The sequence below is a fragment of the Chenopodium album genome, chromosome 24 (genome assembly GCF_948465745.1).
Source record: "Chenopodium album chromosome 24, dcCheAlbu1.1, whole genome shotgun sequence".
Classification (NCBI taxonomy): domain Eukaryota; kingdom Viridiplantae; phylum Streptophyta; class Magnoliopsida; order Caryophyllales; family Amaranthaceae; genus Chenopodium; species Chenopodium album.
Genome location: NC_137857.1, coordinates 36857862 through 36979887, shown reverse-complemented (window position 1 = coordinate 36979887; position 122026 = coordinate 36857862). Strand labels below are relative to the sequence as shown.

Sequence of the window (122026 nt, the reverse complement as noted above, 5' to 3'; positions counted from 1 at the left end):
CCCTGTATGGGTGTATGAGAAGAGTATAGAAAATTGTACTCTCACATAGTGGTGTGCCAAAATCATTTTCCTTGATTAGTTCATCTGATTTTCACTGGTCTGAACTCATTTTCGTTTTGAACTGTTTTTTCATTTTGGAAAAAAAAATTTTAATTAAAAAGAATTGAATTGAAGTTACTAAAATAAATTCAAATGAATAAGCTTGACCTAAAATTACAAGTTGATTTGGTATTGAAGAAATTATTAATTATATGTGGGTGACCATACGGTGTGGCTAGCCATTATAAAAGTTAATTTGTTAGTAATCAAGGGTTCCTTAGTTAGTGACCTTAGTGTAGAAGGGATTTCTTCTCTACTTTTATAGGGTTACTTAGTCAATATCAAAGGGTTATCCGATCTGTCATATTCCATATAGACCATATGTCTTAACCCTTTATAGTTTGTTTCACTTTTACCCCAATGCAAAACCTAAAAAATTTCAAAATATAATTGAATTTACATTGTACTACCAACTAAGCTTGCAACCATATGTGACTATGTGAGCCATAAATTGTTTGAATTTGCATTGGCAGATTGTTTCTTCAACAATGGTTAAGCAAAATTTGATATTTTGTAACAGTTGATCAAATTATTTAATAGCTTAGTGAGTTTAACACAGTTCAGGGTCACAGGTGGTGGATCGATCAAGGATCAAAAAAAAAAAAAAAAAACAAAAAAACAAAAACAAAAAAACAAAAACAAAAACAAAACATAGGTGGATTAGTGGTCTCCACTTTGTACAAAAAGAAGCTAAGTATGGTTGTGGATTTGAGGATACCCACTCCATATTTCATTTTTGTGGGATAAAGTTTGTGGATTATTTGCTGTCAAATTTACAGAAAAACCCTATTAAAAAAAAAAAAATAAGAGTAAATATGGAAAGGGGTGATACGTAAAGGGATTTTTTTTTTAAAATCATTAATTTAATTTAATTTATTATGGAAAGATTCACATTATATTGGTTGTTGTAAATAATGATCTTATTTTTAAAGGCTATTTATATGATTTGAGGGTTTATCAATTTTATTGTTCTCTAATTTGGCTGATAAATTACATTATTGGAGGGTTACTATTCTTATCAATTAGAAATTTTCTATATTAATTTAGAGTATGTATGATGTATCCTAATAACATTTAGGGTACCGGCTTACCGCATAATCATACATTTTTATCTCTATGCAAGAATTGCTTTAGCGAGGTAAAAAACTTAATTAAAGAATTGCTCATTAACAAGTAATTTAAAGATCAATTCGTATGTACAGTTATTGATTAGAAGGCTGAACAAATATTAATATTTAGATATCAAGATTGCAAAATTGTATGAAGAATCATGCAATAAAACTTTCATTAATGCAATCAAATAAGTCATATTAAAAAACCACGTACTTCATATAATCATCAAAGATCAGATATTACTACTTTGAACTACATAGTACATAACATATACCAAGAATATTTAACATAACAGTTTAAAACCAAAGAAACAAATTAATAATCATATAAAACCAACTGCTACATTTTAATTCTTCTTAGGGATGTCTTCTTCAACAGCAGCCTCTTTAGCCTTCTCTTCATCATCAATGTCTTCCTTTCGACTCGACTCGATTCTTTTCACTTCCAGCGTACCAAGATTGTCAAAGTCAGAGTCATAACCCTCTTCTTCTTCGGTGCAATTGTTCCATTCATCATCTAAGCTGAAAGTGACCGTAACGAAATTCGTATTCACACGCATTCTAGGTGTTTCTGTCTGATCTCAACCCCTCCAAGAACTCGGACTTGAGATTCTGATACTCTTATCGGCAAGCTGAGAACCTACACAATGAGAAGAAGTTAGCTAACCCCGGGGTGGTCCGGGGACAACCACTCCGATGATAAAGTCAGAAAGTGTTTGAGAAAAGAAGATAAGTAAGAGAGAGAAAGTAGAGAGAGAGAGAAGAGAGAGTAATTAATTTTTTCATTAATGAGGTCTTACCTACTTATTTATAGTAATCTACCTTGACAGGTGGCTTTCACCCATGCACAAGCTTTCGTGCCAAGTGTCGAGCTTCTGTTGCCACGTGTTAAATTGCGGCAGGCCGACATGTCCTCTTTCTGCGGCAGGCCGACATGTCCTCTTTCTGCAACATATCAGCATCTTCTTGTGATCTGGTCATGTGCTTTCGCAAGATATCGGTCATGCCCGGATATCATCTCATACACTAGGCTTCCTAGAACGTCTTACTACTCTCGGTTTATTCAACTCCTTGTTCACTCCCAAGAGCGCCAACGTAACAGACTTCTTTACCCTCGCAATGTCACGATCACGATCACCATTGCCGTGGCGGTGTTGGTAATCAGAGGATTTGGGACTCATGGTTGAAGGTTACGAATGAATTAAACTTAAGACTTGGAAGTCAAGAATATCTGTAATAATTTGAAGTAATTTTGGAATGATACAAGTCATGAGCTAAGGAGTATTTATAAGGGGTTGCAAAAGCGGTGTATGTACTACGTGATCAACAAGATATCCTAAATAAATCTGATAAAAATTTTTTTTTTAAGAAAAGATAAATCTGATAAAATTTAACCAACATTATGGAAAGATTTATCATTTTTTAAAAAAATATTTTCTTGTACTCGTAAAAAATATTAACCCAAACTGACTATCAAAACCCTAGTATTGTAGTACATCACAAATTCACTACATACTTCGGAGTAGTATCTACTGCATATATGATATATACTTTATCAAAAAGGTAATAAGGTATTAGAACAACTAATACGGAGTACTAAGTTTTCTATATGGCTTTAATAATTTGAAGTCTAATCGAATACTTATTCCATTGCAAATTACTATTTGTAGAATCAATAAAAAGTAAATAGTTCTTCACCAAAAAAAAAAAAAAAAAAAAAAAAAAAAAAAAAAAAAAAAAAAACTTAATTTGTGTAATTTGTTTGGTTTTTATATAGTCAGGGATATATCGAGGAATAGTAATGTCAGACTTTTATAGATTTTTGGAAATCTAATTCAATTTAGCTTTAGACAAGAAATATAATTGCAAAAAAGAAATATATATATTGCAAGTAGTAATTGTCAAGATTTAATAACATACTGAATGTATGCATAACACACAAAACACAATGTCATATGATTCAACATTACAACCAGTAGATCAAATTAATAACAAACGTCAAAATGGTTCAAAACTACAAAAGTAAAAAGAAAAGAAAATTGCAGTCACATATTCTGCTTGATCAAACACACACTTGGTTGTCGAGGTCAAAAGATAGATAGCAGGTCCAGCATTTCACATCTAACATATCTCAACAGTCAATTGCACACCTATAAGATAAGAACATGAGTTATCGAGTAAATATATACTTCGTATATGCTAAGCATGAAATCGTATACTAGTAGAAAGTTAGTTGTAAAAAAGATAAGATGCAGTTCAAACCTCAAGATTTCCAAGTTTAATTTCACAAGTGTATGCGCGCTCACAGTTTAAGTTTGAATCCTTTGGCTAAGAAACCATCCAAATCATGCCTACAAAGATCAAGAGTATCAAAAACAGAAAATCCAGTATTTCCAACACCATAGAGCAAAATTAGTCCCAAATCACAGTGGAACCTATGAAAAACAGTACCTTTCATTCTTGTTCTTACTTTTCTGAAATCCTTTGGGTGGTTGCTCATGAATAACCGGGAAATTTCTTGCAGTGTTGCCAATCGGAACAAAACTACTTGAACACAACACAGTATCAAATGCTTTAGGCAGGCCGGAGATTTTGACATAATCAATTGTCTTCTTTGTCAAGTTATACCAAAGAAACTTTTCGTTATCTTGCTCAAAAAGGATTTGAGAGCCATCCTCTGAATATGTTAATGGCTTCAGATAATCGAAGCATCTGATTACATTAGGCTGCGAGATGGAAACCAATTTTGTCCAAGACTCAGCGTAATAATCATCCATCACCCACAAATCAAAGCTTTCTTTAGGGTAATGGCAGAGAAAACAAAGACTACCCCCTAAAAGACCAAGACTCATGCAGAAATCTGTGTCAACATAATTTGGCTGTGTAACCACCCTGCATTTCTCTACTCCAAGATCAAAAGCTATGAGCAGATTCGAGCAACTGTACAAGTCGGAACTTTGACGTGCCACCCAATGCAAAGCTCCACTTGAATAAACTCCATAGCATGGATAGCAAACAAAGTAAGGAAAATGATGTATCTGTTTCCAACTTTTGGCTTTCAAACTATATACTTGAACTTCAGTATGAACTGCACCACCTTTGTGCCGGTTGTGCTGTTGTAGCATAACAACTATCTTGTAGTCATCAGCAGTGGGATCATAGCCAAATCCATGGATAAAGTAACGGAACACATTGAAAGCATGCTCGAAATGAAAATCAGGACAATGAATTTTTTCATGTTTGCCAGTATAAAGGTTCCAAAGGGCGAAATTCTGGTCCTTGCACAAGCAGATCAAGCCATTACAAGAGCCCACGATATCAGTATATCCATCATCACATAAAAGTGGGTGACTGATCTCAGTGGCCTTATTAAGCAGCAGAGCATTCACTGACAGCAACCTATCCCCCTTAAGAATCAGTGACAAACCACTGTTGCACTTCCTCAGAACATCAAGATGCATCTTAATAAACTCTGGCCCATGACTGAGATTGTGCCAGGTCTTGCAAACACGTTGAATCTGCATAAGGGTCTTAACAGGAAGCTGAGAAAAAATTTGACAAAGCACTTTCTCTGGAAGGGTTGCTAAGGGAAAGCTGAACTCCACAGGTTGTTCCTTTTGCCTTGTCACAGCACAATTTCTGCAATGAAAAAAAGAAAGAAAACAATGTGTGGTCAATGAAATAGGGCTTTCCAAAAAAAAATTTCAAAGTGCTACTATGTCGGTATATCCTCATAAGTAATCTTTATAAAATAAAAAGCAACTACAAGCATAAGAAAATCATAAGTAGGATTCTTATCTTACAAAGGTAAATGATATATGTATCCTAATATATGTGTAAAAGAAACCATAAGTAGACAACTAAAAGCATTTGATAACCGGATGCCGCATTCATCATACATTCTGAATATTATAGCATTTCAGAAGATTGAGTTAAATTTTTAAGCATAAGAACATAACCCTTAGGGATACATAGAGCAAAACCCTTTTCAATGAGAACCTTATTTGTTGAATCTTTACTGCCAAAAAAATTATATAGCACCAAATAAAGTATAGGTAGCAGTGTAGCACAACAGGAAAAAAAATAAAATATTGAACAACTATGACCCAAAGAAATCTATGCAAAAGATGCTGAGATAGAAGTAGAGAAAAGGTACACACCAAAATGAACAAAAACTGTAAACAACAATACCCTGGTGAAATTAACAAAGCAGGCTTGAAGGTGAGTAAAGAACAAGATATAAATCTGCTACCTTGTCTGGTTCTTATGGCTGAAATTCTCAGGATCAAGTAGACTTCCAGTAAAGACCTTTGCTCCGAATAAATCTGGCAGCTGACGTATGTTAACATGCCTAATTGTCTTCTTTTGCAAGTGATACCAGACATACTTTTTAAAGTCTAATTCCAACAGAACTTCACTTCCATTCTTAGAGTACATCAATGGTGTGATATACTCAAAATATTTAATTGGCCTTGGGTGAGTAATTGAAATTAGTTTGCACCATTGATTAGAATCCTTCATCACCCACGTATCAGCGCCGTGTTTTGGGTATGTGCAAATTATACAAAGAGATTCTCCTAAGAGCCCCAAGCTCATATGAAAATGTATGTCATCATATTCTGGTTGTTGCACTACTCTGCACCTTTCGAGACCAAGATCAAACGCCATAATTAAAAAGGAGGTACTATCCATTTCATGCCTTCGGCGTGCAACCCAGTGCAATGCTCCATTTGCAAAGACACCAGGGTATGCATCACAGATAATGTAGGGAAAATCAGCAATCCTTCTCCAATTGTTGGCTTTTAAACTGTAAATCTGGACCTCAGAACCAGCAAAGGTGTCACTATCAGGGTCCACGAAGCCATATTCATCATAAACACGAAAATGGTAACGCTGCAAACACTGGACAACCTTGTAGTCATCAAAAATAGGATCATATCCAAATCCATAGATAAACAAGTGGGAGTCATACAAAGCCTTTTTAGACAGGGATTCAGAAATAGGCAACCTATGACATCTTCCAGCCAGAGGATTACATAAAGCGATATCTCTACTTTGGTTGGTTATACACAACAAACCATTGCTTGAACCCTCTATATCAGTCCAACCCTCAAGGCACGTCAGAACTGCTCTATTCAGATTAAGATCAACCATATGCAGCTTCTCCTCTCTAACAATGATGTAAAAAATTTCATTGCTTTTTCCAGCCACCTCAAGATGCATTTTAGCAAAGTCAGGTTCATGGATAAGATTATTCCATTCTTTGCAAACACATTTTAAAGGCAAAAGGGACATAGCAGGAAGACGAGACCAAATGTTGTAAAGTAGAATAGTTGGGAGTGTTGCCAACTGACTGCTGAGCTGCTCTAACTGCGCATACCTGCAATATGTCAAAAAAGAAAATACAATAGCCAACAAATTAATAACTGGAAACAAAATTAGTAACTTCATGGTTTCAGCACTTTATTAATATTATGAAAAGATGAAAAAATGATGCATTCTTAATTAGTTTTCATAAGGTACCTGACACCAAGAAAAAGAAAATTATAAAAGAACGGGCATTGCAACCTGAATACCTAATACAAGGTATTAACTAGAATCACATCTTAATAAGTGCTTACCAAAATCAATGATTGTGCATAAATAAACCAACAGGATGCATAATATATGTCTATATGAGCTAGTTCTCTAAAGGTATCAAAATATCTCCATCCACAATAATTAATAGCCATCATACTCTAAGACAAGTAAACAACAACTAAATTCATTCAACAAAATACCTTTCATCTCTAAAGAAAAATCAAACAGCTATTTTATTTTAACTCGCAAAAAAAAAAAAAAAAAAAAAAAAAAAAAAAAAAAAAAAAAAAAATTACATTCCAGTTGGACATTCAACCACAATCTAAATTCCAAAAGTTTTAAGATAGATTCAATGCTTCAACTCTTATATTTCTGTAAGAAATCTTCTCCTCAATTTTCAATGTTACCACCAAAAAAAATAGTGAATGCAAATTCAAAGAATAATTCTGAACAGTCATTAGGTTCATATCTTAAAACCTCACATTTGCTAAATTTAGTCCACCAAATTTTATATAATCACTTCAAACATTAACAAGCACATATATCTCACACAAATAATCCCTCATTGAAGTGACGACAGAAATAAATGAGCTTGCACTCTCCAGTTGTCGGCAATTTAACACAGAATCTTGCTATACATGAGGACTGACCAACAGTAAATAATTGTCATTCTCTAAAAAATAATTGTTAATTTTTTAAAAAATAATAGTCGATTAAATAAATATTTTAACATGATTTTGCAAGCATATACAACTCCCATGTACTACCTACGTTCTTATCCACCTTTTCTTACATCCACTCAGATTTTCCAACCTTTCCAAGAGTCTGCCTAATGTAAGTGTTCCATCATAAAAGGGGAGAAAGTATAAATCAAGTATGAACTTTTAAAAACGGAGTATGTACAATAAATTTGAAGAAAGATGGATACCTATACATAAATTAGATTCCTATGCATCCAAGGATAAGGCTTAAAGCATTGACTTCCCTTTTATTTTTAGATTTTCCCTTCTCATACTATTTCCATGAAACAGCAAAAAATCTAGCAAGTAAATTCAAGTAATCTACTGAATAGTGCACACTTAAGGCCCTGTTCTCTTCGCCATATTTTTGTTAAACTCAAATTATTTTTACTATACTGAAATAATTTCTGCTGAACTTATATTTTTTACAGAACTGAAATTATTTTCACTAATTTTCAATTACATTTGTTCTTTAGACTAATTTTAAAGAGCTAGTACTATTTTTACTAAATATTATTTTTTAATGGTAAAGAAAACAAGGCCCAAGTTCAAATCATTAAATACACATTTGCCAAATTCTTAGTCCACTGCACTTTGTGTAACTGCCTAAGACATTAGGAAACAGAGGCCTCTCCCATTCATTTTCCCAATTCTTACACATTAGACAGAAAAAAGAAATAGCACTCTCCTCCAGACAAAAGCTAACACAAAATTGCACTAAGGCGAACATTTAACCAGCAACTATAAATAGGCGAAAAGAGCAATATAACCTGCCTCCTTCCTCTGCATTTATCTATATGATAATCTCTCTGTAATTTAATGTTGTCATTTACTATAAGGTATTCGTCAGCCATAACAATCTTTTACTAAGATATACAGAGTACTTCATATGAGAATGATTCTTACTACCAACCTATATCCTTATAATGTCCTTAACCTGCCTTATACTTCTTTTCCAAAACTAAGCCACCCCTAGGAAAGGCTAAAGAAAGACAGCATATGCCAAGCCAATCATACAAATCGATTGTGAGTTAGCATGGTAATCATGTGACATTTTAAAAGAGAAGTATCAGTAGACTTCATAGATCAGATATTATTTTGCCCAACTTAACATACCAACAGCCCTGCGAAAATGCCTAGTATTAAAAAAAGAATCTTGAGAAACACAACTAACACCACCACTGGTTCATGGTTATAATATGACTTGAGGCATTGAGGTGCAGAAGGCAATCAACTCAAGATGTTTCAAAAAAGAGGCACACCTTTAGCATACTTGTTCAAATTACAAGAGGTAACCCACTAACGTGATTGTTCAAATTACCGTCTTCAAACTCTAGTGTTTTTCTTATATAATGGCATAATGCTACTAATGATATTATGTTAAATTCGAAAAGTATGTTCTGCTACTTTGCAAAGCTGGTAAACTTTCTACTCTACTGTTCCTTTAAACAGCACTCTTAAGATGAAAATGACAGTGGCCTAACACATACATTCCTTCAAATTTGCAAGACTAAAACTCCAAACAGGATATAACTTCCCTTTTCAGCCCAAAAAAATCCAAATGAATATAACAGCTTAAGGAAGGAACTCCATATCCACCAAGGCAGTCACAAACTCACTCACAAATAGATAAATAGCAAATTTAACAAGAGAACTACAATAACTTAACTTATCTATCACATTTCACACAGATAGAGTAAAGAAGGCTCATCCAACATACCATAGCTACTTAAACTATCTAAAGCCACATAAGGAGAGAAGAGGATTCTTTCAACATACCACGATAGTGCAATAAAGGTACAAACAGATAATGTGACAGCACCACAACAATGTTATCATGCAAAAACCACGCATCAAATGACAATAGAATCATACGAAAAGTTCATTATTAAGCTACAAATATATGAACGCAGAGAAGTACAGCATAAAATGATACCTCTTCTTTTTCTTCTTCTTCTTCTTGGGACAATCAAGTGGAACAAGGCTTTCCACCATCAATACCGTGTCAATTGTATCAGGAAGACCACGGGTGTTCACAGTCTTAGATCTTTGCCGCTTAAGATCAAGCCACACAAGTTTCTCAAAGTTTTTCTCAAAGAGCACCTCCTCAGAACCATTCTTATTCAAGTAAACAATTGGCTTCAAAGAGTGAAAGACACCAAGACACTCCCTCTGAGGAACCGTAAACAGCTTAGTCCATGATTCCTTCACCCCATACTCCTTCATGATCCACACATCAGTCCGAGCTCTACGGTAAGCTACCCGAACCATAAGGCACCCATCAAGGACCCCTAAATTAACAGTATAATTCAGGCACCCATCAATGACAAAATCAGTAGAACAATTCAAAGTCACTTGATCATAATTAGGTTGTGGCACAACCTTGTATTTTTCCGTCCCAATGTCGAATGCAATAAGCACAATCACCCCATCTGACACTGGTTTTCGAACATACAACCAATGCAAACACCCATTCAAATAAACTCCCCCATAAATATTACTATTACCAATGTAATATTTATTAGAATATTCCCTAACTTTTTTCCAAGAATTAGACTTCAAACTATATAATTTCACTTCACTAACATGATCATCACTATTATCAGCAAACATTTGAATAATACGCACCAATTTATAATCATCATTCAATTGATCATATCCAAAACCATAAATTGCCCTATTAAGTTCTTTAAACCCAGGAATTTCAACAGGAGAAACAGGTAATACCCGATATTTTTTCGTTGCTGGGTTGCAAATAAACGCAGCAATTCCATCTGCCAAACACAGCAATCCATTGCAAGAACCCGCAATCTCTGTTTCAAAAGAATTACAATCAAAGGGGCAATTGATTGCTGTGGCACGATTCAAAGTAGGGTAATCGATGGAGTAAAGAAAAGGGTCTTTGTCGGTGGAATTGGAACTACCACCATACAAGTAAATATCGTTGATAATGAGGGTTTGATGAGTAGGGTTTAGCAAAGAGTTTTTGAGATGAAGATTGATGAAATATTGTTCGTCGATCAAAGAGCGCCATGATTTTGCGACACAACGGAAGCGAAGAAGGGATTTGACGGGAAGTTTTGAGAGAATTATGGTGATTAATGGCGTCGGAAGATCTGCCATTGTTGTGCCTTGCATGCAACTATGGAACACTCCAGGGTTTGAATTCCAAGAAATATGATACGACGAGTTTGTATGTAACCCCACGATTCACTTGTGTTAAATTAAAGGTGATCATTCGGGTTAGGCCGTGTCTTAACATCAAATGTCATTCCTAGATTCGTAAAAAAGTAGTGGGTTGTCGGGCTGGCTTTGGGTTGTTAACTAAAAAAATAATTTTGTTTAGCTTGTCCAAACTTACCCTATTTTCGAGTCGGGCTAACAGGGTGGGTCATAGTTGATCACCGCTAACTTCTTAAGTTGTGTATGCTCTCTTCACGTTATTTTTGATGAAAATTAATTTTTTTTGCTAAATAACATCTTGTTCACTTCACCTTAAAATAAAGGAGGTTAATCTATTGACTTATTTGGTAAATAACTTTTTCTATGGCATTTGGCTTTTGTATGTGATCAAATAATCAAAGTATGTTTTGTTATTTGCATTGACTTTATGTTGAGTAAAAAGCCAATTTTTCCGTCAAAAGCCAAAAGCTAGTAAGACTTTATGGATGAGGTATTTTCTTTCCTTTTCTAAATGCATTTTTGCAAGACAAAATAAAAGATCAATTATCACTAAAAAAAATAGATAGCATATATAATTCAGAAAATCGAAGTTGCGGTTCTTGCGAAATTTGTATGAAGAATAATGATATAAAACTAAACTTTCATTAATGCAATCATATAATCAAATTAAACAACCACGTACTTCGTATGATTCCACAGGGCACAGATATTACTATTTCGAACTAGTACATAAGAACATAACATATACCAAAAATATTTAACAGTTTAATTAAAACCAAAGAAACTAAACATATAAAAGCAGGCCGAACTGCTGGATTTTACTTCTTCTTAGGGATGTCTTCTTCGACAGCAACCTCTTTAGTCATCTCTTGATCTTCATCAATGTCTTCCTTTCGACTCGACTCGACTTTTTTCACTTCCAGTGTGCCAAGATTGTCAAAGTCAGAGTCATAACCCTCGTCTTCTTCATCGGTGCGATTGTTCCATTCATCTAAGCTGAAAGTGACCGTAACGAAATTCGTTTTCACACGCATTCTAGGCTTCCTAGAACGTCTTACTACTCTTGGTTTATTCGACTCCTTGTTTACTCCCAAGAGTGCCAGCGTAACAGACTTCTTTACCTTCGCAATGTCACGATCACGATCACCGTTGTCGTGGCGGTGTTGGTAATCAGAGGATTTGAGACTCATGGTTGAAGGTTACAAATGAATTAAAACTTGGTACCAACAAATTAAAGTAGAGATTTTTTTAAATTTTATTTTTTTATGGAAAAAAACAAATAAAGACTTGGAGCTCAAGAATGTCTCTGATAATTTGAAGTATTTTTGGAATAATAAAATTTGGAGTATTTATAAAGGGTTGCAAAGGCACTAAGCGGTGTAATCACCAAGAAATCCTAAATAAATTTGATAAATTTTAACCTACATTATGGAAAGTTTTTTTATTTTGTTTTTTCTTTTTTTTTATGGAAAGTTTTTTTTTTTTTTTTTTTGAGAAAATATAAAATGCAAAATTAAAACTCTTGTACATCACTGATTCAAATACAATCAATTATCTTTTATTTTTTCTCTTCTTCATATATATATATATATTGATAGTTTTAATGGTCTAAAAATAATACCGGAGAGTATAATTTTTGAACAACAATATATACCAACAAGAATTTGAACAATGGTATGGCTTTAATAACTTTTAAGTTTAAAATTAATTTAAGGATATATATGCTTAATTACTCCATTGCACATTACTATTCGAAGAATCAATATTAAGTTTATTAATTTGGTTTTGATGTAATAAAGGGAATTTGAGAAATATTGTTGTCAGATTTCTATAAGTTATTAAGTTTTGGAAATCTGATTAAGTTTAGACAAGAAAAAATATACATTGTAACTTTGTAAGTACTCCAAGATTTAATAACCATACTGAGTGTATGCATAACACACAAAACACAATAATACAATATCATAAGATTCAACATTACAACCAGTTGATCAAATCAATTAAAAAATAAAAAAAATAAAAAATAAAAAAACGTCAAAATGATACGAAACTGCAAAAGCAAAAAAAAATTTTAAAAAAAATTGCAGTCACATAATCTGCTTTATTAAACACACACTTGGTTGTCGAAAATAAAAGATAGAGAGCAGGACCAGCATTTTCATATCTAACATATCTCAACAGTCAACAGCATTACAGCACACCTATGAGATAAGAACATGAAACAAGTTAACAATATGGCAGCAAGTGAATCAAAACACAGTCTAAGCAGAAGAAATCAGACATGCAAATGAACCCATTTTCACAGAGCTATTCTTTAAGTAAACTTGGACTATAAAGTATAAACACATAAGAATATAAGATGCTATAGTGTTTACCATCCCTTTTTGAGATGTAATGAACAAAAGTGTAGTGCTAAGCACGAAATCATATACTAGTAGAAAGCTAGCCATAAATAGCAGCTAAAAAAGATATGGAGTAGGATGCAGTTCAAACCTCAAGATTTCCAAGTTTAATTTCATCAGTGTATGCGAGAACTCAAAGTTTAAGTTTAAATCCTTTGGATAAGAAACCATCCAAGTCATGCCTGCAAAAATCAAGAGCATCAAAAGGAGAAAATCGAAAATTCCAACACTGCATTGTATAAGAAACTAACATAAATAGAGCAAAATTAGTCACAAATCACAGTGGAACATATGAAAAAACAGTGTGATCTTTGAACTAGTGCTTTCCGATAATCCAAAAAAATAAATTTAAAAAAAAAAAAAACAAATTGCTACAATTACCCTATACAACCTTGAATAAAAAAAAATCCAAAACAAACAATGATTTTCAAGAAGAATGTAAAATTCATATCTTATACTCGTATGGCCTAAGAAATCAAAAGTAGACAACTAAAGCATTTAATAGCACAGGATGAATGGATGATCCGATGATGCGTTTGTAATTTGTTCCTCTAAATATCACAAAGTATAATATTCTTGAAAGATCATATTTGATTTTTTATTTTTTTTACTCATAACCCATTGAGAGATAGAGATACACGTAGCAAAACCATTTTCAAAAACCCATACGCAAAAAAATTGATAACCTTCCTTTGCATCTTTACTGCCAAAAACAATATAGACCAGATTGAGTAAAGGTAGCACAACAAAGAAAATTAACTCTATCATAGAAATTGACCTATAAGAAACGATACGCACAAAATCAATGAACAACAATATCCTGGTGTAATCAACAAAACCGGCTTGAAATAGAAAACATCAATACATAAATCTGCTACCAAATCTAGTTCTTATGGCTGAAATTCTCACTCCAAACAATACTATGCATCTCTCAAAATTGAAACATACACTTTCAGGATCAAGTAGACATCCAAAAGACCTCTGTTGCAAATGAATTTGGTAGGTGACGTATGTTAAAATGTCTAATTGTCTTCTTTTGCAAGTTATACTAGATAAACTTTTTTACAATCTAATTCCAATCTTAGAGTAAACCAAATCACTAACGGTTTTATAAATTCAAAAAATTTAATTGGCCTCGGGTGATAAACTGATAACTTCCCTTTTCAGCCCAAGACTCCAAAAGGAGCATAATAGCTTAAGGATGGAATTCCATATCAACTAAAGCAATCACAAATAGATATACTACGTATAACAAATTTAGCAAATGAACTATAATATTTTCGAAGGCCATAACCTAACTACTTAACCAATCTATCGCCTCATATAGAGAGAAGAAGACTCATCCAACATACCATAACTATTTAATCTATCTAAAGCCACATAAGGAGAAAAGAGGTTTCATCAAACATACCATGATAATGCAATAAAGGTACAAGCAGATAATGTAACAAGACCAGCAATAATAATGGCCACAAGACTCACAACAATGTTATAATGCAAAACAATCGCGCATCAAATGACAATAGATAGAATCATAGGAAAAATTCATTAATCTACAAATATAAAAAGGCAGAGAAGTGCAACATATTATGATACCTCTTCTTGTTAATAGGCATCTTTTTCTTAGGACTATCAAGCGGAACAAGGCTTTCCACCAGCAGTGCTGAGGCAAGCGAACAAGGAAGACCACGGGTGTTCACATTCTTAAATGTTTGCCGCTTCACATCAAACCACACAAATTCCTTAGTCTTTCTCAAAGAGCAACTCCTCAGAACCATTCTTGTTCAAGTAAACAATTGGCTTCAAACATGAAAAGAAACCGATACTCTCCCGCTGTGGAATCGAAAACCACTTAGTCCATGACTCTTTCACCCCATACTCCTTCATGATCCACACATCAAGCCGATTGTTAGGATAGAATACCCGAATCGAAATACACCCATCAATAACCCCCACATTAGAAATATAATCCATTTTCAACTCATTATATTCAGGTATTGGCAAAACCCTGTGTTCTTCAGTCCCAATATCGAGTGCAACAAGCACATCCACTAGTTTTGATATTGGTTTTTTAATTACCAACCAATGCAAACACCCATTCAGAAAAACCCCTTCACTAAACAAACCAACACCAATGTAATAATTATATGGAAATTCCCTATTTACTGGGCTAACAGTTCTCCAAGTATTAGTCTTCAAACTATATACCTTCATTTCACTAATATGATCATCACTATTATCAGAAAATATTTCAATAATTCGCACCAATTTATAATCATCATTCTTATAATCATACCCAAAACCATAAATTACTCTATTACGTCCTCTAGGAACATACCCAGGAATTTCGACAGGCGTAACGGGCAAAACCCGGTGTTTCCTCGTCGCCGGATTGAAAATAAACGCCGCAATTCCATCTGCCAAACACAGCAATCCGTTGAAAGAACCCACAATTTGTGTTTCAGCAGAATCGCAATCAAAGGGGTAATTGATCAATTTAGCGCGCTTTAAAGTGGGGTAATCGATGGAGTAGAGAAAAGGGTCTTTACTTGTGAAATTGGTATCTTTTTGTAAGAAAGAATCTTTAATAAAGAGGGTATGATGGTTTGTGTTTTGCAAAGAGTGATTGAGATGAAGATTGATGAAATATTTATCGTCAATTAAAGAACGCCATGATTTTGAGACGCAACGGAAGCGTAGAACAGATTTAGCAGGAAGCTTTGAGAGGATTATGGCGATTAATGGCGTCGGAATATCCGCCATTTTTGTGCACTGGCAAGAGTATAGAAGATTCCAGGGTTTTGAAAAAGAAAGGAGGGTTTTTGAGGATGAGAATGTGAGAACCCCCACGTTTCACTAGTTCGGAAATAAAAACGGTTGATCTTGTTCTAATCCGATTCGATTCGATACGATCCGATCCGATCCGATCAGATCCGATCCGATTTAATTTGATGGTTTGTCGACATAATATATACAGTATTTCCTCTGTTTTCTTTTAAATGTAAGGTCCCGTTCTATTCACCTTAATTTTGCTGAACTAAAATTATTTTTACTGAACTGAAATATTTTTTGCTAAACTTAAATTATTTAACTGAAATTAAATTAATTAATTATACTAGATTGAAATTATTTTTGCTGAACTGAAATTATTTATACTGATTTTCTATTACTACGTATAATTCTTCTTTACAAAAAATTGAATTTTACTGAACTGAACTTATTTTTACTGAACTGAAATTAATTTTACTAAACCTAACTTATTTTTACTGAACTGAAATTAATTTTAATTAAAATTATTTTTTTAAGGTGAAGAGAACAGGGCCTAACACACTATTTTGACATGCTTTTTTTAAGAGATGATTAGACTAAGGGCATGTTCACATTTACTGAATTGAGCTGAGCTGAATTGAACTGAACTGAACTGAACTAAGCTGAAATGAATATTTTATGAGAGAGAGAAATTAAGAGCTGAACTGAACTGAACTGAACTGATTGGAGCTGAACTGAACTAAACTGAACTGATTGGAACTGAACTGAACTGAAATTAAGTAAATGTGAACAGGCCCTAAGTAAACAAGCTATTTTATCAAAATAATTTTAACACTTATAGAAGGGTTAGGTACTACATGTATAATTTTTTATGATTAATTTATCTGTTTACAACTTTACATTAATAATTCTCTTCCTCAAAGTGCATGCCGAGAAGGTGTGTTGCATTTAAAAGTAAACAGAGGAAGTATATGTTTGCACGTCAAAAAAAAAAAGATTATGTATGTGATTTTATCTGATCTGATTCGATTAGTTTCGATCTGATTTGATTGTAGAATCGTAAGATCTATGAAATTGATAAAAAAAAAATAGTACTAAAAAAAAGTTACATTACTAAATACACATTTTTTAAATTTATAAAAATGCTAAATTTTATAATTTAAATTATTGGATGGTAATCTTCTAGGCTTTAGAGAAAAGTTTGATTGGTTTAGGCTAATTGTAATAAGTATAAAGTAGGATTGGACGATCTTGACCGTCTTACCCGATTAGGCGATTATGTCTAATCCTACACAATTATGTCCGAGCGTAACTGATCATGTACTATCCAATAATAATCCAAGTGAAAAATAGGATCATGTGATTGGTGATCCTACCAGACCAAGTAAAATCCTGCATAATCCTATCCGATCCTGACCGATCCTACAACAATATTGCATGCACTATATTATGGTTCTGCATCTGATCCGAATCGTTGTGCGATCCTAGTCATCCTACAATCCAGATTGCGAATAATTAGATCACGGTTCTAACAAAAATAAATGATCCATATATTATACTCCATAATACATTATTGAATTATTCATAGTAAATACTCCCTCCATCCCAAAATAATTAATACGTTTGAATTTTTTCACTATGTATATATTACCATTCCTTTGATTATATTTTTAAGTAACATAATAAAAACATTTTTAAAAATACAACCTTTTTTTTTATACGAGTAACTTTCATCGACACATGTGTAAAATTTAATTGTGTCAATTACAAGTATATATTTTGGGACAGGAGAGTAGTTAGAGAACAGCCCAAGAAAAGAAAAAAAGCATTCACGAGGTATGAAGTATATTATTAAGACTTTTACTTCGTATAATGGAAGATAATCTTATAAAATATTTAAGAATGAAAAGTATTTCATCGATGCTGTACGTAGTGAGATGAGATGACATGCAAATTTCATCTGCTTCATAACTTAAATTCTTAGCGACTAAGGATTGTCAAAGTCGAAATCAGTTATTTCTTAACTAATTGTTGCATCTAAAGACTAAAGTAGCACACATAATCACATATACCTTAGCTTGTCTTTAATCACCTGATGAAGTGATCAACTAACATCATCATACTAATCAACAACTAACTTAGTAAATAAATAAAACATATAATTAATAAATTATATATCCTCTCCTTTATTTTAGTTGACATATTGCTTTAGGCACGCAACATTTGTTAATGCGTGACTATTTATTTTTTCGATTTTCTTTATTAATAATTTTTTTATTTATATTTTTGAATACTTTGTATTAAGAATAAAATAGGGCCTGTTCATATTTACTTAATTTCAGTTCAGTTCAGTTCAGTTCAGCTCCAATCAGTTCAGTTCAGTTCAGTTCAGTTCCAATCAGTTCAGTTCAGTTCCAATCAGTTCAGTTCAGTTCAGTTCAGTTCAGCTCTTAATTTCCCTCTCACATAAAATATTCATTTCAGCTTAATTCAGTTCAGTTCAGTTCAGTTCACTTCCAATCAGTTCAGTTCAGTTCAGTTCAGTTCCAATCAGTTCAGTTCAGTTCAGTTCAGCTCCAATCAGTTCAGTTCAGTTCAGTTCAGCTCAGTTCAGTAAATATGAACAGCCCCTAAATTATAAATAATATTCATTTATAAATTCATTGAGACCAACGAATTTAATAAGAGCAGATACTACTTTCTTAAAGGTCTGTTCTCTTTAGCTTATTTTCAGTTTAGTTCAGTTCAGTTCTTAATTTCCCTTTCTTATAAAATATTCAGTTCAATTCAGCTCAATTCAGTCAATCAAAACAGACCCTAAATACTTTGTATAAATTACAAAAGAAAGTTAGATTATACTTCGCGATATAAACAACGATTAAAGTCAAAAAGTAACAATCTATATATAAAGTTGAATAAATTATACAAGTCCGTGTAATGATATACCTCGTATTGTATATTATTAGTTGTATGTAAATAACTTAATCAACAGTGACGAATATCAAGCACCAGATACACCTTTTCCCCTATACTTTTCTCACTTTTTTGTGGGCGATTTTCCTTACTCCTTGTATAAGTGATAAACTGGATTATTATTGGATTATGAATATTATATGAAGTGATAAGGGAATAAGGAAAAAAAAAATACGTAGTATATACAATGTATATCTTTTTTGACACATTTGAACATACTCCGCATTTAACTTTTGCAAAAGAGCAATGTAATTGGGGGATCACATCAAACTTATAAGGGTCTGTTTACTTCATCAGTTTAATTTCAGTTCAGTTCAGTTAGTTTAATTAGTTCAGTTCAGGTCCAGTCAGTTCAGTTTAATTCATTTCAGTTCATCTCAGTCAATTCTTCACAAGTTGTGACAAACACAATTAGGTAATTTATTTAGAAAAGAGAGAGAAGTTGAATTAGATTCTTGTATGTAATTTATTAGCAACATCAATCATAATGTATGTTTTTCTACAATCCACAATTACATGAAGAAACAATTATTCTTAGGTTTAATAGGTTTTGGTTGGATATGAAGTTACATGTTGGGATTTAATAATCTAGTTGTCGCAGTGAGTATCCTAAGTTGATAAAAGAAAAGTGATTTAATATAAATGTATTAGGCTAAAGAGCTAATTCTTCCCTTCTATCCATATTATGAGATTCAATGTTAATCCAACAATGCATTTCAGTTAGTTTAATGAACCAAACAACCCTAATTAGTAGTGGTAAGAGTAACTCCTCAAGAGTTGAGCTTATACAATGGTAACTCTCCCTTCTCATGTGCTCAAATGTAAAAAAAAAATAATAATAATAATAAATAAATAAATTAGTAGGTTTCAGCAAATTAAATAAAATTGTACTTCGTACAATCGTACCTTGTTAACATACACATTAATTTGTCAATAAAATGACCACTACTCCTATAAGTTAACTAATGTGAGAACAAATTCTAAGAGCATCTCCAATGGCAAGCTACAATGCTTTGTAGCTTGCTTTTCCACATAAATTTCTAAGCTACGACACTTTTTAAGCAACAACTTGTTTCAATGGTAAGCCACACCATATTGTAGTTTGCAAAAAAATAAAGTTTTAAAAAAAAATAGATAATTATACACATGTTCCAATATGAATGGAGATTATTTGTCTCTTTTTCAATCAATCATGTAGCTTGGTTGGGCTACAATTGCTAGCATGTTGCTTAATTTTTTATTCTCCAATGGTAAGCATGTAGCTAGGAACTTTATTTAAATTGCAAGCAAGTCCTTATAATTGAACCATTGGAAACTGATAACAAGAACACAAGAGCCGTTTATCTTGAGAATCAGTTTAATTCCCTTCACTTGTCAAATTTCTCAGACATTAACTCCTATTGTCAGCAATTAAAGATGCTTAAAGATCAACTTGCTGCCGTAGACCAACCTGTGACAGAGCAGAAACTCGTCATTCGGCTTGTGTCGGGTCTTGTGAACACGGATTACGACACCGTAGCCACGATCATCCAACAGACAGACCCTCTTCCTTCTTTTGAGTCTGCTCGGTCTCGTCTCCTTCTTGAGGAAACAAGACGATCAAATGATCAAGGCTCTTCCGCAACCTCGTTTGTAGCGCAGCAAAATTCAAATGCCACCAATTCCGGTGCCCAACCACCGTCGCCACAACCACAGCAGCAGCAGCAGCAGCAACGACCTGGTGGTGGCGGTGCTGGCAGGGGCGGTCGTGGTGGCTCGGGTAAAGGAGGAAAAGGCAAGGGACGTGGACAATCGAACTCCCAACAGCCCGCTCAGCAACAGCAGGCTCCTCAATGGGGTTATAACCCAAATTGGGCCCAACAGTCCAACCAATTTCAACATTGGGCTCCTTCCGCCCCGTTCCCATATCCTCAGCAGGCCAACTCCCAAGTTCGGCCCAGTGGGACAACCTCGTGTCTTGGTCATCTAAGCGTCAACATACTTTGTCTAAGTCGAGTGCCGAAGCAGAATATCGAGGCGTCGCGAATGTTGTCTCTGAGGCGTGCTGGCTTCGTAATATATTACTTGAGTTACATTGTCCTCTACGGCAGGCTACTATAGTTTATTGTGATAATGTCAGTGCTATCTATCTTTCTGGCAACCCGGTACAACACCAACGCACCAAACATGTGGAGATGGATATTCATTTTGTTCGAGAAAAGGTTGCTTTGGGGGAAGTACGGGTTTTGCATGTTCCTACTAGATATCAGTTTGCGGACATTTTCACTAAAGGCCTACCACGAGATTTATTTCTGGAATTTAGGTCCAGTCTTAGCGTACGACCTCCTCCCGCTACGACTGCGGGGGTGTGATAGATATTATATTTAGGATAATATTTGTCGCAGATTAGGATATATTAAATGTATATTTTGTATGTTTATCGTAACTAGAATTCCTAACGTAATTAGGCCTAGCGTTGTAAACTCTATATATTTGATCAATGGTACACACTCCAATTTGAGGAGTTTTCCCGAAATCTAACAGAAACTAATTGCGCATAAAAGTGGTTGGCAAATTGTGCCACACTATAATGTACTCCACTCCTAAAAGATACGGTAGTGTACTAAAATTTTGGGTTTCCCTGCATTATTATTGCAAATTATGCCTTGTAAGACACCAAAAAAATTAGGTCATACCAAACGATGATCTTTTAATCCTAGATAGAGACTGAATGTTTAACTTGATGAACAAAAAAAGATGCCTCAAAGATTAGAACATCACTTTATTAATGATTATCGTGTTTTGCCTTATTCCACCAAATTAATAATATATCATACTATGCCTTTCTTTTCTAATTAAAAGGAGAAAGTATTGCTTATATTGATTTTCTTGGTGATATAGTGGAGTACAAAATAAATTTGACTAGAAAGATGCATGATAGGATTGATATAGCATTCATTACATATAAATGTTAATTTTAAAAATTGATACTATAAAGTATAAATCGATCAAATATAGTTAAATTATAGATAACTAAATTATACCTTGTATGTAAATCTCACATAATGATTAAAATAGATCTAGTTTATAAATTTACCGTACTCAAGCTGTCATTTGTTAAGATTGTTATTTTAGGTCTTTAGGATACTTATTAAGGATAATTAGTGAAAATAAAGAACATATTTTATCTTAACTACTTGTACTTCTATCTTTTAAACGTGACATGTTACCTTAAACGAATAAAACTAATCATAATAATTTAGATCTATAATTTAGAATTAGTAGTACGCCGTAGTAATCTATCAATCTCCAACTGTTTTGCTATATATACTTGTATGTTGTACAAGATAATTTATGGTAATCTTGTTCTTTGTATTTGTAGGAAAGGAAGGGTTAAATGTTAGCATGTTGCATGTGGACAAATAGAGGGAGTTACCAACTTACTAGGCATACTTATCGGATTACTTCAATCAGGACGTAAATTGTGCAAATAGGCCAACACTTAAACTATTGAGTTAATCTACAATGTACGTGGTCCAACTTGTAGGGCTATTGTCTATTAATCGATCATGGAAGCTGACAAAAACTTTGGAGACTAAAGTAAGCCATGCAATAAAGTAATTATTTGAGGACCCTTTGTTATCAACAAGCACTGAAAATACCATGTTACCCACTTACCCTCGAATACCATTTGACTAGAGTGTGTATGATGTTTCATTTTGATCTCTCTAAGCAATTAATTTGGTATAGTGTAACATAATTGGGTTCCAATAAAATGAATACAAGTTGTTAGAACTTGATTGAGAGATAGAGGTGTATAAAGGTGATTATATAAGTTTATTTTTTATTTTGCGATAAGGAACTAGTCTTAACTTTTATGTTTTTTAAATATAGTACTAGTCTACTATAAAGGTCAGTACACAATTCAATCCGACCTAAGCATCGAAACGTAAGTGGTGATTGAGAACCTTACCTGGTAAAGCTATATGCATTTAACATGAATGTAGTCTCTTAAAATAACAGCGACGAAAAAGTATCTTTATTTGATATGAGGTTCATTAAACATGTATACTACGTATTACTCCGTATATGTTTGTGTTATTATAGTTACTAAAATAGAAACTTTGTTTAAATCTAAGACTCATGAAGTATGGCATTTAGTGATAATATAAGATATTGTAGGATAAATGGACCAAAAAAGGAAAAAAACTTTGCACAAATGAATTCATTGTGTTTCAGTTTGTTTTTCCTATTAAAGTGTCTCTTACTATACTTAATTTAGAAGAGTTCACAAAATTCACCACTCTTAGATACCCAGTGAAAATTGGCTCTACTAACTTTGAGATCCCAAAGCCAATAACCAAATACTTCCATATAATATTTGAATGTTTGCATGTGATGAGACTGATGACTCTGATCTCCTTAAAATACGAAGTAACGATTTATGTTTCAGCAAATGTATTTGCTAAACCAGTATATTTAAGCTTGAACTTGTGAACTTAGAGTAGCAAGGTGAGCTCCACAATCTCTAGAAAGCAAGATTGATACGAGTAACTAAAATGTCTTGTTAAAATAAATACATCCTACTTTGACCCTTAAAAGAGTTAGGATAGTTTGTACTTTTAAATTGCCATAAAATAACTAAGCTACAACGGCAATATGCATTTATTGTTACATAAACCTTCCCAATTTACAAATCATATGCGATACAAGCACCATCTTTCATGAAAACCTAATTTTTTAAGTCAAATAATACGATTGATACATATCCTACACGATACATTCTTTCGTCTCCCAACAAATATCAAACAATTAGGTACTTTCAACCATTTTAATAACAATAATTAATCTTCCTAGCCGTTTGTAGTCTCAACTAGCTTACAAAGACAAGCAGAGGTGGGAAGTGTGGGAGAATCAGAAAAAGAGGGAGCGTGTTTAAACTACAACTTTTTTCTCACTCTCTTCAGATTTTCTGCCTTTTTCTTTCACCTTTTTGTCATTGATTTTATTTTATGAATTCCATAATTTGTGTTCTTAACTCCAAGAACTCTGTTTTTGCTAATTTGGTGTTGAAATTCCAGAGAGTTTGTTCTTGTAAGTTGCTCAAAGCTTCTATCTATGCTACAATTTTCCGTTTTCCCTTCAATTTTGGTAAATTTAGCAGGAATTTGATAATGGGTGTTCATCAATTCTCTCAAAGATTCAATCTTTTTGCTACAAATCTCTGTTTTTACCTTCAATCTTTGTTATATTAGCAGAAATTTGATAATGGGTGTTCATCAATGCTCTCAAAGATTCAAACTTTGCCGCAAAATCTCCCCTCTTTTTTTTTTTTTTTTTAGTTAATTTAATAGGCTTTTTTTTTTTTTTTTTTAATGCTTGGTGTTCATCATAGATTCATAGTTTACAAAGATTCAATATTTTCTGCAAATTTATCTTTTTTTCTTTACTTTTTAGTTACTTTAACAAGATTTTGATATTGGGTATTCAAGTAAGCTCACAAATATTCAATCTTTGCTACAAAATCTCTATTTTTCTTCACTTTTACTTAAGTTTATAGAATTTTGATACTGGGTATTCATTTGAGCTCACAAAGATTCAATCTTTCAAGTTTCTCATATTTTACTTCAATTTTAGTAAATTAACAGGATTTTGATTCTGGGTACTCACTGATTAAGTTCTCAAAAGATTCAATCTTCTCGTTTTTCCTTCACCCTTTTTAATAATCTAATAAAAATTTGAAACTGGGTATTTGCTAACTTTATCTTTTTTCTTTGCTTTAAGATACTTGCTTTTTTGAATGTTCAAAGATGCAATCTTTATTTACTGTTGATTCTTTGAATTTGATGTGAGATTTTTTCTTAATTGTTCCTTCTTTGATTCTCCATTGCAGAAATTGCTAAAGAAATTTGGAAAGAGAAAGAAAATAAGAGAGAGAAAAATGGGGTGCATGAATTTGAATTTGGCCCATCAGCAGTGGACAGTAGTAGTCTGGTTGATGATGACCTTAACGGTGTCGTTTTGTGATGGGTATACTGATCCCCGTGATGGTAAAATTATTAATTTTATTTTTTTGTGATTTTGAATTATTGTTGATTGGCACCTGAAATTTTTCAATGCAATTGGTAATACAAGTGTTATTTTATTTGTTTATTTATTTTATTTGGATTTTTGCTGTTTTATCAGTTTTTGCAATAAATAGTTTGTATGCTGCATTGGGAAGTCCTTCATTACCTGGATGGATTCCACTTGGTGGAGACCCTTGTGAGGAAGCTTGGCAAGGTGTACTTTGTGTCAATTCAACCATTACTGGAATGTGAGTCTTATTATTTGATCATATATAATTTGGTTGAAATTATAATATAAAATATTCTCTAAGATTTTAGTCAATATTGCTTTTGTGGGCAGATCACTAAATAATGCTGGTCTTGGAGGAGAATTGGGTACTAGTTTGGACTCATTTTCTGCAATTATATCTATGTGAGTTTCTTAGGTGACATGTTTGATTTATGTATTGAATTATCGTTCATGAAGAACGATTGAATACTTCGAAGTATGGTTTACTAATCCTAATACTTATGTTTATATCATCAGAAACCTCAGTGGCAATCACATTGGAGGTACCATTCCTGCCAATTTGCCTCCCACAATGAAGACCTTGTATGTTTTATATCCTTTTGTGGCTGTTTTTTCTATTATGAGCATTGTATTGTTACATGCTATTTGCTAAAATTATTGAAATGTTTATGAATTTATCTACTGTGTCAGGTTCCTTTCTGATAACCAGCTTACTGGAGGCATTCCTGACTTGTCTATATTAAGTCAGTTGACAGACCTGTAAGCTTCACTTGATTTTTTTTGTTTCCAATTCATCATACTTCAGAAGTCTGTAGGGCAACTTTTTTGTCTGATGTTTCTTCTAAAGGGTTTATTACCGTCTTCAGGTCGCTAAACAAGAATAATTTGACTGGGGGACTACCTGATAGCTTTCAGCAACTTTCGGGTTTAATAAACTTGTAATAAATTGCTTTGTATCTGCAAGTTAACCTTTTACATTTATGTTACTTTGCTTCAGCGTATTTATGTGTATGTTATTTCATTTGGTGTAGGGATCTCTCTGAAAACAACATTAGTGGTACTTTGCCACCATCAATGGGGAATTTGTCTTCCCTTACAACACTGTGAGTGGTTATTTCATCAAAATCTTTCTTAATTGCTTTCTTATCCTGACTCAAGCACTCACCTAGCCGCCACCTTCCATCAATTGCAGCCATTTGCAGAATAATGAGCTCACAGGACTCCTCGATGTTATACAAAACCTTCCCTTAACTGACTTGTAAGACATAAAAGTTTTTTCATTGTATAAATATCTAGTGATTTTCTCTAATTTCTGCTTATCATACAGAGATGTAGAGAACAACCAATTCTCCGGCCCTATACCTCCCAGATTGTTAACTATTCCAAATTTCAGGTGAGGTCTCTGAAGATTAGATAATTTGTTGAATTGATTCCAAATACTATACCAACTTTTTTCTGCTATGAAGTTTATAATGTAGGGATACATTAAGCACCTTTCTTTGTGATGAGCTGAATTCACTTTCCTCATAGGCTAGAGAGCCTAACACTTTGTTTGGATAGGAAGAAATGGAAGGAAAAGAAGAGAAGAGAAATGAAGGGGGACAAAATCTCTTGTTTGGATAAAAGATTGGGGGAAGGAAGGGGAAGGAGAGGGAGGGATCCATTTTCCCTTTCTCTATAATAACCATAATCTCTCCAAAATTGGAGAGATTTGGAGGGAAAATGGAGCTCACCTCCCCCTCCCTTTCTTTTCCCTTCCCTTCCTCCATTTTCCCTCCCCTTCTTTTCCTTCCTTCTTTGCTATCCAAACAAAGCGTAAGTATGAGTTGCATGATAATGTAGCAAAAGAGATATACAGTAGGCCGTTAGGTTTGTTCAATCAAACAGCTGGTGCCTGGTGGTGGTCAACTAATTTTTTATGCTCTTTTACGTGATATCATTTCGGTGATGTTTTAGATTAATATGTTTTTTCACTTTTTTTGGTTTCTTACCCCCTTGCATGAATACATAATACCGGGAAAAAGAAAGTTATACTCCGTACTACAGAAAGATTTTAAAGGAACTCCTCTGTAACACTGATGTAGGGCTGAGCAAAAATGCAGTACTTGAAAATCCAAAAGAGCCGAATCCAATTCAATTTCATGATTTCTGATATGAAAGATCTGAAATCAGATTTTAGATTTGATATCCGATCGAAATTTTGGAGATTGGACATTCCAATTCAGATATCCGGCATCTGAAATATATCCAAAATGTTTCGGGACATAGGATTACCTATTCATTGTCCGGTTGTCCCTATTTTTTACTTGATTGTGTTGATATCCAAATTATGGGGTTGATTTGCCATATGTTTCATGTTTTATTCACTATTTAATGATGTACTGATGTACATGTCATAATGGTGGATCATGAAAGATAGGATTTGATTATGAATATACTAGTTAAAAATTAGAACAAAAGATTTGGTGCTCATAATTTATTCGACCATACTGATGGTCAGATGACATGCATAATTGTAAAGGGGAACAACAACATTACTTTATTTTTTTTTTCATTTACATGATTTAGTTGCTCAAAGAACACATTGTAGTTTTGTATTAATCACTCTGCAGTGAATTTCTGAATTCACTGCTCAAAAGTTTACAAGCAGCTGCTTAGCATATGCGTGTCTGACTGTTTGAAGTCATTCCTGGCACAAAGCTAAGCTTCTTTTTGGTTTTGCAGAAGCACTGGAAACCCTTTCAATACCAGTGCTCTTCCACCACCTCCAGCAGGATCCCCAACTTTAGCGCCAGCAACAAATGCATCTTTACCTGGACAGCCTTCTTCTCAACAAACACGCAAGCAGCCAGTAGATAGCCCATCAGCTCCCGGAACATCAAGTTCCTCAAATTCAACAAAGTACATAAAGCCAATAGTTAGTGCTGCTATAGCTGTGTTGATTCTTTTAGCTATTGTGCTTGGAGTTTGGTTCGGTGTTGCAAAATGGTGCAAGCGAAGACAAGCAGGTGATGAATTTACCAAGGGAAACGTAAACCCTGTATATGAAGGGAAAGGAGAAAAACCTAAATATAATGATTCTTTACCTCAAAAACATAATCAAGCTGCTAAAGGTGAGCCATGCTTGGATTTTTGTTTTGTTTTGAGAGGCAACTTTTGAATCGTTCTAACATTTTCTCTTGCTTGTCCAGCCTTCCAGGAGATACCTTTTAAGACCCCAAATGTGAGGGATGTAGACCAAAATCAAGTGAAAAATGTAAAAGAAGTTGCCATGAGTAAAGATGCTCATTCCATAGACATGACGGGGACTACTGTTACTTCTTTTTCAGCACAACCAGTGCCACCTCCTCGACACTATTCTAACGAGAACATCATTTTGAAACCAATAATGCCTACATTTGTGACTAAACCACAGAAGTCCACGTTTCCAAGCTCTGTGAAGTCTTTCACTATTGCTTCACTTCAACAATACACCAATAGCTTTTCTGAAGATAATCTTATTGGTGAAGGCATGATAGGCAGTGTTTATAGAGCTGAATTTCCTGATGGAAAGGTAAGATGTGGGACACTGAATTGTCTTTTTGTCTTGAGTTTGTACATTCTGGAATGTCATTTCATTTAGTCCTGGTGTGCATGTTTCTTTGTTGCATTGCGATACTAGTCCTGGTGTGCATGTTCCTTTGTTGCATTCATATTAGTCTTTTTCTGGTAACTTCTTTACTGATTTGGCAGTAGACAACCTTAATCATTTTGAGCTACTCGTATAGATTGTGAAGAGTAGCATTTATTGTGATCAAACACAGATTCGAGAGTCATGGCCCATGAACTCCCTTATTGTGTTCACATCTCAGACTTTAGAGTGAAATATTAGTAAGTGTGTCATATAATATGGTTTCTTTGTTATAGAGTTTATGTTGGGTCTCCCCACTCCACATCCCCTGACACATCCATCATATTTACCCTGAAACCTTTCTCTCAGCCGGATTAGCATTACTTAACTTACAGCTATTTTCTTTGAAGCACTCTCCCTAATTTTTGTGTGTCTATACACATTAGTGTGTCTTAGTAATTGTATTATGCCAGATTAAAAAATTTCAGGATTACCTTCTCTTTTCTTGTTGCATCTATATCTGCATAGAGCTATGGTTTGCTATGCTTATCTCAAAGATCCATCCACTTTCCTGGTAGAGTTGAGCCTAACTTTCTTTGCCTGTACATGTGTAGATCTTTGCAGTGAAGAAACTCAACAATGACACTTCCAGCCAGCAGACTGAAGACGAATTTGCTCAGCTAATTTCTATTATCTCTAATATTCATCATGAAAGAATTGTCAAACTTGTTGGATACTGTGCTGAGCATGGGCAAAGACTGATCATCAATGAATACTGCAACAATGCTACATTGTATGAGGCACTGCATCTTGATGATGAGATCAACAATAAACTTTCGTGGAATGCACGCATCAGAATTGCACTTGGAGCTGCAAAAGCCCTCGAGTAAGCTTGACATGTTATTTTTGATGTCATTTCAAATGTTTCTGTCAACGCTTTGTTTACCTACATCAGAAAATCAATTTTGCTCTTTTGTTTGTGGTGAAGGTATATACATGAGGATTGTCAACCCCCTGTTGTACATATGAACTTCAAATCCGCCAATATTCTTCTTGATGATAACTTTGAGCCTCTGATCTCAGACTGTGGCCTAGGGTCTTTGCTATCAGATACTTATACAGCTCAGGTAATTCCTATTCCAGTGTCCCTTTGGTTATGGTGTAAGAATGGCTTTTGCATCATGATAAATAATCCGGCCAAATATTAGGATGTCACTATGTCCTTTTTCTGTATGGTTGTTTGCAGTGTGTACCACTTGTGTGTCGGTATGAAAATAGAATATGACTATAATAGGTGATCATTTACTTGCATACTTGCTTGGGCATACTATATGTACTATTTCTTTCACTACTGCTCTCTCTCAATTGTTGTAAAGAATAGCAACATACATTGTTTACAGGTGTGTAAGAAAGAGTTTTTTATGTTAAAAAATTATGATCTGTTTCTTAGCTATATTCCAATAATATTTGGTTGGTTTCATGTGTTCTATATGGGTCAGACACCAGTGTATCGGCTACTTACTATGATGTCATTTCCTGCAGGTTTCTGGTGGATATGGTGCTCCAGAACTGGAGCTAGGAACATACACTCTACAAAGTGATGTTTTCAGCTTCGGGGTAGTCATGCTAGAGCTTCTTACTGGCAGAAAATCCTACGACAGGTTAGATATAGTTAACACAAGATTTCCATGTTTCAAATTTCTTATTGCATTACCCCTGGGAAATAAGTACTTTATAATTTTCATGCCATACATGAGCTCATTGATGTATTCCTTTGTAATACTGTAGTGCACGACCTCGAGGAGAGCAATTTCTTGTTAGGTGGGCAATTCCTCAGTTGCATGACATAGATGCGTTATCAAAGATGGTAGATCCTTCACTGAATGGATCGTATCCCTCTAAATCATTATCCCGTTTTGCAGATATTATTTCCCTTTGTGTTCAGGTAAGTCTTCACTCGTGAATTCATAATCTCCGGCATCCCCCTTTATTTCTTTTTGTTTGACAGTCTTTAAAGTGATCTGATTATCCAAATGGGTCCCTGACGTCAAGTTACTGTGAATAATCCATACACTCAATAGGCCTACACAAAACCCAATCAACTAGTATTTGTCCCGATTTGCTCCTTAAATCGTAATTTCATAAAACATAATTATAGCATGTTTTGAACACATTTATACGTAGTATTTGTTTTTAGCATAAACCAAAACTGAACCAATACCAAACCCGAACCCAACCAATTTACTCAAATTGGCCTGTCTGAAGTCATGAGCAGGAACATGATTCTTTACCCACTTCACCAAGAACATGAAAAACTTAGCTTAAGACAATCCAATGCATAATTTACGGTCTAGAAATATTAAAGCTTCTATATGTTTACAAACTGCAAGCATCACACCTCATAACTCGTTAATTTTGTTTCAGGCCGAACCAGAATTCAGGCCTCCTATGTCAGAAATAGTGCAGGACCTCTTAAACATGATTCAAAGAGAGTCTTGACCTTAAGATATTAGATTTCAAATTATCTGATGATGCTTTACCAATCAATGCAATGTTGGTAAATCAAGTCCGTTCAAGGGAAGAAAATTTCTTAGCTTGCAAAGTGAGCTAGCAGCCTAGCAATGTAACATAAGCTAACATGCGATCATTATTAGTTGTAATGACCAGGGCTTACTACATAGGGTGATCTAGAAGCTAGGGATTTTTCCGGTAGTTCAGCTAGTTTTGCTGGCGGTTGCTCATTACACTGATGGGCATTCTAGGAGTGTATGTTGTATTTTTAAGGTCTCTCTGCCTGTTCTATCGGTGTGGTGTAATATTATTGTCATTTTTATGCTGATTAAATTCAATTATTGGACGAAAGTTCGATTCTTTATCAAGGATTGCCAATCCTACTTGTTCAACTGGTTGCTGTTGGATACATAAAGTTACAAGGTTTTATTAATGCTTGCAATTGTATGGAACTTCTTTAATTTCATGTTCAATTCTCAAGTGCCCTTCCAAATTTCTCAACAAAGTACCCTTTCCTTTTCAAGTTAAACGTAATAATTTGACTCTTACATATAGCCAAAAGTTTGGTCTATCATGAGCACAAAATGTGTGCGGAGTGAGAAATACGAAGTATGAGAAAGATACATTGTGTTATTGCTTTGAGCTTGAAATCTCTTTAACAATTAAAAAATTAATTTGATGAATTCTAAAGATTTGATTTTGGACATTAACATAAACAAAACTTGAAATGAATTCGAATTTATATGTTTAGGCATGTACCTTGTCATTTGAAAATTTTATTAAGATAATCAAGTACTAGTGTTTGGTTCTATGTATTGTAGTTTAGTTTACGCTCATTTCAGCTTATTTATAAAAAAATATAAAGTTTATTTCACAACTTATCAATATATATGAAAATTTTATTAAGATAATCAAAGGGGAGTTTTTTCCCGAGGTTTTAGAGAGCCACGTAGGATTTAATTTTCTTAGCGCGCCATGTAAAATTATAAATTTTAGTTGTAGCCAATTAAATAAGAGATTATTAAAATCTTTTAAAATTAATTAATTCAAATGCCACACAAGCAAAATCGGCAAATGATATTTAAAAGTTAATATTATTAAATATAAAATATTATTTTTTGATATTGGAAATTTTATCTTAATATGTAACAAATTTTAGCACATAAATAAAATAAAATACTTCCTCCGTTACGAATTATTCGCAACAAAGGGGTATTATTTGTGAGATATAAAATATTCCTTTGTTGCGAGTAATATGTAACGGAGGAAGTAAAAATTTAAAAAAATCAAACAAACCGTGCATTGCACGGGCTTCATCTAGTATTCATATATGAAAGTACAAATTAATACTACGAAATTTATTGACATCTCATTATCTTAAGAATTGTTGTATAAAGAAAATCAAATTTTAATCAAATCTAAAAATCAGACTAGAAGATTAAATGAGAAATTGTCAAATAAGATCTGATCATGTGATCTAATCATATTTGAACTTTATTACTTGTATAAGATTATGCTTTTTGTATGAAGATGTTGATATTGCATGACTGAACTTTTTCATGTCAAAAAAGAAAAACTTTTTTCATGTCAAAAGGTATCAATCAAACACAATATACAACTCAAACACAAAAACAAAATGGATAAAACTCCCCTAGTCGGGAACTAATAATAATAATTGGAAAAGATAATGAATAGTCAAGTCTAACTAAATGACAAACTAAAAAGGCCCACAATTGAAATACACGCGCTTCACTCTCTTCCACTTTACGTGTGAGCTTTTCTTTTCTCTTTCCTTAGACTTAATTTTTTTTTAGAACGGCTTTCTTAGACTTAACTTAAACTCACCTTCTTTTTTTTTTTTTTTAATCAACTCCTCATTTATTGCTACCGCCACATCACATTTGCTTCATTTACTTATCCACCGCCGTATTGGTAATTTGGTATAGCCGTTTAAGGTTGCCGACTTGCTGGTTGAGGTCAAGTTCATAAAAATAAAATACAAAATATTTAGACAAATATTTTTAATTACGGAGTATTAATCATTTTAATATAAAGTGGACAAGAGAACAAACTTGAACAGACCTTAATTTTCGCAGCTACTTTTAACACACTTAAAAGTGAAAGGGAAAGGGTAGGGTAAAGACCTCACTTCTAAATACTTACGAGAGGTTTTATATATACACATAGATGTAAAGTGCATCAAAGGTTATCTTAATTGAGCAATAATCATCATTTACAAAAATAAAAATAAAAAAACTGAACAATAATCATCAAATACCCTTTGATTTAATATATATATGTATTAATATATATGACATTCTTTGCACAACACGGGCCTAATAATATACATAATAGTTATGAACTTAATTATGATAGTAAAGAAAAAACAATTATATATATTATATATTACAAGCCTAGTTTTACATGTACTCAGTCTTTTTTTCTCTTCTTTCTCATTTTGACTCGATTCGTCTTAATTTGATCTGTTTTAATCATTTACAAGGTGACCATTGTACTTGACTCATCCAAAATGACTTATGAGTATCACCAATGCCACATGCATCATTGTCATATTATCTATATACCTAAAGTTTAGCAGGAGTGCTGGGTGGTCATTTTAAGACACCATATAATGATGATGAATAATCCAAGGTAATATAATAAATAATAAGGGCATGTTTTGATTTTACTGAAAACAACTAGATTTAACTGATTGAGGCTAAACTGAAGTGAATAGAGCTGAAATGAATTGTTTATGAGAAAAAGAAATTAGGAATTGAACTGAACTGAATTTAAGCTGAATAAAACATACATGCCGTAATACAAGTCATACTCTGTTTTATTAGCTATATAAGTGAACATATAGTATTACACATTTTTAAACAAATGGTTCATCCTATAAATCTCATGGAATAAACTATTTTCTTTCTTTTTACACATAATGATTCTTTATTCTTTACTATCAAACCATGATTAAAAAGAAGTACTTAGGGCCTGTTATGATTTATTGAACTGAACTGAACTAAATTGTTTATGAGAGAAGGAAATTGGAAACCGAACTGAACTAAATTGAAATTAAACTGAAAAGAACATGTCCTTACTCAAAAGTACTCAGTGAAATACAAATGAATTTCGTTTCGAAAATGTTGATAACAATTTTATTCCTAATCGTTACAACTTACAAATAATTTGAAACGAAGCGAGGAAATAAATATGATTTTTTTCAACAATATTATCTCGTCTTGTGTTGTTTAAATAATGCAACGTTAATTAAATTTTACGAAGTGATTAAGACTAGATGCTTAATTATTCCTTGATCAACGCGCCATGTAATGCACTTGCTAAACACTCCACATTGACTCGTCAAACAGTCTCACTACTCTCTCTCTCTCTCTCTCTCTCCTCCAACACTTCTTCTTTCTTCCCTTCCTTGAATGCCCTTTCATTTTCCTACTCATTCTCTCTCTCACTCTCTTTCTCTCTCCTCTCAATCACCCTCCATTCATTCATTCCTTCATTAATATTCATTCATTATCTCATCCCAAAATGGCGGTCGACGACGACATGTGCAGCGACGGAATGCAATGCACAGACCACCCATACCGCACAACCTCCCCTACCGGAGGGATCTGCGCCTTCTGCCTTCAAGACAAACTCGGTAAACTCGTCTCCACCTCATCCTCCTCCTTCCTCATCAACTCCTCCTCCTCTTCCTCCCCTTCTTTCAGATCTGACCTCCCTTCCTCCGCCGCAACCGCAACCGCAACCACAACCACCTCTCTCTCCATCTCCATCCCCACCGCCTCAAACACTAGTACTAGTCGCAATCACACCCATCACAATCATTATAATCAACGTCGTCATAATAATTATAATAATAATCTTCAAAAAGATCATACTTCTACTACTACAACTACTAGTAGGCCCCGCATATCTTTTCTACTCACTCAAAAGAAAAACAACAAAGATGATGTCCACTCTTCTTCTTACTCCACTACTAATTCTGTGCTCAAGAGAAGTAAATCCACTGCTACCCCTCGATCCTCGAGGTTTCTAGAAGATTTCAGCCCTAGACGAAGGGGTTTTTGGTCTTTTCTTCACATCTCAAACACCCACCATAAAAAACCCACTACCATTGTCGCTCCTACGAATACAACCGCCGCACCGCCGGAAAATACGACACCGGAGGTGACGTCATCGGCGGGGATGACGGAGGGTATGACGTCATCGGCGGTGGTGGTGGATGAGACGGATGATAGTCCGAATAGTAGCGGAGGAGCGAGTAATACGGCGTCGTTTGGGAGGAAGGTGTCTAGATCTAGATCTGTAGGATGTGGTAGTAGGAGTTTTTCAGGGGATTTTTTCGAGAGGATTTCGACTGGGTTTGGTGACTGCACGCTCCGGCGCGTGGAGTCGCATCGAGAAGGGAGTAAACACCGACACTCAACCTCACGCGCCGCCGGGGATACCGTCAGGGAGAAAGTACGGTGCGGTGGTTTATTCGGCGGACTTATTATTACTTCATCTTCTTCGTCTACAACGTCGTCGTCTTCATCATATTGGGGGGCGGGAGATGGACGGCCCAATGGGCCGCTTGTTCATGGGCGGAGTCGGAGTTGGGGGTGGGCGTTTGCTAGCCCAATGAGGGCCTTTGCGAAACCGACTACGACACGGTATGATCAAAGAGGGGAAGGTGGTGGTGGTACTGGTGGTGATGGGAGTGTTAAGAATAGTAATGGAACACCTAATTTGGCTGCCATTCCATCTTTATTATCAATAAGAGGTTAACATTTATTTAACAAATTTTATTTGGTAGTTTTATTTATTTTGTATTGTTTCATTTATAATGTGTATTATTATGTCTATTATGGTAATTTTTGATGATATTTTGTTAGGAAAATGTTACACTCTTGAATTTTGGGTATAATTGTATGTTATGGGAAAATTTTTAGATTCATTTTTTGCTATTGGGTAGATTTCTTACAATTGTGCAAATGTTATTTAGATCTTGACTTGTGACATTGGATTGAAATTACTAGTATGTTTGTACTTTGGTAGATATAAAATTTATGATTACATTGAATAGTTGTAAACTTTTTTTTTTTTTTTTTTTTTTTTGGTGTTTTTGCATTAATTTTGTTACGTAGTGTGTACTTTGTGTTTTATTAGGCGTTGAGTTTTCCATGAAGAACCCATACTTGTCTAAAGAGAGAAAATGTTAGTCAAAGATGCAGTTTTCGAACCACATGGTCATCCGATTATTTTATCATTCCTTTTCGATCTTCCACTTTGCTATCGAATCTTCTTGATTCCTCCTTGTTTGGAGAAAACTCTAAACAACTAGTCCACCGGCTCGTTCTCCTGCAATATTGAATGTCTGATTGTTTGATTTGACCAAATTTAACACGATGTATATATAGCTCGCACAACAGAGAAATCAGCTTTGGAGCGATGGCAACACAGGTTCAGTACTCTATCCTTTCTCGTAATTCTGCTCAAGAAACTTGGATTGTAATTGGGATGTTAGTACATGGAATTGGAATTGCTAAGTACTCCGTACTATAGATAGATTGATTGTGATTTTCTTGATTGAACGTTTTGTTTTGGTTTTGTATGTCTCTTACAATCTGTTCTATATGCTTACAGTTTACAGGGATTTATATTTATGTAGTCCTTTCTGTAATAACACAATGTATATTTTATGGCATTATGGTGCTACTCCGTATGTTTTAATGAACGGGACAATGGGTACCATTGTTTCTGCTGCTGCTTGTATAACTTGTACACAAGGTTCCTTTATTAGGCCTCTGCTTTACTTTTTTGTTTCGGCGTCTAGCATGGCTGTTAGTGCCCATCCTGTTGCTCCCAGCTCCCAAAACTCCCAACTTATATCGCATACTGGATTCTCTCTTGATCAATCTTTATCGTCGATCAATCTTTATATGTAATCAGCTGAGGCTGACTAATGTTGAATTCTTCTTGCCTACACTGTTATAATCATTCAATACATGTTCAATAGTACCATCAAAATCACTACGATACTAAGTGAAAATTTCTAGACAATAACTAGAGAAAAGGGCGAATTTCCTAGGTACATTTCTTTGCCACAACATCGACAAGCTTGACAACGATCAGGCCTCTGAAACATGAACCACACCTCCGGGAACTTCTGCTTCCGGTGTTTTTAACCTATAAAGGATTGGCCTTTGGCCTCGCCTGCATTCGGCTTATGCATGACTGACCCTAACAAAGTAACCAGTCCTGGTTTGTCCATGAATTTGCCCTGGTGAGCATGCATTCGTCTTGCCAATGCTATGGCCTATGCATTTAATCAAAATGCTCAGAAACTGTGTAACAGACAGCTACAACATTTTTGATAGATCAACTACTACAGTACATTTTTGTATGGTGAGTTTATCTTTCTTTATTTTTTTAGCATCAGAAAGTATTATTGACTTATTGTAGATTTGGATGGATATGTTTAATATGCCCAAGCAAATGAAGATGATTAGATGATAGAGTCTAGGAAACTGACAAAAGTTTGCAGACTACTCCGTAAAAGCAAGCAATAAAGAAATTATTTGGGGACCCTTTATTAACAACAATTACTGAAGTTTTCCATGTGAGTTACAGAGTATGTGACCCTCAAATACAGTTTCATTATACTCACTGTATTTTTAACGGTTGTGTAATTTGACATATAAATGCAAGTGCATGAGATACTAATCTTTTAGTATAGAAATTTAGAAATATACTTCACTCATTCATCCTTTTTATATTTTTATTCTACTGCCCTATAGAGAAAAGTCAATCTATTAAGGGTTAGGAAAAAGAAATCATACATAGGTTGATTTGCTAGTGAAAAAATATCTCAAATGGTCCAAAAAGGAATATTGGTTAAAAAAAAGACACAAGGAGTAGACATGTAAACAAAAAGTTGCATTTTTGAAGAGAAGTACATGCAAATATGCAGGTATTAGTTAAGTTAGTTTATTGTCAAGTGCTACTCTTAGGGCATGCTTGGATCGGGGGTAATGCATTAAGGGAGTAATAAAAGTCAAACTAAGCAAATAAATGTGAAAATAGAGAAGAAGGAGATAGTGATGGTGTGATTATAAGAAGATTATAAGTAGTGATGGTATGGTGTGAGGTGATAAAGAGGAATCAATACCCTCATTATGAGAGTAATAATTCCTCATCTCTCTCTCTTTCTCATGGTACAACTACCTTATTTCATTTGTAAACACCATGTCTTTTACAACAACACCTCAAATTACTTTTGTTTTTTCAAGTTTGACTTTTATTTCCCCTTTAATGTATTACTCCCAAATTCCCAATCCAAGCATGGTGTTAGAGTGAACACCCAAAAAAAAAAAAAAAAAAAAAAAAAAAATGCTACTCTTAGGGTTACATGTAAACATTTAATTTTGTCAAATCATATCGTACAAAGTTGGGCTTTTAGCCAAATCACGAGATAACGATACCATGTATTGTAGATTTCCGCCAATTGAAACGCCAAATGTAGCGCTTCATACAGCACCTATGTATTATTATGAGTTTTTTTTTTTTTTTTTTTTTTTTTTTTTTTTTTTTTTTTCTTTGGTCTCGCAAAAGGATTAATGTAAATTGTATGATCCCTCAATCAGATCCATTCCGATTCAGACAGTGGCCTAGTACCAATTCTCCAATCCCTTAAAGCCAATACCAAATAGAAGTTTGATTCAAATTATGAGTCTGGACTTCAGGAGATTCCGACCAATCTTAGGTAAGTCATAGCTCGTTGGGCCTGGACATTTACTAGTAACCAACTATCCATTTAAGGCATTAACTTATAGTCTTACACACTCATATTAGCTGAGAGGTTGTTTACTTGTTTATAAATTGATTTTAAGAAGATCAAGATACCATTAAATGGCTTCAAAAAAATGTTTGCTACTGTACAAATCAATAATGTCCCAAGTCCCAACAGCATCTATATAGACAATTTTTGTTTTCACAATGACAATACAAATTACTGAATTACAAATGGAGCTGGGGAGACTTAAGCTTATGACGTATCGTACACAAATCCTTAATTTTACGATTTTTCCTAATAAGTCAAGGCCTCATCAATAGGACGATTTTTATTGTTACTGAATATAAATCACAATTCACAAATCATACATGATTCTATATACTATCGTTTATGGGAAACTTTAAGCAAAAGCACAACAATATCTTTGATCAGATAGACTATCAAGTTAGCAACATATATATCCCTCCACCTCCTCCATCCTCAAGGAGGGCATGATTTTCACTTACTCATATATAAGTAATCAAGCATGCACTTTTGGTCTTGGATTTCTTACTCTTATGATATACTAGAATTGCAACTTAGATGGCATATAGGAAACATATTGATATCTAGATTCTAATTAACAAGCTGTTACTTGTTAGTACTAACAGGAACCGATTGCTAGGGAATCAAGTGAGAGTTAGCTAGTTTAACCTAGTGATTTTTCCTTGCATGACATCCACCGGCAACTCAACATAGCTAAAATCCTCGGAATCAAAATCAAAGGAGACGAGATGAGTCTTGGTAATCCAGTACCAAGCCCCTTGATAGAATACACGATCAGTTATAGATGGTGGGAAGAGGACATCATTCCTCTCTATTGCACAACTCCAACTATGACCTCGAGATGAATAAATTGCAATTGAAACATTAGTTCACCAAGAAGATCAGAAGGTTCAGAACTCTGCAGATGACATTTAAAGGCAGCCACCTTAAAATTATTGTCTCCATCGTCAGAAGAAGGATATCCCAGCATATATGTAAATTGATGACATGGGTTGTCAAATCTCAAAGGACAAGAGGGAATTTCCATGGCCTTTCAAATAGAAGGGGTTTATATTCTCAATAAACTTTTGTCCTGAAACAACTTCTGAGACATCAACGTTAACCCATTACAAGTTTCATGAAATTCATATGTCCCATACGTTTTACAAAGATGACTGATTATCTCAAATGTATCGATGCTTCGAAGAGTAACTATTGTTTGACCACTCCAACCGTGGCCTTTCGATTCAATGTAGAGTAGATGAGGGCTTTTACGAATTTTCGGATTTAGCCTAAAATCTTTGGAATCGATTATAGAGCACCACAGCTTAGATAAAGACACCTAAATTTTAGTAAGGATTTCACCGGTAGCATTGGCAATATTTCGTACCTTAGTATATCTTTAGGTATGTAAATTTCTATAGATATTTCATACTTGAATTTTTGCCTGTTCTTAACGCGCTCTCTAAGAGTATCTTTCATAATTTCACACAACTTGTTCACTTTCGCTTCAATAAGCACAATTTTTGTACAACAATCAAGTTGATCATCGCCTTTTTCCTTGTTTAAGTGCTTTCGATCCATCCTTTCATCGAGCCACTCTTTCACATCATCGGTACTCGTTGTCCTAGGCCGTTTTTTCCCTCTATCAGCCGTCGAACTCTCCTAAAATTCCAAGAACGAAATCAAGTACTTGAGAACACTTTCGATGTACTCCTTGCAGTGTCGAGTAGCCTTGTATTTTGCAGGAATCAAATCAATAGCAGGAAACTTATCAATATAATCAGCATAGCTAATAAAATACAACCCGAGCGATTTAGAATTTATAAATTTGTTATAATGTTCAAATAAGTCAACATACGTACCAAATCCTTCTTCAGGCAACATCTTCTCGTAATGCTCTTCATCACGGACAGCCAGCTCGGGTTTCATCGTATTGTGTTAAGCATCTCATTCGACACCTCAAACACCATCTTTTTGCTCTCCATGTAAAAAGTATTCTCTACAAATTAGACAAGGAATAAATGATTAGTGTTTGTTAATAGCAATTAAATTATTGTATTTAGGCCCTGTTTGATTCACCTTAATTTTGCTGAACTGAAATTATTTTTACTGAACTGAACTTATTTTTACTGAACTGAACTTAATTTTGAACTGAAATTATTTTTACTGATTTTATATTATGATTCTTCTTTAAGAAAACTGAATTTTACTAAACTGAACTTATTTTTAATGAACTGAAATTATTTTTACTGAACTACTGAAATTAATTTTACTGAACTGAACTTTTTTTTTACTGAACTGAAATTATTTTTACTTAATATTATTTTTTTAAGGTGAAAATAATAGGGCCTTATAATACACAGAATACACATTACTAACATAACTAGGAAAACTCCTAAACCTACCACAATAAATCAAGCGTGTATAACCACCATAAAAATGGATACTTTACATAATACTCTATTTTTTTTTTTTTTTTTTTTTTAACGATCAGTTTATCTTAATACTATTTTAATTCATATTTTATTTTATTTTCATAGTAATATGCTATAAGCTAGGAGTAATATGCATCAATATGGAGTACTGTTTTTTTTTTATGATATGATACTCAATTACTCATTGCATATACCAGATTACTAGATCTAATATCTTTTTCAAGATTTATAGACTTGGAAAAGGATGTCAAAGTGACAAATATCTTCAATAAGAAGCTAATTTTAAATGATTATATACATAGTAATTTGATAGTTGTAACGGACCAATCTACTCTAACAGCTATATTATTGGACAGTACAACAGTGCCTAACTGCCTAATGATCCTCCTTTGTCCTTCGCTTAATAAAAGGTTATGTTGTGTTTTTCACTCGCAAATCATGTTTTAAATTAAATTACGAGTACTAACTCTTTATCTTGAAAAGTGATCCCTTAATTAATTAAAGAGATCTAAATTTGAGTATAAATAAAGAAAATGATTCCTTCTAAAAACCACTGGATTCATGAATTTGAAGTGTAACTTTCAATTTTTCAAATAAAAAGTACTGTTATAAAACTTCACTACTCCTTAATATAACACTTTAATTTGATGGTTCATGTTTGAATTTGATTCATTTGACAACCTATTTTCGGAAGGATTTCTCAATCACTAAAAACTTGAGTCATTAACTACTCTTATAACGCTTAGCTTGTATAAAGAAGTACAATATTAAGTTATGTGTGCATAATTGGTTCCCCTATTAGTACCATCAAATTTGTTCATTGGTAGTTCGGTAAAACTACCAAACGTAGAAATTAGATTTTTAATTTTGTTGGTGTTAATTAAACACAGTCTAGTACCAATGGATGTTCCCTCAAAAAAAAAAAAAATAGTACCAATGGATGTTATTAGAATTCTTGACGGCTCAAGCTAATGTAATAAAGAAATTCAACATCAATATTTTTATCAACATTATGAAAATAGTGTGGAGTATAAAAGTTTTTACTTCGTACTTGAATACATTTACATTAAAACAAATCTAATATGACTCTAAAATTAAAACTTGCCAGCTAAGGTAATGTGACAATTCATTTCAAGAGATTTTACATACGTTATAATGAATGGTGATTATGTGAGGGAGAAACCAGATATGATATGATATTTTACATAAAATTTTGATGTCTCGTCATTATAATGTTGGATCCTAGGCTACAACTATAATGTGAAGATTTGGCACAAATGGTAGAACTTTCGGCGGAACACATGGATCACATATTCACATGTGTTGTACTTAGTTTAAAATTGTTGCTAAGAAATGAATAAACCGTGCTAGAAATTGAGAGTGCAGTCTTATACCCAAAGTTGCTTTTGGCACGTAAATTTAATTAGGATCTTGCTAACGAGCGTCCCCGGACGTTAGATAAACATTTAAAATATTACCTAAAGTAGTATTCATTAGGAAAAACATGACAAAATCACGCGTCAATCGGTGTAATTAATGTTCATTTTAATTTAATCTTTCTAATTTTAGTTAGCTTATCCAATACCGCAGGGCGTTTGTTTGATTATATAGGTTTAAATAATCAAACAAAACAAGTTTCAATAATTATTTTAAGATGAAAGGACTATTAGAGCCATAATCTCTATAATCCATAGCAACTAATTTATAATTTTAATAATCGAAAAGTAATACTACGATGATTAGAAGAGGCAAAAGAGTAAGAATTAGATATAAATCCGTTGAAGAAAGCGATGTTTCTACTCTAATGACAAATTAGGCCATTTTGATGCACATAAAAGAAAATTAAGTGATGAATCAATTAAAACTTAACCAATAAAGCAAGAACAAAATCGGGTATGAGAGCTATCAAAACGTATTATTAAAGATTGAATCACCTTACCATAAATGACAGTGACTTGTTTTATTTTAATTTGATCAACAAGCCTTTTTTTATTTGAGGTTGTATGCCAACTGTTTCAACTCATGTTGGTTTATTGTTGAGTAGATTATGACTCATAAGATTACTCATATTTTTAAGACCTGTTCACATTTACTTAATTTCAGTTCAGTTCAGTTCAGTTCAGCTCTAATCAGTTCAGTTCAGTTCAGTTCCAATCAGTTCAGTTCAGTGCAGCTCTTAATTTCCCTCTCACATAAAATATTCATTTCAGCTCAATTCAATTCAGTTCAGTTGAGTTCAGTTCCAATCAGTTCAGTTCAGTTCAGTTCAGCTCCAATCAGTTCAGTTCAGCTCAGTTCAGTAAATATGAACAGGCCTTTACTTGTAACTTTGTAAGAGGTCCGGTTTCATAAACGTATACTACTAGTATTTTATTTTTCTCGTTTTTCATTCCCCTAAAAATAATATTTCTTTAACTAGTGTCAAAATGTCCAAAAAAAAAAAAATCTTACTCGACCTATGTAAAGTGAACCCCCTAATAAGTAATAACTCTAAAAAAGGGTTAGAGAAACCTTGGAGTTTATATATAGTACTCCCAAATTCTAAAATGAAATAAGCTGAATATAGACCCAAAAACAGAAACTCGTATGTAACTTGCATAACATATAACATTATATTGATCGGACACAAGATCTCCATTATATATAGACATATAGTTGTACGAAGGGAACTAGTCGATTCAAGACAAATTTTAACGTACCTTAATTTTAAGGTTATGCATATAGTGTAAATGTAATAACTTAAAGAACAAGTAAGATGGGTCATATACTCATATATAAGAGATCCAGAGTCACTAATAAAACAATTCATATGATTTAAATTAATACAAACAAGTATTTACATGTCAATTATGATTAATATTAATTTAAGAACCCTTCCTATTGCAAGTCCTAGTCAACAATAAGTATATATTGAATGGTCTACAGAATTGTAGCTAGGAACATTGAAGATATGACCTGTTCACATTTTTTGAATTGAGCTGAACTGAACTTATTGGAGCTAAATTGAACTGAATAGAGCTGAAATAAATATTTTAAAAGAGAAGGAAATTAGGAGCTAAACTGAACTGAACTAATTGGAGCTGAACTGAACTGAAAAGCTGAAGTGAACAGGCTAATTGTATTAGTGCATGCATGTCACCTTGTTCTAGTGCGACATGTCGTTAGAGACTTAGGGCCTGTTCTATTCATCAGCTTAATATCAGTTCAGTTCAATTAAGCTCCAATCAGTTCACTTCTTAATTTTATTTTCTCATAAACTATTCATTTCAGCTTTATTCAGTTCATTTCAATTTAGTTTAACCAATCAATTCAGTTGAGTTGTTTTCAATAAATCAGAACAGACTTTTAGAGGATCTTCAAAAAAATAAAACTGACCATAGAAGACAAACACAAACCCCTACCGTGCACAAAAGCCTGGGTTATTACGGTAACATGCGAATTGAACGAGTGGTGTATTTTTTTCGTCTCTTAAATATTTAATACTCGTATAATTTTGTTTTGATTTATAAGTTTCTCCATTGAAAAAGAGTTACATAATCTGTTGTTACTCTGTATTATTTCTTATAGATTATGAGTGCGTAGTCTAGACGACTATCTCGATCAAATATAATTGTATTTAATTACTCCATATAGTAGATTTTATGTATGAAAAATAATACAAAGTAAAGAGGGAACTATATTTTATCCCATTTGCATCTTGGGATTGGTAAAATCTACTAGCTAGTGACGGTAAAATATAATAATTTAATATTGTCATGAAATAATCTTGGTGGTATTTCACATGCCGACATGCGCTTATTGAAATAGCATAGATGACATATTGGACCGGTCCCCCTTTATCCTCAATCGCGCTTATTAGATCGTCCCCCTCCTCAGCCAAGCCTGACTTCACTCCTGTTTACAACCTCACACATCCAAAACAAGTAATGCACTACCAGTCTACCATTAATCAATTAAGTAATAATATATGCTTGGTATGCCTCTTTGGCTCTAGCTTGGTTTATACACTAGCTAATGTTCAAGAGTTTAATACCCAACTCACCTAAAATGACTATACCAGCAATATCTGTCTAGCTTATGTTTGGCATTTTCATCTAATGATGAAGGTTAAGAGAAAGGAGATAAAAGTAACGCAATTCCACAAAACAAGATTATCTTCATTAAACTAAAAAACAATTATGTACTTTTCATGTTTCAAATATGGGGAGGCAAATAATTAAAAGATGCAAACCACTATTATTATTATTATTATTATTATTATTATTATTATTATATATTTGTATGGAAAATATTATTAAGTTTAATTACTTGGTATGTCGTATATACATATATATTTAAATGTAAGATTTTAAAGGACCTACTACTAAGGCCTACGACCACCAATTAGAGTATTGGGTTGAATGGTTACGTTTGAGCCGTTTGGCCTAACCAAATTACGAGTACATGTTTAAAGTTGAGCTTCGCTTTCTAGCCCTCTTGTCCACACTTTTTGGTTTGTACCTTCGACAATTAACAATGACAATTTAACTAACTTACATTATTTTTCTCAATGGTTTTAAAATGAAGCAATTTTAAGTGATCCAAGAATTTATCAAGTTTTGGTTATGAATTATTAAATATTTGTTGAGACATCAATATATCTATAGTGTTTATTTTTTCTTAAAAATTTTCGACTTATATTCTCCATGTCTACGAAAATTACCTCATTCAGCATTTGTACAGCTTTTACTGCGCATATATAAGTATTATTATATTTAACTGCTTATAAGTGAAAATATTATAGTTAGATTATTTTGATCATGTAAATTATACAGAGTAACTGAGTTGAATTTTCGAAAAAGATACATTGTGTTGTTTGCATGTTATCTAGTTTAGCTATTCTCTTCTTGCATAGTTTCGTTGAAACTTTATTTGATGTATTTTTTTTTGTTGATACCTTCATACATAAAAGTTATATTATTAAAAAAATTAAAGCAGCCTTTACTAATGATTATAAATACACGATGACTTATTAGTAAGAAATAATGATTTAAAACAATGTATTTGTAATTTTTAAATTTTCGTCAACTTAAAGTCAATAAATTTTTATTTATATCAAATAATTCTTGACATAGTATGATAAGTAAGCATAAATTTGTTGCCAATTCCTAAGGGCCTGTTCTCATTGACTAAAATGAATTGAATTGAACTGAAATGAATATTGTATGAGAGAAGAAAATTAGGAACTGAATTGAATTAAACTGAACTGAACTTATTATGGTTGAACTAAATTGAACATAACTGGATTGAAAATAATCGTATGAGAACATGCCCTTAATCCTAAGGAAAATCGTAAAACTATTGTAGCTCTATCTTTCTCTTACTTTTTGGAGAAATGTCAACTAGTAAAGCATCATATCCAAACAACAACTTATCCTTTATTTGCACGGTGAGATCAATCTATCTAATGACAAAAAAATAACTAATTAGTTCATCTATAAGATAATTTATTAATAACCTACTAGCACATGTAGTTATAAGACAATAAGCAAATAAACCACCTTAAATTACCATGTGCGCCATTAAACAACACGTGTGTACATACATAACTTTTTAAAAGGTTTTTCTCCATAAGGCAGAAATATACACTATATGAAAATTAGCATTTGATCCCATCATTTTCAAGAGCACATAATTCATATGCTCTATGGTCTCACACTCTCACCTGCAATGCCATTCTTAAGAATTGAAGTAGATTTTCAAATAGCTCTTTAAATAATGTTAGATCGTTAGTGTCTTTAAATTTTACCCTTTTGCCATCATCCATTTTGTAAGTTTCGTGTAAAATCATTTAAAGGACTACAAAAATGATATAAGGATAGATATAAGAATTAAATTCTAGTATGATCTCCAACCATGTACCTCATCACTTCTTTTAAAGAAACTTCACTTCTTATCTTATTAAAGTTTAGAATATTACATTATTCTTATTTGAAATAGACCAATATCCAATATTAAAAGATGTAATTGAATAAGTATAATACTAAATGATGTGCGAATTTTAAATCAATAATTTCAACTTTTCTTTCCTCGACTTTAAACCTTTTTTTGTTTATTTGAGGAACAATATACCACTTATTTTGGTAAAAAAATTACATGACTTACCTTACACATGCCAAATTTGTATGTTATGACCCTTATATCTTTTTCGATCTTTCGTAAATATTCAAGTAGATTTAAGATAAATAAAACATTAAACATAAACCTATATGGAAAAACATAATTTACCCAAGAAAAAAAATCTTTGTGATATATACCAAAAATGGTAAGAAATAGACAAAATATTTGTAAGAAATCCAAAAAAAAAAAAAAAAAAAAAAAAACTTGTTCACACTAATATTAAAATACTCCCAATTTCCACCAACTTACCGTATTACCGCTTCTTATATCAGTCCTTCCAAAATCCAAGTAATCCCTTCTTTCTCTCTCCTCCACTTTCTCTCTCCTCTATTTCTCTCTGAAACTTTCTTCTTCACTGCTGTTCATTCTTCGAATCCTTCAAATTATTCACTAAATTCTCAATTTCCCAAAAAACCCAGAATTTTTCTGCTGTCTTATCTTGCACACAAAGTACCCTTTTCTTCTCTAACCAAAAATCTAACTTCCTAAATTCTCATTTTGGCTTTTAATGGCGAAACGTGCTTACAAGCTCCGTATCCTTAAATTCCCCTTTTTATTTCTTTGTTTTTTCACTTTATTTGGTTTAAATTGCTGCTTTATAGTTCTTATTGTTTCAAAAATTTATGATTTTTTTCATCTTTTTATCAAAATTAAATGTGCTTCAGTTTTTTATTTTGTTATTCATCTGATCTAAGCTGGAAATTGCTTGGAATGTTAGTTTGATTATGCTATTTATTTGTTTGGTTCATGATTAATTGATTAAATTATTCATCTGTTTTTGTGTTCTTTGAATTTTAAATAATAAGTGAGTAGTAAATTTTTATATTTTTGGCGTTTTATGCTCTTTCCACCGACTCCCCATGTTCTGTATTTTTTTTGGGTTAATTTTTTAGTTGAATTGGGATAATGGGTTGGCCTTTGATTTTAATTTTTTTTAATTTAATTTTTTTGGGTGGAAATTTGATATTATTTGTAATTTTTTGATTAATTATTTGGAAAATTTCTTGACCAAAAATAAAATGTAAAGAGGAATTTGCGGCACACTCAGCAAATGTGAATTGTCTTAGGATTGGGAAGAAAGCATGTCGCCTTCTTCTGACGGGTGGAGATGATCACAAAGTTAACTTGTGGTCAATTGGCAAACCAACTTCTTTGATGGTACATTTCTTTTAAACCAACTACTTCGTATATTTTTTGGAAAATTAATGTATTTGGATTTTAAATTTGTTAATTAAGTGCATTTTAGTGGTTAGACAATGGAGATTAATGTGAATGATGAAGTTATAGATGTGTCGTTTTGCCGGGTTTTGATTGATTGTGTGTTAGGTTCAGTTCCATGGAAGCTTTCTGTATATAGTAAATGCAGTTAGGGATTAGTTGGTAGCAAGGTTTATAGAAAGAATTCCAATTAAGTTGATCTATATCGAATACTTTGGACACGAGTTGGGGGTTGATCACTTATTTGATTGGACCGTTCTGTTTTGCTGCTTTTGGGGCTCTTGATTTAGGGATGTTAATTTTGTAGATAGTAGTAATGTGCTATGATGCCTTTATTTAGATGCAAGTTAGAAGGAAGATTCATAGCTAATTGCAAGTTTTGGGTTTTCCTTCTTTCTTTTGTATAATGGGAAAATGAAAACTTTTAAAAGAATTAGTAGGTAAATCTAGGTAAATCTAAGCTCTTGATATTTAATAATACGGCTTACCCTGTAGGAAGCTCCGGTACTCATATACGTAGGTAAATATAATGCAAAGTATTTACAATAATACCCTTGGCATCCTCCATTAAATGCACTTGTAGATTGAGATTTTGTTGCTTGATTAAAGTAAGAATTGATGGATTTTATAATGATAGATATATTCTAATCACCATTGAACTCACTGTAGTGATAGCAAGTAATGCTTGTATTTCATATCAGCAACAATTTTATTGAGATATGTTATATTGAGGGACGAGGAGTGTACAATTGCTTCTTCTGTTATGATGGGTGATGTATATATTCATGATGTTGAAGGGTGATGATGTTCATCTCATGCTGATTGCAACACTGCTTTATGACGTTTGAGATGTTGTGTTACAATTTATTCTTAGCTATTGGTCTTGGGTTTTGCAGAGCCTATGTGGTCATACCACTCCAGTAGAAAGTCTGTCCTTCGATTCAACAGAAGTGTTGGTGCTTGGTGGAGCTTCTTCTGGTACAGTGAAGTTGTGGGATCTAGAAGAGGCAAAGAGTGAGTTTGTCAATGTCTCACCTGCTGTCTTAATTTTTTTGGACTATGTTGCACTTTGTAGTGTAAAAATAACGCATTGGTGATCTATCAAATGTAGAATGATTATTACTTTACTGATACGAAGTATAGTTATTTACACCTTTTCTGGTCATTTGTGTATTGATTGCATTATATAGCTCTACATTATAAAATGTACTTCCTTATTTTAACACTGTTTTTTTGAAGTGTAGTGGTTCGAACTCTTACTGGTCATAGATCCAATTGCACTTCTGTTGAATTCCACCCATTTGGAGAATTTTTTGCATCTGGTTCAGCAGACACTGACCTAAAGATCTGGGATATTAGAAAGAAAGGATGTATTCACACATATAAGGGCCACAATCTTGGGATCAATGCTATAAAGTTCACACCTGACGGCCGATGGGTTGTTTCTGGTGGATCCGATAATGTTGTAAAGGTAAGATGAGAACATGATATAAGCACTTGTCATATTGATAGATTTGGTGGTTGCAGAATCTTGATCGCTTTTCTTAAGTAGAACATATCTTTTCTACACAGGTCTGGGATTTGACTGCTGGAAAGTTGCTGCATGATTTTAAGTTTCATGATGGTTCCATCACATCCTTAGACTTCCACCCACTTGAGTTTCTTCTTGCCACAGGTACTTGTCCATTTGGTTAGAACTGATCACTTATAAAGGTGCATGTCACATTCCCCTTTACATTTATTACTCTATTTTGCTTAGTGTCCATTTCCCAAGGTGGCAATTAATTGTTAGATTGATACTTACCTTTGTCATAGTGTAGATAGAATATGCCATAACTATCGAACAACTTAATCTTTTTGAAGTTTCATTATAGCTCCTGTTCAAAAAGCTTATGTCAGTTGAGCACAAGTCGAAAGGATAGCCCATGCATTTTTCCTTTTTCAGATTTCAGAGTCAAGTGCATTTTCATTTGGGAGGCTTGCTGGAGGATATCTTTCCGCCACAGGATCCTTGCATCTCGGTTAAGTGTTTCAATAAATGTGTATATACATATTTGTGATAAGCTTGAACTCGACTGAGATTTTCAATTGATTTTGAGGACTCCAATTAGTCCATTTTTGAAGTCTTTAGTTATATGCTATTGAGTTAGTTACACTTCTACCTATATTAAAGTCTATCTTGAACAATTGCTTCCCATTTACCAGAGCAGTCACCACTCATATATATGCTGGTGCTGCCCTTACTTATCAGCAATATGACATGTCGGGTTCATAAAAAGTGCTGCCTTTGTTTCTTTCCTTGGTTTGAGTTCCCATTTCTTTCTCATTAATCTAGCATTATCAGTCTAAATCATGAAGTGCCTTTCTGTTACATCATCATATATAACAAATGTCCATTACTTCTTCAAGCTCTATATCTCCTTTTGTTTTTGCTCTTCTTTGCCTGAACCTATACTTGAGCACCTTTCAGACCTTATGCCCTTAGAGTTAGTGCTAATGTTATGGTGCTAAGCTGTTCCCTATCAGTGTATGATGTTATTTTCTGTACTCTAATTATGTATAGCATTTTTCAGGTTCAGCGGATAGAACTGTCAAATTCTGGGATTTGGAAACTTTTGAAATGATTGGATCTGCCAGGGCTGAGGTAATAATTTTTGTTATTGACTTGAAATATTGTTGTAGCACCACTGTTGAATTCTAGGCTATGTTTGGTGGTAAGTGCAAGTGCTAACAGGTTCTGGTGGAGGCATACGTAGCTATTAAGGAATTTCTTCCTCTTGGTTGAGCCACAAGTTTTTGTTGAAGGCATTATTCTAGTCACCCTTTACCAATTTTTATTACTTGTAGTACTTTGGGTTGTTATGAGAAGTTGAAATAAGATTAAGGGTGGTTAATTATAATTTCTTCACTTTGGATGGCTAGCGTCATGATCATAATATTTGTGAAAAGTTAGGTGTCATCATACCCCATTATATGCTGCCTGAGGACCTTATGTCTTATACATCTTATGATACACAATTCAAAATTTTGCCTCAAAGCTGCAATTAAAATTTTTGTATCATCCAGGCTGCAGGAGTGCGTGCTTTAACCTTTCATCCTGATGGGAGGACTCTCTTTTCTGGATATGACAATAACCTGAAGGTCAGATACTGACAAAATTCTTTTGTTTGTGTGTGTGGTTTTTTTCTTCTTATTTTTATTTATTTATTTGAGTATATCACAATTATATGCTATCATGCTCATGTATACTTCAATAGGTTTATTCATGGGAACCTGTAATTTGTCATGATTCTGTTGATATGGGATGGTCGACACTTGGTGATCTCTGTATTCATGAAGGAAAGGTCATAGGTTGCTCTTACTATCAGAACTCCGTTGGTGTTTGGGTGGCTGATCTCTCAGTACGTGATTTACTATTATCTTTGTTTTAGCTACTTAACACTAGTGCATGCATGTATCAACAGTGTCACACACTCACACCTTATAAGTTTCTAAGAACAACTTTAACTTTCTTTTATTTTGATGCTTGAAGCGTGTTCAGCCATATGGGATTGCTGATTCTGGTGCACCTCATGAGAGAAACCCTGTTGAGTTTAAGGTTGATATGCGAGAAAGTCAATCTCCTGAAGTAATGTCAGCTGTTGGGTCCGCTTTCAGCTCTCGTTCCACGTCCCCAGACATTGATGCTAAAGAAATTAAGAATATATATGTGGATTGTAAGTCATATTGTCTTTAAAGATTATTGATGCTGGAAATATTTTGTGGTTCATCTAGTTACCATTTTCTGGCCAGTATATGAGTGCAATTTTTTGCATTTACAACGCCTCGTCACTTGGAAGCTCTAGCTTAAAGCTGATGATTTTGTTTTTCAAATGATAATGATGTTGAAGTCCTTTCTGAAATTGACAACAGTACTTGAGTATCATTGTTATGTTTTGGATTTTTGACTTTTCTTTGTATGCCCTTTTTTTCTTTGAATTAGGACAACTAAATTGGAAAAGTATAGATGTTCATTACATACAAGTGATGAATGGGAGTTGCTATTAGAATTAATGGGATTTGCTTGTGGGTATGTTCAGACTTCAGCACTAGATTATGTATAGATTTCGGAGTATCATATGTTCCATATTTTCTCAGATCTTAGCCTCATATCATTACTTTGAGACTTACTTCATCACGTGATGGTCTCACGAGGATTTTTCTTATTCAGTTGGTTGGAATTAGCAACATTTCAATCCTCTATCGAGTATTATTCCACTGTTTTATTAGCAAGATGTGAGATGGGGTGGGTGCTAATTAGAGAAGTCTAACCTGAGGATTGGAGTGTTATTCAATCCACCCTAAACAATAGTAGATTGATACCATTGACCATTCTGATCTTGGTTCACATGACAATATGTGGATTTCCTTACAACTAGAATTGCCTGGAATAGAAGGTGATCAAATTCATTTTATTGGTATCACTTGTATGTGAGTCTATGGTTTATACTGTGTTATGGCCAAATGGCATGGTGCTGATGTCTTTATTATGCACCTTTTGCTGTTTGGGGATACTAGGATTATAGCAATACTTATCGACCCATATTACATGCCTGCTGTTCATTTTTTCTGTATGCCTAATCTTCCAACAATTAATAAACAATTTGTAATGCAAGTTTCTTATGTAAGTGACTGTCTTATGTATCCTTGGAACTGCAGATGAGAAGCCAATCAGTTCTCGCAAAACACGCTTACGTAATACATCAAAAGCCATGTCGTCTGACGTGAAGGAAACCACCAAGTTATCATCTAAAAAACAAAGTACACCTAGTCCTACATCGGGAAAATTTAATGTTCAAGCTGGTGGTAGATCTTTTGTTGCCCCAACCTTTGTTCCTAGAGATAGTTCAGGTGGAAAAAGTTTTTCCAATTCTAGAAGAGAGTCAATTACACCTGCAAAGCCTGTAAGTGGGGGGTCAATTAAGGCTCTGCACATAAGAAGGTCATCCAGGAGCAAATTTGATGTTGATGCTGCAGATCCAAATTGTTTAGATAGGCATGTTCTGGAGATGGGAGCTAGAGACAACTCTGGTGTAAAAAGTTTTGCCAATTCTAGAAGAGAGTCAATGACACCTGCGAAGCCTGGACAGGCTACGCACATAAAGAAGTCATCCAGTAGCAAATATGATATTAATAATGCAGATCCAACTTCCTTTGATAGGCCTGAACTGGGCGTGGGATCTAGGGATTTACATGAAGACAGAAATCCCACTCCTGAAAATTTTGAAGAGCAGTTTGAAGAAAATCCATCTACTCCAATAGATACTAACCTGCAGAGTGGTACGATCTCACATTCTCACCTCTTTCCATAAAGATGGATGCTTTTTTTATTAATTTAATTTTTATGTTTTGTGTATGTGTAGAAATTAGCTTTGCTTACAATTTGCACCGTTTGTAAAGCTGACATCCAGCAGATCCATCTTGTTTTGGCCATTGGCAGTTGTCTTTGTAAAAATACTTTAGATGCCACCTGGTTCACTTCTTTTGCTTATTCTAAGTAATGTTATCTTGTTTTGTTCACAGTATCTGGCGACTCAATTGACCGTAAAGAGATGCAAAATATAAAAGTTGCAGATGGAGGTGGGAAATCTTATCCTGGCAGTTGCGACTTGCAAGTGACTTATTATTATGGGAAACCTAACTATAGTTTTTGCTCTCATTTAGCAGTGGCAGTTTCTTTTGGAAGGACACGTTCTCTTGTTGAGAAATTTGAAAAAAGGGGAAAATATTGCGGCAGTGAAGATCAAACGATTAGTGTATCCCCTGAGGTCCTTTCTGATAGGATTAACAGCTCTGCCATGCTAGTATGTTTATACTCTCCATGTGATGACATTCTTAGAAGTTACTTTTCACATTTCTTTTAAGTAAACCTCTCCCAAATAATGGAAACAGCTTATAATATTTATATGCACAGAAACAAAAGACTGTCCTCAAGCAGAAAACAGTTTTTCTTAATGGTCTTTGAACTAAGATAATTTTGATAATTGCTGTTTAGTGCTTCCCGATTTACTTACAAATAGAATAATAAGCCTGTTATATGTGTATCGTGCGCGCTTGTTTAAATGGAACCGGTCAGGTTTCTTAGACTGGTTATTGCTTGTGCTGAGTTGTATATAGTACTTGTAATTTTTTTTATTTTTTTTTTTAAAAAACCTCTTGTTCATCATATTTGATCCGTACTCTATTTGAGTCTAGAAAGTTCAGTAGAAGTAATACTCCCTCGTTTCAATTGATTTTTTGTAAGTTAAATATGATTCAGAATGTTTAATTGACAATTCCTTTAATCACTCTATGCGATATACACTACTGCACTAAAATGTGCTGCAAATGGTCAAACTTTGGCACTCCTTTGACTTTATTTGGTTCATCTGATTTTGTCTGAATTTGTTTTATCTGAATTTATTTTATTTTTATATGAACATACTTTATTTTGTCTTCACTTATGCACATATATAATTATTATATATATATATATATATATATATATATATATATATATATATCTGAACTTAGTATATTTCCTCTAATCTTATTTTGAACTTGTTTTCAATAATCTTCTGAATTTATTTTGTCTGAATCTAAATGACATTATTGTTCCTGAACCTATTTAATCAGAAATTATCTGAACTTATATATTTTGAAATAAGATAAAATAAGATTTTTTTTTTGGGTGTCAACTAAGACAACTTTGTGACATGGTATATAATTTAGGCTTGTATTTGGCTTATTGCTGGAAGGATTTTGAGGTTATCAATGCATAACTGTGATCTGTGAGAACTAGAATTTCCCTAACTGCGACCTTGTATTGGAATATGATTAGCAAATTTTGGGTATAATTGAAACTTCGTCTATTTATAGTATATCTGGATCTTATATTTATTACTTTGCTTGGTTATCAGAAAGAAGAGCCTCAAGTTTCTGGTAGAGAATCGGCCTCAGCAAGTGATGCATATTTTATTGAAGATCTTATGCAGAATCATGATGCTCTTCTGAATGGTCTTCGTTCTCGCCTCAAAAAGTTACAGGTAATTTTCAGGCTGTGTTATATTATCTCAATAGGGAGTTTGTCATAAAGAAACGATTCTCCAATTGATATGATAACGACTTGGTCTTAGTTACATAATTTTCATAAACTTTGGATTTGATTTTTTCAAAATAAAATATTTTTTGATTGAATGGAAATTCAGATGGTGCGGCATTTGTGGGAACGAAATGACATAAAAGGTGCCATTTCATCACTGAAGAAATTACCTGATCATTCCGTGAGTATTTTTATCTTTTATTCTTTGTTTGAGCTTGAAATTTGAACTTGTTTATCTCCTATGGTGAAATCATCACAAAAATTGCATATCTTAGAAAAGTTCCTCCTTGTGGCTCAGGTCCAGGCTGATGTGATTAGTGTTTTCATGGAGAAGATGGAAATCGTTACCATGGACTTGTTCTCCTGTATGCTACCTATATTGGTGGGTCTCCTGGACAGCAAGCTGGAAAGGTAATTTAAACATTCTGTCTGGCTTGTGCATGTCAAAGTTCTTTGGTAAAATTTTAAGTGTATGGAGGGTCAGTAAGAGAAATCAAGTTTGAAGTTCTTTGGGAGGCTTAAGAGTGATCTTGGACTCCTACATCAATAGCTGGCAGTGAATGAGAGCATAGTTCATTTACTTAGCTAGTTGCTTAAGTAAGTGGCATTTGGTTGATCTTTCAAATCATGATTTCACTTCCATATTTTACAGGCATGCAAAAATGTCTTTGGAATTGTTGGTCAAACTTGTTGCCTTTTTGGGACCTACAATTCGCTCAACCATCTCAGCACCTCCTTCTGTGGGTGTTGATCTTCATCAAGAAGAAAGGTATACTCCCCAATCTCCTAATTTGCTTTCCCTTTCTTTTTTAAAAGGGAGGCTGGCTAGGAATAAGAGGGAATAAATACGCAAGGAACTTGCTTTGTTAGAAAGCAACTAGTTTACTATTACCAACGCCCCATTTACAGCCTTCAAGCTGAATCGAATAATAGAAATCTCGTAAGAGAAGAAAGAAGAGTCTCTTTCGTTGTAGCCATAGAAGACTCGACCCAAGCAATTCTTATGCCCAAAGACTCCCATGCCTTTCTTGGTTGGAAAAAAACCAACCGGTGATTTCGGACACCATCACTCTTATCAGTATAGCTATTTCATGCATATTGAATATCGCTTGTTCTTCAAAATCTACAGGATTGCGTGCTGCAAACAGTGTTTTGTCCAGCTGCAGCAGATACAGGGACTTCTTCCTGCACTGTCCAGGTAACTTGCATTTTAGGTTTATGCTGTGAAAAGGATCAGTGATGCCTAAATACTTAGCTTTCTTTGCTGTCTCGTCAGTTAATGCTATTATTGCTTGTGCTAATTAAATTGGAAGATTTTTTGTTGCATTTATACTTCTATATTTCCCATAACCTTAAACGGATATTTGATAGCCCGATTTATTTAATCCTTTTTTGTGGCTACTTGACCAGCTAAGGTAGCCGCAAAAAAGATTATTATGATTCTTGAGACAACTATAGTTGTGTGCCCATTTAAAGGATGGATCTCAAGCCAACTGTTTCTGTATGCAGGAAGAGTGAATCGCTTTCCAGATCAGCTTTGGAATTGAATCTAGTTCTTCAAGATCACAGCATATAATTATTGCGATATCATTTTTGGGACGGTGTGGAAATTTGTTTCCTTGTCGCGATGAGCCAGAGATTTTGACGATTCTAAACTCTGAAGTGCTGATTTTCGCTTTTCTTCCATCGCCTGTGAATATCTCCGGGTGGCCAAACATCAAGAATCAGTGCCATAAATAATCAATTAGTTGTACCCTTGTATCATTCTCAGTCCATCAAAAGGATGCGCAAGCTTTTCATTCAATGCCATTCTTTTCTAGATGGGCGCTGCCCCTGTAGTTTTAGCTGTTAATCATTGTTATGTAACTATCTGTGCATCTGATGTATGTCTTACACCTTCAAATTCAATGAAAAAATACGCCCAAATTCTTCGTGCTGGGCCATTCTTAAGATTTTTGAGGTTCCTAGATTCAAATTCCAAGAACACCGGGGATCTTTAATCATAGGCGTCTTCCTGCGCGTACATTCATTCATCGATACAGGATACTGGTCTGATGGACTTGTCAGCTTTATCTGTTCTCCTCAAGAAATTTCACAGTGTTTCGGAGGAAAGCATATACAATATATGTTGCACATAGAGATATAGTGATTTGTGGACATACTTTTAGTTCCCTTAATTACTTTATACACTAGTTAAGGGCCATTAATAGCCACAAATAAGTGGTATGGTTCAGTGGGACAATGTCATATGCTTATGCATCCTTGGTATTTTATGTTGGTCCAAAATTATTAAGATTAAAGTGGGTAGAGTAGTTTTCAAATGTGACCCACTTAGCTTTTTAGTTTTAGAGGTAAGCATTTTGCACAAGTGCAATAGTAGTCACTAGTCGGTAGGTCCATGTTTTTGGGTGATGGAATGTTTTTCTTGTTGAGACAAAGAGAGTTGAGATGTTTACCTCTATAATTTGCAAGGAGTAAGGACTTCCAAGGTTTTGTAACATCAACTAAACATTATGGAGTATTTGTTGCAGGGTTAATCTTTCGTACCTATGGTTAAGGTGTGTAACAGGAGCGGGTTGGCTTCTCATGACTCGTGGAAGGCGGAGGGAGGGAGGGATTGTTACGCGGGTATATCTAGAAAACAAACACGAAGTAGAAAACACTAATGGCTGCCTTTGGATTGAATTTGGTCTAATTGCCTTTCTTGAATATTGCTTACACTTCACTATGATAAAGATCAAACCTTATCAACCTCACTTGAGAAGTTTCCTTCTTATTCCTTTTATCCCTTTAAGAATTTGGATGGGGTCCATCAATTTGTAAATACGAAGTAATTTTTTTTCCCTTAAATACAACATTGTCTCCCTCTTAATGGGACAATATTTACATGTTTGAGTAATTATTTATATGTTGATATTACCCTAAAATCTGACCGATCAGACTATATATTTTTACCATTATTCTAAATTAATATCGAATTCTCGTATCTAGTCTTATCTATACAATTGTACATGATCATATGTGCTCTTATTGCTCAATAGAAATGCCTAATTTCAAAAGCCATTTTTTTTTTTTTTTTTTTTTTGAGAACCTGCTTTCAAAAAGCCAAATAAAGAACAGAAACAACTCAATAATAATAACTAAAAAGTAAAAACCTTAACAAGGGTACCAAGACCATGACCATCTAGAAAAGGTGGTTTCTTTAGTATCAGGAAATGAATGTAGGCAATTTGCCAACTTTATAGTGGAGCTAATTACGTGAAAGACCAATACCAGAATAACTAGCAACAAAACTTTTTGGCGATCAACTTGTCTGGTTATTAGAAATGGCAACTATTTTCTTGTTATAAAACAAAAATAAACAATTTAAACACACATTAGTTTGCCCAATAATATGTTTTGTACTCTATCAAATTATTTATTCAAATCAAAATTAAGTCTTAAATGAGAATGTAGTTTACATTGCAATAATAATTTGGTGCTAGAATTGTGAATGAAATCCCAAAAAACAAAATCATCATGTCTAGATACTATTGGATAAGTACGGGAACTCTTATGCAAAACCTATTTACAATCTAGGATCGATTTTGGCTAATCAAGTTTTTGAGTTTGTATATCTTATTTTTCGGATTTCAAATCAATTCAGATTTAGACATTAAAAACCATTGATTTCTTTCCTTCATTGTTTTATCCACTTTAAATTTACGAAGTATGTTTTACTATGAATCTACGTCTTAATATCGCTCAGTTATCTTGTGCTAAGAAAAAAAAAAAGGCAACTTATTGTTGCTAAATTGGTCCAAATCAATCTTGTCTAGTTTTAAGCAGGACCAAGTTTAATCTAGGATTGATTTTAGACAATCAGCTCTTTGTCTCTTTGAGTCCATGGATGTTAATTTTGGATTTCAAGTGTATTCGATTTTAGACTAGTTTGCAATCCTAATACAAGTAGTTGTGAATACAAAACAAACTTAGGGTATGTTCAGTTCACATGATCCGATCTGATTTTTTAATTTATATTAAACATGTACCTTATTTGTATATTAATCTGTAAAATAAAAACATATCAAATGAGTCGTCATTAGATTCAATTAGTTACTTTTTAAATATGAAATTTTCATAATTTTTAAAATTAAAGATATATAATGAAAATTAAACGCAAATTAAATATAAAGACGATATTTAAGTAACCTATTTGGATTATTTCATATTTAGTTACAGATTAACCTCCACAATGACACACTGATTTCCTTTTGATTTTTTATGCTTATTAATGGTTCATTGCCTCATTGGTAAAGTCAAAAATTAAGTACGAGTATCATGATTTAATTATTTAATTGACTCTAAAATTGGTCAACATAATAGAATAATAGATCAATTTCTAATTAACACATATTTGTCATATTATACGTAGTCGTATTGAACAACTTCTTTTATAAAATGAATGCTTGTTTAATCTTTATCGTATATTAAGGGATTGTCAAAAAAACCGTGTATTAAGGGTACTATATTTTTTTTCATGAATTTTAAAAATGAAAAATTAATACTTTGCGTATTATGCTAAAATAATACGGAGTAAGACAAAATAGTGACAAGAACTTAATTTTACAGTCATTAAAAAAATAATAAATTCCACTCTTTCTCTCTCCATTTATGTCTCTCCATCATCCATATTCTCCTGACAATCTCTCTCTATTTTCTCTCTCTACATTTTTCGCTCTTTCATTCAATTTTCAAAGTTTCTCATTAAAAAAAATCAAAAAGTAAAATTTATTCATTTTCTCAAATAGAATCTGTCAACCCCATTTCTTACGCTCACTTATCCTTCCTAAAAAAATTACTGTATTAAAAACATCAAATTTCATATACCCAATAATAGGAAATTTAGAAAAAAAAAAAAAAAAACCATTACTTTTTATTTTATTTTTTTTAAAAAAAAAGCAAAACCGGGAATTCTACCGGAAAACCGCTGTTATTCAACCTGAAAACCGGTTTTCTACCCAGAAAACGAAATCCCTTTACAATTTAAACCATTTTTCTGGGTTATTGCATAATCTGTTTGACAATTTGGAGTTTTTTTGATCTGGGGTTTCTAGAAAATTCTAGAAGGTGGTGGTGGTGGTGGTTAAATGGTGGAGGAAATAGGGGATGATAAGGTGAGATGGGGTACATGGGAAGAATTGATCTTAGGTGGGGCTGTTCTTAGACATGGTTCTCACAATTGGGATGCTGTTGCTTCGGAGCTCCAAACCCGTTCTCTTTACCCTTACTTTTTTACTCCTAAGGTATATCCATTTTCTCTCTCCTCTTTATTTTTATATATTTTTATATAATATGCTTTTTTTTTTTTTGTCATAATGTCATAATGTATGAGGTTGATTATTTCATGAATATCTTGGTTTATTGTTACTTCTATTATTTTATGATTGGTGTAACGTATTTGGATTATTTTATCATTTGTGGAATTCTCTAATTATTGGATTTGGTTTTTGCCTATTGTCATTATTTTATGGTGTGGTTGTGGTTTTGCTTTTGCGTCCGCGGGATATTGTTACCTTTACTCAATGGATAATCTACCCATGTATTCGGGTTGAATTTTGTATCCTAATATTCGCCGTAGATGAATGATCTATCTAGGTTAAATAAATTTATTGTCGAGTTAAAACTTAATTTAGATGGAACTTATTGAAGCCTATCATGTAGATTGAGGAAAATGTGGCAAATTTGAATGTTTTTAGGTTCTTACTAAATATAGCTTGTTGCTTAATCCGTTATTTCCAATTTAATAAGCCACATTTCTATCTCATAAAGTTTTGAAGTCTTAAGCTATTCCATCTAGTAAACACCATGGTGCACTTAGAGGTAGGTGCACCAAAGAGTAATTTTTGACTTCTTAGGGTCTGTACTCTTACGTAGAAATTCAATTCAGTTCAGTTCAGCTCTTAATCTCTTCTCTTATAAAATATTCATTTCAGTTTAGCTTAGCTGAGTTCAGTCAATGAGAGCAAACCCTTATTTGATATCATGTATTTTTTTTTTTATTTTTTTTTTTTTTGTGTGGTCACTTTAAGATTTTAAAATAAGCAAAATAAAATTATTAAATGAGCAGAAAAAAAACCCTTAGCTTCGCGTTCAGCCATTCACCTTTCACTCGGTGTATATAATTTTTTTAAAGCCTTACGGGGCTTCATTGCCTGCATTAAGGAGATAAAAGTGAAAATAATTAATGATATCATTTTAATATACGCTAGGAATTTTTTTTTCTCTATAAAAAACTACTTAATAAGACCTAGATTTTGTGAGAATTTACCTAATAAAAAAATATTGTAAAAACCTTCTATAAAAGGTAAAATGTTATAAGAAACTACTTAGTAAAAGGTTGTAAAATATTACCTCTGCCGAATTTCCACCATAGACCCACCTTAAAACACCTCCGAAACTACTGCTTGCTTTCATCCTCACAACCTGCTTGAAATTGCCGCCTCTACCACATTGAAACCACCCTCTAACTCCAAAACCAATACCTTTAACCCCAAAAATCATCATCCTGAAGCACGAAACTACCCTCACCAACTCAAAACTTCCTCCTACCACCTCAAATATAACCTTACCACCTTGAAAACCAACCCCCGCGTGGTTTTGCTAGTGTTTTGAGGTGAGTCAACGTCGTAAAATTAGGTCAACAGTAAAGATTCGGCCAAAGGTAGTATTTACAACATTTTATCTTTTATTAGGTAATTGCTTATAACAATTTATTAGGTAATTTCTCACAAAATTTAGGTTTAATTGGGTACTTTCTTACAAAAAATCCTATATGATATCAATATTTCAATATATAATATCAACACTTTAATGTATGATATCAACATTTTAATACAGAGTATATGATATCGACTTTAAATGTCTAACAACATTTCCATATTTGAAACATTATAATATATGGTATCAACCCTTCCAACACTTCAATATCTAGTATCAACAGGGCGTTTGGTTCACGAAATATAGGTATGAGGTATGGGTTTAGAATGACTAAAACCCATACCATATGTTTGGTTGACAAAAATATGAATTTCAAACCCATACCTCAAACCCATGAGGTATGGGGTTTAGAAACCTTGGGGGGGAGGTGGGTTTGGCTCATTCCATTCCCTTAGGTATCAAATAAAAGGAGAGAATAGTGAGATATTCCATTCCAGAATTACACCAAACACATGGTATTAAGTATCAAGTTCCAACCCGATACCACCTTAACCCCATTCCTGATTCCAACCCCATTCCACTTTGTGAACCAAACGCCCCCTTAATATATGATATCTACATTGATATGAACACTTTAATACCTGATATCAACTTGTTCATTCATAATATCAATATCTCAATGGACAATAGTTGATATCAAATATTAAATTAAGGACTTTCCATTCTTAAATCTATCCAAAATAGTAAAGAAATTGGGTTAATGATATGAAATTGAATCAATATCATACATATATGTATCGATATAGATTTGATCTCATATCTCTAATAAATTGCCTTTCATCAAGAATACAAAGATAAAAATTGACTTTTCAGCAAGTCTTTTTTCATATGTCACCGACGTTAGTTTAGATACACCACTTCTCCTCATTGCCATTTTTTGTTGCCCTTGTTGCTAGTTGTTTGTCCACAGGCCAAGACTCTTTGTCATTGGCAGCTTCTTCATTCTTGGTGTTGTGCCAAAGTTGTAGCGGTGGCGCATCTATAGGTTGTAAAGTCTGCGTGGACAGAGGAGAGAGAGAAGGAACAAGGGATTTGATTTGATTAAATATTAGCTTCCTACCATCAATAAGCAATTTTTCGCTTGTGTCAAAAAATTTCAAGTATTGTGTTGGTTGGACTCAACTTGAATTTGACTTCCACAATACTTTGTGTATATACAAATATCATTATTTTATTTGAAATTACGGTTTGTCCCATATAATTTACTATTTTTAAGTATTTTTTTTTTCAAACGTAGACTATAAAATAAATTTAAATTATAATGAGCTTCATGGTTGGATTTTACAATTGTATGAATCATTAAAGGTGATTATGAATTATGATATCTAATATTCTAAGGTCAATTAATTGATAATTGAGTAACCAAATGTGACCTATTAAAGTGGATGGAGGGAGTACAAAATATGATGTGTACCCATTGCTACTCAAATGCAAGTCCAGTAATGTACCATATTGTTTCGGATTATTCGGAACCCATCACCATTACCATGTCGGGTTTGTTTCCTAGCAATCATCCCCTTAACTCTACTTGGTCTCGATCATTGAAAGTTTGAAACACCGATGATCATCTTAGAACAATTGTCTCCTCTAAAGCCAACTTCGTTTTCCTTACCATTAAAGAAGAAATAACTCTATTGTATTATTTGGCAAGGACACTAGTAGAAGGATATAAGCTATTGAAGTGATTTACAAGATTTGACTCTCTATTTTCTTCCAGCTCGAGTCCAAACATACCTATCTTGTGAAAGAACTTGTTAGCCAAAGATTTTGCTCTCTATTTTCTTCCATCTCGAGTCCAAACATACCTATCTTGTGAATGAACTTGTTAGCCAAAGATTTTGCCTATTTTATAAGGTTCCTTTCCTTTGAACATCATACTTTATTTTTGTTGCACGGTCCAACCACATAGTCGATATCCGCATGTAACCTCATATCACCTACTTTGTCTTTTGCATGTCAACAAATTTCCTAAAAATTATCATTTAATCTTGAACTTTCATCCACCTTTTTTTTTATGCATCTCAACCCTTGGTTTTTGATACAACCGGTAACTTGGTTAGAAATAGTGAGAAAATAATCATATTGGCAAGGCACACCCACCGTAATTTAACACGGTAAAACCATGTCCCAACTTGGCAATGTGTATAATTAATCAAAATTTTTATGAGCAATACAATTTTATACCTTAAAGTTGTATCTCTTACACATATCAAATGCAATCAGAGACGGGTTTAGAGTGCACCAAGAGTATGCAGTTGCACACCCCTGCCACTTGTTTATAAAATTCTGCACAGCATGTAATTACATAGAAGAATTTGTTTCTGATTGATTAAAGATCCCATGTTCAAGCCACGGCACACTCATTTTACTACTACATATTACAGTGTTTGCCCAATTAATTTCACACCTTTTTTTCTTTTCTCCTCTCATTTTTTTGAGTAAAATAAAATCTATATTTATATTTTGGAGTTATGTTACTTTCGTTGTTTCCAGCGGTTAACATTATACAATTCATCAATAAATTTATACGGAAAATTTAATAAATTGAACGATAGAATCCTTCTCCTTTAAAGACAAACGGGGTAAATGATATTGTGCTTGCCGTACATTAAAATCCTAGATATGCCACTGAATGCAATGGCATATGAATCCTTAGTTTGGCTATTAAGAAGAAACCAACTTAACCAAGAAATATACTTTTCTAGTTTCAAACAGTTTATGTTTATCTCTGACTTTAACTCTAGAAAATGGAATAGATATAGCACAATATAATATCATTAAATAAAGGAGTTTTTGTCAGAAACTACCTAATAAAACTTAAATTTGTGAGAAACTACCTTATAAAAGGTAAAATGTTGTAAGACACTACCTTTGACAGAATTTCCACCGTTGACCTAATTTTACGGTGTTTTCCTACCTCAAAACACCCCCGAAACCACCGCAAGGGTTGTTTCTCATGGTGGTAAGGTTATATTTGGGGTGATTGGGGGATATTCCGAGTTGGTGGTTTTGGGGGTTTGATGTGGTATTTTTGGGGTTGGCATGTGGTTTCAGCGTGGTGGAGGCAATTTCAAGCTAGTTGTTTTGGTTTTGGGGATGAAAATAGTGGTATTGGGGGTGTTTTGAGGTGTGTTAATAGTGGAAATCCGGTAGAGGAAGTATTTTACAACATTTTACCTTTTATTAGGTAGCTTTTTATAACAATTACCTTTTATTGGATAGTTGCTTACAACATTTTTTTATTAGGTAGTTTTTCACAAAATCTGGGTTTTGTTAGATAGTTTCTCAGAAAAAAAAATCCTTCAATAAATTATCCAAACATATACCATAAGCTAAGCTGTTGAATTCTTTTAACACTTGTGAACACCAACGCATGCCCACTGCTCTTCAACTGCAGGTTTAAAATATCATGAATTCATCACCATGCAGTGTTTATTTCCTAACAGTTATTAGGAATTTTATTTCATTTATCCGTTAATATGTGTTATAACTGTTGTTGCTACTTTGAGTAAGAATTGGTTTTTGAAGATGTCTTATATCTTTACCATCTCGATGAATTGGTTAGCAGGAACATGGAATTTTGGAACCTAAAATTTCTAGGTTATTAGAGTTCATAAGAGATCCTTAATTCTATTTCATATCTTGTCCTTTCCCTAGGGTAACTATTATAGTATGGTTGTGCTGGATAGCTCACTGGAGCTCTTATCTTTTTGAGGGCAAGCAATCTATGCACCCAGTGCTTTTTAGTGAATCAAATCTTGGTTGTTGTTAGCTTTTCTTGACTCTTAAGTGTCTTAACAACCTTAAGGTGAAAATGGTAGAAATGTAGTGCAAGCGTGACAGGTAACTTTCGATTTATATAGGATCGACAGCAAGATGCTGTCTATTGTGTGTTTTGGACATCCCTTATTTTCCTTCTTGTTGTGCACTTATAGACTTCGATTGCACTCTTCTCGGCTTTCGCTGTGATTTTCAATTTATAAAGTAACCCTCATATAGGATACAGCTGACTGCACTATGATATTGAGCAGAATATCCTTTCCCCAATTTGCTTGCTATCAAGAGGACTTACCTATTGTCTGTTACTATTTTAGTTTCTTAAATAGGAAACTGAAATTCTGAAGTCTGCAATTTGTGCAGCATTAGTTAGTGTCTTGTATTCTTGTGTACTCTGGAGTTTTGCCTCTATTTTCAAGGTTATGAATTATGACTGATTATGGGCAGTAATTGGTCATCAATTATTGATTGTTGCATGGAGCTGGGTGTTAATCATTTGCTGTGTTAGTACTTTGACATTGGCGCTGGGAGGACTGGGGCTATGGGTTTATAGTAGTCTGCCGATGTTACTGTTTCATGGGGCTGTTATGCCTGGTAAGAAAAGGGCTCTGTTATCCACCTCTTGAATTCACATTTTGGACTGTAGTTAGGTGCTTGAAGCTTTAATAGTTTATGTACTACTTTTAACTTTTATGTTAAGCAATACCCATATGATGTGAATTACCACTATATATAGTATATACTAAGTGGTGCATATTTTGCAGTCAATCTTTGCTCAAAACTTTATATATCAGTTAGAAATCAGATTTGGGTAGATAAGAAGGCAAGTTTGTTTTAGTATGAAGTATATAATTACAGATTCTGAGATATGATCTGGTTGTAACATTGGAACCTTAGAACACTAATTTGGGAGATTTTCTTTGTACGTTATTGGAAAGTTTGTCCTTGTGAACTATCTGCATCTGGGCCATACATTTTGGTATGGATATGCATCATGGTAATTCGTGTATCTGTATTTCATTGTTTGCTCTAACTTGATGGTCCCTGGTTTAGATTGTTAAATGTTTTATATAGTTACTAGGATAATTTGTCACATATGATCTTTCATGATTGGTTTGGACCAAGGGATTTGACATCATCCCTTCATCCATTGATGCCTCCTGTATTAGTTATTGCTTTCCTTTTATGTACTATGAAAAGTTAACTAATAGTCTAATACTCCGTATCTAATTCGATGAATAAATAACTGCAGGTGTGCAAAGCCAAATATAAGGTGCTGCAAGAGTGTTATTCTGACTGTTCGTAAGTATAATGCTTTGCTGTATTGCTGCCACGTTTCAATTTGGTTCAGTTCAGACTATTTGACTTAGTTCTAAATGTTCAACAAACTATACGATCATCATCATCATCTGTTTGCACTATAGCACTTAATAAAATGATCCAAAACTTGTTTTTGTTGATTTCTGTGCCCTGTCAAACTCATGTCATTGGCACTTACATCTACTGTCGTCTGGCTGAAGAGTTGACCCAAAACGAGATTACATTTACGAATTACTATTAATGGTTAAAAGTTAGGAGTAAGCTTGAAATACGAAGTATGAATTATGATAATCATGTCTGTTACAGAGGACTAATGGATTTTAGCAGAAACATTAGGTTCCCAGGTATACTGAGTTACTGTCTCCAGCAGTAATGTAGTATAATAGTTTTAATCTTTGTCTACCCCTTTTTCCACCTAAAATGAAAATAAATAAATAATAAATTCCTTACTACTGAAGTGTCGCATAAATGGGAGAGAAAGTCCAATTTTATATGCTGAGCATAGATGATAGATCTTTGCAAGTCATAAGATGGGATTGCAAATAATTGTAGTTTTTATATATGCTTCGTTGGGTTGTAAATTTGTAATAACGAGTAAGGTGTTTTTTCTTGTGTTTTATAACCCATTTTACTCTGAAATAATATCTGTCTCAACCTCTAAAATTGACTTGCTGTTTTTATTTTGGTTTACCCTAGTGCTTGGTTTGAAGAGTTGCGGAAAAAGCGTGTAAATGAATTACGTAGAGAGTTGGAGAAGTCAGAGGAATCAATTGGGTAAGTAATAGTAATTGGCATGTGAAAGTCATGGTGTTTGTGGTGCTGCTGACTTTTTCATGCATTCATGCCACCTTATCAAATTCTTGTCCTTGACCCTTTGTTTGGACTTGGCCTCTAACCTGGCTAAAGTTTCTTCCTATTTGTCTGAGTATTTGACTGTTGTTGCTGAAATTGTGGGAGGTGGAGTGGTCGTTAAACAGATTTTACAACAGTCACGAGAATGTGCTTTTAAGATTTTAACATTATGTTTGCAGATTATTATCTTGACCAACACAAGTGCTAAACTGCTAATTCCTCTGTTTTTTCTTTTAAATAAATAAAAAAAAATAAAAAAAATAAAAACCTCTGTATTTTTCCTTCCTTTATTCTTTAGTTTGATTTTTATATATTACTGTCAAGAATTACCAATTAGCACTTAGGCTTTGCTTGTTTTAACGGAAAAATTGTTTTTGAAAAATGATTCTCAATGGAATATAATTTCAAGGGAAAGCACAATTGTTAAAATAATTTTCTTTTGTTTGTTTCCTGACAAGAAAAATTATAGAGTAAGGAAAAAATAAGAGTGGAAGGGAAGAGATGGATGAGAGGAGAAGTTAAGGAATGTAAGGGGTAGAGAAGAAAATGTGGCCTATCTTCTTTTCAAAAGGAAAACATTTTCCACTTTTGGGAGAACTATTTTCCCATCTCTGGGAAAATTGTTTTCCATCCTTGCTAACCAAACAATGGAAATGGGAAAATCATTTTCTCGGATAATGTTTTCCATCAAAATAAACGGAGCCTTGGTGGCGGATTCAGTTTTGTTTTGGTTCTCTTTATCTCTACTTAATTCAGAGGTGCTTCCGTTTTAGTTTTCAAAAATAGAAATATCTTGCTTTCTCAATTTTTCTCTTTAGCTGAGGGTTAATTTTTCTTTCCATTACATAAAAACCTTATTTCTTCTATCAATCCTTATACTTAAGTTTTCTTACAATCTATTTGGAACCTCTTCATACTTCGATCTGGAAAGTTAAATATGGGATGCAAGGAGTTGTATAGAAGCACTGTAAACATAGAAAAACATGACATTCTAGAAAAATTAATGAACCTGTAAAGCTCAATTGTTGATAGACCTCGCCACCTCGGTTAAGTCATAAGACACACTATGACCACCTTTTTTTTTTTTTTTTTTTTTTGAAAAAAGATTTATTATTAGATTAGTTCAATGGTACTACTTAGTTCCCTTCTTTTATTCTTAATTAGTCCTTGACCAGCCTATAATTCTATACTGCTGTCACAAGTCTATAACACTAATTTATGTCAAATAAATTTTCTTGCAGCTCTTTGGAAACAAAACTTGAAACATTGAAATCTGAGAAAGCAGTGTGTAGTTATGCTGATCATGGCTGTAGTGCAGCTGAATCTTCGGAACCTTTGGTCAAATCAGGAGAAAATGAATCTTCCGGTAAAGAGGTATCCCGGGATGGGTCATCTGCTGGTAGTTTCACTCAGGAAACCCGGGAAATTTCGTTACCACAGTGCCAAGCTGCTGCTACTGAAGCATCAGTAGAAAAGATAAAGAGAAAACCTGTGGTTTTGGAGGCTTCTATAAGGTTAGAGAAGTTTCCTGGTCTAGACAAATTAGCGGAAACCATGCTCTTGGAGCATGGAGTGAAGATCAAGAAGAAAAGAGGGAAGAGGAGAAGAAAGGAGATGAACAAGGACGAAAAGGTCGGAAGTGTTGGAGAAAATAACTTGAGGTGTTCACTTGATATAATGAAACCTGTAGCTAATGAAAAAGTGACAAAAGGCAATGTCCAGCCCATATCTCCCGATGCAAATGTTCAGAATCCATGTACGAGTGAGCAGGGAATGGATGAATTTGTAAAAATCTTAGATTCTATTATGGAGAATGAACATGCCTCTGTGTTCAGGCGTCGACTAGATAGCCAGGTATGAAGAGTTAGATTCTTTTATATTGCCCCCTCCCCCCTCCTTCCACCCTTTGTCCCAGATGTATGGTAATCAGAGGGAGCAACTACTGAGCAGTGAGCATTAGAGACTTGGCTTATTGGGGAAGGGGTTAAACTTGGACATTTCTGATCATCATTTTAGGGTATATTACTATGGGAAATGAAGTGAATTAGTTCAACTCTACCAAATACTGATGTTTATAAACTTCTTCACTGTCATTTCAAATGTTGACCATGAATATCAATTATGCCATAGCTGTTAACTGAAATCCATGTTGCTTTTTTACACCATGCTGCTTTATGTTTGTTATTCACCTCACACTTGGCTCATTTGATAAGAAAGAGTAAAAGATGATAAAGGTAATGTATTTGTGTGTAATTTTGCAAGTTCCATAACAATTTCCATGGTAATGTATCCCAACTCCCAAGATATACTTTACAATTTTTCATTACTACGCGTATCTTACAGCTGATTATTCAAGTTTACTAAATTCTAACAGGTAATTACGGATGGAGTCGCATCACAATTGCATGATTTGCATCTGCTTGAACTTTTTTGTTTTTTTGTTTTTTTTTTTTTGTTTTTTTGTTTTTGTTTTTGTTTTTGTTTTTGTTTTTTTTTTTTCCCTTTAAATAGCTACTTTTGAAGTTTTGAGCCATGCTGCTGATTAGTGTAATTGTTAATCTGATTTATCGTTGCAGAAGAGAGCTAGATATAAGAGGATCATACGACGGCACATGGATCTTGACACAATTAGATCAAGAATCGCCAACAAAAGTATCACATCAATAATTGAACTTCTGCGGGACTTGTTGCTTCTTGCCAACAACGCTCTAGTTTTCTACTCCAAGTGTACAAGAGAATACAAATGTGCATTAGTATTTAGAGACCTAGTTACTAAGACTTTACATCAACATTATAAGGTGACCGGCAACAAGTTTGGTGCTGCAGAAACTCCAAAAACACCAGTGCACAAACCACCAGCAAAACCAAGAAGTGCTCGGCCCTTCAACTGCAAGATTATGAACCAGCCAGCAATGGCAGTAGATAATGCTCAGGGTACGTCTATTGTTGTTGCTCGCAAAGTGTGTGGTCAACCTCCTGGCATTGTGGGTTCACCATCCTCTGCGGAATCAGCTGCTTTAACAAAGAAAATTCAGGGAAAACGAGGGAAAGTTGGGCGTGTTAGACGGGGTAATGCTGGTATACAAGCTGAAACTCCCATGAAGGTAAGAAAGAGAGCTAGAGTCAAGTAGACGGGCTAGAAAGTATGTAGGAACATAGCTTTTTTTTCTTCTTCTCGCCCTCCTAACTTCCCCTATCCTCTAAGCTCTGTTTCAGTTCTCAACTTAACTCAACTTTTGTTGCAAAAGATCTCTCCTTTTGTAGTTGTAACAACTAACAAATCAAAAGATGTACAGCCTTATGATGAGAGCAATAGTTATTATGGCAGATTCATTGTGTTTCTCCATTTATCGGTACAGGGATTGTGATACATCGTCCGTCATAGAGTACATCCACATCCTTAACAACTTAACTTATAGCGAATGAATTTAGTGCTAGGAAAAACAGTTCGGGTTACATCTCCTTACAATGGAGAAAACTAAGGAAATTGGCGAATTATAATTTAAAATTTTCACCTATTCATGATGTGTAGAAAGAATTATCTAAACTCAGAGATTATTTTTTGCCATGCCATTTTGCCTTCCAAGACATTAAAATGGTGTTCCATACATATAAGCTTCCTAATCTCTTGGTCTACCAAATTTGACAAAAGTATAATGAAATCTTGTAAATATGACTTTGAATACTTATCTTACAATCAACTCTAGTTTGGAAATCTCCTCGGTTTTCTTCACAACCATATATAATTATTCAAACAATATAACACGATATATTTGAAAATGCGATAAGAAATAAAATGTCACAAAACATCATTGACAAGACATTTAGACATGTCGTTGATCATTGTTTGTTACACTCGTTGAAATTACTAAACACGAAAAATTCTTTAACATACGTACCATGGACTACGTAGTCCAAAGCCCAATGCACAACATCAGTCAGCAGCATGAGAAGTGCGTAGAAGCAATGTTCTACTAATATCAAAGCATAGCTTCATTTTAACTAACGGTTCTTGAACATTGGAAGTTCCAATAGTTCTACCACAATCTAAACTTGAAGTTAAATACTGTATATAATTATGTGTCCTGAATTTCTGATTTATCAATTTAATGAAATTCAATGTTCTGCTTTGTTAGAGTACGACTTAAATTGCTTATGGGGAATGTATGTATTGCTTATTGGGTATTGCAAAATTTGATGTGTTTTTATTGGGATTGAGTGAATTAAAATGATGTACCATCATTTTAATGCCTTAGGGTCTGTTCTCATACGTTGAAGTTCAGTTCAGTTCACTTCAGTTCAGCTCCTAATTTCCTTCTCTTATAAAATATTCATTTTAGTTAAGTTCAGTTCAGCTCAGCTCAGTTTAGTCCAGTCCAGTTCAACTGAGTTCAGTCAATGAGAACATGCCCTTAGATTGCTATACTAATACTCCGTAGTACATTAACACAGTCACACGGAGCTATAATGCCTTATAAATGATACATTAATATGGTCTCCGGAATTGTTAATGCGATACTCAAATAGGAGTATGTCTAACTTGAATTGGGGGTGCGTATATTTTGCATGTCCATAACATAAGTGTATGGTTTTTTTTTTCTAATTAGTTGTTCTAATATTTGTTATTTCCATTACGTAGTATATATTTTGAAACCAAACTAATACATTATGGAATTTGATGTAACAATATAAAGCATTGAATTATTCATGCCACACACTAGTTTTAAAACTTCTAACTAATAATTCAAGATTGTAAGTTGAAAATTACTTGATATATCATTGTTTTCCACTATCTTATTTTCCTTATTCGCGGTGTAAAATCACTAAATATGACCTTCTTTCGGAAATGGAGGGAGTATTTCTCCCTGAATGACGTGTCAACTTTATAATTGAAGAGCGGGGTGACACATGACGTGTATACTTAAATAAGAACGCATCATTGTACGTGAATTTGGAAGTGAATGCTCTGATTATTTTTAAGTGTGTAAAGGATAGATGGTTGTTACGTTCATTGGAATAATGCAGTAGTGGTGTATATATAGTCTGTCTAATGGCTTATTGGCTGGTGGTTAATTGGAAGGTGGGGAGTAGGAGTAGGATTCGGAGTGAAGGACAATAATTTTATTAATTGGTGGCGGTATTAATTAACACCCTTTGTTGTAATGATAATTAAACGACGTAATTCTAAACACTTTCTCTATCTATGTTAGGTTCCTCTTGGCCATTCTGTTGATTGATGGATCGATCCGTAAGACCATAACCACCATTCTTTCTACTTGTCTCCGATCCCACTCCCCCCTCTCTAACTTTATCGTGCAATAATTGAGCGGATTTTATTATACTTTGTATATTAAGCGTATTCAATAAATACATACTTCTTCTGTTCTTTTTACTTGATTTATTTCATTTATCACGCATTTACGTTTGTCAATACAAAACTTTAACCATCAATAATTCATATTCTCAATAAGTAATAAAGTATATAAGTTATATATTATGATAATGCTTAATGAGATGATTATAAAAAGATCTCACATGAATATGTTTTTCCTTAAACATAATTCACAAAAGATGGTCAAAAGAAGATTGGTGAATGATGTAAAAGTCAAAGCAGATCGAGTAAAAAAGAACAGAGGAAATAATTGTTTAGAACTTTTTTTATCTTAATAGTGAGAGGGAAAAAAGTATTTAGAAGTCATTTTCACTAGAGGATTTCTTAATGCTATTATTGGTTTATGTTGATTTATTAAGGGTCTGTTCATATTTACTTAATTTCAGTTCAGTTCAATTAAGCTCTAATCAGTTTAGTTCAGTTCAGTTCAATTCAGCTCTTAATTTCCCTCTCACATAAAATATTCATTTCAGTTCAGTTCAGTTCATTTCAGTTCAGTTCAGCTCCAATCAGTTCAGTTCAGTTCAGTTCAGCTCGGTTCAGTAAATGTGAATTGGCCCTAAATACCGAAATTTTAGGCACATTCTGAAGCCATTAAGCCAACATTCAACCTAAAATTTCCTAATGATTTGAAATTTTACACAACTTTAAATTACATTACAAGGACAATTACACAACTACACTCCATCTTTATGACCATTAATAACGTCATAATGGACAATTACTCTTACTTTTTATTAAGTGCTCAACTAAGTCACGAAATAAAATCTTACGGAGTAGTTTTACTTTAACAACAAAACGAACAACGAAGGATTATACAACTAACATACACCACTTGTAGAAACAACTATTACAACCAAGCAATCCAAGCATAACATATTTTATTAAGGTGGATATTAAGCAAAATGTTAATATATAGGTCAAGCAAAACTTCTAACATAAAAACTAGTCAGTATGTTTCATAGATTAAAAGTTAAATCTAAAAAAATGTTGAATTTAATCTGCATGGACATAATAATCTAATATGACTCGAATCTGAAATGATCCGGCTGATTAATTAGATACAATCAACACAAACCCTATAGAATATAAGACATAATATATGATATACTTGCTCTGTGACACGGTAAATCAAGTTCATTTCTGAGTAAAAAATTGCAAAATCCTGTTGACCAAAATTTCAAGTCTAAGAGACTAGATTATTGAGATTACAAATTTCCTCTAGATGTGTATGTTTCTACAAGTTTTGGACAAAAAAAAGGAAGTTTAATTTGTATTTTAGCTTACTTTTGCAATGAAATGTGCTGGTTTTTTACTATCCAAATGGACACCTGTTATCTTTGTGTACAAACAACAATGATCTTAGTTATATCAATCAGTATACAAATATTTTAATATCAATTAATTTATATTAAGATCAGTTATATTATAGTATTATATTATCGTCCACAAATTAGGGGGGATATAGAATGTAGAATGTATAAAAAGCATATTATATAATGTCATTAGACCATGTAACCGAGATTCGACACATGCGGTGCTTGGAAAGATTTCAAGGGGGACATCATATGGCAGTTTCTTATTTGCTGATTTTCCCATCATTTATTTAATTATATTATCACCAACCTTGATTAATTAATGTAATCTTACTTTCACAAGTATTAAACTACAAAAGTATGTTCTGATCCTATTAATAAAATATTGCAAACGTACTAGGTTCTAAAGTAGTCATTGTTAATTTATAATTAAGTATATCATCAATTATAATAATAATGTTTAGAGCCACATATATACTGCTACAGACCGTTACTTATATACTCTTGTATGAAGTATATTCAGGGCCTGTTCTCTTGTCTGAACTCAGCTGAACTGAACTGAACTAAAATGAATATTTTATATGAGAAGGAAATTAGGAGTTGAGCTGAACTAAGCTGAACTGAGCTGAACTAAATTGAACTGAACTGAACTGAACTTTAACGTAAGAGAACAGGGTCTGATATTATGAATTTAAAAAAAAAATTCTTAGTTGTCTCGACAATAAGTCACAACTCACATTAGTCATATTGAAATATTTCTCTAACTCAATCTATCCCTCTCCATAACCGATAGATATTAGGCAAATGATAAATTCATATTGCATACTCCTTCATATCATTTTAGATAAGTTCTTATAATATTAATCGTATTATTACCTAAACTCAGCTTAGGAAGAAGCTTCCGAGAACTTAACAGCTGTGGTCTGTGGATGTGAGATTTCAATCCCAACATAACCCATGCTATTACCTCAAAATTTTCAACTAATATTAGTCCATTTTGTTCGATTAAAATTAGTACTAATATTGAAAGCATTCGCTAACCTCCAGACAACAACATCAATATATGATATCACTTTGCATTTTTGCAATATGGGTATTGCCACCTTTTCAAATCTGGACAATTCAGATTTTTTTAAACTCAATCAATCCAAAAAACATTTGGATTTCTCAAAGAAATGGAGTCAAACAAGATTTTTAGAACTTTTACAATACAAACAAACCCTTCAATTATATGGACTAATCTTTTTGGATTCTACATGGTTTTCTTTTATTGACTTTAACATCATTATTTGGTTGAATTCAAAAATAATTAAGTGACTAAGGGCCTGTTCTCTTACGTTGAAATTCAGTTCAATTCAGTTCAATTCAGCTCAGTTCAGCTCCTAATTTCCTTCTCTTGTAAAATATTCATATCAGTTCAGTTCAGTTCAGCTGAGTTCAGTCAATGAGAACAGACCCTAAGAACCTATTCACTTCAGCTTAATTTCAGTTCAGTTCAGTTCACTTTAGTTCAGCTCCAACTAGTTTAGTTCAATTCAGTTCCAATCAGTTAAGTTCAATTTAGTTTAGTTTAGCTCCTAATTTACTTCTCTCATAAAATATTCATTTCAGCTCTATTCAGTTCAGTTAAGTTATTATATTCAGCTCCAATCAGTTTAGTTCAATTCAGTTTAGTTCAGTTCAGTAAATGTGAATAGGCCCTAAATTTGTTATAGTAGAGGCCTAATTTGGTAATTGATTGTTGGTTATTGACTGATCTGATTGGTTGCATGTATTGACTTTTACACTGATCATTTTGAATTTTAAGTTTTTTAAAAACAGGTCTGGTGTAAAAGGTTTGTTGGATGTTATTAACTACCATGTATATCAAAAGGCTAAAATGGTTCCAAATAGTTTTTTTCATTTTGGTGTAAAAGCTAGCTTTTCTACCCGTCAGAAAAGCCATAAAAGAATTTTTTGAATGTTTGACCAATTGAAAAAAAAAAAAATCAAAAGTTATGCAATTAAAAAGTTATTTACCAAATAAAACCAAAGTTATATGTAAACCCTTTGAGTATATATACATTGTTCATATATTTCCATAAATAATATGACCCCTTTAGAGGAATTAAAAAAGAAATATTAATCATATTCCAGCCAAAATTACACAATTCAAAAACCTGTACACAACAAACTCACAATAAACTCCGACTTAATCTAAACAACCCAAAACAAGTAAATCAACGAGAGTACAAAAAAAAAAAACGGACCAAAATAACATAATTTAAAATTGACCCAAAAAAACTCGATTTAAATTTCAACTTGTATAAACAAATAATTTAACATTGTTTTAAGCTTAAAACATATCCGACCTTTGAACCATACTTATTAACATGTGTAATTTTGCGCACCGTACACCCAACTAACTCAAAGTTAGTTTTTGCTCTTCATTTGATGTTTAAATGCAAAATAATCATCAAAATGAGTTAAAAATACAGATAGGTATATAGTGCACCCGGGTGTATATAACAATCTTGCTTAACCTGAATGGACACCTCTTAAACATGCCCAACAACAACATCATTCTATTTTACTCAAGTAAAAAAATAAAAAAAATCACCAAGTCCAATATTTAAAAAATCCCTATAAAGTTCACTTAAACAAATCCAAAAATAGCAAATTAACAAAGCTTAACAACCTAGAAGAGAGAGAAAACCACAACATAAACAGCTTATTCCATGGTAATTAGAGTGACAAATCAAAATTATTCACTCATTTAAAAAAAAAGGCAACCTCTTCAATATTTTCTCTTCTTCTTCTTCTTGTTCTTCTTCCTGTTCTTCTTCCCTCCTCAAAACCAGCCTTCTCTTCTTCCGACATTTTCTCTCTCCTCTTTTCCAACTCACTGAGTCGACTCGTTACCTTCACTCACTCGATTGCCGCACTTCAATCCAATTTCCAAATCTAACCAATTATTTTCATTGTTATCGTCATCATTGTTATTCTAGAACAATCTTCAGGTATTTCAATTTTTATTGTTATTTGATTTTTCGTATGATTTCTTTCTTAATTTTGAATTTTTGATCTCGATTTTTTTTTTTTGAATTTTTTAAGCTTGATTTTATTGCATGCATTAAATCTTAAAGATCCATGTTTCCGAGTTTTGTTGATTTAATGTGATTAATTGTATTTCGCATTAACTTTTGAATTTTTGTGTGATTAATTATAATTCTTATTCATAATTTGAAATTATAATTAATTTTTCGAATGAAATAAAATTAGTTTACCTAACTTTAAGTGGGATTTTATTATTCAAAAAAGTGGACAAGTTATGGTTCGTAATTTTAGCAATTAAGATTTATTTCGTGTTAGTGGGCAACTAATTTGATTAATACAGTAAGTAGGTGGTGAGTTGTATAGAAATAGAACTATTTTTATTAATTTAATTGTGTTGGTTATAATTTGGTGAAAGTTGAATTAAATTGGATTTGTAGGTTAACGTATTTGGTGGGTTTTGAATATTATTTTGCATTTTTTTGGGGTTTTTGGTAGGATTGTCACTCTTTTAAGTTTTCACCGAATTAAGAAACATATCGTATTTTAGTTTCCGGGGTATTGGAGTTTTGGCGAAGGGAGTGATGTAGACGGGATTTGATCTGAGATACAAAAGACGCTAACCAATTAATTTAGGTGGCGTCTGCAGTTTTGAGCTGTAGATGTAACTGCTACTACTAACTAAAGCGTAATGTTATGCATGTGTTTATCCTATGATTCGTGTAGTAGGTGTTTGCTGTTTTTAGATTGGTGGTTTCTTGAGGGTTTAAGATATTTGCCAATTCAGTAGAAATCTATGTTGCTTTCTCATTAGATTTACCCTTCAAATTTATTGTCTTTTCCATCACTAGAGTTGGTCACAAGTGTAGCGTGATTTTTGCAAACATAAATGTGAATTCTGTTTACTTTGCTCTTTCTGCTGATATATATTTTCGGTCTTAGTCGTTTCGCCTTCAAATTAGCTGTTTACCTTCTGTAAACTTGTGATTTTGAGGCATGACAAATTGACTGTAACAGTTATGATCTTCATCGTCGTCTCCTTGAGGTTAAGAAGTCACATCCTTCTCATTAATCAGTCAAGAATATTAAAAATGATTGTATTCTGTTTAAATTTATTTAGTTTTGGTATATTCATGAAGTTTTCCCTGATTAGTAATCTTTTATATGAAGTTAACAAATGGAATTAGATATTACAAGTTTGTTGCAACCTCTTTTTCCTCACTCTTAATTAGAAAAATAAGGGATGGAAGAAGTGGTAGTTTCAGCCATTCAGGTGCATGCTGTGAATATTTTATGACAATAACTTCTTTTTTCATTCTTCACTGCAGTTTGTTATGAGAAGAAGCTAGGGTAAACTTGAATGTCTATGAAGACATTTAAATCATGGAGATGGTTACCTAGAAAGAAGTCTGCCCTGTCTGATGGGGTAAAGTTTGCACCAATATTTTTTTTAATTTTTTGCCGAGTGGCTGTGTATCAAAAAACTTTGAAATTCAAATTTTAGAATTTTAATCCAAAATTTTCTCTTGTAGGGACCACATGGAGCACATGGATTCAGGATGAGACAACTAGTTTTCATGGCATTTGTATGTATAGCGATGATGTTCATTGTGTACAGAACTACAAGCTACCAGTATCACCAGACAGAGGTTCAGTGTTACAAATTTCCTTGTTTTACTTTACATATGTTCTCACCTCTTGTAGAATTTGTTCGGTGTTAGATTATTTTGAAGCATTTGGCTATCATCATTTAGTGCCTACTGGGTTTTCTACAAGTTCTCTGAATAATGGAAGGGAGTTGAAACTATGCCCGCTGGATGCTAAATTTGATCTCTTTCTTTGTTTTTGTCTTTTCAGATTGATGCTGAAAGGCACCCATTTGGTAACTCAGAGGTAATTTGATGGGTTTTTGCATTTCTAGAATGATTTTGAGCAGTTGTTTTTCCTTTTCTATTGTTAAAATGTATAATATTTTGGTTACATGTAGAATTCAAGGACATTAGAATTGGATAATTTGCCTAAAGGCATTGTTCAAGCAAGATCAGATCTGGAGTTGAAGCCTTTGTGGTCTCATTCAAGGGAAAAGGTCAGAATTAGTTTCTTATGCACCTCTCAATAAGACAGCTACTTTGTGTATATTACCAAAAAAAAAAAAAAACTACATAATCATTGTGCTACTATTAAGTTTTTACCAGCCTGTGTTTTATTCATGTTTCATATGCTCTTTGTTCTTTGTTCTCTTCCTCCTCCCCCCCTGTTTTTCCAGGAAGCTAAGTTGCTAGCTAGCAAAGTTTGATCTCTTTTTAAAAAACTGGAACTGCAGTTCCTTCCTTTGAATGGGGCATCAATAAAGAGCAGAAGTATTATACCAACATATATTTATGCTTATCTGATTAATGTTTGTTTTTCTAGGTTGATGATTCCAGCTCTCATAACTTGCTAGCAATTGCTGCTGGTATTAAACAAAAGCATAATGTTGACTCTATAGTTCAGAAGGTAAATAGTCATCTACCATTGATTAATATCGATAAACATATTATATTTCTTTTACTTTTGTCCAGGCTTACATTTTTTACTTCAGTTTCTTGCAGAAAATTTTACAATTATGCTATTTCATTACGATGGCAACATGAACAGCTGGTGGGATTTAGATTGGAGTAACAAGGCTATTCATGTGGCTGCACAGAATCAAACAAAGTGGTAAGGGCTCCAATTTCTGTGTTCCACAAATTCCATGTCTTGCTTTCAGATGATCATTAATGTGTATTCGTTACATTTTGCCAGATATAGCATGATTTTGATTAGGAATCCTGTCATTTTATATGCTATGATTATCTTTGTATTGCGATTTTGAATTGAGTTCTGCTTCCTTATTTTGTGATTGGACTGGAAGAGGGGTGGATTGATAATCTTGCTTATTACATGATCTTAGGAGGGGTCAGTGATGGTCTTAAAGATAAAAAAACTGCATATGAGATTATGTTGAATGTTATTGTATTTTGTGTGCCAAGATGGTTGAAGGAAGAAAGTCAGTTACAGTTGTGGTGATGAATAGTAGCGTTCAATTTCTGTAAAATGGTATTCAGGTGTGGGCTTCATGTTACAGATTAGCTTTAATCTTCTGACACCGTGACACGTTTTCTACCAATATTGTCATCTTTTTTTTTTTTTTTTTTAATTTTTTTTAATTTTTTTTATTTTGTGTTGGAGTAATGGTCCTTACATTGTCTGTTCAATGGTTGTATGTAGGTGGTTCGCCAAACGGTTTCTACATCCAGACATTGTTTCTATCTATGACTACATATTTCTCTGGGATGAAGACCTAGGCGTGCGACACTTTCATCCTGGAAGGTATGCCATTTCACTTATGAAACCAGTCTTACTCAGGACTTCTTTATGCAGCTGTTTTGTAGATTGTTTAAATTTCTCCAAGACAAACTATTTCTTATTGTAATCCAAAAGGCAGTAGAACTTGTGACATTTTTGCATTATATGTATAAGAAATCCTAGCTATAATGCATTGGTTTTCTTTCAATATGGTCTTTGCACCATATTTTTGGAGGCTTGACCTAGGGAGAAGGGGATGTATTTGCTTGTTATTGAAAGGTATTCTATTCCTTTGCCCCTCTGTGTAGAAGCTGTATAACATTTTCCTATTTTGCTAAAGGTACTTGAATATTGTGAAAGCTGAGAGATTCGAGATTTCTCAGCCAGCTTTGGACCCCAACTCGACTGAAATACATCATCGTATTACAATTCGTAAAAAAACAAAGAGGTTCCATAGGTACTGGGCTAAACTATGTTTCCATTTCTATGATCTAACAGAGTAGGTCAGCTTGTTGTTGAATTTCTTTACCTCTTGATGCAGGAGAATTTATGACTATAGGGGTTTTACAAAATGTACAAGTTCTAGCATGGGGCCACCTTGCACTGGGTAAGTATATGCAAATTTCAAGAATATTATACACACCTAATCCAATCTTTGGGTTTGCTATGTTTTTAAGCTATAGTTTTTGCTTGTTTACTTGCCACCTTGTAAAATTTGGAATAGCTTGTTTACCTTTTATTCTGAACAGGAAAATGAATGAAAGAATTTTAACATGGTGCGTAAAATTTTTTTTTGGGAAAAATTGAATGTTGAAGTTTTCATGAACTGTTCTAAAGCCATGAAGGAGGCATTGTTATATTTTTGCTGGGCTAGCAATCCTAGCATCATAGTATTAGCCAAGCTTTAATGATATTTAGATGAATACTTATTGGTTGGAAGAAAAATGATGTATGAATCGTTGCTGTAGGGATTTTAGAATCGTATGCTAGTGAAATAGTGATCAACTGTATTAGAAGATACAGAGTAGATTACAATGACATGAGTAGTGTGGGGGTAGGGGCCTTGGGGCTAGAGAAAATACAGATTTGCTTGTGTAATGCCAGGGTTTTGTAAAGAGAAGTTTTTGGATGTACTGAGGCAGTTGATGAAATGTTGAAGGTTTTGGGTGGATCATATCTAAGACTGAAATGTTGCTGTTCATTGTATATAATTGTATATAATGACTAATGTGATTACCATTTTTCATTCATGGGTTCAAATAAAAATGCTGCTGACAGTAATTGTGGTTTCTTACTGTTGACTGTCCTTTTCTTTGATAACTCTGGTCTCTGAGGATGAAGGTTGAGAAGTAGTAGTCTGTTGCTTATAGTTCATTGTTAATATTCTTCTATTAAAATCTGTTCTGTAGGTGGGTGGAAGGCATGGCCCCTGTATTTTCGAGGTCAGCTTGGCGTTGTACTTGGCATCTTATACAGGTATACATATAATTCAACTTGAAGGATATAAGAATTGTCTACTTGTACTGCATGCTATCTTGAATTAGTGCTGTGGTGAAATTGGAACTCCAATGTATATCTAATCTATGATTTTGAGTAGATAATGCTACTTCCGTTTCATATTAGAGTAATTTTTTATATACCTCCGATGTACATTGAAGGGTCACTTTTATCAAATTTAGGGTCACTTTTACAATTATTTGGGCAACTTTTATCAATAAAGCATTAATATTTTGTATTTTTATTTATGTTAGGGTAACTTTTATTCATATTAGGGTAACTTTTGCTCATTTTAGGTTAACTTTATAACGGATGTACAATATTTATTGTACATCTGATTTATTTAAAAGTTTGTCTTCATATTATATGGAACATTTACTAAAAACAGCTGCAATACATTATGTGCAACATTTTTAATAATTTATTTTTTATTTTTTTTATTTTATTAAGTTGTCATTTCTCTCTATCCTTCTTCTCATCAGTCATCAACTCATCACATGCATTACTATCTTTATCTCTCAATTTAACACTCACAAACAAATTTGCATTGGAGTTAATAATATGAAACAGAGGTAATAATTGTTTAGCACATTGGCTTCCACCAATCTACCATAACTTGCAGAAGGTACCTTTAGAGGCGAATCACAAATCTAATGTTGACTCTTGTTTTATTGCACTCGATAAAGGTTGACCCGTGTTACAGTGTTATGACCTCTTTATAAGTTCAAACTGATGCCATATCATGACGACTGCTAATCTGCCTTGTTTCAGAATGATCTTGTTCATGGCTGGGGATTGGATATGAAGCTTGGTTATTGTGCACAGGTGAGGATACTATTATACCAAGGTTTTGTTACCTTAGGGTTTTACTTATTTATATGTATTTTTGGCTGATACCACTCCAAATTTAGTTTCTTATGTCTTTCTTTGGTTAAGCTCTTCCTGGTTTAATCTAATCATCTTCGGTGGGGCCTGGTAGAAATCTTTGAAACCATTCATAGGAAACTAATTCATGGGTATTACATAAGTTAAGTTAGTTAACCAAACAAAACATTGGAAACTAATTCATGGGAATACGATTTCCTATATGTCAACCAAACACAATCTTAGTATTTCCCAGGCAATAAAATTTCACATGTATTATAACTTCCTATAGGCAATTAATTCCCATATCAACCAAACGAGGCCTTAGTGCGTTGTGTGATTGACAAAAATTTGGTGAAATGGGGGAAGTGGAACTTTCTAGGAATTTTGAGTTCCCACGAAATATAGGAACTTACTTAACCAAACACCCCCCCCCCCAGGTAAGTAGAAATTCCCATCGGAAGTTACTTTCCTCATTATTAACCAAACAGTTTTATGAAATTCCCATGAATTTGATTGTAGGAATTTATTTCCCATATATTTCACCTTATTTTGTTGACATTGTTTTTAAAAGAATAAACATATGAAGTTGGATATCAGTTATCCAAAGTTTTTCTGATCGGATATAGATATCAGATTTTGGATGTCTGATATCCAATCAGAGCTTGACCCCCCCGCAATACCATTTATTTTGTATGTGTATATTGTGTTTGATGGATCAGAATGTAAACCTTATTAACGATTGTAGCTGAATTCAATTAATAGGAATTAGGACAGTCCTTTTGGATTGCAGCTTGTAGAGCTAGAATCTTAACTAGCTCCATAGAGTGTTATAATTAAGATGTCGAAGGATGTTGCCTCCAACTCATTGCAACATGCCAAAATCATTTTCAGGATGTCAAATAGTAGATTAAGCGTAAAATCAAAGTCTTAAGGACAAGTGGTGAATGAGAGAGCTTGGTAGAGTGGGATTGTGTCTGATTTGTACTCTGGGTTTATTTTATTTTTCTTTATTTTTTTTTTATTTTTTTTTTATTTTTTATTTTTAGCTAATCAAGAATATGGTCCCTGTTAAGAAAGATTGAAGCTCATCTTAGTGATCCTGCTTATGGACCTCTACATTTTTGCCTAAACATTTAGTCCTGTATGCTTTCCACCTGCCCCTGTTATCTGAATGACTTGACCACTTGACAGTGTTTAATGAGCAAATGAGTTGACAGTGCTAATCTCAATAACTGTTACACCCCTCTCTCCAATTTACTGTTACTGCAAATGAGGCTTTTTATGCTTAATCCCTTTTCTGGAAAATAATGATGTTGTCTTCTTTTAGAAACAGCCTATCGGCGAGTCTTATTTAAAAGGCTTGCATACTTAATACATTTGCTTCGGCAGAATCCATGTTACAGTATTGTTGATGTCATTGAAGTTATATAGATTTGAGTCTGAAGCCCTGCTTTGATCTAATCCCTCTTACTGTTCATGTCGGTGATTTTTTTTTTTTAAAATATGAACTTGATATTATTATATCCTCATACCTCTAGTTCTAATTCTCTGCTCATCATCTTTTCTACTTTTCTATTGACAGGGTGATAGGACAAAGAGGGTAGGCATTATTGATAGTGAATATGTTGTTCATCAAGGCATACAAACTCTCGGTGGTTCGTCGGCTAAAAAGGTTAGCTCAATTTTATTTAGTGCTCTTTGAATGACCTGTATGTGCTATGAATAATATATGGCTAGCTCCACATGTATTGCCATTATGCTTTGGCCAACAAGTAAGACCAACTCCTCAAATTTTCTCATGCTTTTTGTGAGAACTCATATTTGAGATTGGCTGGTTTTTTCTTTAATACATGGTCCATATTTTTCTTGGTTGTATTAACATTTGAAAATCTTCATGCAGGTATCAAAGTCAGTAGACGCCACAAAGGTAAATCACTTTCTGGCTGTCCAACTCACTGCTTGTCATTTATGCTGTAATAGCTAATAATCTTTCTTTTGTTCCTTATGAAGCAGAAACATTCAGGCATTGATAGTCATGCGGAGGTAATGAAGCAGAAACATTCAAACGTTGATACTCGTGTCGAGGTAATTGTTGTTACCTTTATGGGAACAAATTATTCATTTTGTTTTTGAGTTCTTAGAGTGAATTGGAGCGAGGCTCAACCTCTCTCTACTATTTATAATTTAAGAAACATTGTTACTGGGATGTGCTGAATAACATTCTCATATATTGTGTATGGAGCAGATTCGCAGGCAATCAACTTCTGAGCTCAAAGTTTTCAAAGAACGATGGGAGAGAGCTGTCAAGAAGGATAGTAGTTGGGTGGATCCATATTCAACAAATAGCTGGTTTAGTTTGTTCTCTAGAACTAGAAAAACACGAGGGAAAAGAAGTTGGTAACGAGATGTTTATATCGAATGTGAATAACAATTTTCATCATAGTGCTATAGATGTTTCCGGGGATTCACCTAGAAACTTAGAAGTTCATGTGCTCTTAGAATCGCTTATTTTGTTATAGCTTACATATTTCTTGCTTGTAATGCTGGTGCTGTCTATTTACAGGACCACATCAATTAATTCATTATTTGACTTGCCTTTTTGTATATGATAGGCTGAACATTCATTTTACCCTTTACCTTTCTTGGCTCTTTCGATTTATGGAATTGGTTGCTATTTTTTAACGTATGCGAGTAACAGGAAGATCGGTATCTAAGTTATCTGATTCTGACTTCTTTGCTGATCTTTTGTCAGCTCAAGGAATGTTATCGATTACAGAGATGAATTTACAACAAGCTGAATTATAAACAAAGTTATTGTACTAAGACTGATTCTAACTATTATTTGTACATAAGTTTTATAGCTAATTGCCGACATGCTAAAGCTGTTGCTGACACTAATAATACCTTGCTATTGTTGAATTTGTTACACCTGCTGCTACCTATAAGTTGTAACAAACTAACAAACCATCACTTACCCTTGGCGAGCTCCTTGCCAGAGTAATCGAAGTTACTGATATGTGCCTATAGTTTGTATCCGTATACCGGTTAGCACGGTTTAAATTAGCATCAAACGTTGCTTCTATTAGTGCTCACTGGTCAGAATTTAGGTGTAATTTGTTTATCATGGTGGTAAATCTTGTCATCCTGTGAATCTGTGATTATTATTTCATCATAACAAGATACTTAGATACGTGTTAATGTGTTGTATTAATTAATAAAAGTTGAGAATGAAAATAGTTTCTTAACAGAAATAAATTTCTTTTTGAATGCGGTTTCTAGTTCTAGAATAGAATTCTAGAAGCGCATCAAACTATTAAAGGCCAAAGAAAATCTTCGTACGCCTCCTATTTTTACTTTTTGGCTTGCACCGCTTTAAAATCAAAATTGTTCACAAGTACAAGTACCGTTTTCTTTTCTATTTGAGAGTGAGGGATAACTCTGATTAGAGTTTTCCTTCCGTTTTAGGAGATCCTGAGATCAATTTTAATCTCTACCTTTGTGACTCTACAAATATGGGGAAAAAAAAAATCTAATGCAATTCTCTTTTATTAAATATGAAGTTTATGAGAAGATACAAAGAATTTTATAAACTATGATTTACATGCACAAAATACGTATGACAATTATAGTACTTAAACATTTATATGCATACTTTAACATGAAATAATGTTTTGTACTCTGTATTTCAAGCTTATACATGAGCTATTTGTTACGCTTAATGGCTTAAGTGAGGATCACGGAGTGGAGGGACAATTGGCTCATTAACATCCCTAGAAAATTTTGTATACATTTATTTTGTCGTCTCTCCAACACGCGCTAATTACAATTAAAAAATAACTGTACGGAATATATGCAGCTGGTTATCACATGAATTAGCAATGTTAAGATAAACACTCGTATTATGTCGTATGAGAAAAGTCCCAAATTTGTAAAATATTAACGCTGACCAAATATACCCTTCTCGTCAAAATTTGGTTAAAATTCCTTGTTCAACACCCTTTATTTTTTCCTTTGCTTTCTCTTCAATTCATTCTCTCTCTACAATTCTGTTGATTATTTGAGATTGGGGTTTTTGTTCCTCAGATTTTGCTTTCATTTTGAAGATCTAAAAAATGGCTGGTCGTTACGATCCAAACCCTTTTGAAGAAGAAGAAGTCAATCCCTTCTCTGTAAGTTTCATCACTCACAAACCCTTATCTTCGTTTTTTTTTCTTCTTAATTTTCGCAATTATTTGATTTTTAATTTGGGTTAAGTTTGATTGTTCCTAAAAGGGTAGTTTCTCGTTTGATTGATTGAAAATTTTGGTAATATTTGATTTTGGGGGTTTTTGGTTCTTGGGTATTGAGATTTATTAGATCTAGGTTCAGTTGTTTGTTGTTCTTACTTCAGTTGAAATTGATGAAGTGTGTAATCCGCGTTGAGATTCCCTTAAAAATGTGAACTTTATGCTCACATTTAGTTAATGTGTGTGAATTTTTTTTATTGGGTATCGTTATTGTTTGTAATTTGTTGATTAGGTGATCGATCTTAAAGCATTGTATCGGATCATTGAACATTTTGATGCAATTTTGCACCGCACTGTAGGAGTGTAGGTTGGACCATGGATTGATGGTAGTTCATGGTAATTTAGCCGGCCTATCTTTGGATCCATGTCTGCATTCTACACGGATCACTGATTCTCGTGCCTTGTGTTCGGATGACTTTGGTGGTCGTTTAGGCTTATGGAACTGTTTATGGTGATGAGGATTGTTTTTCTTGGAATTCCATATGGTATAGTGATTTGGGGAAATGTGGCTACTTTGAAATGGTGTGATTATTATCGTGTGGTTGTAGTTTCTCATGCATTTTAAATAAAGCGTAGGTGTACCTTATGATTTGTTTTGAACATTAGGATGCCTGGTTAAAATTTTTATGATTATAGAGAATTAATGATATGACTAAAAATGTTGGTATAGGAAGGTAAAGTTTAACTTGACTTAGATGCATCCTATAAAGAAATTATCTTCCATGTGCGCTGATGTTGGGAACAAACTTTGGTGCTACACTTTGTGTGATAAGAGGAAATTATTGAAATGAGAGAGAAGTGAAAAGGAGGGGAACAAGCTCCATTGTTTATGACAAGAGATTGGGACAACGAGAAGAGGGAGGGACACTGAGAGGGAGGGATTCAGCTTCCCTCCTTAATAAACGTTATTGGGGAGATTTGGATGGAAATTACAGTTCCACTTTCCACCCTCTCTGTCTTTCCCCGTTGTTTGTGCCAGTCGCCACCAATAAAGTGTTAATCTTTGTGCTTCGTGATTCAGGAAGCTAACAAATATGTTGATAAATTAGATTTGTACATACAATGTAGCTTTATTCTTCTTAATTGGTTGGAGGGGGCTTATTTAGTGTTTTTTAAAATGCTTTGTTTATTTCATTGGTATAATAGATCAAGTAAATCTTGTAACATTTAGTTAATGTGTTCGCTAGTATTTTAAGTGGTTGCTGCTCGTCTGTTCCTGGTGGCATTATTTGGCATGCTTGTAATTAAATAACGCAGTGAACATGGTGGTGGCAGTAGAGCAATAGCTGGTTGAATCTTATGAAAGTAGTATGAAGGCATTTTATTAAGCCATAAAAATGGCTCTTTGCCTCATTTTTTTGGCTTTTATAAAGCTTTGGCAGATAGCATTGTATCTTTTATATGGGGTTTTTTTTTTCCTCTTTCTTTTGTCATCGTGTAAACGTGACATGGTGTTATTAAATAAAGGGTATTAGTGTTTATTTCATAACTAGGCTTCATTGCCTTCATAACTCCACCCATAAGTTTTGGTTGAACGAACGTAGTTGTTGGGGGGGGGGGGGGGGGGAGGGTGTTACCAAGGTAATCTGTACTGGCTCATGATAGCTATAGCTATTCCTTTGTCAATCAATGATATTCTTTTTTCTTTTTCCTTTCGAAGACAATGCTTCCTCCTTATTCATTTTAGTGGCTGCCATGCATATGGAAAGAGTTAGAGAAGCCACCTGCCCAAAAGGGTATTTAAACAGACAAAAAAAAAGTGTGTTAAATGTTACTTTTTTAAAAATGGAGTAAAATTTATTTTATTTTCTTAAACTGTATATCTGTGTTCCTATATAAGAAATGATTGACAGACTAATGTTTTAATCATCTTTAGGAACAAGAAAGGAAGGCCAAAGCTTCAGGCCAATCAAACTTTTCCGGAGGAGCCTTTTATATGCCTGTAAGTACCGTTCTTTATTTTCAAACCAGCATATCTCCATAATGACTTATATGTATGCCGTTATTACTCTGGCTTTAAGGCATATTGTGGGGGTGATTTCAGTATGTGGTCTCTCAAGGACTTTTCTGACTTTCTGAGGGCATGGTTAGTTGATTACTGCAATGATTATGTTCTTTTGCTATTTTAAATGGTATGGAAAAGTTTCTAGGATGTTTTTTCAATCATTATTATGGTAGGAACCACTAAATTGATACTAAGACGAGACACCGTTTTATTTAAAAGGGTTTAAATTGTTACCGCTACTTTTATGTTTGATTTCATCTTTATTATCGTGCCGGGTTAGCCTTTGATTGTTCGAGCTTTTCCTGCAGCCAAAATTAATATAACCATCACTAGGATTTTACAATTATTTTGATTTTGCCAAAAACAGAAAATATATAAACTGATATATACACACTTTTTTTTAATTTTAAACCATAAAGTGTGGTGACTACCGTTTTCTGTGTGTGGGTATATTTGATTTAAGCATTTTCATGTGAGTGCAATTGTGCAAAATACATCAGTAAGTAATAGTTTATTAATATACAAGTAACTCTTAAAAAAATAAAAGGTGTAGCTGATGTAAGTTTAAACTAAGTTTATCGTAATATTGTGCAAATGGCCACGCAATCATTGTACATAGGGGTGTTAAGCCTGAGAAATTGAGCTCGGTTTGAGCTCAAAACCCCATAGACATGACTCGGCTTAGGGTTCTATTAACAAATGTTCAATCTAATCTCAAATTTACTTGTTTGTATCAATTTTTTAAGGACAGCGAAACTTCCTCAAATAAGGCCCCATATATGACAATAACCTCCTGCTGTCAATAGATAAATTTAGATCACAAATATTTTATAAAAAAAATGATATTTATATAAAAAAATGAGCTTGTTCATGAGCTTTTGAGCTGAGCTAAGGATAGCTCGGGCTTCGCTTGTTAAGATCTCGAGCTTAAATCGAACTTCAGGTGAGCCTGCTCAAGCTGAGCTTTGACTGAGTTTTGAATGAGCCAAGCATCGAGCAGTTTGCGAGCAGGCTTGGCTCGTGAACACCCCTAATTGTATATCACATACTTCTGGAGTAGCAGGTAGTGACACTAAATGGATGGGCTGAATATGTTATTGTGAGATGATTATGTACTGTTGTGCTAATTAGTTCAAATAACTGATGAAAGCTTGTTTTTTAAATGACTGATAGACTTAACATAAGCTATCTGCTGTGTGGCTTGGAAATTGCTAAGGACAATATGAAACAACAACAAAGGCATTTTGTTTGATAATTTGTTACGACATGAGTCTTTGTTCATGTAGCTGACCCCATCATTGGTATTACGGCTTCAATGTTGTTGTTTATTGGTTACAGCATATATTGTCTTTTATGTACCTGGGAGTCGGAGACTCGTTGGTGTTTTAGCATTAGGCACAATCATCTTTTAGAAATGAATTTGCTACCTAGATTATTTTAATTATTTTTATTTTTGAAAATTAATCAGCCTTTAGAGCTGTGTGATTGTTGATTGTCTTATATTCAGTGGTGAATCGGTGATTATCATGGCTTTGTTTTCAACTGTAGCTATAATGATATGCTTTATTTACGAACTTTCTCCTTGATGTGTAGAATCCTGGAAGTGTTCCTCCAGCCTCAAATTCAAGGCTTTCACCTCTTCCGCCTGAGCCTGCTGACTTTTACAATCCTACTGCAACAGTTGACATTCCCCTTGATTCTGGAAAGGTAGCTGCAAAAAATTTCATGTTGAACATTGTTTGCTATCTTGTCACTTTACAATATTTGTTGTGGATGCTACTTATGATTTATGTATTAATGACCTTGACTTTTAATATAGGATTTGAAGAAGAAAGAGAAAGAACTTCAAGCAAAAGAGGCTGAGTTAAGAAAGAGAGAAGAGGTAAGTTCTTGTGTGAAGCTTTGCCGACACAGTAGGCTTTTTCCATCCTGGTTGCTTGTTTGCTTGATCAACATGCATTCATCTTATTATTGTAAATTTGTAATCATTTACTTGTTGAGTGCTTGTTAAGAAGTTTTATTGTTCTGTGTTCAATACTTTGAATATAATGAAATTCCATAAGTGTATTCCCATTGTACTACACATTCATGAATGCAGTGGCCTAATGTGTAATTGTAAATTTTGTAGTGAATTTAGGCCCGTCTTGTAGTTTTTTTAGTTTCTATTGTCTTTGTGGTTACATTTAAAAGTCTTGTTGAATGATACAGGTGCTGAAACGGAAGGAAGATGCCGCACAACGAGGTATGCTTGTTGTTTAGCCAAAAGACATCCTTACTGTTCTTTCTGTTGTTTATTTAAATTGCTATGCAGTAGTAAGAGTGACACTTTGACACCAGGTGTTTTTTTTATTTTTTATTTTTTGTTTTTAATTTTTTTAATTATTTTTTTTTGTGCTTGACATTGTTTCTCAGAAATTTGACTGCATGTAGAGTATAATAACATCAGTTATTTTATTTATTATTTTATATAGCCGTTTATTTTATCAATTTGTGGGAGTTTCTACATTTGTAGATGTCTAGATGGTAATAAATACCGGTAATTGTAATTAGTCTATATGTAATATTGCAAGGAATCAGGAAAGTCTCGTGTAAGAAAAACACATTGTATGGATAGAGTTACAATTGCTTGGATATTGACATGTGTCTTTGCTACTAAACGTACAAGCCAGTTCATCATCATAACCATCATTTATAACCGCCTACTGAACAGAGCAACAGAACCTAAATTGCATTCTTTGTAAATTCTGATTATCCCATTCATGATACTCCGTAGTATGTTACCCATTAGTATTTTCTGCCTAGTGCTGCTTACTCTGATTTTTCTTACTAGTTTCCTTGTATTATATGACCTGGCCAGACTTAAGTGTCACTTAACGTATTGTATGTGTTTTTTGGTTCAATAGTTGATGGCCACATTTAAAGTTTAGAGCTGATTCATATTTTCCCTTTACAGCTGGAATTGTTATCGAGGACAAGAATTGGCCTCCATTTTTCCCAATTATCCATCACGACATCGGAAATGAGATACCAATTCATCTGCAGAAGTTACAGTACACAGCTTTTGCTACTCTGCTAGGTCTGTTCTTTTTTTTTTTTTTTTTTTTTTTTTCCACTCTTATTAACTTGTATGTTGATGTGTATTACAGGAAAGTGTTTTTATATCGCAGTAGGTCTTGTTAAAGATCCAATGGATTCCTTTGCACTTTTTTTTAACCTGTACCGATCCTTGTAAAGAGTAGATGATTGACAACGCTTTTAGTTTGTGTTTGTCCCATAATTTAAATTGGCCTATTTGATATACATCTTGCTACAGGCTTTCCAAATTCGTGTAATAACATTCTGCATGACTGTTAATTGGTTTCTTTGTCCTGTGTCTTTGAATTGATACTTCTTCAGATTGCTTGTTCTGACATTGTCAGTGTTTGAATGTTGCAGGTTTGACACTGTGTCTTACCTGGAACATTGTAGCAGTTACTACAGCTTGGATTAAGGGTGGTGGTGAGTTACTACTTTTTGCTGTATTCAAAGTATACTATTGTGGCTGTGAATGCCTGTGATCCTGTGATATATTGGGCTTTCTAGTCGATCTAATACGTGACTTGTTCCAGATGCAACTATATGGTTCCTTGCTATTATCTACTTTATATCGGGTGTCCCTGGTGCTTATGTGTTGTGGTATCGTCCACTATACCGGGCCTTCAGGTACATGATACTTGCATTCGTATACACCTCAAGTGCTTGTTTATTTTTTTTTTCCTCCTTAACATTCCATACCTCCTTTTTTGTGCAGGACTGAAAGTGCCATGAACTTTGGATGGTTCTTCTTGTTCTATCTGGTAATGGCTCCTAGACTGTCGTACAGCTTGCTATGATTTATTTTGGAGAAAACCCATTCTCATCTCTTTATCATTCTTTCCTTTTGCAGATTCATGTTGGCTTCTGTATTTTTTCTGCTGTTGCTCCTCCTATCGTCTTTAAAGGAAAATCCCTCGCGTAAGTGTTGTTTATTATGCCTTGTGCATTTTATTTGTCAGAATTTTTGTCTAACCCTTGTTTTCCTTGTAAACAGAGGAATCCTTCCAGCCATTGATCTTATTAGCCAGAATGCCTTGGTTGGGGTTAGTTTTAAATCCTTAATTTTTTTTTCTTATTAATTGACCACTTGAACCGAAAAAAAAAATTAAAAATTAAAAATTAAAAAAAAAAAATTAAAAATTAAAAAAAAAAATTAAAAATTAAAAAAAAATCATTGTAGTTTAAGGTATGGTGTGATATTACTGATATTATTCAGGCATTATTCTATATTTAACTGCTGCCTTCCCCTTATCACTTTGCTCTCCTGAAGGATCCTCTTGAAAGTTTCTTTTCAAGAGTGGTGTTATCATGGTGATTAATTTCTATCAACCTTTGCAGATTTTCTACTTCATTGGATTTGGACTATTCTGCCTTGAGTCGGTAGTCAGCGTATGGGTTCTTCAGGTCTACCTCTTTTCTCCCCAATTTTTCCCTTGTCATTTCTAAAGGTTTTTTTTTGAGTAATTTTTGATTGCATGGAGCACTAACAGTCAAAATAATATGAATATGGCAGCAAGTATACATGTATTTCCGAGGCAGTGGCAAGGCAGCACAGATGAGGCAGGAGGCTGCTAGAGGTGCCATGAGAGCTGCATTTTGATTCCATCCAATGACTGCTAAGTGCTGATTCAGGATAGTAACCCCTTGTGTATGGTAGAGAACGAAAACCATCTTTCAGCTGCACATTTCATACGTGTTATATATATCATTGTTCCTTTATTTGCTTTTCACATTTTTCATATTAGCGGATTGTGAGAGGGTTGTTTTCTTTTCATAAAAGGTTGTAGGTACATTAATTCTGATTTGCACATTCTATAGATGAATTTTTAAAGTTATCGCGTATTCAACTGCAGTGTGTACAGTAATTTTGTTTAATTCATGGTAGACTGGCTGCAATGTACGCCGTATGTGTACATATATTTTGCTATTGCAATAAAGATATTTGCGCGTTTTTGGTAGTGACTTGAATTTGAGCTTGTTTCCAGCCGAATCCAAATTGTACTTTAATTCACATGACCTGATTGGGACCTAAATTGAAGATGATCCTACTTGATGAGAGGCCCCAAAGTAATTGTGAGCTTCATTATTAGCTTATTATTTGAATTAGTTGACATTAGATATGAATGTGACCCTATCCGAATTGAATTACTAATAACTGTTAAAAACAACCTAAATCATATACGCGAATTTTATCTTTTCGGAAGCCTGTTGGCCAACTCTGGTTTCTAAGGTCTGTGCATGTTTGAGAACAATAACGATATGTGACGGGCTAGAGTGTAAACTGTAAATGCCTGAAGTGGGTGCTGTAGTGGTGTTACCTGTATCATGACTTGTAGGGAAGTATATCGATTAAACCGGAAAACACTGACTAAACCCCGAAGCCTGGGAACGGTTTAATAAGAACGTGAAATTTTGATTGATCATAATCATATATGTTCTGTTTCGAAATCATGGTTTTCGAGTTATCCTCTATAGTCTATACATGAAGCTTACCCCTGTAAAGATCGATCAATCACTACGCTATTATAAACTACCACATATATCTAAAGTCACCATCCCATCTTATCGCCATCCATCCATTTTTTATCCCAAGATCTCAGGATACGAGGAGGGAGTGATATCACTACTCCATCGCCTCAACCTTGACTAGTACTCCGTAGTTGGTATTGAGTAATTGACGAGGTATATAAATTGATTACTCCAGATTAAATATTGTATTTGTATATAAAACGGAGTGGTACATGGTACATGCATCACCAAGGAGGCAAAGATATATCATCCACCTAATTCCTCTTACATATGTTTCTACAATTAAGGCAATACATTTCTTCTTGCAGTCCATCATGCAACCATCATCATTATAGGCTTATAGCTTATCATATTAATTAACAAAGGAAGTATTCAAACAGAAGGACCTACCTTACAAAAACAATAAAAAAATATAAAAGATATTTTACATTTTTACATATAACGATAATCCAAACTACTATTCCGTATAAAGCTAAGTTTGCGTGACCAATTGTAAGTTTTTAATACACTAATTAATGTTACGTATTCTAAAATATAAGCATGTTTCAAGAATGTACTTAAACTCCTTAAAGATCTAGTACAAGTCGTTTCCCTACCTTTATACATATACTTAATAATTAACATATTACTCCGTATTAGTAATTCACGTAAATGTATTTTTCTTCTTATATACTCCATAGTATTAAATGAGTATTCCGTATCCTTATTCCTTAGTATTTAATAGGAAGTTGTACACCCCCCCCCCCCCCCCCCCACCACCACCACCACCCCACCCCACCCACCACCCACCCATTCATACACAACCACTACATTGCTTTGCCTCACAGCTCCGGTGCTGGTGCCGGCCACACCGACTCGAGCCTCGCTCAAACCAAACAAAAACCAAAGGCAAGAGGATAGAGCCTCTCTTTATTCATTCCACCAGTACCATATATATTACATCCCACAACATCAAAGCAAAGCAAACACAAAAAGCAAGAATAAAAACCCTCACAAACCACTAATACTAGTAACAAAACCACAATAATACATAACATGATCTTAAGTTTATAACTACATATAAATTATAAAAGTCCTACTATTTACTCATATAAAAGTAACATAATAGGAACTAATTAGTAACACCATATAACAAATAAAAGCCTTAAATAAGATCACGTACCATATACTATATAGTCCACATATATATATTTATAGTAGCTAGTAGTTGTTGTATCACCAAAGATATAAACAACCACTTAATAATTAATTTTCCCACTCATAAAAGCTTAACAATAAGCACTACATTTCTTCTTGCAATCCATGGTGCAACCCCCACCTCCTCCACCACCACCATAACCCTTGCCAGACCTACTAAAGGAGTAAAAACACTTTGCAGGGCACGTTAGTTTCTTCATGTAACAAGGCCCCTTTTCCTTGCACACCACACTAGGCCTTACGGTACCACTCTTTCCGTGGCCCCCGCTCGGGGTCCCGTATCCGTATCCGTACCCGCCTCCTTCACCCCCGAACATACCCGGGTCGTTGAACCCGGGTATCCCGAACCCGCCACCCGGCCCGAAGAAGTCAACACCGTTGTTGTGGCCCTTGGGCTTGCCCCCCTTGGAAGTCGGGTCGGGCCGGGTGGCCCGGGTTAGGGAAGTGAGGGTTGTGATGATGAGGAGAGTAAGGAGGAGACTTGCTTTTGTTGGTTTGATGATGTTCATAGTGTAATTTGTTTTTTGGTTTGAAGATTTGTTTGTTGTTTTGTGATTAGATGTGCAGATTAAAGGATATGGACTAAAGTGAGATGGGTGTGAATGTGTGTATTTATAAAGAAAGAGAGAGCATTTAAGAGAGCAAGTAAGGGGCAGTTGGGTCACTTGAGTGTGTGCGGGGGAAAAAATAAAGATCTCATATGTGTACGCATTATCGATTATTACTTTCTCTTTTGTAATTTGTTTGATGTTTATAGGAGAAAATACAAGTTTATCACCCTAATAAACTAATTTTGTTTATTAATTTGTAAAAGTGTACAGTAATTCATTAAAAGTGGGCCCTATATGAATTATTATAATTACGCAAATGTCATGCTGAATGATAATATTTGTTGATTTATTTACAATTTTGCCATAATTAATTTAATTTATTTACTATCAAAGTGATAAAATTGGGGCTTCCTTTGTTTTTAGTCAAGATAAAAAGCTTAAATTTTGATTTCAAAGCACTCATTGACATATAATAATATTGAACATAATTTATGTTACAAATTTAATAATTTATCCATTTAAAAAAAATTTACCCATCTGAACAACGACAAAAGGTAAAAATAAAAATTAAAAAAAAAAAAAACAAAAACATTAAAAAGCGATGAATTATGAATTTAAAAAAATGAAGTAGGTCAGGTATTTTATTTTTATGAATTTTAAGTATAATTTTTAGGAGTAAGAGATTGATTGCTAGAATACAAATTCAATTTCGAAGAATTAAGAGACAATAATTATAATTAAATTGAATTAAATGATGTAGGAATTAGTTTAAAGTCGTAATTACTCGAGATTATTATAGATAGAAATATTAGTTAAATCACCATATATAAATTTCAAAAGAGGCAATAAGCTAGTGCTAGTTGATTAACATATGTAGTACACATGGGCAACTTAGGTATGGGGCATTAGATATAAATTAATTAAAATAAAAGGAGTAGGTTGGATGACATTAATCATGGTTATAAAGAGCACTTGTAATTGTGGTAATCTGAGCAGACAGGGTTGCTTTGATTGCATGTAGGCGTGGAAAATTTTAGAGGTGCCCAAAATCCTTCTTTTTTTATTTTTATTTTTAGGGTGGGTCCCACATGGTGGATAAAAAAGGTGCAAAATTGATTGAGCTCACTATCTATAATCCGAAATAGGAAATTGGTGGAAAGCCAAATCCAATGGAACTTTGTTGTACACTATACACTTGGAAGGTTGAACTTCTTTGGTCAAAATAGTTTATAAAGTTGGTGGCTTTTATTAATGGTTATCACATTACATTACATGAACTAATTTATTTTTCATTTTTATGTGTTAGGCAATTGGCATGTACTCTTTCCGTGTTGTTTGGAGTGCTAGCTCTTTTGTGGTCTTAAGCTCATGTAGCTAGTGAAATTTATAAGAATATTAAGTATGACATTATGGCATACAATATACATTAGTACATACCTTGATAGTCTTAAATCATGGAAGACTAAAGAGTTAAAGAGTGTACAAGTGAAAGATCGAGTGTGTGGCATGACAACCACACGATCTATTTTATGTGCTAGTATGTGCATGCATGCAATGCGCACACACGTCTGTGTGTGCAATGTGTGCACTAGCATGGGAGCACCGTCTATAATGTTTTTGGTGCAAGGATGCAGGTGATGTATTGCTATGCTAATTGGAGTCGATGCGAGTTCAAACTTTAATAGTTTGTAACATTACGGAAAAGAAGAATATGGTATATATGAGTATGGATGTTCAAATTTTATAGACATATATGAACAGTTAATAAATCAGTAGAGTTGTAGAATATTAATTATATTTATATGCTCATTGAATAATATTCTCTATGCTATCCATTACCATTTCAAGTTACAACTCTTCGACTCTTTTCTTTAGAATTGAATTAATCTGATTAAAATATTGTCTTAAATTAGTGGGGGAAGATTGTCTTTTTTTTTTCTCCATCAAAATAATTTTAGCTTTACAAATTGATAAACCATAAAAGCATTAAGTAGAAGACAATATTTAGAATAGTAAAAGACAACAGTAGATTGCAATAAAGGAAAGGAAAAAACAAAGGAACTTGACAAAAATAGAAAGAATTAAATGGGAACAAAAGGGAAATTTTCAATATGGAGTGCTGCCAGAAGTGAACACAAACCCTTCAAACAGCACTTTTAAAACACAATTGTGCAAGAGGGTAGGGTAGGCCAACTAAAGCTCCGGTATATGGTTTTGTGTACTTAATAATGATTTATATGAGAGTGATGGATAGCTCAAGTGGTTAGAGCTTCCATCCCGATTTTAGGAGATTTTGGGATCGATTTTTACCCTCGTCCATATGGCTTTCTAAACACCAAAATAAAAATAATGATTTATATAGGGCGAGCCATGGCCTAGATAGTCCCCTTGAGTTTTAATCATGTATGGCGTTACACGGTTACCCCTCTATGGCTCTATAGGTAATAATCATAATAAGTATGACTCATGATGATCGAACCTCCTATGTATATAGCAGATGGCACCACACTCGAAAACATCTCTATTAACAATAATTGCTGCTATAATTATTTAGATTATCATTCACCGTAATCTACTCTCACAAGCCAATCGTACAACTGAAGTCAAACTTGTTAGACAAATTTGTTATTAGGTGATCCAAGAGCTTTCTTAATTGGTCCAGATAAACATGTGAAAGTTTAATTTATACAGTTGTGTAATTGAAAATTTGTACGTGTAAATTTAACATTACTAGCTACTCCCTTCATTTTTACCCCGTTTTTTGATAATATGATAACTCAATTGCTCGCCTTTATTATTCCACCATATTGCATATTTATACAAGCTGCTGTACTCCTTGAGCCACAAGGAATATCTTTTCCTAATTCTATCAAAACTAGGAAACTAAGTATTATTTCCTAAGATACGATAGGAAATATATCTAGGAAAATATATCAAAGTAAATTACAAAGATATGGTAAAAGATACTAGTCTATCTTGCCTAACACCCCCCCTCAAGTTGGAGCACTCGGATCAAAGATGCCCAACTTGCTAAGAAGATAGTCAAACTGTGGCTTTCCTAATGCCTTTGTAAAAATATCAGCTAACTGCTCATTTGTACGGACATGATGTGGAATAATTAGGCCTTCTTGAATGGCATCCCTTACAAAATGACAATCAACCTCGATATGTTTAGTGCGCTCGTGAAAAACCGGATTTTGAGCTATGTGTATCGCGGCTTGACTATCACAGAAAATTGGAATGGCTCGTGGATGTTGCACGCCCAAACTCAAGAGTAGTCCCTTTAACCACTTCATTTCCATCGTCAAAGCTGACATTGAACGATACTCAGCTTCCCCGGAAGAAGTTGCTACCGTGGGTTGCTTCTTAGACTTCCAAGCTATTGGTGAGTGGCCCAAAAAAATTTATCACAACTAACATAATGTGCTATAGGATACGATATACCCATATTTAGATGTCGAAACCACCAACATTGACATTGATAATGATGATATACATGCCACAATTAATTTGGGGGACAATATGGATAATTATCCAATTTTTGAGGATCATGATGATGGGCAGTCTCCAACCCCGCCACCTGCTGCCACTAATCCCACAGCCACGGCAGCAGATCGGGAAGGAGAGGAGGGTGGGGTCACGGCACCTACTTTATTAGGGCGTGGTCACCGCACAAAAATACCTTCGACCAAATATAAAGATGACTATGTCACTCATACTCACGTTGCTCGTAATAGTCCATCCGAAGCATCACTCAATCCAATTTCTCCACCTCCCTCAGGTATGCCGTATCCTATAGCACATTATGTTAGTTGTGATAAATTTTCTGCGAAACATCGAAATTTTGTTGCAGCTATAACAGGAGGCAAGGAACCACGATCGTTCAAAGAGGCAATGCAAGATGATGGGTGGAAAATGGCTATGAAAGAAGAAATGCGTGCTCTAGAAAATAATGGCACATGGACAATGGAGAAACTCCCTCCCGGGAAAAAGGCCCTTGGAAGTCAGTGGTTGTACAAAATAAAATACAATGCTGATGGAAGTATTGAACGATTGAAGGCAAGATTAGTTGTCTTTGGTAATCACCAAACCGAAGGCATTGATTATGATGAGACATTTGCTCCAGTTGTCAAGATGACAACAGTTCGTGCTTTTCTTGCTATAGCCGCCTCAAAGAATTGGGAGCTACATCAAATGGATGTCCATAACGCGTTTCTTCATGGTGACTTAAATGAGGAGGTATACATGAAGCTACCCCCGGGCTTCACCACGGATGAACCAGATCTTGTTTGTCGCCTTCGAAAGTCATTATATGGCCTCAAACAAGCCCCTAGGTGTTGGTTTGCCAAACTTACAACGGCATTGAAACACTATGGTTTTGTTCAATCCTACTCGGATTACTCCCTTTTTACTTTTACAAAGGGGTCGGTTCAACTTAATGTTCTTGTTTATGTGGATGATTTAATTGTTGCAGGGAACAATTCGTCGGCTTTGAAATTGTTCAAAAATTATTTGAGCACTTGTTTTCATATGAAGGACTTGGGAGTACTAAAATACTTTCTTGGTATTGAGGTTGCAAGAAGTAGTACCGGTTTATTCCTATCTCAACGCAAATATGCGCTAGATATAATCTCAGAATCGGGCCTTTTGGGATCGAAACCGGCCTTGACTCCGATGGAACAAAACCACCGCTTGGCACGCAGCGATAGTCCCCTGCTGGCAGACCCGGAACAGTACCGCAGGCTGGTTGGCCGGCTGGTGTATTTGGCCGTCACTCGGCCTGATCTTACTTACTCGGTGCATGTACTTTCACAATTTATGAAAGCACCACAGCAAGCCCATTGGGAGGCAGCAACCCGAGTAGTACGCTACTTGAAGAGCACTCCGGGTCAGGGAATATTACTACGGTCTGACAGCGATCTAACTCTCAATGGATGGTGCGACTCCGATTGGGCAGCTTGCCCCCTTACGCGTCGCTCATTATCTGGGTGGTTGGTTTTTTTAAAAAAAAATAATTTAATTTTGTTAGTACCGTAGCTCCGATACCATGATAATATGATAACTCAATTGCTCGCCTTTATTATTCCACCATATTGCATATTTATACAAGCTGCTGTACTCCTTGAGCCACAAGGAATATCTTTTCCTAATTCTATCAAAACTAGGAAACTAAGTATTATTTCCTAAGATACGATAGGAAATATATCTAGGAAAATATATCAAAGTAAATTACAAAGATATGGTAAAAGATACTAGTCTATCTTGCCTAACATTTTTGTTAACTGTGTTTAGAATCTTTTTATAATAGAGAAATAATCCGATTAAGTTTAACTAATAAAAGGGAACTGAAGGAGTAATTTAGTGTAAAGTGTGAACTAACACAGAGTCACAGTGTTGTAGCATGCTAAGCTATTTCATTGCGACTACGACGATCACATGTCCATAAAAACTTGCCTTTGAGGCTTTGAACTCCCATCGTCAAGCCCTGTGCATAAACATTTACTGTATGTAGTTTCATCAATTTGGTCAAGAAGTTGATAGCTTAAACACATGTTATTGTCTAATAAGTTGTCTGTCGTCCTTATGTCCTAGGTACGGTTTCTTGGCATAGATATTTCTTTATTCAACTACCAAAATTAAAATTACTTCCGCAAACATGGTAATCAATTATTCGTCACCTATTATTATCACTACAATGCATGGACTATTTTTCACAAAAGTGCCAAACCAAAATTTCCAATAACCAAACCAAAAATCCTCCTACTAGGTTCTTTCAAGTGCCCAAGTTCGATTTAGATCAATAAAATAAAACATAGTCATGTAACGTTTGTTAGTATTGTCTCAATGAATAGAGTCTGAATATTAACATTTTACAAGCATACTTTTATGATAATTAAAAATTTACAAAGTATTTATGTGTTAACACATCTGTTACCGATTATTCTGTTAGTTAAAATGGCGCACTTAAAAAAACGACCAAGAAAGTACTCATATATAGCTAAGCACTTGGGAACACATAGTCGTACTTATGGTGTAAGCCAAGTATTAAAAAGGATTGATAAGAGATCAGATTCAACTAGCTACATCAATATTAACATTAAATGCAAAACAAGGGTAGATAGTAAGCTATATGTTGGGTGATGAGAAGCAATTACTTCATGATCTGGCCATCATAAGCTAAGAAAAATTCCCAAATGGCCCTCTTTTCATTTGTCAATTCATAATCATAATAATTTAATTTATGGCGTTTTAAAAAGTCAATATCTTGAGATCTTAATTTGAATATTTATCAAATTTTCTGTATATACACAACATTCTTGGGAGATTGATTAATGTGGGTAGGCAGTAGGCACCCCCAATCTCCTGCTTAAATATCTCCTTTTTAAGATGTACTCTTTGCATATATTATAATATTATTGTAATAATTGACGGTTTTTATGATAAACATTTCAACTGCATGTTGAAAATTTATACATAATAGATATTGATGTTTACCTTTAAATTAAACAATTTTACAGTGATTAGAAGATTCCAATGAACAAAATAACTGGCATCAATTTTCATTTTCTCTTCCTCAAACGGCGCAATTATTTTCATTTTAAATCAAATTATAGCAATTAAAATCTATAATAAATACTACCTCCGGTCCAAGTTAGTTGCAACTTTAGAATATTTTATATCTCACAAATAATACCCTAAAGTTGCAACTAACTTGGACTGGAGTTAGGATATGGTTGAAGTACATTTATTTGTCATACTACATACTCCGTATATTACTCCTTCTATTCTACTTTAAAGATACTCGGAGTATAAATTAATTTAAAATATCAATCCGACCTCAAGATGCTAAAGTGTTATCTACATATAGGAATATCTTCAAACCTAGTAGACGTACTTTAGCAAGGTTTACTACTAGTATAATTTTGTTAAGTGCAACTGTGCAAGCGTGCATGGTGCATCATCCATATTATTCCAAATCTATTTTGAACTTTTTCAAACCATACAATTTAATTTGGTCAGCCCCAAGCCAAGGTCCCCCACCCATGAATTGAACCTAGTTGTATGTGCTATCATACGGTTCAAATTAGTTGCATTGATGGATCAAAGACGAACCAAAGTTCAAAATCATATATCCCATTTTTGTGTATGTACCATATATATGTGCAACGCTCAGTTTGTTAAGTCCTTACAATGTGCTCTTCCATTAAGATATTGAATATAAATAATATTAAATAGGGTTCATCCATCAATTGTGATTGCATAAACCAATAAATATAAAATGGTACTAAATAGTGCTTAGCTTTTCTACAAGTTGGAACTTGGAAGACAAAGGGGCCAATATTTACTTAGCTAGATTTGTAATGATCGAGCTACATCAAAAACACATAGAATCGAAGAAAAGTCTAACCACATACAAGTCCAATAAGGTTCCATCCTGAAACCAATAGCATTTAATCTCCTACTCTCTCTTTTTTTTCAACGTGAAACAATTAGTCTCAAGACTCTCAACACAACTCTGCGAACCTTATACACTATTGATGTACTAAAATTAAGAACATGTGTAGTGACAGAGTTGTATTTGAAAATGAATTGCCAGCATTTATTTCCATATTGCTTACAAAAATCTACAATACCGCGTTAAGTTGCACCCACCCCATGTTGTATGATACAAATATTTTAGTCCATGATCCTTATAAATGCTTGTAGGGTTATGTCCACATGCTAATCTTATCAAAGTTTTATACTTGTAAAATATTTTCCAGGTAAATGAATATATAGCTTCCACATTTTAGTTTATCCCATATCATTTATTTGCGTTTCTCCTCATATACGAAACACCCTCATAAATAACGAGAATGCCGTACTACTCTTAGTACACCTATTTTGTCATTTTTGTTGCGTGATAAATGAAGATTGCAAGAGCAATTATAGGGTAGCTTAATTAGTTTGATACTATTCAAGTAGAATGAAAATAAGAGGATTATGGAGCGGAGGGACGGTGAGGGCTTGTTTTGATTTACTGAATTAAGCTGAACTGAATTGTTTATAAGTGAAATAAATTAGGAATTGAACTGAACTGAACTGATCTAAACTGAACTCAGTTGAACTGAACTGAACTGAAATAATTAAATTGAAGAGAACGAGTCTTATTCCCTCCATCTCCCCCAGAAATGAAGTGACTTGGGTATAATCTTCACCCCACCCCTCCTGTGATAGGAGGGGCACTCGCGGTATCTTACCGTGTAAAAAAAATTTAATAAAAAAAATACTACAATTGAAGATAAAGAGAATGGAATGAATAATACGAAGTACTTTATATGTTATATATAAATCATCGAAACAAAAGTGAAATTGTTAATTGCTATTTCATCAATTTTAACTATTTTCATTCTTCCTATAAACAATTTGCATCAAATATCCATTCTCTCTCTTGAACGATGTGGAACAACTCATATATAAATTTTCATCTTAATCCTTATATGCAATTATGCAAATCACATGTAACAATAACCCGAGTGAGTACATGAATGGTATAATATAATTTAACATTTAGGCATGCATAACCAAAAATGATGTTGCCAAATAAAGGATATGCTAAAAAATTGAAAGGTATTTCCTTGTCTCGGTTTGATGATTTAAAAATTATACTCATAAGTCATAATAATGTGAAAATAAGCTTTCTCATAATTTAATACCACATGTTTAATAATGGAGTATTTGATTAATCACCAATCTTAAATGTCGTTTCTATCTTTATTATTAAACTAATTGACATTCACATATTGATACCATTATCGACATCATATTTTGTATAGGAAAATTAGTAGGAAGCCCTAGGCCGACATATGGGCAATTGGTAACATGGCCATGAGTGAGAACTTTAGGTTAAAACAATTTTGTCAAACAAACCATCATTATAAGATTATTGGGCCATATTGCTTTACCATGTGATAACCCTTGATTCTAATACGTTATTGGTCTACTGTTTGGGAATGTCTACTAATGGACTACGTTATACGTATATCCAACTTTTCAATAAATTTCCACTTTCTTCTTTTGTGGGGCCAAGAAAATTACATATTTGTGGATCCAATTTTAATCCAAGCCCAAATGTTCAAGAGTTACATGATCACTATACAAATAATACACATAAAATGGCCTACCTCTAGAAAAAATTAAAATACAAATGCTTTATTGGCACATTGTTATGGACTTATATGGAGATATTTTCCTCATTTTCAATATAAACGATTTCATACATTCAATACAATTGATTTTATAAATATCATGCAAGTTTCCTAAAACAGGAAGGAGGAAAGAGAGGGAGAGGGAGAGAGAGAGGGAGAGAGAGAGAGAGAGAAAAAAAATTCGGAGCAACTTGTTCCACTTCTGTTTTTCATTTGTTTTACAAAAACTAGGGTTCTTTAGTTTGAAAAAAAAATATCAATTTTGAACTTTACTGTTTTTTTTTTTTTATTTCAATAAAATTGCATTGTTTGATCGGACTATTTTTGAAGATATTAAGACCTAATGACGAGGACTCGAGCGACGATGGGGATTGCATCCCAAATTGATAAAATGTTAATTGGAAACATCTACGACCACTAATCAGTCGCATACAAGATCATGGTTGAGAGCCATATTCGTAACGAAACAAAAAAAATATCGATTAACAGCAAAGTGGATGGTTTCAAGTTTTAACAATTGAAGTGACCTCCTAATGTAATGTGAGTCCATAAGAAGGACCTCAACCCTTTTTCTATTTAGGTCCAAAATATCGAAAATTCCCCAAGGCATTATATTTGCACCTTTCAATGACGAGAGGCATGTCTATAACTAGACATATGTTTTTAGAGGTGAATTAGACTATTCCAACCACTCATGTGGTGGTGTTCTGGTACCTTTGGTGAAGCTCCTTGGTCTCTTTTCTTTTCAAGTTCGAAAAATTCAAAGACTCTCCAAAAAATAGAGGCTATAATTCATGCTTTTGCACCATTTTATTTCGAGATCCAATGTCAAAAATTCTAGTTACGATGGCCAATGGGGAATGCATCTTGGGGTGCTTTTGTTTGTTAGATTCAATCTCTTATGTAAAATTTTAATCGATGAAGCAGACTACACAAGAGGAGCACAAATGATTGAATTGATTTTTGTTGATTCAAACTATCCAAGTATCTAATATAAACCTTGATTAAAACTTATTTTGATCCAGCATCGTTCTTTGTCATTTATAATTTATTGATTTTTTTTACTGAATACTGACCAAAAATGATCGATCATTATGTCAAAGCCACAACGTAGAAAGGATCTCGAAAAGCATATTACAAACTGCAAAATTGCATTCCACATTATGTTGTATCTGTACAGAGCAGTGAACAGTACTGCATAAATTTTGAATTACATAGTTATATAGAAGAGGTGAAGACCCTGATGCAACTGCAACTAGAGAACATGCCAAACTGCCAATTCTCAAGTCATTATGCTCGTCAAAGATGATCCCAGCATTGTTGCTGATCTTATTACCCTGTAAGGCCAACTTTCATGTCAACAACATCAAACATCACAGTGTACTTCAGCTGAGTAATTTCATAGCACCTAAATGTCACTAAGATTCAAGGGAATCACAAGGCATATGCGCATATACGGTTGATGTCTCCTTTAATATACTCGAGTAATCAAGCTTAAAATAGTAATAATCAAAAGATGGGTACTACATATCACAGTAAACATCAAGAGTTTCTTGCTCATAACCAATGTATAGTGTTTCTTGCTCACATGTATAGTGAAATGACTTATATAAAAAAATTAACAGCCAATGTACAAGTACTAAGAAAACATCGACATGCTAAGAATCAAGATTACTCATACTATGTTTCCTAAGCACACCAGATGCTGAAGTTTAATAATTACACAGTAAGATATAGCAGTAATAAGCATATTGCTCACTTGCTGTTGAGAACCATAGTTTTATTTAAGAAAGTGGGTGAACTCTTCTGCTTTTAACATATGGAGTTAGCAAGTCAATGGTTTATAAATCTGGGGTCTAGAAGAAACACCCTTTGCGCTGTGACAGTCTGACTGAGTTGCATGCGTATGAGATTGGAATCATCTGAGTGAACCAACCCCTCCCTTAAGGTGCCCTACGAAGGACTCTTGTTAGAAGTACTTGGGTGACATGGTATATATTGCAGCTACCCTAAACATTTAATCAATCATGCGGGCCTATACTATCTAGTTACAAATCATATTCCCACCTCTACTAGCTAACTATCATTTTTAACAAAGCTTGTAGCAATTCCTCAGTTAGCTACATATGTTAACACATGAATTCAGAATTTATTGAAATAATAGGCCTCTTTGCTGATTAGTACACAAAAATCTTGCAGGAAAAACCAAATCTAAGGTTCAAGTTCTATCTTAATTACAAGGCATACGAAATCCTTCTCAATCTTTTTAATATTGTATTCATCATCATAATGCTAAGAAATATGTTTATCAGTCTTTTCTACTCGTATCTCCTAGAGTCATAGTAGTCATTCAACAGCTACCTTGTAAAAATAAATGCTTACCAGGAAAAAAAAAAAGGGGGACTCCTTTTGGTCTCCTTTGTTCAGTAAATCACAAGCAGGAGGAATCCCAGCTAGCATCCACAGCTTGGATAATTTTTTGATGTAGCTGAACTCCAGCACAAGCAATTATACCACGGTCAAGACCTTCCAAATATATACCATTTGAAAAGTTCAAGGGATGCCCTCCTGCATCTGTGACCACACCGCCAGCCTCTTGTATAATAACAGTACCAGCTGCATGATCCCATATCTTCTCCTTGTAACCAGACTTTGCAAACTTCATGAATATCTCTGCATCACCACGAGCAACAGCAGCATATTTGACCATGCTGTATACACGTAAAGGTTCCTTACTGCAGCAGAAGAATATATCAGTAAACTATCGGTGATACACTGTTAGGAAGAAGAAGAGAATGGCATTTCCCAGTAAATTTTATGACACTATGGTCTGAGTCAATGAATCAATCATACAGGGAAAAATGAACCCTAACTTTTTCAGAATTAGAATTGTATTGCTAGGTTTTAGGACGCAATATCCACTAGGATAGGTCCTAAGCGAAAACTGGGAAAGAGGGGGAGGGGGGGTGCTGGTTAGTGAGTAGATCTAATGTATCTTCTCATTGATATTATTTCAACCATCTTTTCAAGACAGAGGTATAGCACCACCATATGGTCCTAGTAAGGCCTGCTCTCAGACACCAAAGAGAAATAACTTCCTTAAGTAATCCGAATAGAGGTTTTCTGCTAGGTTTGGACAAGTGAACTTTGATAGCAGTTTAGTTAAACGACTAACATATTCTATAATTAAAATCAAATTAAACAAGAAAGTAACAGAAACCGAAGTTGGGATAAGAACAAGCTTTCAGAACTTCAGTATAAAAAAGAGATGCACCTAACTCCGACACTGTGAGCAAGTCCAGCAGTGAAAGAATGGCTAGAATTCGCCCTTTCAACAGGCTCACAGAAGGTAGCCAAGGAAGGATCTTCAACGAGAGACACATAGACAGGTCTGGGAGATTTTAACTCAACCAAGTTCATAGATTGTGGAAGTAATGGCTGCATCCAAGATTTACCACTACCTTTTCTAGCATATAATACAAAACCTTTATCCCAAGATTCTGACCTTGGTGGGGTAAGCTTGGATATGATCCTATAGTAACGTTGATGATACGATAGCCACTCCTTCCTTAGTGGGTAATTAGGGCAACCTAAGACTCCAAGCACAACTTCTCCATCCTCAATCAGTGCTAGAGCAACTGCATATTGATCCCCACGCACAAAACCTAATGTGCCGTCAACGGGATCCAGAACCCAGAATCTACCACTAGGACCACCAATGGAATTGCACTGCCTTATTGCCTCAAGAACTTCTGCTTTCTCTAGGGGTCTTATTGGACCTTTAATTCCAAATTGAGGTGCTTCAGCTAAACACTCGTTCACAGTTTGTACTACAGAATCTAAGAGGACAGTTGCCTCAGGTTTTGAAAGAGCTTCAACATCTTCCTCAGCTACAATCGAGACATTTTTAATGCCAAAAGATTCAGACAGTACCCAGCTGATAGTAGCTTGGACACTCCAATCTGATTACATAACACAATGAACTAGATTACACAAGAGCCAGTTATAGGGGAAAAAAAAAAAAATGACTTGCTAAAATTCGATTGACCCAGAAAAATTCATTTCATGATGTGTTGGATGATCCACAACCTAAAGCCTTAAGTGGGTTCTCATTCTCCCTATAAGAATAACTTCAGTACAAATTTTAGAAGAAGTTGGAGATGTTATAATCTAAATATTTGTTTTGGTGACAAAATTCAAGAAAATCAATTTGGATGGTTAAACAAAACTCGACAAACAAGAACATACGAGTTTCAATAACAGACAATAGTTCTGGCAACCCTGCCAAGTATAAATCCTCTTCTACAATGAATTTATGAAACAAAAGCCAAGTAAACCGAATATAGATCATTGGATCCCTGCAGTCTATTCAAGAATCACATCCAGTCCTCCATACGAACTTCTTGCTACACCCAACATGTTCTTCCAAGTAAAATTTTAGCTAAGTTGGAGTGGTAATAACTTTAGTCATCTAAACAACTACAGTCATACTGAAAGGGGAAAAAACTTGAAAACCCAACAAAAATGTTATATAAGAACTCCAAATTATTTTTACAAGGTATGTTGCTTTTTAAAGTCGTTATCCCATAAGGACGAGATGGGATCATATATTCATAAGTGCATTTCAGGTAAAATCTTGTATCCCAATTCATACTAATTTTGGTATGTCTCCGACTAAAATCAATACTTTATTGGTAAGACGTAAGATGAAAGGGACAGACGATACCTACCACATATGCCCCTGCTTTCAAAGGCAATATGTCAATTATTTTCTTAGTTAGTATGGTCTACGGAGAAACGGACTGGTTTTTAGCTCCTCAGAGAACGATGTCAAACACTGCAAACATATGAGAGCTGTGTTCTAATACATTAAATAATAATGAGTTTATTACTTGGAAATAAGGACTTTCTACAACAACAAAGCCTTAGTCCCAAAGTAAGGACTTTCTCTATTCATTAAATCTTGGTCCTAAATTTTTCCATTGTTATTTTTTTACCCCTTCTCTTATCCACTATATTGCAAGAACTGCCTGTTAGATTTTTGTACAACCCTTACTTCCTTTACATTAGTTACGCTTTTGTTTTTGCCATACTAGCAAAACTTTTTCTTACACAAACTAATAGAGTCAACTTACATCTCTTTCTTACTTCTTACATAAACCCCTCTTACAATATTCTATCTTCACCTTTTTCTTATGCATACCCTACATTTCCACTTTCTTCCCTCTCTTACCCTCCTTGGTTTATTGGCTTAGGTTTCTATAGTAAATGAAATTAGCTTCATTCAAGAACCTGCGATACGTAGCCCTAAGGGCAACACACTAGCATCAAATACATTTCCTAAATCAATAGCAACTGCAAAGCACAACAAAATCATGTGTCAATCAGTGTTACTAACGCGTAGTACTTACAGCTAAAGTTAGCATACTCCGACCTTCATTTACAAAACCATCCATTGTATATTGACATTATACAGAGAGAAAGGCAATTGATATCCCTGTTAATTTGTTATAGTACAATTCTCCAGTAAATTATACAAGGGGTCATTTTCTTTCTCCCCAATTGTTACATTTTCCTTCTCCCAAAATTTTACCTCACTTCCCAAACTAGTCTAAAATAATCAAGTTAACCAAATCAATCAGTCACCAAATTCCTTATCTAAATTCAAAATCCAACAATCATTCTATAAACTCAAAATTCATATATTACAAGCAATTCATTAAAATTCAATAGATAAAATTGCAAAAAATTACAAACCCATCTCACAAAATTGAAAACTTTCTAATAAATGCATGAAAATTACCTGCAATTGTGACAAGGGATTTATCATCTTTGGATTGAACAAGAGAATTAGCCTTAGAAATCAGACCCTGTTGTACCCTTTGACATAAAGAACAAGCCAATTGAACAGCTTTAACAGCAACATCTAATTCCGCAGAATATTTATCTTCCGTTGACACTAAAATGGTGGGGTTTAATTCAGCATTTTTCTCCATAATTGAGGGTTTTAAGCAACTAATTCTGGTAAAATTGGAGTGAGAAGAGAAGGTGATTTTGGTATGATTAAGGGTGAATTGGGTAAATTGTTTACTAGTTAAAGAAAATGGGAGTTGAGAAGAAAGGGTTGATCGATATATTACAGGCATTTTTATGGTTGGCGATTTCCCACGGTTACCCTCTTTTGCAAAGACTATGATGAATTGATGATGAGTTTGGTGTATGCTTTTATTTTGAAAGATGATGTCTTATTGTCTTATCCTACGTGGGAGGGTACTAGTAGGAATGGCAAGTTGGCAAATCAATCAAATTCAATTCGTTTAATTTTTGGATCGTGGACTCGGGTCCGAATTTGATTGACCTGAGTTTAAGTCTGGATTCGATAAACATAATGTATTTAAATTATAACCTAGGACTCTGGTCGGAGAGAAATTGGAGAAAATAATAAAATACGAAGGTAATGGGGTTGGTGGAAGAATAAAAAAAATGTAAAAGATAAAAAGTAATGAAGAGAATTAGAGGTGAGATAATATACTCATATGTTGGGTCTACTAGGTGAGAGAAATTAATTAATACGGAGAAATTGTAAAAGTTTTACAAATTAGGAAATGGCGTAAGCATTTAAAAACCACCGTAAATAGAAAGTGGAACAAGTATCTAAAAACGGAGGGAGTATTAAAAGGGAGAGTTTTACGGAGTACTGATATAAGGTTATTTTGGAGCACTTAGAGCTGTTCTCATTGACTGAACTCAATTGAACTGAATTTCAACGTATGAAATTAATCCCTTACTTGTACCGTTGTACGAGTACTTTATTAGGTTGCTCTTGTTGACGGGTTGGGGCGAGTCACTTGTTTATGTATGTTTTGATAGCCCGGACCCTTTTCCTGTCAATCCTCCATTGTTGAGTCAACTTTCTCACCATTGAACACAGGTAACATGGTTTTTTTAATCATCCAACAAATATCACTTTCATAGTTTTCTGGTTAATCTTTAATTGAACGGCTTATTGGTTATAATTATTTAAAAGATCAAAACTTTGCTATTCTTCTTCTTATGATTTGATAATCCACTCAAATTTAGTTATAATTTTGTTTAATTGTTAATGAATAAAATCCTTCCAAATTTGAAAAGATTTAGAAGGAAAACATATGATTAACATTCAACTGGAATACTGCATTCAACCTATTATATAATCTTTCTCCTCTATTATTTTCTCTCTCCTTCTCCATACTAGCATTTTGTTCTCACGATAATTTTCTCCCAAATTCTAGGGTTTTTGCATTTTTAATTTATCTCTTTCAATCTCTTGTATTTTCAAGGTAAGGCCAATTAATTCACCAAGTTATTCAACTCTGCTTCTCACGAATTATATCCTCCAATTTCTAGGGATATGCTGCTCTTCTTCATTGCTAATGTTTAATTGATTTTCAATTCGTTTTTTTTTTTTTTTTTATTTTATATATTTATATATATATATATATATATATATATATATATATATATATATATATATATATATATATATATATATATGTATGTATTTCTTTGATTTTTTTTTTTTTTTGGTTTGAAAATCAGTTTTGGAAAATTTGTTTGAAAATCAGTTTTGGAAAATCTGTTTGAAAATCAATCGGATGTTTTAGATTAATTTACATAAGAATTTTTTTTTTGGAAGAACATAGGATATTAAATTATTTGTTTGAGTTGTGCTTGATTTTAATGACGTTTATCAATACTTTTTTGAATCAGGTTTATATTATAATACAAATAACTACAATTTTTTTTTCTGAAAAATTAGTATAATGTTGATTGTTGAATGCAAGAAACCCACAGATTAAGAAAAATAAAAAAATGGTGAATGTCCCTCCCTTTACTAGGTGAATATCAGATTTAATTATTTAACCCTACCTTTCATATTAGCTGCAATTTATAGTATTGCTTGAATTTATTATTAAATTTTTTATTATTATTTTATTTTGATGTCTGAATTACTGAACTGTATGAAAATTTTTTTGATTCAGCTGGAAAGTACATGGCAAACAGCAAATATGAGTATGTTAAGTCCTTTGAAGTTCAGGACAAAATAATGCTGCCCACTCTGATTGTTGTTGTTATTGATGGCCGGAATTTTCGAAGGTAATTCTCTTTATTCCTTGCTTTGAAGATGATCATCTACAGACTTCTACCACTATATGATGCTTGTGTTTTGATTATAACGGCCGCTTATTCGAGTATATATCGTCGCTTTCTTGATTATCAGCCACTGGTTAATCTGCTTATTAAATAGCTTGGCATATCCAATGCTTATTTTGGTTTGGTTTGAATGTTGGCAATCATAAATTACTTGTATGTTTGTTTAGCCATCAGCTGTCGGCTCTCTTTTACCAAGATCCGCATACATTCCATTGCTAGTGCTCAACAAGACTAACAAGAACTTCTACACGGCGTTATAATGCAGGATCAAAGATCACTGCTAAACTTCGATCAGAAATTGATCAAAGAAAATTGATAAACTGTAAGAAACGAAGAAGAAGAAAGTAGAGAGAGAAGAGAAGAGGATTTTATTGATTATCAAAATGAATTACATAGTGTATACAAGATATAACTCTCTATTTATAGTTAGTTTAGTACAACAAAGAACTTCTAACAGAAATTAGTTATAACTATCTATTCTTATAACTTGTCCAGCTTAGCAACTAAGACAGCGTGGCACTTGACTTAGTTACTCATATCACATTAGTGTTAGCTTCCAAATTGTCATATACTCTCTCTGCTTGGTGTTTTATATGATATCTAGGACTGATCTCTGGCCTTAGTTTTCCATTTGCCCTGGTGCCTATGGACTATAGCTATCATATTTGTTGCCCCGTAAGATGGGGGCCTGTTGTTGGTTTTTTTCCCCTCTTGTTTCATTATTTTCATATAGTTAGAATGGTGTAACTAATGCAACACTTGATTTAACTTTCAAAATCTACTCTCTTTTCTTCCATTTATCAGCATCTCATGCAACATTTAAGAAGCTTGATTAAGCTTATTACAATTCATGCTGTATATGTAATGAAGCATGGAAGGCACACACACACCGTTTTATAATTTCCTGGTTGATTGTCTCTACTCCCTTGTACTTGCCAATAAGATTTCCCTTACCTGTGAACTTGATATGGCAGATTCTCTGAAGCTCATAAATTTGAGAATCCTCGTGATAGAAAAGCCTTGGAGTTGATGATTTCATGTGCAGCTGCTGTCATGGAGGAATACGGTGACATAATATTTTCATATGGATTTAGCGATGAATTTAGGTATCTGTAATTCTCATTTATTTGCTTGCTTAAATTATAATTGTTGAATTTGATGTTTATCAACTGGTTGTTGCTGTTGCCCTTTGCAGTTTTGTATTAAAAAAGGAGTCCAAATTTTACCAGAGACGTGGAAGGTTTGTGGTTGAATCTACATTCAGATGTTAGTACCCGGGATTTACAAATTTCCTTGTCGACATACTGATGTTTTGATTGCTGTTTCATAGTTTTTATTTTCCCTTTCATCCGTTTAAGATATAGTATTTTTTGGTATAGATGTTGATCTGGTGGCTTGATACCAAATTATATTTTCAGTAGTAGATAAGAGTTTTTTTTTTATTTTTTTTTCTCAATAGAAAATTCTTAAAATTTACAAACATCTCTCTTGCAGTAAGATACTGTCTCTACTTGTGTCATTCTTCACTTCTGTGTATACCATAAAGTGGAAGGACTTCTTTCCACATCAGAAATTGCTTTATGCGCCTTCATTTCATGCACAAATTATTCGATGTCCAACTTTGGAAGTTCTTCAAACCTATCTTGCATGGAGGCAGAATGATTGTAAGTAATTTACCTCAAGGCTAATTGCTCTGAAGCTCTAATATATCCATTTAAAACCTAAGAATACTATTATCATGAGGGGTGCTTTTGCTTTAATGTATGTATCCTCTTTGTTTCATAGGTCACCTCAACAATTTATATGATACATGTTTTTGGAAGCTGTTTGAAAGTGGAAAGAGTGAATCTGAGGCCCATGGACATCTGAAGGTGTTGCAAAATTTATTTTATATGCATACAGTGTCTGTATACTGGTATACGTCAAAGGATATAACTGATATATGAATTTAATGGATGCTTGCCTGTTTGTTGCATTTGTCACATATATTAACTATGTTTACTATTTATCCATTTTGTTTGATTTATCCTTAGTAATATTGTCTTTCCCCTATGATTCTCGTAATTTCTTTTGTGGGTTAGGAATCTAGAAAAGTAGATTCTTCAATTTCGTCTACTCCAAAAAAAGCCAGTAGCACAATGCCACAATCCATATTGGTTGTGGTAATAAGATGTTACCTTTATTTGGGAATCTATATTCACTTATGATATAATTGTTAAGGCTGTTTATATTACTTGAATTCTGGCAATCTGAGCCACATAATTCTGTAATGGGATCATAGAGAGGAAACCTTATCATACTCTTCACAGTTAGCATATCTTAGAAATTACACCACCCTATAGTACATTATTTATAAGAGTTGCTGTACTCTATCATTTGATATGTTACGATAATTTTTCATCTTATTACTTTTATGTATCTCTGTTTGCCAAATTAATGACTTTCTAATAATCCGAGTGATGATGAAGGTGACTACTAATTTCTCCTAGATTCAAAATTTGTTTCTTGCTTTCATTGTTAGAGCTATATCTGAGGTTGACAGTTTTTAGATTACTAGATCCATGTGTGTTGCATATTAGTCATTGCAAATATTCTTTCCCGGTAACTCTCTTTCTTGATTTATCTGTTGTGTCATGTCTGTATCTACAGGGAACACAAAAACAGGAAAAAAATGAGCTTCTCTTCCAGGAATTTCACTTTAATTATAAGACTCTTCATCCAATGTTACGACAAGGAACTTGTCTTTTCAAGACTCAGGTGCACATCTGCTACTGTTTTTGGATATTTTATTTATTTCCTATTATTTGATGGATAAGCTTTTTTGCATTGATATAGATGTCAAATCCACCAAGTTTTGGTCCAGTGGCAATTTCTAATGAAATACTTAACTCATTTCTATTAAAATAACACCGCGTGAATGAGACCAAAACCTTGTACTTGTAGTTTTGTCTCAAGGGTTTAATGTTTATTTTACAACCATTAATCATATTCCGTTTTAGATCTTTATAAACTAGCCATGTTATATGTACTCTTTTGTGGTAATTTGGAAAGTGTTCCCCAATTCTTCTACGATTTCAATTAAGTAACCGTGTATATGAGCAACTTCTGACTGCACCTATTGGAACCTTTTTCTTTTTTTTTTTTTAGGCCATGTAAAAACACAGACAGAGAAATCTTGTTTCACCTTTTCTTAAGGTTGTATAAGCCCGTTTTAACTTTTGGTGATATGAGCTTTTTTTTGGAAGGGCTAAGGTTTGAGTATATGGAGCTGTATGTTGTCTGAATAAGAGTGACCAGTATTAGTGCTAGTGGAAAATTCACCAAGTCCAAAAACACTCTTTAAAAGGACTATTTATTACTGTTATAAAGACTAAAAACTTACTCGTATAATATTGGGGCAATAATTAAATTTTTTATCCGCCTTGGAAGAATTTTCCTCTTGAGCAATACATTCAACCAAAGCACAGCAATCTAATCTAAGAAACTACATGTAAACAAAAAGCGTGCCACTTAAGTTTGCCATCACACAGTTTAAATCTTAAATTAAAATGTAAATAGAGTTTAAATATGATGAAAGATACATTCTTTATGGAGTGTCAGTTATCCTTCTCTGTCTCCTTGTAATTGGTTCCAAGTATACCAATTTGTGATTTTTCTCTGTTGATGTAGATTGAAGAGGTTGTCAAGTACAAGGAAAATGGCGATCCTATAAAGAGACTTCGGAGAAAGATAATGGAAGTTCACTCAGATAATATAGCTGGCAAAAGCTTCTGGAATCAACACTCTTGCCTTCTTTCTGAACTGGGCAGATTTGAAGAAGATATTCACAAAATTAGACCAGAATATGTAGAGTCCTTTTTATTTCAGGATAAACTAATGATGTCCACTTGGATAGTGGTCAGAATTGATGGTTGCCATTTCCATAGGTAATTGACTTGTGTGATGAGTAATCTTACTTTTGGTTTGATGAATCCACTGCGTTGTGAGAATAATATGCATCCAAATACAAATCAAAAAATTTGACTCATCATAAGAGCCAGGACAAGAATTATATATGCTGCTACTGTCTTACATAAATCATATGGATCCTGCTTCAAATAAATTTAGAGCTAAGCTGAGAAACAATGAATTGCACACAATAATCTTTTTCTTGCAACTATTGTAATATATATGTGCTGTCTGAATAACATTTCCCTTATTTGAAGGAGAAACTTCTGTGATCTATCCCCAGCATTGGACTAAAGAGTCGAATATCAGGGGGTATTAGTCCGTAGTTAGGTACTTTAGTGTACATTTTTCCTGCAATCTCTGAGAGTGAACAAGATTTTATTCTCTATATGAATCTATCCACCTTGACCACCTATACTGCACCTTAATACAAAGTGTAAAAGATTGTTGTACATGAGCTGTATTGTCTTTTCATAATTAGCATTGGCTGTGCTTCGTTTAACAATTAAGGAGTAGTAAAAAAAGAATGAGATGTGCTGCACACATGATTTATTTTCCTGCTGTCGACTTGTTTATTCATCTCAGTTTCAACTGGTTGTGTGTGGTGAATCCAGCTTATTGTCTGGTTCAAAGCTGAAATGGTGTAGAAGGATCTTGCAAGTGAACATGTTTGGATTTTGTTAGGTTCTCTGATATTCATAAATTTAAGAAGCCCAATGATGAAGCAGCTTTGAAGCTTATGAATTCATGTGCAGCAGCTGTTTTGGAAGAGTTTCAAGACATAGCCTTTGCATATGGTGTCAGCGATGAGTTCAGGTAAGTTGGGCGTTGCTACCAACAGCTCTTATGATTGCTAGATGTCAAAATTTCTAATTGCTTTTGTTGATCAACTTGCAGTTTTGTTTTGAAAAAGGACTCAAAATTTTATGAACGACAACCCAGGTATGTCTTGGCCTACCCCTTGGCTTCTTATCTGATGGGCTTTGGTGCAAATTTAGTTAAATAATTAACATGCATGAAATCTTCAAGGTTTAAAATAATTAAAATGAGCTCTTTTTTCTTACAGTGGAATAGTGTCCACAATGGTATCATTCTTTTCAACAATGTACATCAGTAAATGGAACGAGTTTTTCCCAGAAACAGAGTTGAAGTATCCCCCATCATTTGATGGAAGAGCTGTTTGCTACCCATCATCAGAGATTCTTCGGGACTATTTGTCTTGGAGACAAGTTGATTGTGAGTACCATCTATTTTGTTTGTCCTGTATGCTCTATGCATGTTGATCTAGTCTACTTCAAAAGTTGTTTATGATGCATATACAATATCTTTCCTTTTTAATTATTATGGAATCGGACTGCTTATCTTTGTAAATTCAGGTCACATAAACAACCAGTATAATACCTGTTTCTGGATGCTGGTAAACTCTAGAAAAACCAAGCCTGAAGCCCAAAATTATTTAAAGGTACATAATTTGTTCCTCACTAGTAGCACTGGCAGCTTGTTTGATGCAATATCCATTATGTATGCGATACATGGCTTAATTCTTTTGTTGTTGCTTGTAATTTGTAAACATTTTATCTTGTTATATGCAGGGCACTCAAACACAAGAAAAGAATGACTTGCTTGCTCAAAATGGTATTGATTATAATGCACTACCAGATATATTTCGTCGAGGCTCGTGTATTTTTCGGGACAAGGTATGGCTCTCTCTCTCTTTTTTGTTGTCTGCCTTGAGTGATGTAGTTATGTAAGGTATAGCATTTCATCTTTCCTACGATTATATCAATTTCACACCAATATATAGATTATTTACTAACTAATAACTGGATATGCATGAACTAGTCATTTTAGTTAGTAAACAAGATTTACCCTTAATTATGTTCTCTAAGGCAATTGTTTCTATGTGTAGGAAAACAAGACACTTATGGAGGTAAATCATGCTGAAGATTCTAGAATGAAAATTGTTATTGAACACTGTAACATAATCGACGATGATTTCTGGGATTTACACCCATGGATCCTTGGTGACAAGCTCCCTTTGGAGAGTGCTAATACTAGAGCTATGAAGAGAACGTTAGGACAACTGGATGATTAGTGAACTAGCAGATTAGATTTTTTTGAGTTATGTTAGAATGCCTCTTTTCTATTAGTTTATTGTTGACCGTTCAGCAAACAAGTGAAAATGAAAATGATACTTCGTATATTATTGAGATTTAAGAGAGTAATTGATTTAGGTTTATTTATATGAATATGAATTAATTTGTTTATGTATAGTACTCATACTTTCTTAATAGTGATACTCTTCTTGATTCCAAAATTTCCAAATCACATTTAAAAAATGGACTAAACACTAGTAATATATTGAACTACCAATTTTAGAAATTTCTCTTTTTGGAAAGATGAAACTAAAATATGATAATACTTCGTATTTTCTTTCTTTTTATAATTTTTGAAAATTATGGTGAGAAATTGGGCCACTCTTATATCATTGATAATGACCTAGCTTATGTTCTCAATTAAATAGTGGTTGCACCACTTAAAGTTAAATCTAACTAAATTGTGAAATATCCAAATTAGATTCAAATTCTTTTAGGAGAGTAGGACCATAATTTATCATCATCACTAAGCCACTACTTTGTTTATAATCACTTTAATTATGAAATATCCCTATCTGTATGAATATCCCTATCAAGAAAAACAAATTAAAATTGAAGGCATGTAGCCATGTATTGCTCCACATGCATGTATCTCCCTAAATAAATTGGACCTTCATATATAATTTAGTTAGCATGATGATAATGACAAAGATTATAATAATTAAATTAATTTGGATTCCATTGCCACTAATAACGCTCCTTTTACCTTTCTCCAATACATGGCAGCTTCATACTCATCCCTGTCTCTCTTTAAAAGTTGATTAGGCGTACTTAAACATACATTAACATGTGATTAATTAGCAACTTGCCAACTTGCCCTTCCAACCACCAATAATCACTAAATACAGTAATTATTGATCAATAACCAACATATAATCACTACTCATATATACGCTAATGTCCCATATTCTCTAAACAAGGGAGATTTTTATCTTTTCAAGCATAATCCCGAGTTATAAGTACATTAT

The 122026-nt window shown here is 33.8% G+C and overlaps 11 protein-coding genes across 18 annotated transcripts; 7 read left to right on the top strand and 4 right to left on the bottom strand.

Moving 5' to 3' along the window:
* Window positions 1-3109: 3109 nt before the first annotated feature.
* LOC145612356 (F-box protein CPR1-like) lies at window positions 3110-5810 on the bottom strand. The gene is made up of 4 exons (XM_081667733.1): window positions 5464-5810; window positions 3663-4850; window positions 3474-3562; window positions 3110-3361 (listed from the first exon to the last, which is right to left on the bottom strand). Exons 1-3 carry the CDS (start codon window positions 5805-5807, stop codon window positions 3514-3516), a joined length of 1581 nt encoding a protein of 526 aa, XP_081523859.1. The 5' UTR covers window positions 5808-5810; the 3' UTR covers window positions 3110-3361; window positions 3474-3513.
* A 6856-nt stretch (window positions 5811-12666) lies between these two features.
* LOC145612223 (F-box protein CPR1-like) lies at window positions 12667-15909 on the bottom strand. Its single transcript, XM_081667602.1, has 3 exons — window positions 14713-15909; window positions 13208-13298; window positions 12667-12915 (listed from the first exon to the last, which is right to left on the bottom strand). Exon 1 carries the CDS (start codon window positions 15877-15879, stop codon window positions 14860-14862), a length of 1020 nt encoding a protein of 339 aa, XP_081523728.1. The 5' UTR covers window positions 15880-15909; the 3' UTR covers window positions 12667-12915; window positions 13208-13298; window positions 14713-14859.
* Window positions 15910-24220: 8311 nt separating this feature from the next.
* Window positions 24221-31483, top strand: LOC145610255 (protein STRUBBELIG-RECEPTOR FAMILY 3-like). The gene is made up of 16 exons (XM_081665565.1): window positions 24221-24887; window positions 25024-25153; window positions 25246-25317; window positions 25432-25497; window positions 25606-25674; window positions 25782-25853; window positions 25947-26018; window positions 26108-26173; window positions 26243-26308; window positions 27640-28028; window positions 28107-28468; window positions 29140-29411; window positions 29514-29652; window positions 30068-30186; window positions 30314-30470; window positions 30950-31483. Exons 1-16 carry the CDS (start codon window positions 24779-24781, stop codon window positions 31022-31024), a joined length of 2235 nt encoding a protein of 744 aa, XP_081521691.1. The 5' UTR covers window positions 24221-24778; the 3' UTR covers window positions 31025-31483.
* A 3099-nt stretch (window positions 31484-34582) lies between these two features.
* LOC145611021 (uncharacterized) lies at window positions 34583-36400 on the top strand. The gene is made up of 2 exons (XM_081666261.1): window positions 34583-35819; window positions 36206-36400. Exons 1-2 carry the CDS (start codon window positions 34583-34585, stop codon window positions 36256-36258), a joined length of 1290 nt encoding a protein of 429 aa, XP_081522387.1. The 3' UTR covers window positions 36259-36400.
* Window positions 36401-47709: 11309 nt separating this feature from the next.
* On the top strand, window positions 47710-57740 carry LOC145610059 (katanin p80 WD40 repeat-containing subunit B1 homolog KTN80.1-like). 2 transcript variants are annotated; one of them, XM_081665308.1, is made up of 18 exons: window positions 47710-47985; window positions 48480-48610; window positions 49567-49684; window positions 49915-50141; window positions 50243-50345; window positions 51244-51314; window positions 51737-51811; window positions 51928-52071; window positions 52203-52386; window positions 53369-53989; window positions 54233-54289; window positions 54377-54513; window positions 55609-55734; window positions 55897-55971; window positions 56089-56201; window positions 56443-56559; window positions 56920-56988; window positions 57300-57740. In XM_081665308.1, the coding sequence occupies exons 1-18, from the start codon at window positions 47961-47963 to the stop codon at window positions 57364-57366; spliced, it is 2460 nt and encodes an 819-aa protein (XP_081521434.1). In that variant the 5' UTR covers window positions 47710-47960; the 3' UTR covers window positions 57367-57740. The 2 variants fall into 2 exon arrangements, with proteins under 2 accessions (XP_081521434.1, XP_081521433.1); XM_081665307.1 differs by having other exon boundaries at window positions 54374-54513.
* A 2724-nt stretch (window positions 57741-60464) lies between these two features.
* On the top strand, window positions 60465-71799 carry LOC145611513 (uncharacterized). Of its 3 annotated transcripts, none has more exons than XM_081666852.1 (5): window positions 60465-61075; window positions 67579-67599; window positions 68343-68420; window positions 69740-70352; window positions 71075-71799. In XM_081666852.1, exons 1-5 carry the CDS (start codon window positions 60999-61001, stop codon window positions 71627-71629), a joined length of 1344 nt encoding a protein of 447 aa, XP_081522978.1. In that variant the 5' UTR covers window positions 60465-60998; the 3' UTR covers window positions 71630-71799. The 3 variants fall into 3 exon arrangements, with proteins under 3 accessions (XP_081522978.1, XP_081522977.1, XP_081522976.1); XM_081666851.1 differs by having other exon boundaries at window positions 67579-67628; window positions 71078-71799; XM_081666850.1 differs by having other exon boundaries at window positions 67579-67628.
* A 6163-nt stretch (window positions 71800-77962) lies between these two features.
* LOC145611198 (uncharacterized) lies at window positions 77963-86534 on the top strand. 3 transcript variants are annotated; one of them, XM_081666489.1, is made up of 16 exons: window positions 77963-78205; window positions 79568-79665; window positions 79772-79888; window positions 80097-80132; window positions 80227-80325; window positions 80652-80735; window positions 80821-80939; window positions 81489-81590; window positions 81907-82023; window positions 82108-82173; window positions 82976-83042; window positions 83835-83888; window positions 85513-85602; window positions 85831-85857; window positions 85941-86015; window positions 86176-86534. In XM_081666489.1, the coding sequence occupies exons 2-16, from the start codon at window positions 79600-79602 to the stop codon at window positions 86329-86331; spliced, it is 1275 nt and encodes a 424-aa protein (XP_081522615.1). In that variant the 5' UTR covers window positions 77963-78205; window positions 79568-79599; the 3' UTR covers window positions 86332-86534. The 3 variants fall into 3 exon arrangements, with proteins under 3 accessions (XP_081522615.1, XP_081522617.1, XP_081522616.1); XM_081666491.1 differs by having other exon boundaries at window positions 77965-78205; window positions 85944-86015; XM_081666490.1 differs by lacking the exon at window positions 77963-78205 and having other exon boundaries at window positions 79538-79665.
* A 1336-nt stretch (window positions 86535-87870) lies between these two features.
* LOC145612568 (secretory carrier-associated membrane protein 1-like) lies at window positions 87871-95143 on the top strand. The gene is made up of 13 exons (XM_081667915.1): window positions 87871-88099; window positions 90093-90158; window positions 91815-91928; window positions 92041-92103; window positions 92430-92463; window positions 93175-93297; window positions 93657-93719; window positions 93830-93923; window positions 94012-94057; window positions 94147-94214; window positions 94291-94339; window positions 94635-94700; window positions 94810-95143. Exons 1-13 carry the CDS (start codon window positions 88043-88045, stop codon window positions 94894-94896), a joined length of 930 nt encoding a protein of 309 aa, XP_081524041.1. The 5' UTR covers window positions 87871-88042; the 3' UTR covers window positions 94897-95143.
* A 1950-nt stretch (window positions 95144-97093) lies between these two features.
* Window positions 97094-97531, bottom strand: LOC145611020 (uncharacterized). The gene has a single exon (XM_081666260.1). It carries the CDS (start codon window positions 97529-97531, stop codon window positions 97094-97096), a length of 438 nt encoding a protein of 145 aa, XP_081522386.1.
* A 10336-nt stretch (window positions 97532-107867) lies between these two features.
* On the bottom strand, window positions 107868-112984 carry LOC145611250 (3',5'-bisphosphate nucleotidase AHL-like). 2 transcript variants are annotated; one of them, XM_081666561.1, is made up of 4 exons: window positions 112565-112984; window positions 110267-110723; window positions 109144-109496; window positions 107868-108098 (listed from the first exon to the last, which is right to left on the bottom strand). In XM_081666561.1, exons 1-3 carry the CDS (start codon window positions 112905-112907, stop codon window positions 109193-109195), a joined length of 1104 nt encoding a protein of 367 aa, XP_081522687.1. In that variant the 5' UTR covers window positions 112908-112984; the 3' UTR covers window positions 107868-108098; window positions 109144-109192. The 2 variants fall into 2 exon arrangements, with proteins under 2 accessions (XP_081522687.1, XP_081522686.1); XM_081666560.1 differs by having other exon boundaries at window positions 107872-108098; window positions 110036-110723.
* Window positions 112985-113600: 616 nt separating this feature from the next.
* LOC145612725 (tRNA(His) guanylyltransferase 2-like) lies at window positions 113601-121105 on the top strand. Of its 2 annotated transcripts, none has more exons than XM_081668022.1 (14): window positions 113601-113692; window positions 114783-114897; window positions 115929-116060; window positions 116150-116194; window positions 116449-116618; window positions 116740-116825; window positions 117604-117711; window positions 118624-118880; window positions 119587-119718; window positions 119800-119844; window positions 119969-120138; window positions 120279-120364; window positions 120495-120599; window positions 120812-121105. In XM_081668022.1, the coding sequence occupies exons 2-14, from the start codon at window positions 114794-114796 to the stop codon at window positions 120995-120997; spliced, it is 1626 nt and encodes a 541-aa protein (XP_081524148.1). In that variant the 5' UTR covers window positions 113601-113692; window positions 114783-114793; the 3' UTR covers window positions 120998-121105. The 2 variants fall into 2 exon arrangements, with proteins under 2 accessions (XP_081524148.1, XP_081524149.1); XM_081668023.1 differs by lacking the exon at window positions 113601-113692 and adding an exon at window positions 113857-114080.
* Window positions 121106-122026: the final 921 nt, after the last annotated feature.

Excerpts from the sequence above, each read along its gene's own strand:
- LOC145612356 (XM_081667733.1), bottom strand. The coding sequence starts at position 5,807 with ATGAGCTTGGGGCTCTTAGGAGAATCTCTTTGTATAATTTGCACATAC. Across the intron at positions 4,851-5,463 it reads AGCCATAAGAACCAGACAAG|AAATTGTGCTGTGACAAGGC; the intron begins GTAGCAGATTTA and ends TTTTCATTGCAG. Across the intron at positions 3,563-3,662 it reads AGTAAGAACAAGAATGAAAG|GCATGATTTGGATGGTTTCT; the intron begins GTACTGTTTTTC and ends TGATCTTTGTAG.
- LOC145612223 (XM_081667602.1), bottom strand. The coding sequence starts at position 15,879 with ATGGCGGATATTCCGACGCCATTAATCGCCATAATCCTCTCAAAGCTT.
- LOC145610255 (XM_081665565.1), top strand. The coding sequence starts at position 24,779 with ATGGGGTGCATGAATTTGAATTTGGCCCATCAGCAGTGGACAGTAGTA. Across the intron at positions 26,019-26,107 it reads TTGTCTTCCCTTACAACACT|CCATTTGCAGAATAATGAGC; the intron begins GTGAGTGGTTAT and ends CATCAATTGCAG. Across the intron at positions 26,309-27,639 it reads TTAACTATTCCAAATTTCAG|AAGCACTGGAAACCCTTTCA; the intron begins GTGAGGTCTCTG and ends TTGGTTTTGCAG.
- LOC145611021 (XM_081666261.1), top strand. The coding sequence starts at position 34,583 with ATGGCGGTCGACGACGACATGTGCAGCGACGGAATGCAATGCACAGAC. Across the intron at positions 35,820-36,205 it reads ATCTTTATTATCAATAAGAG|GCGTTGAGTTTTCCATGAAG; the intron begins GTTAACATTTAT and ends GTGTTTTATTAG.
- LOC145610059 (XM_081665307.1), top strand. The coding sequence starts at position 47,961 with ATGGCGAAACGTGCTTACAAGCTCC. Across the intron at positions 54,514-55,608 it reads TTAACAGCTCTGCCATGCTA|AAAGAAGAGCCTCAAGTTTC; the intron begins GTATGTTTATAC and ends CTTGGTTATCAG. Across the intron at positions 55,972-56,088 it reads AGAAATTACCTGATCATTCC|GTCCAGGCTGATGTGATTAG; the intron begins GTGAGTATTTTT and ends CTTGTGGCTCAG.
- LOC145611513 (XM_081666850.1), top strand. The coding sequence starts at position 60,920 with ATGGTGGAGGAAATAGGGGATGATAAGGTGAGATGGGGTACATGGGAA. Across the intron at positions 61,076-67,578 it reads CTTACTTTTTTACTCCTAAG|GTGTGCAAAGCCAAATATAA; the intron begins GTATATCCATTT and ends AAATAACTGCAG. Across the intron at positions 68,421-69,739 it reads AAGTCAGAGGAATCAATTGG|CTCTTTGGAAACAAAACTTG; the intron begins GTAAGTAATAGT and ends ATTTTCTTGCAG.
- LOC145611198 (XM_081666489.1), top strand. The coding sequence starts at position 79,600 with ATGTCTATGAAGACATTTAAATCATGGAGATGGTTACCTAGAAAGAAG. Across the intron at positions 79,889-80,096 it reads ACCAGTATCACCAGACAGAG|ATTGATGCTGAAAGGCACCC; the intron begins GTTCAGTGTTAC and ends TTGTCTTTTCAG. Across the intron at positions 81,591-81,906 it reads CGACACTTTCATCCTGGAAG|GTACTTGAATATTGTGAAAG; the intron begins GTATGCCATTTC and ends ATTTTGCTAAAG.
- LOC145612568 (XM_081667915.1), top strand. The coding sequence starts at position 88,043 with ATGGCTGGTCGTTACGATCCAAACCCTTTTGAAGAAGAAGAAGTCAAT. Across the intron at positions 93,298-93,656 it reads AGCTTTTGCTACTCTGCTAG|GTTTGACACTGTGTCTTACC; the intron begins GTCTGTTCTTTT and ends TGAATGTTGCAG. Across the intron at positions 94,215-94,290 it reads TTTAAAGGAAAATCCCTCGC|AGGAATCCTTCCAGCCATTG; the intron begins GTAAGTGTTGTT and ends CCTTGTAAACAG.
- LOC145611020 (XM_081666260.1), bottom strand. The coding sequence starts at position 97,531 with ATGAACATCATCAAACCAACAAAAGCAAGTCTCCTCCTTACTCTCCTC.
- LOC145611250 (XM_081666560.1), bottom strand. The coding sequence starts at position 112,907 with ATGCCTGTAATATATCGATCAACCCTTTCTTCTCAACTCCCATTTTCT. Across the intron at positions 110,724-112,564 it reads ATCCCTTGTCACAATTGCAG|ATTGGAGTGTCCAAGCTACT; the intron begins GTAATTTTCATG and ends TTATGTAATCAG. Across the intron at positions 109,497-110,035 it reads GCTCACAGTGTCGGAGTTAG|TAAGGAACCTTTACGTGTAT; the intron begins GTGCATCTCTTT and ends CTTCTGCTGCAG.
- LOC145612725 (XM_081668022.1), top strand. The coding sequence starts at position 114,794 with ATGGCAAACAGCAAATATGAGTATGTTAAGTCCTTTGAAGTTCAGGAC. Across the intron at positions 116,061-116,149 it reads GGATTTAGCGATGAATTTAG|TTTTGTATTAAAAAAGGAGT; the intron begins GTATCTGTAATT and ends TGCCCTTTGCAG. Across the intron at positions 119,719-119,799 it reads GGTGTCAGCGATGAGTTCAG|TTTTGTTTTGAAAAAGGACT; the intron begins GTAAGTTGGGCG and ends ATCAACTTGCAG.